A 109,905-nucleotide genomic window follows, 5' to 3' on the forward strand; every position below is an offset into this window, starting at 1 on the left:
CCCTCGGGCTCCCTTCGCCTCTCTCTGCCCCGCTGATCCTCGCCTTGGAGAGGCTCCGGGGCGCCCTTTGCTGGGATCAGTCCTGGACACCCCGCGAGCGGGGAAAGGGTTCGTTTCGAGCTCTGTGACTGACAGCAGAGAGTAGGCGCCTCTGGGAGAGGCAGAATAAAATCTCCCCCCGTGTAATTCTCAACTGCAACAAACCCGTACCTGCTGTTAGGTTTACTTCATCCCTTTTCCTGCCCCCATGTCTGGTTCGAATGAACTGTTGCGGCGAGGCGTGGATGTTCGTCTGAGAACAGAATCACTGTGATGCGCACACGTATGCAAGTGCACCTTGCTGGCATAGGGCTGTGGGGATGCTCCCGAAAGGGCGGCAGGGTCTGTGTCTGTAGGGTATCTGGAAGGCTTGGGTCTCCCTCTCAGTACCTAAGGCAGGTACTGCTGCGACTTGCTTGTCAACGTCTTCACTTAAGTTTAGCACTTTAAAAAGAGATGATTGTGCTGGATTTTCTTTTCCTTTTTTTTTTTTTTTTTTCCCCGATCAGAGCAGGTTTTTCATTAACTTCTCTGAAAGCTTTCTAGAAATTAAGTTTTGCTTTGTTGCCCTCTTCCAAAGCTTATTATTAAAAAAAATGGTGTCATGATCCTACCTACACCTCAGATTTCTTTTCTGTTTAAAGCAGGATACCATGTCACAAAGTAATTCCATGGGCTTAAACATATTGAAATATTTTGTTAAAAGATAATGAAGAAATTAAAAAGTTTTATTTCTTTATAATTTAAAAAATCCAGAAATCATCTTTAGAAAACATAAGTAAGATAAGTCAAAGGAAAAAAAACCACCGAACACCCCCACAATCCACTGTCAGTTTGTTTATTCAAATGCTGAGAAACTTGCAGAATTGTCTGCGGTCAAATTGACCATTTCACTCATTTTGAAGAACCTGGACGAAGTTCAAGAACAACTGGAATAAAACAATTGTGTTTCTTGGATTCAGGGATTTTGTTGTTTGGGGTTTTTTTTTTTACATTTCAGAGTGGAATATTTAACACAAAATAAAATTTCTTTTTTTAAGGTGGAGAACAAAATAAAAATACTTTCACAATTAAATTGAGAATTAAAAAAAATGTTAAAGTGGTAATTCAGTTCTTAATAATTATTTATGATTTGCTGTTCCATCATGTGCTCTTATAAACAAATATATTTGTCAACTTTCTGGTTATTAAAACTGAAAATATTTCAGATGTTTTTGAACTTTGTCATTGGCACTGTAATCTTACTGATTCAACAAGGCCAAGTACTGTCTGGGTCTTGCCCTTGGGTCACAACAACCCCAAGCAGCTCTACAGGCTGGGGCAGAGTGCCTGGAAAGCTGCCAGGAGAAAAAGGACAGGGGGTGGGGAGAAGGGGGATGTGTGAGAGTGCTGGTCGACAGCATGTGAACATGAGCCAGCAGTGTGTCCAGGTGTCCAGGAAGGCCAATGGCACCCTGGCCTGTGTCGGCAATAGCGTGGAGAGCAGGTTCAGGGGAGGAATCATCCTTCTGTGCTTGGCACTGGTGAGGATTTACCTCAAATCAGGGGCCAGTTCAGGGCCCCTCACTACAGGAAAGATATCGAGGTGCTGGAGCAAGTCTAGAGAAGGGCAACAGGGCTGTTCAAGAGTCTGAAGCATAAATCATATGAGGAATAGCTGAGGAAGCTGGGGGTGTTTCTCCTGGAGAAAGGATGCCCAGGGGAGACCTTATTGCTCCCTACAACTACCTGAAAGGAGGATGTGGCCAGGTGGAGGTCGGCCTTTTCAGGTGACAGGGTGAGACGAAATGGCCTCAAGTTGCACTAGGTGTGGTTCAGGTTGAACATCAGCAAGAATTTCTTCATGGAAAGTGTTGTGAAGCATTGGAATAGGCTGCCAAGGGAGGTGGTGGAGTCACTATCCCAGGAAGTGTTCAAGAAACAATTGGCTGTGGCACTTAGTACCACAGTCTAGTTGACAAGGGGGATTGGTCAAAAGTTGGACCCAATGATTTTGGACATCTTTTCCAACCTAAGTGATTCTGTGATTTTGTAATTATTTTCTATAGTTTCAGTTCTTTTTACTAATTATGGGTTTGTTAGATTTTCTGTTTTTTGGGGTTTTTTTAAAGTTATTGACAAACTATTTCAATTATATAGTAGAAATATTCTCATTCTTATAAAAATTAAGATATGTAAAATTTTTTATACAATTTTTAAAATTCAATTAGAGACTCCGTTCTTACTGCCAATCTTGGCACAGTTTCGTACAGGTTGTCTGACTAAAGCAAGGTTGGACTATTATAGAACTATCATAAAGGCAAAATCATATATGATACCTGATGGGCTATAAGTGGAAATGTGTGGAAATATGTTTCTCTAGTAGTATATGATAACAATATTTATTTCCATAGAAGTTCAAAATGAAAATATTTATTTTGGTACAGAAGGAGTATCTAGCAATACTACATGGTTTTAACTGCTGTATTGCTTAGTTGCATGTATCAGCCATATTTGATATTCCATACCATGTGGTGTCATGCTCAGGATGTAAAGTGGGGGGAAGAAGGAGGAAGAGAAGAATGTTTGAAGTGATGGCATTTGTTTTCCCAAATCACCATTAAATGTGATGGGATCCTTCTCTCCTGGAGTTGGCTGTATACCTGCCTGCCCACGGGAAGTAGTGAATTAATTCCCTGTTTTGCTTTGCTCACATATATATGTTTTTCTCTGCCTATTAAAGTGTCTGTATCTCAAGTCATGAGTTATTTCACTTTTACTCTTCAGATTCTCTCCCCATCCTGCTGGTGGTAGAGTGAATGATAGCTGCCCGAGGCTCAGTTGCCATCTGGGGTTAAACCACCACAAAATCTCATCTAACTCTGTTTGGGGGACAAAACAAATGGTCAAATGGCTGTGAGCACTATTATGTATTAATATAATTTTCCAGTTGTGTAACTGTTTAACCCTCTTAAACCATGCTGCATGGTGTTTTGTGTTGTAAACTGATCTTTAATTGTTTACACAATCAAGTATTGCATTATTTACATTTGATCCTGTCTTTATACAATGTTTTAAAACTAATCCACACCATAATATGAAACAGGCATTAAAATAAATCAGCCTGTAATGATTTCAACACTATTCAATTTAAATAAAATACCAAAAAGGACCCCAAACCAAAATCAAACCAAAAAAAAAAAAAAAAAAAAAGACAAAGCCAAAAAAACCCCCAAACACACAATGATCCCACGTCAGTTAGAATATATGAGTTATCTAAACCTTACTTTTAAAGTCTGTCTGATCTGTATTCATTTGGGGTGAGATAGTGTTACAAAGGCAAGAGTATATTTTTGTTTTCTTTTCTTCTCCTTTCCTTAATGACAAGTTCTGAACTTTCAGAGCCATGAGATGTGTTGGTCCCATCCTGCTCACAGTGATTATGAGTAACTATTCAACAGTTCTGGTATATGTGTGAATTTCTTTGTGGATTGAAAGCTTAGTAACTAATATCTAAAGCTTGCTGACAAAGATCTCAAGTGGACTTGTTAAGTATTAGAAGATGCACCTGCACCCTGATTTGGAAAAGGACCCACGGTTTCTGGTGCCCAGCCATACACTGTGTTACTAAGGTACTTGGTCAGAAGCACTCAATTAAAAAACAGACATTCCTTGCCCCTGTTCCTTCCTTAATAAAACTAAACAGTATCAAAACAAAGAGTATTAATATCTCAAACCTTACCTCAGCTTTATATAAAGATACAAGGCATTTAGCTTACATCACTGAAGCATAGCTTTGAACATGGAAAGGTGCTAACTGTATAAAGGCTGATTGACCCATTGCTCAACTATTGCTGGTTCTGAACTGCAACAGAACCAGCAAGGTTTAGCAAGGAGTAAATAGTTTCTTGGACACTTCCTAGGAGATTTAAAAAGGTAAAAAAAGTTTACCTTATCTTTGTTTACAAGTACATCTTTTAATTATGGCCAAATCTTAAGCAGAAGTGAATAGATTCTCCTTTCTTGAACATCTTGAGGCTTTGGCATTAGCCAAACTTTAAAAACTACAACAACAGACAAGTTTCAAAGCTCTTGTTGCTAACATGTAAGCTAGATGGAAAAAAACCCAAAACCATCTGCAGTCTTCTATTGATTACTTTATTGTATTTTTCATCTTGAAATTACAAGAACAGCAGGTGTAATGGTTTGGGTTTTCTTATGCTGTGTTCTTTGTGGAAGAGAAAGGTCTGTTTATGAACCTCCCTTGATCAGTCACAATAGGAGCAGGTTTTGACAGTTTCCAGGCTTTTTATAGCAAAATGTTTATTAGAAGCAAAGCTCAGAAATAAGAAAAAATACATGGGACAGTATCTCTTACCAGCATTGGTCTGTGTTAAGTTCCAAGGTGGAAGTGTTGGAGTGGGTATGTCCTTCTCAAAATGTCAAGAGCCTATCTTTTACAATTTTTTTTTCCTATATCTGGGGGACTATGTAAAAGAATGCAGCTGCCAAATACAAACTGGAGAGCATTGAGAAATCCAGGTACTGAGAAAGTCGCATCAGGTCCATGGGTACCAGAGAAATGCAGTCATAAGCATTGCCTTGATTTTGAGTACAGTTCTTCCCTTTAAAGCAGGATCATGTGTAAGAAAAATCACTGTATTTCCTGTTCTGTTTGAAGTATACTCTTGTTTAATTGTCTGCTAGTAAGTTCTGTAGCATGTAAAACACACCAGACAAGACATTTCTTGAACATAGTTCAAGCAGAAAAGATTGTGGAGGCCAAAAAGTATTGAAATATGTTATGATGCAGAGCCTTGTTAATTCAGGCTAGATGTTCTATAAGAGGTGCTGGCCTGAATAACTCTTACCATAAAGGATATTGCTAGTATAGAAGTGGCTCTTCTATGACTAAGCCCAGACATCTTAAATGAATACACTAAAAGGACTTTCGTAAAGATTTACTGTTCTTTATCTGACCTTTCCATTCCTCCTTCGAATGATTCAGGTAAACTTCAGCAAGCCCTGTAGTTATGCTTTTAAGCAATGCTAGACAGAAGAAGAGTTACAGAACAGATAATACCGTTTCTTCAGAAAATATTAAAGCACTTGGCAAAAAGAAGCTTGGTGGATTAAAATGTGACTGCACATTGAGTCACACAGCGTTCTGGACTTCCAAAACTGTTCTTGATGATATGCATTTATATCATTAAATATAAAATGCGCACACACTCGTATAGGAAAAGTGTTGGAAGCTTGTAAGAGAGCCATGAGCCTCAGCCATTTCATCACTGGAAGTCAGCAGAGTCCCACGGACTCTCTAAGTTCTCCGGTAAAAAGTTATTTTGGAACATCTGCTTTCAGTGCCCAAAATACCAAGCAGTTTTGAGCAAACTGGCCATTATTAGCATGTGTTTTCCAGTTTTTACTGTTTGCTATGGGCAAAATGAGACTGAGGTTTTCACCTTCTGCTTGATGTGAATCTTTTTACAGTTTCTAACACTCCATGATTGTGCTGGATGCAGACGAAAGGGATTTAAAATAAAACTGACCGCACAGCTGAAAGACATAATGCAAGCTGAGGAGCTGTGCCAGATATTTTGGGGAATAATGCATGCTCTTATCGTGCAGGAGATAGGTTTGAATTCCTGCAGCTGAGAATGTTTGATAATCACTAGGGTGTGATACAAAAAGTGGGCACATAGTTTTCCATTTTTGTCCTTCAGGTGAGGAATAATCTAGTTTTCTATCATATTTTAAGTAGTGGTTTAGACAACAGAGTATTTAAGCAGGTTGAAGTAAATGTGTATACATGATCTGCAGGTAGACTAAGAGAGGTAAGACTACCAAACACCTCTTGGAGACATTTCCTTCCAGCTGATTTGAGTGTCCCTTCTGTGCCTTGGACATCTATCACAATGAGATGATGAGCTAGACCTTTTTGCTGTAATGAGCATGTAAACACCTGATTCTCAAAAATGTTTCCTGTTCCTGATGGGATCCTTCAACTTCTCGAGGGGGTTGTTATTTTAGACAGGTTTCTGTACTTCCATGGATTCCTAGATCAGGTAGTGGTATCAGGCTGGATCATAGGCAACACAGGCACTCCTGAAGTAAGGAGTAATGCAAGTCCGTATTTTCAAAAATTTGGCAATGCTCTGTGAAGTAGTTCTTAATTTGCTGCCAGATCTCAGTGTACTTTACTATCTATGTAGATTATCCTCTGCCTGTATTTCCTCTCTGCGTGTTTGTCACTCCTCTTATGTTTTTGGAAGATGCAACTCTATCTCAACTCTAACTCAACTCTGTCTACAGGGTTTTTCGGTGTAGCCCAAAGCGTATGTAAAATTTGTAGAATTATCTTTAGTGTACATGTAATTTTCTGAAATTGCCTTTAGCAAAGACTGTATGTAGCTGCGTGTCTCCTAGAAAAAAACATGTGAAGTGTTTTATGGTGTAGCAGAGTTTAACTGTCTTTAGTGAGTCTTGCCATGGTAACCAAAGCCAGGATTATGGCTTCAGAAAATCAACAATCACATTTACTGATGTAAAGATAAAAGTACAGAACATTGTGAAAGGCAGCCTGTGTGTTTGAAGTGGTTGAGGGCATGAGCTTATAGTAACAACTGCCACCTGATGATCCCTTGTGTAGTACTGTCTCTTCTGGCACAGATCAGTAGGGGTATTTCTAGCCCACTAAGTCACCAGTCTGGCAGGGCAGCAACACAACACTTGACTGTCCTCTTGCTTTTCTGAGGGCATCTTCCTTGGGGCGATCTCACAGACCGTAAAGCACAATGAGCTAATTCTACAGGAGCTTCCACAACTCCCCCAAAACACTGATGCCTTTGGATTGTGAAGCTTGAGTCATCTTTCCATCTGTGTGAGGAAGAAGTGCTGTCCAAAGATACATTATTAATTCTGAGTAAGGTGCCATGCTGTACAGCTTTTTGGAGACAGTGTCTAGTGCAGGTAACTTTCTTCACTTGCGAGGTCCATTTGCTTGTAAACTTTATTTTTCCCTTTCAGGTCAGCCATTTATGTCAACCACAACCTCAGCCTTCAGCATCCAATTATTTATAAATTACTTTCTCACCCATGTTGTCAGCCATAAAAGAACAAAATGCATTAGAGACATGCTGTTCCTTTGGGTTACCTCTGACTCTGTGAATGGAGAGGTACTCTGGAGAATAGTCAAAAAAAATCCCTGCATATCTCTATGCACTGATTTGGCTTTCCAGTGCCAAATATTTCATATCTTGAGTATAGAATGGGTAGAGCGTAGATTTATGCTGAGAAACCCCTCAGCTAAATGGTGCTACTTTAGAATCACTCTCTATATTAAATTCCTAATAATGTGAGTTACTCACTTGGAAAATGCAGAACTACTTTTGATGTAGATTTGGGATTCATTGACCTCTTGCCCTGGATTCATACTGCATCTGAAGAGGCAGTTTGCTCTCTAACAGAATGGGAAAACTGGACCAACACTGGTTGGTTTCATAGCATGGAAGAGTGGAGCAGGAATTGCAAAAATCTGGGCCACCTGGACTCCAGCACACAGAATTCACAGAGAATGCAGCCAAGTGTAAGCATGAGTATAGATATTATAAAACTGTTTAAATAAGAATTCCCAAGAAACAACACTTAGCTGAGAAACTCTACATTAGTAGGGTCAGCAATGTCCACTGCTGAAATGGGCGGAATGGAGTATTGAAGCAATGTAGCTGTTAGAAATCAAGGTATTCAACATCTATTTGTAAGTCTAGGACAAACTGCTCACAGCCGGTTTGCATATAGGGCTGTAACATGTTAGATTTAATTACTATTTATTAGTTTATATTTGGAGGGGTGAGTTCTGATTTCTATCTCATTATATACATGTTTTAATCAAATAGTGATATACTTACCTGGGGCATACCTTTCAGTGCTGTTAAAAAATCAGTTTAGTTGAGTGTGGAATTGGGCATGAGGTCTCTTTTGTTAGCTTTGGAGCTGCTTCCAGCAGTCAATTTTCCCTTTGCTCTTAGGTCAGCCATTTTGCCACAGGGCCATTGAAAGTGGTTTTCCTCTTCCCCTGTCACAGATTTGGAAGGCTGTCTGAGACCACTGTGAACTTGACTGTTGTTAATGACCATTGTTCTCCTGCAGTTATGTTTAATAATCATTGTGTCCATTTTGAAATGCAATTTATCAAACCATTGTGCTAGACAGAAAGCCAAGAAATCTCTTTTAGAAAAGGAGAGGTAAAATTAGACTTTAACTTTTTGTGTGTGTTGTTTTCCAAAGTTAGTCAAATTTCTTTTGAGATCCCAGGGTAGGTGGTAATGTAATGGCTAGGGTTTTTTCTGGAGATGAGACACTCAAGTGCAAGTTTCTGTTTTGAAAGAGTCTAAAGAGATTCTCCCATGAGAGTACCCTGCTTCCTGGACTGTTAGCTATTGTGGGTTTCTCTTCCTCTTGCCTCTGAGATGGCTTCCCTGAAATCTATGCATTCCAAAGAATCCTGCCTGATGAATTGCTACTTCCTCCTTGTTGCAAAGACAGATGTTTCTTAAACAACTGTTTAATTATATTGTGAAGTAATACAAGGTTTCAGGAAAATGTGGTTATATTCCATTTCAGAATAAAACCATTCCCATGTATTAAATGGTTAGGGCCGTGTTAGTGTTCCACGCAGTGTGGTGACTCATGGAAGTGGAGTAGCTGCCATGCTGAGTACCTTGCTGTGACCTCGCTTCAGCCTGCTTCATTTTGCCTCAGATTGCAAAGTGAGGGAGGCCAGGATAGCAAGACATCTCAAAGTTTAGAACTCTTACATTCTCATGGACATGTTGTGGTGGGCTGCAGCTGCTGGACAGCACTCCATCCCCATGGAGCTCTGGATGGCAGCTGCAGTGCACTGGTGGAGACCTGGGATATCTTTTGCTACCTTTTTTCTAGAGTTTTGTGCAGACATGAAAAGGTCAGCTGGAGTACTGTAACAGTGTGGTGGATGGTTAGAGAAGACATGGATGAAGTGAAAATCTTAGATGAGCTAAGCAATGAGACATCATTGTTCAAGCAGGAAAAAAAATGATCAATTTAGCCTAAGCTGGAGTGGCTGTGGAAGGGGCATCTGTTGTGGGCTGGAGGAGGCCAGGACAGAGAGTTGTGCCAAAGGGAGTGGGGATGAAGGAGCCTGTGGGTAGATAGGTATCTTAGGGGGGAAAAAAAAGATCTGTTTTGGTGGCACAGGATGCCTTTGACACTTGTAAGTCTTGAGGATATGTAATGTCTAATCTAGTGATTTCTGTCCAGATCTTATAATATCTGCACAACAAAAATGTATCTTACCGCTCAGTGCTAAGCATCAGATTGACTGATGCAACAGGAAATGCCTAGATGGTGTTCTGTGTACAAAGCTGTAGTAGTGTATCCACTGCTGCCTAAAGTAATTTAATAGTCTGGGTTGATAGTCTGATTGTCTGGGTTTTATAAACGATCCCATCACAACAGCAGAGGACTCCGTCTAAGTCTTGCAATTAAACATTTGAAAGCAAGAGAGAAGTAGCTAGTATTTCTCTAGACAAATTGAAGACTCTTAACCAACTGCTAGTTCAAGTTCTATATTCTCTAAGGGGAAAAAGCCTCTTACCTTCATATGTTTTTTATTCCTTGTCAGAAGTACTACTCCAGACAAACTGTGCTGGTTTGTTGTAATACCTGATAGTTGTAAGAAGAATGTTGGTAGCTAAATCAGTACTTTTACTATAAGACAGGAAAAAGAGCTTGCTGGGAGGATCTTGTTGCACTGAAGAGAGTTTTCACAAAAGAGGGGGAAAAGGTACTCCCCCGAAAACCAAAATAACAACAACAAAACTATACCAAAACAAAACACCAAGCAGAACATAAGAATGAAAATTGTTCTAATATGGAGATACTTCTGGTATAACTGGTTCTGATATTCTGGGAACTTCTGTGATAACTTTGTGTAATGACAGGATGCACTCCTGTTTTGCAACCACAATTAGAATATTGCCAGCAGAGGATTCACAGGGTGTATTACCTCTGTGGGTCTGGTACATAGGAATGAATTTAATCTTAGTGGTAGGTTTTTCTTTCAAAAATGATTTTGGATAAATAACCACTTTATTTGGTGCAACAGTTTCTTTGATATATTCGGGCATTTTTCTTATTTCATTGTGACAGCTTTTACTCCTCTGGTCCTTCAGGTGGGCTTGGATTGAGCAACACAACTTAGGGTTTTTTTCACACTGTTAGTGGCTTATAAAAAGATGTTTATAGATATTATTTAAGACTCACACTCAAGAAAAAAGAAGTCTTAAAAATAATATATTTAAAATTCTATCATTTTAAGTTAGATTCTGTGCATCATGCTGTTAGAGATATCAGACTTCTTTCAGGTTTGTGAAAGTGAAATATCATAAAATTATCAATAGCAGAAGAACTAGTGGTACTGATCAGGCCTTCTCAACCAGAAAGGGTGTCTGTTTGCAGACACGCATTAACTAGAACAGCCGGTGCACATACAGATCTCTTTTGGCTCTTTAGCATTTTAGTGGCATAGGGACTACCCATACAGTTCAAAGAGTGTAGTAATGAACTGTCTTCAAAGAAGGGAGTCTTTTTCATGGGTTCCACCAGATTTATACAAGAGGCTATTTTTAGATCAAGAATTTTTTTGCCCCCTTAGAGCTATGAGACATCTGTGGCCTTGCCTCAGATTTTAAAAATCTGTCTTGCTGAAAGTAACTCCTTTAGTCCATCCTTTCATGTTTGCTTTATTGTTGTATTTGTTTGGTTGCAAATATCTGCAAATCTGCAGACAGCTTAAAACTGAAAAATGTTCTGTATTTCTGTAGCTCACATGTAAAGTCTTATCAGCGAGCACTGTTTTCCTGCATGGTTGATGCAGATGGCTGCCTGTCAAAGGATGACCCTTAATCACCACGCTCACGGCTTATTCTCTGATGTCAATACATAACGCAGTTCACCTATCCACGTGTATGTTTACAAATTGCTGTATGATACATGTATGTTTTTTGTTCTGTAGCCTGTTAAATGGCAAATGAGTAAAGAATGTCTTCTCTGTTTTATTTGGGAACACGTCATATAACTGCACAGGATCCACTGGAACAAAATGAAAGAAAATGGAGACAGCTTGCTCACAGTTGCAAGGTGTTTTTGTTTGAGTTGCTAATATTGTAAAATGGATACTAGATATATATGATCATCTTTGAGTTTAGTCTGGAGAACTACTCCAACAAGATACTGTCATCAGGCAGATTTAGGAATATCTGACTGGGAAAGAGCAGCAATAAACTTTTGTGCACTTCAGAAATTTTTAGGAGAGAGATCAGGTTAACTCTCATTGTCTGCACTTTGTAAGAACATTTAATAGAGCTAGCTTTCTAACCAAACAGAACTAACAGAACATGAAGAAGATGAATGTGATTATTTTTATTACATTTATCAATTAGTACTCTAGAATTTTTGTATATCATTGAAGGAAGAGGAACATTTTATTTCAAAATTTAACAAAAGAGCTTAAAATAAGAACAGTAAAAACCTGGTATCATTTTGCACTTCCAGCTGCAGTACAGAAATGTGAAATTTATACATGTAGTCCAGTGGTCCCAATTCAGAAGTCACCATGTCATTTGTTAGAATGCAATCTAGAAAGACTACACTGACATCAGAGAGATGAAGATCTGACCTTTTTCAGATAGGCAATGGGCAAATTCAATTTTTTTTTACATTTCCCCACATTTTATTTTTAATTCAATAAAAATAAATGATTGGGCCCTGATAACCCCCCTGGTTAAGGGGTTATCAAGGACCAGAACAGCTGGCATTATATCACCCACACAGCCCTTAGTTATTTTAGCTGTAGTTGGGCTGGGCAATGGTGCTTCTTTGAATGCTTTGTTCCTAACCCTCCCTGACAGGTGTTCAGCATTTCTTGACGTGTGAAGGAGGTGGTAGCAGAGCATAGGTGCATCATGTGAGATTTGCATCACTTGGAGATGCCAGCAGTGTTCTTGCCACCACTCCCTTTGGTTGATCTGCCACTCTCTCTCTTACAGGGTTTTTAATTTTTTGCCTGTTCTTTCAGCATGGGATTACTGAGGAAGTGATCACAGAGGAAGAAGATAGTCTGCCTTCTTTGAACAATGGGAGATCCTTTTATATGTTTGTGCACATACTTGCTGTGTGCTTATCTGCAGGTTGGGTGAGCCATCTGCTGGCGCCTCTCCTCTAGTTTTGTTTGGTTTTATTCCCCTCCCAATCCTCCCCCACCCACCTAGCCATTTGACCAGTTGTAGAGGGATTGCCATTACTGAGAATGGGATCAAAGCAGGATACATTTAAATATGTGGACAGTTCATATCCTGCGTCTACCAGCTGCCTTCAATCATTCTTTCTCACTCTGAAGGAGAGGTGTTTTCTGTCTATTCTAAGTATTATCTAAACTGATTAGTATCTGACAACGTAGGTATATCTTCTTTTCTGCTACCAGCATACGTGCCATGAACAGGAAAGAATCATGACACAAATGTGTGATACAGAGCAGTACCTTCATGCTGCCCATCACAGGATTAAGCATAGAACAGGGAAGAGCCTTCTGTGCATCTTCTCTAACCTCCTTCCAAACTTTTGCTGCTTGTCTGCTCAAAAAGTCTTGGCAACTGACTCATATGCCAACGGGAAGTTAGTGAGAATTGGAGCTCCTGTTTGTTTGAAAATTTCAATTCAACAAGTGAAATATTTCAGGGACAAAATTCTGGGAAAATGTTTCAAGTAAATCAGAACTTACTATAGTCAGGCTGAGATTCTGTTTATATATTGATAAAAATCTTCAGCTGATTTACTACTTCTTCTAAAAGCTTTATTTTTAATAGATTAGTATTTTCTGGTTGCTGGGAGGATCCAGCTGAAAATTTCTCGCTGTCTGGCATTGCTAACTTCACTTGATGCTGCAATGCAGAGGTCCAAAGACACGTTACCATAGAGATACCCACAGTAGTTTTAAACCAACTTTAGGTTACTAAAGTTTGAGTGCTAATGATTACTGCAACATCAGCTGTAGAATACACACTGCAAGGCTGGATATACACTTCATCAGCTGACTGCACTGACTACACCTAACTGGAGCCCAGTGATGTTCCCTTTGGAGGCTGGAAGAGTAGGACTGAGATCTACAGCTCTTGCTGAGACACTGCCAGTGTTGCACTAAGAGACCTGACCAGGTGCATTAGCACCACAGTTGTGCCACTATTATAAGGGAGAAGTAAGTGGCCTTGAACAACTGGGTCAGCTCTACAAAGGCCCAGTGGCTCCCAAGATGGGATGGCAGTGCTTGCTGCTGCTCTTCCTCCTTGCTTAGTAACTGACATGTTTTTTTTATTACTTTTTTCAATGATGTTGCATCTTGGGCAGACGTTGCACTGTTAGATCAATATTCAGGATAAAAAATAAAATGAGTGATTATTTACTCTCCTCACCATTAGCCATAACATCATCTGTGTTGTTACAGGTCTGGTTTCACTGTTTGTGTTTAATGCTTGCAGATGTGTTCAGTGAGCACATGCAGAAATGAAAATCTATTCCCTTTTGAAGGAAAAGATGAAGTGGAACACTAAGATGAAGAGTTTAGCAATCAATCTTTATATAAATATGGTTTCTGATTTGGTATGCTTCTGACCCCAAATCAGTGAAAAGAAGCTAAGCAAGGTGGGTGAGTAGGTTGTTACTGGTTCTGTTGTCGTTATGTTTCTTTTCATGGAGTACCTAGTCATATGAGGCAGCACATGAATGAAATGCTTACCTGATATTACTGTCAGCAACAGAAAGGTAAAGTGAATGACAGCTGGTCGTGTGTGTTCTGCTGTACATATAAATTCATGAAGACTTCTGTACTGCTTCGTGCTGTATACATTTCAGTGATAAGTAATAATCTCAGGCAGAAATGTCTGCAGTCTACCTGTCAAGAGCAACATAGACAATCATTAAACCAAGAAATCTTAAATAAGATAGGCACTCTTGCAGCTGTTTCATTTTCTCAGAATTGGTATTTACAGTAGAGCTCACTTATAAATCCTTTCCAAGTACAGTGTATTTATTCTATTTGTACAGTCACAGCATCTGCACTAGGTTCCAGGGAAAATAAAATGATTTGTGGTGGATACCAGTGAAATTACTGTGTTCATAGTATAATCTTTGTTACTTTGAACCTGTGTAAAATTTCACTGCAATTTTTAGCAAGTGTCTTATGCAACAAAGAAAACTCAAAGTAATTGGCCTGCATTAGAAATGGAGGAATAGTTTTTATTTGCTGTGAACATAAGTAAGGTTTCCTCACTTTCTTAATGTAATAGCATGATAGATAACTACTAACCCATTAGGTTTTATTACATGTAGAAGCAGGGTAAACTTTTTTTATGATCTGATATACAAAAAGCTTGAGATTTTGGTGTCTCAAGTTCTGAGATGACCCAATGCCTCTAATGATGTGGCTTTTGCCCCCCTGAGATAAGTGGCTGCAGAGAGATTTTCTGCTTTGTGATAAGGGTTCCTGCAGCACCACAGAGGTTGTCTCAGTGTTGCCGAGTGGGAGAAAATTCCAAGCTGATACTTCCTTAGCTGAAAGGATGGTTCCCAACCCAGAGATGAAGATGTCGTTCCGTAGAAAAATGGACACTGTTCCTAAATTTGCTTTTAGTTTTCCTTTGGAGACTTCCAAATATATATTTCTTAGCTTACTCATGGCGTTTTGAGGCAATCATAGTTTAAATGTGATAAAAGTGACTGAATAAAGTAAAAATATCTCTGCATGCATCATGATTGAAATTAAAATACCAGATTAGGGAATGACTTTTTTAATTTTTATTTTTAATGGCAAAGGATGTTTGTTGAGGCAAACATATATTTCACTTTTAGTGAAGTGAAATATAAAAAGAAGACCATTAACACAAATGTATTTCATTGGAACTTTTACAGAAAAAACTGTATCTGCAAATCACCTCTCTGCTGGAAGCTGCAAGAGGAATTTAAATGTAAGAAACTTCTAAAACATGAAATATTAAGCATAACCTAGCACTTGGGCTTTTATGGGGAAAATGGTACTTTTTCAGCGTTTCATATGTATTCAGTACACAGTTTTTTAAAAATTGATACTGAAATGGGTCAACAGTGCATGCTTCTGTAAACTCCCCGTACTTTTCATCACTAGCAAAATAACTTCTCACCTTCTATCTTATCTTACTGTTAACTTTCGGGGGGGCTCCTTTCCTGAGGTCTCTTTAAAATCAAATTATCTGAATATGGATCTGAGAAGCAGCAGTCTCAGTTTCTGTAGGGAAAAAAACAAACTACTAGACAAGATGCACGTAAGTGGTGTGTCATGGCCACTTGACTTTTAGAGTACACAAGGCAAATTGCCATTTCAGAACAGATCTCTCTGCACGGTAAGTCCATCAAGCTGACTGTAAAATTGCCTTGAAGTCTATCAGAGCTGTTGTCTCTGACCTACTGCAGATTCACACCTACTGCAGTGGTGTGTCAGGGCCACTTGTCTTTTAGAATACACAAGTCAAATTCCCACTTCAGAACAGATCTGTCTGCAAGGTAAGTCCACCGTGCTGACTGTAAAATTGCCTTCCAGACTATCAAGGCTGTTGTCTCAGACCTATTGTAGATTCAGGGATATGTTGATTCACACTAACTTTGAAAACATGACTTTATCTACCTTGAGGACTTAAAAATGGCTTTGCTTTATTTTTAATAAAAGTTTTCTGAGTAATCTGTACCTGCTATATGGCAGTTTCTGTGAAAAACATAATGACTGCAAATTGCAGAATGTGTCAGACTGTGCCGTGCTTCACAGCTATATATAAAAAAAGGAGCTAGTGTTCCATGGAGCACATAGCATGACTTCAGAGCGACTCTGAAAAAAATAAGTAAAAGAGGGATTTTTAGGGGATTAATAACTAAGAAAATTACTTCTATATGTTTTGGAAATCTCAAGGTCTGCAGTGGGGAATGGATGTTGGAGGTATCACACTTGCTTATTCTAGTGTGATACATATTATCCTGTGTTGATCATTTTCAGGGTCATGATGTTGGCTTGGTGGCTTGGTCTGACCCAGCGCAGCTGTTGTTGCGTCTTTGCAATCCTGGCCTTCATTGAAGCCTGACTTAGCAAAATATTTAAGCACGCGAGTAGAACCATCCAGCTTGACTGGAAAAACCAGAACACCAGTTTGACTTTACATTTCCACAGGGTCGTTGCACCCAGAAGTCTGAAACAGCCTTAGGGTGGTCATAACCTGTGTCTGGCAGCTAAATATAGAGCAATTGGTAAGCTCCATGTCGCTACAAAGGTCTAAAAAGGAAAAGTATTATTTTCACATGTGCAGTAGAAGAGCTGCATATGTGAAAATTCATTGTTTTAGTAATATGCAGATCTGAAGACTTGAGGTCTAAATTCTGTAAGGAGGAGTAGTATTTTTTGTATTTGCAGTACCTTAATGGAAATAATCAGGGATGCTCTTATGTTACTCAGTGTGAGAATCCAGAAATCTATGTTGTCACTTCATTACAGGGTTTGTGCAGGTGGGACCAGTGAGCTAGTCAGAGTGTTTTTTTTATGTGTGCCCAAAAATGAACTTTTTATGGTCATCAACTGTAACAATTACAGACATTTTAGTACAGATGAGGAGGCCTCCCAGCCCAATGTCTCTTACTTACTTTCAGTAAAGCATTTTAACTTTAACAGTAACTTGCTATGTGAAGTAAAATAAAATTTCTGGACTCTTGGATCAGAAAGCTGGCCCCTGCAATTGTAGGAAGCCACCTTCTGTATCTCCTTTGGTTTCATCAAAGCTTTGAAAAAGTTTATTTCAAGTCTTCTCTGAGTTTACTGATGGGAGTCCTAAGCTGCCATTTCTGCTTTCCCTGTTATATTCAGCTAAGAAGCTTCTAACAGATAGCAACATACATAAGTAATAGTGGGCTCTCTGTGTTGTTTGAATTTCAGCTCATTTCTAAGACTGGTGCAGTCAAGGTTCTCTGCTACCCTACCTACCTTGCAGTTGCTTTTTTTTCCTGCAGTTTTTTTAATAGCTTTGCATTCCAGCAAATCCCCTTCATCAGTCTTGAACAGGAGAGGTTTATTAAGTTTTCTTTTTCTAGAAAATATCTTTTTAATTATTTTATATGTTTTATATATTTTATATGGTTTTATATTTTTATATGTTTTTATGTATTTTTATGTGGTTTTTATCCATGCTTATATTCGGGTGGCCCCATACATTTTGTAAAATGGTATTGATTTTCATCGTCTGTTCAATATAACTCAATGTCTTTGTTCTTCCATACAACTCTGTCACAGACTTTCAGCATGAGTGGCCTGAGTGCCCAGATCACTTTCCCTGTTCCCTTGGCAGCTCATTTCCCCCCAGTTTATGCCAATCAAATATTCCTCAACTTTGAAAACTGAATGCAACTCAGCAAGAAACTCAGAGAAGTTATTGTTTCCTGTCTTGTGATACGCACTTGTGAATAAGTACAATATTAACAGGAAATAAGTCATATTTCCCTGCAGAGTCCATCCAAAGTTGTAAAATAAAGATATATATGAGAGAGAGATATAACAGAAAACTTCAGGAATATGTTTTTGTGTTGTAATCTCATGGACTGTAGTGTAAGAGTGTAAATAACATGCATAAGCAGTTATTCATTAGAGTTGTACATGATATGGAGTGTAACCCACTAAAATGAAGAGATTATGCCTTATAAAATCTCTGTTGGTGAAGATGTTTGTCTGTGAATTGAAACTAAAATATTTTATGGCTTTTAGAGATAGTATTTCTAAATAAAGTTGTTTGGAAAGTGTCAGGCTTTTGATTGTGCATGTGATCTCTTGGAGAGGAGATTAATACTTTTCTATGGTTCATGATATGTATATAGTTCCTGTTGCTTAATAAGGGTTTAATTCTGTGAAATGCTGAGCATTTGGGCCATGCTGCCTTTAACTGTACAAGAAGCCCTTTTTGTCTCCAGCAATATTGCTCATAAAATAAAATTAAACAATCACTGAACTGAATTCAGCTTCTGCAATATCAGGCACATTGAAAATAGGCAACTGTAACTATTCTTTAAGGAGAGAAAGTTTGGCAGTTAACACTGCACTCAGCCAGAACTTCTACTTTCAGGTGGATGTTCATACTGTGCATATGCAGAAGCTGTAGGAGAAGATTAGTTGTCAAGATTTTTGTGAGAGGGTTGTGCTTCACTATCTGTGGAGAATATAACAGTGCCATTTTTTTATCTTCTCAGTAATGTGTTGGTAGTAAGTTGCATAATTACATCCTAATGATGGTGGACTAAAATGACCATATTGTGTTCAAATAGATGTCAGTACATAAAGACTGGAGTAGCATTAAGAGCACTCTGTAGAACATTGGCATGACTCTTATAATGCTGGGTCTGAAATGTGGCACTTAACTTAGTGGTGCTTCTCCTTTTTAAGACTGGAACAAAATGTCCAAAAGAAGTTTTTTTCAGAAAGCTTTTAATTTCACACACACACACTGTGTAAATAGTGATGAGTAATACCAAAATCATTATTGCTTATTGCATAAGTAATAAATTGTTCTAGCGCAGCAGAACAGAGGAAGGACTATGCTAGGCCTTCTTTCTATGCTTTTGCAGAGCTTAATGGGATTGCAACTGTATGCAAAAGTTAAACACTAAAATTAGATGCTGATCCTACCAGCATTTACATGACTAGAGTAATGGGAGTGAAATTATCATGACTGCATTCAAGTTTGTAAGACTTAGTAATTAATTTTCCAGATTTATCAGGCCATTTCTTACTTCTGCAAGGTATGAATTCTTCAGGTGCATCTATCACCAGCTACTCTGTTCCTCTGGATCAGAGCTCCCTCTTCCTCTGACCTATACCTACCTACCTTGTATAAATACTGCTTCTACTTTTCCTCAGTCTTCATTCATATTTGGGTAGAGCTTATAGAATTAATCAGCCCGTGTGCCCTATTATGTGGCATATTATAAAAGTGATAGGTGATCTCTGTCTCTGAGGATTATAAACTAAAATAGGTGAGACAAGCTTCATAAACAATTTAGTCTTGAATGACAAAATAGAGATGGTGAAAAATGCTGGGTTTGGGTAACATCTATGTGGCTTAGTCAGATGACTCACCAGTGGGCAAGACAGTGTGCACATCCCAGAAGGTGATATCTGGATATCAGTCTTGGAATATTTGAGGCATGATTGCTGCCGTCTGCAGTGGCTTTGTCAAAACTAAAATAGAAACTTAAACTTAATTAAATGTGATCGTGAATTATTCAGTCATCATGGGAACCTTGGAGCTGTTTATTTTGATGAGAATTTGGCTCTGATTTTCATTGTCTGCACAATTTTTAGTGTGAGATATGGCAGAGACTTTCATGTTGATAATTTGTAGTTGCACAATAACAGACATGGAGATGGTAGGGTCTGCTCTTGAAATAATTCTATTTGTGGATTTCTAATTAAAAGAGCGACAGCAAACTAATTAATTTTGACATATATTTAAATGCTATTTTTGGATTTCAGAGTCAATGTTACATGGTAATGGGAAAAGTGCCCATATGTACCTGTTATCCTAAAAACTTGGGAAGATTTAATTTTTGTTTTATTGCTATTTGTACTGTGTATTTGCAATTTGGAGTTGTTGGGGTTTGTATTTTTGTTTTTGTTTGTTTGTTTTGATAGAGTTTCTAGGTATAATTCTAAGGCATATCTTGCAGATGCTAACATTTTAATTAAAAGGCCAAACTAGTTGTTTTCAGCTGGCTGTCTCCAGACTCGAACAAACAGGACAGAAGTGCTGTAAAACAAACACTGTCTGACTGTGAAGGGGCAAGGAAGAGGCACCATTATGTCTTCAAAGGACATATTCCTGTTCTTTAGATACAATACCCTTTTCTTTACTGGAGCTTATTTTGGTATTTTTGTGAAATGTAGATCAAAGTTCAATGCTGAGTTTTTTTCTAAGTGAAACACAATTCAGAAAACTTCAATAAATGACTCACTGTCATCAGAACATGTTTGTTCTGGTTTTTGTTGGGTTTTTTTTCCCTTTGTTCCAGCAAGAGGAATGTAGTGTTTTATAGAGGTTTTAGGCCGAGATAGTATGTAGATGCATTGCTGTAGCTGGCAAAAAATAATAGGAGCAGACCTCTTTGAACCAGGAAAAAAATTCTTCCAGCTATGTCTACCCAAGAGAAGAAATAAGAGGAGGTGATACTAAACCAAAGCTCTGATGGTGATGTCCATCATGCATCTCTGAAGAAGCGGCCTGCTACCCACTCCAGCCTTAGGCTGATATTGATAGCTAGTAGTATCTACAGTGAATAGTGTTGGAGAAATGGTAGATTAAAAACGCAGCACATACCTTGGGTCAAAAAGGGGTTTTTTTCCTTTTAACCCTTGGAGTAGAGTCCATAATGCCTATGTGTGCACTTGCACGTCAGTATTTCAGGTGCTGCGTCTGACTGTTCTCAGGCTATTGAGGGGCATAGTCTTAGTGATTTTGTTCACTTTCAGTAAAATTCTGTATAGTTTATGTTAAACAATGGAAACCAAGACAACAATATTTATGTCCTTCAGTAAGAAAATAGATAGGTTATTTACTACTGTAACAGTAGCATTAAATTATTTGAGAGCATGCTATTTCTTGTCTGTCATGGCTTAGGAATGGCATCCTTCAATTTAGTAATCCTGCTAAAACCACACTGCTGCTTCCCCTCTTCCCCCTCCAGCTGGAGTCACAAAAAGAAAAGATGGTGGGTTGAGATAAGAACAGTTTACTGGAAACAGCGATGGGATAAGAAAACAAACAGTAACAGTAACAATAATAATAGCAAAAGGTATAAGAGAAAGAAACAATGGAAAGCCCCCGACAATAAACAGTGCTGGACCACTCCATCCACCAAGTTTTCTTGCCTGGAAGGAACCCCTTCTCCCAGGAATAGAGAGAGTCCCTTCCCCCCCTGCCCCAAGCAATGATGTGAGGTGGTATAGAATAACTACAGGGTCTTGGCCATGCCCCCTCCCAGCTACTCCAAAAAATTAATCCTGTCGTGTCTGAAACCAGGACATTGTCAACATCTATCTGAATTAAAATATTTTTCAACAAGGAACAACAAAAGCCAGCAATACATTGATGAAGAGAACGGAGACAAGTTGTCCTTTCCTAGTAGTAGACTTGCGGAAAACTCCTGAATATTCACATAGTAAAATACTTAACTTCTTCCTTTGCTAATTTTCAAGAAGAGTTTCAAATGTGTAACTGTCTTCCAGCAAGCTCTTGCTGACATCACAGAACCCTGGAGGTATGCCTCCCACAACCCAGCACAGAAGTAGAACTTGGGATTTGTTTTTTGGCAAAGCCAAGGGAACCGAACAGTCTCTAGGGCAAATGCTGATCTCAGAGACCCTCAGGTGTATGCAGACAACTGCCAGATGCTTTTTCTTAGTCAGTGTTTGGAAGACAAAGTTAATTTTAATTTTGAAGTAATTGTTTGATTGCAAACTAACTCTATGCTTTCTAAGTTATGAGTATTTACCTAGACCAAGAGGTGGTGGAAGAAGATCGTGTTTATTTCACTAATATCTTGCTGCAGATTTATGCTCTAGCTGTTTCCATTCATGTATCTATTATCATATTATCTGAAATTTCTGGTATTGAAACTCACTTCAATTTTTTTTTTATCAATTTCAATAGCCATGTGCAAGAACTGATCTACTGTATTGAACCATAGGTCTGTCTGCCTGTTATCTTGTCTCGAGTAAGCACAAGGAGCCTTACACAACAGGTAGAGAAGAGCGTAGATGGAGAGGGATTGTTCCCTGGGCCTCTTTTAACCTTTAACTGAGGGGCTTGTGAATTGAAGCTGTGTTCCTACTGATGTGTTCTGCAGCAACACAGGGGCCTACCCTCGGTAAATTTTGTTCAACTGCTGTTTTACCAACGCCCCCTCCAGTGGCCTGCTTTAAGGGAAACGTCATATTTCTTGTATTGTGGATACTATTGATGAGTCATTCTTTGTTCTGCCCTACACTGTTCATGATTTCATAGATGCCTATTCCATTCCTTAGATAGCTCTCTTCTGGCAGAAGCAACCTAGTCTTTTTAGTTATCAAAAAATGCCTTGGAATACCATGAAAATTCTTGTTGCTTTCTCTTTAATTTTTCTAGTTTTGGTTAATTTATCTCAAGGAAAACAAAAGATTATGTACAGCATTGAAAGCATGGGTTCACCATAAATTTACATGGTAGCATAAGGTTGTTTTGTTTGGATCTTTGTTCCTATCCTCACAGTAGTTACTTTTTTGGCTAGTTCAACATACAAAGATGAAAATAGGAACAGTTTTTAAATCTTTCTGTATCTATAGTCTTGAATTTTGCTCTCTCGTAAACACCAGTGCATGTATTTCTGAAACAGTTCAGGCTTAGTTGCTGTGTTTTTTGCTAGGGTTGGTGTACAGAGATTTGATTGGATTCCCCACTAATGTGTGTGACTCATGCTCCTTCAAATTTGAGAATGGACAGTAATTACAAACAGATTTACAGAAAGAGATCTCACCATGCCAAGACCCACAAGTCTTGGGCAGATTCTGTTTACTTTGATAGATGTTTGGAAAAGTTTGTTTTCCCCTTGCATCTTCACACTGCAAGGACATTAGCATAACTTACCTGCCTTGCATATTTAGTGACGTGAAATGTGTGTGCTGACAAAATAAACACACTTTCAGAGAAAATTCTGTTGACAAAGTCAGTATTCAAAATAAACTTGATGTCATTGGTGACTGCATTCTGTAGTTGGTTTTCTTTTCACAAATCTAAGAACGTTGTAGTTTGGGAGTTAAACCATTTGTCCAGTAAACAGATTTTAATTCCTTTCTTGTCCATACAGGCTGCAGTGTAATTGCCTGCACAGCAGCCATGCTGAAAAGGGATCTTTGACCTGTGATAGCATTGTGATAGCACCACTTGGAGGGACTAGATGACTTTCAGGGGTCCCTTTAAGCCAAAAGTTTTGTGATTCATTGCTGTTCCACTGAGCATCTCAAGCCATTAATCAGGCCCTTCTTTTTCAGGTTCTGAATATCTGGGAGAAGGGGAGGCCATTTCTTACTGCTGTAGATTTTGAAACACTGTACATGGTCAGTGGAGAAAAGTATGATCTTAATTTACATGTCCTGCTGTTTTGTGAACAGCAAAGCATAACCTGAGATGAGCTATAAGCATCAAGCTGAGGTGGCGTAAGGAACAGTATCACTGTGCTTACCTTGTTTTTACATTTTTCAGTTTACATCTGCTTTTGACCACTTCTGAAGATCGGATATTGGGCCAAGATTTGTTTGTCTGACCAATTTTTGATTGTTTCTCACAGTGTTTCTAAAAAGAACATGGGAATTTGTTTAGAAATCTCCCCAGAGATTTGCAGTGTTTTATTAAGGAACATCCTAATCAAATATGTTCAACCAACTGTGTCTTGGACACCAATTCTATTTTCTGCTGACATCAAGAATCAGAATTTTTGAGTGGTCTTAGTAGCACCTAGGTGCAGATCATGACCATTGAATTCATACGAGAAAAATCTGCATGGTGAGAAACTGTGTGTACAATCCTGCAGGATTGCTTTGATATTCTGTTGAAAACCTTAATCAGCAAATTATAGAACTAAAATACGTCTGGACTAGCCTCTATGGATTAAGGAGTTTTGAGCTTTTTGTGCCACTGACAGGTCCATAAGTAGCTGCTGCTGTGAGCAGAATTGAGGGCTGCCCCACAATAGTAGGTTGTTTGTCAAATGTAGCTCCATAATGGCTGAACTAGTGTCTTTTCCACTTGGTTGTTCTATTGTCCTATTATGACAATGCATTCGCAAGGCAGCCACTAGTGAAGTATGAACAGAATGCAAAAAGTCCTAAAATAATATTAAATAATATTCTTTCTTAGGTTATCCTTTTATATCAGACACATTATATTAGAGCTCATAGGATTATTTTACAAGTGTCAACTTGCTTGTTCAAGCAGTCATCTAAAATCTTTAGCAACCTGACAGAGGTACAGTTTTCTTTCTCAGTTTTTGTTGTCCTTAGGATGATCCATTGATTGTGACTTGTTTGTGCTAGCTGCCCTTTGTTCCCTTTTCTCTTCCCCATGTCTTTCAGAGGTTTGTCTGCATCCCACTGGTTCACTTTTCTTCCCTTACCAATGATTTTAAATTGAAATAGGAAGTTTATACTATCACTACTGGCTGTAATTGCTTGATGAATGGATTATATTGCACAGGGGGAAAAGGAGTGAGATACAGAAAAGAAACACATCTATGGTTTTGAATGCTTCCTTTCCTAATTTCTTATTTGAAACATAATTCAAGAAACAGTATAGAGAGGAGTGAAAATGAAGGAAGAAAGATAGAAATCTTGACATCTGTTCCTGAAGCTGATTCTGATCAGACAGATCTTTTCAGCTTTACCCAGAAGCAGTTGTAGGAGCTGACTCTGAGAACCAAACATAAAAACATTCAATATGTTATCAACTTTGTAATTCACAGAAATTCAGCTTCAGGCATTTGATCCTTACTTTGATGTTTTTATGAGTACTTCTGCTTATCTCCAGAACTGCTGCCAATCTCAGCTCTACTAAGCTAGGAAATCTTGGCACTTGGCTCACACTGAAGAATACGTGGAGTTCACAGCCAGAGACATCTCTATGGCAGGTCCCCAGAAGTTGGGTTGATATTCTCAGAGCGTAAGGGAAATGCAGAGATGACAGTGGGCTGGTGCATCTGGTGTATGATAGCCTATGGTTAGTCATGCTTGGTTTCCAATGCTTCTCTCCCACCAGGTGAAGACAAGATTGGTGAGAAAGAGGGAGTTGGGAAAGAAAGTTAGGCTTCTTTTCAGACACAAGTCACTGCAAAAAAGGTGTTCAAGGGTCATGATTGAGAGTATGCAACAGGAGCCTGATTTCCTCACCCAGAGGTGAAAATGGTCACAAAAGGGAAGGCTCTACTTTCCCTTGACTTTGTTCCTCTCCCTGGTAAATTTTCAATTCTCTTGTGTGCAGTGACATAGCTTTAACTGGAGGCATCAGGGTGGCCTTATCCCAATTCTGCTTGCTTTTGAGAAGCAGAAGGACCAGACACAGATTTGTGAACTCTACCCTTGAGCTACATGCACTTACAAAGCACAATAGACCCTGCCAAACCTAGATGTCTTTGTGGATTTGGGGTCCAGTTTTTTGCCTGTGTATGTAGTGTTTTCATGCTGCATGCCTCGATGTGTGTTGTCACATATGTCATGAACAGACTACTTCTTTGAAATGCATATGCATTTTTTTTAGCCAGTTCCTATGTATCTGATGGGTCAGGCTTCTGTTAGAGATGCTTGCAGAGATTGCAGTGGCTGTGTCAACAATGATGAAACCTTATTTCTTCTAAATGGTATGTGTGTTTGATCATTATTTTCAGAAATAAAATAACATGACCTTGCATTAGCCTCAGAGTTGAGCTATTCAACTATGTAATGCTCCTCTGGACTCCTTGGAAAGGTAGCAGCTGGCTGGCATAAGGGGAGGAGCTTGTGGAGTAGAGTGAGTTGGCAGTCCTCTAGTGGGAGCCAAAAAAATGAAGGGCATGAGCAGCTGGGGAAGCAGATGCAAAAGTTAACTGGAAACCACAGCAAGGGGAATTTAACAGGAAAAAAAGAAAAAAAAGGACCAACAGATTCTAACAACAGAGGTGGCAGAGAGCAGTGGTTCCCGAAAGAGAGTGGGTACAGAGGACAAACAGAGGCAGCAGGTCAAATGACTGAGGCAGGGAAAGATGGTGTCTGAAAAAGCCACAGAGGTCAAGCCAGAAGGCATCTAGTTCAGAACCAACTCACCATCAGTATGAGTGTGTAGTGATTCGTCCTACTTAATCTTTAACAGCTTATCATTTAGTGACTTTTTGACTCAGAGGTGGAAAGAACTTTGTAAATCTGTCCACAAATTGCTGAACAGGTCAAGTGATATTCTTTGTAACAATTGAAGCTGGAAAAGAAACGCGAGGAAACTCCAAACAGAGAAAGAGTTGCCAAGTGTTAAACTACACAAAAATGCCAGTGGAGTTGAAAGGACCAGAAGTGATAAAAAAAGTAAAAGGTGATAAAGACTGGGATATAGTTCTGCTAAAGAAGGCAAGACAAAGAAGAGGAGTGTAACTCTGCTAACAGTGGAAGAGAAGCTGGGCACCCTGGTCAGGTGTGCTGTAGCAAGCAGAGGAGCAGGACACCAGCTCCAGGCCAGGGGTGTTAGAAAATAGCTCTGTGTCCTGTGTCTCATAAGGGAATTCAAGCTGGCTAAGGCCTGTGTTGAGATCATATATGGTTGTAATTCTTTTCAGGACTGTAGTTTGGCCAGGGGAAAAAAAAACAATAACAACAACAACACCACCACAAGGGATTTGAGATTGAAAATAGTGGTATAATCAAAAGTGGAAATGGTAAGTGCCAAAGGGCAGGCTGAGTTGTCAGCTCTCACCAGTGGTGTGGATGGGGGAAAGCAAGCTGGAGAGAAGTGCAAGTGAGCCCTAGCAAAGATGGGGAGATGTAACCAGGGGAAAGCTGGGTCAAAAAGAGAGTCCTGTTACCCATTTGCTAAACCAAAGGGACAGAGGTCTCAAAACATACTACAAAGGTGAAGGAAGGGATGCACCAGTGTGAGAGTAACTAAAGAGAAAAAAGATACAGAGGGTAGAGGAAAGGAGCCTTCTGGACAAAAGGGTGTCCAAAGGGACCTTGGCATCTGTGTGATGCTTCTCAACTGGCACATCCATCCTGAGCCTTTTCAGGAGGCTGAACTCACAACACCTTTGTATAGTGGGTTGACCCTGGCCAGATACCAAGTACACACTAAAGCCATGGGATGCATGAAGGAAGCTGTGACCCTGTGGGAGGCCCAAGATGGAGCAGGGTCCTACCAGGGACCTGCAACCTGTGGAGAGGGAACCCCACACTGAAGCAGGTTTTTCCCGAGTAGGACTTGTGTCCCCTGTGGGGACTCGCGTCGGTACAGCTCAGTCATGAAGGACTGCATCCCATGGAGGAGTGACCCACGGGACAGCAGTTTGGGAAGAACTGCTGCCTGAGGGATGGACTCATGCTGGAGAGGTCCATCAAGGATTGTCTCCCGTGGGAGGGACCCCACGGGAGCAGGGGAAGGGCTCCTCTCTCTGAGCAGTGCAGAAACAACTGACTGAAACCCGCATTCCCCTGCACTGCTGGGGGGAAGGAGGGAGAACATGGAAGGAAAGAGAGGGGAGAGGAAGGTGTTTTTAAGACTGTTTTATTTCTCACTCTTTGGCTCTTATCCTGTTAGTAATAAATTTAAGTACTATCCCCACTTTGAGTCTGTTTTGCCTGTGAAGGTGATCAGTATGTGACCTCTCCCAGCTGTTATCTCAGCTCATGAATCCTTAGCTGTTTTTTGTTCTCTCTCCTCTGTCCAGTTGCAGAGGGCGAGTGAGAGAACGGCTTTAGTGTGTACTTGGTATCTGGCCAGGGTCAACCCACTACACCTTGCTTCACTGCTTGTTTGGCTGCAGCTGCAGTTGTTGCTTTGGAGCAGCACAGAATTATGCAAGAAGATTTTTCTGTAGTAATTAGTCAACACTAATTACAGTGGTGTGTTGGTAATTATTGATGATTCATAAACTGCAGGGGCTGTAAGTCTGCAGGCATAAGGGGGTAAAGATTTTTGTACTGATAATTTAGAAAGGTGGAAATTTAATGAAGCAGTAACTGCATTTTGCTTAATGTCACTGCTATGATAGTAAGGTAATTGATGATCACTGATTTACAAAAAAGCATAATAGTTAAGAAAGTGCCATTGATTTGGTCTAATTATTTGATTAATAACTTATTCCTGTGGAGATTGGTTAGGATGTTATAATGATATTGAAAATAATATTAGGCAGTTTAAAATGTTAAACCAAAATTTTTTTCACTTTTTTAAGCTTTTAGTGTTTCCAGGTGGTTACTTTATTTTTTATTTCTTTGCTTCCAACACTGTGGCTGTTCCTCTGCTCACTGAAATCGGGGATTTTCTCACTGACCTCTTTGGAATCAGGCTTATCTCTCCGTGTTTTACCAGAAAAGTCTGTTGTGAGCTACTACACCAATTGATTTAGACTGCAGATCTATTAACAGTCCTTCCTAGCAGTCAGTCACATAATGAGAGCTTCATTTAAATTGGAAATCATCAGCAATGTGATATTCACTTATGTGAGAAAATGAACAGCAGTCATGGTATCACTGCTATGCCATGTCCACATGGTCACATTTTTCTGGAAGTTCAGAAGATGTGGAATTTGTTCCTTTAGGCCCATGAGAGATTCATAGGACATTTGTGAAGGCCAGACACATGTGATTATTCTTGTTGCCTCCCATAGCTGAGTTTTGAAAAAGTGAGTCAGTCACTTATACCCACAGTAATTTGGGTAAATATAAATCCAAGGGTCTGATTCGGGTTGTAAAACAAGACTCAGGAAGGAGTATTTCAGATGTACTTTTTGCTATATTTGACAAGAAGGTTTATTTATCCTTCCCATACTGAAGTTCATTACCAGTCTTAATTTGACAGTTCCATCTGTTTCCGTGTGTTGTATAAGTAATGAAGTTAGTCATTTTGGGGACTTAAGGGCTATACATGGCAATCTTTCATATATAACAGCACCTATTTTGCATCCCTCTGTGGTTCTGACCCTATCATTTCTGCACAGAGCAGGACAGGGACAAGTTCACCTACATCAGAAGGCTCAGATTTCTCAATTTTCATCATGCTTTCCTGCTGCTAGGAAAGGCAGGAACACCCTGAAACTGAAAGGAAGGGAGGAAGAGAGAGAAAGACCTTGATTTTCATGTTCTTTTTTTCTAGTGTTTTCTATTCCTGAGGCTGACACAGAAGCAACAGGGAGAAAAACTCTGAGTCAGAGTCTGAGTGAGTGGATTATTTTGTTGTTGTTGTTTTACAATAAATAGGATAAGAAAAGTGGCTAATCTATAAAGTAATCTCTGGATTTGATAGACTTGCCTGCATTGATCTATGTCTTGGAGACAGTTATTCCATTTTTGGCAATACAGAGTGACTAAAACTGGATGTCCTCTGAAGTGGTAGGAAGTGGAAGGCATTCATTTACAATGTGAGTTCCCTAGCATATTTCCCTAGCATTAATAAGTGGATAATAAAATAAATATCTGTGTCCTAGCATACATGGATATATCTGTGTTCTTCTTTTGTTGAAAAATCCCAGGCTCTTGATCCACACATTCTGAGACAGTTTGAGCTGTGCACTGTCAAAAAAGAAGCTTTTGCTCTGACACTGACCCAGATCTGTTGTGTAGTCTTACAGATTTTCTAAACTTTTTTTTTTTAATAAAAGTAAATCAAGATAAAAAAATGTCTTGAAGAGTTTCCTAGATAGTACCAGTGAAGTGTGAATGTGCTGTTTTTCTTTTTTGGCTGAAGGGGAAGAGAAGGTGGGAGCTTTCAGAGAACTGTTTCTCTAATCTTACTCTCAAGTCATGGTTTATGATAGGTGCTTTCATTTCTGTTGAGATACGCTTACAGGCACTAAGCTACTTTCTGCTACAGCGGGAGCTCAAGTGGGAAGTGAAGCTTTTCTGTGAGAAAGGGAGAGGTTAACTACATTTATATTGGAGGCAGTTTTTGCTTTGGAGAACAGTGGCAGGCTTTGTAGTTTAATCTTTTGGAGTACTGCCCATTACCACCTTCTGACGTATGTTGTTGGGCTGAGAAGAATCGATGTGCGGTGGTGCATGAAAGCCCAACGTGCCAGTCGTAGCTATACATAATACCACTGTCTCACATGCAGGCAAGGCTGTTAATACTTAACACAGTATTGTACTGTCGGAAGGAAAATGTTGAATACTGGTACCTTCAATAATTTTGAATATTGTTACATATTCCTTTGAAAAATGCATTTTTGAAGGATTAGGTGTTGCCTGTGTAAAAGGCTCAAACTTATCGAGCATCACAGAGCAAAATGCCACAGAAATAATGCTCCAGGATTCCTATGTGTCAGGGAATGGCCCCGGGACTCTGTCTACAATTAGGATTTTGGTCAAATTATATGTCTTGGGGGGTGATTGCTTTAATTTGCTTACCCCAGGTACCTGGGGTAACTGGTAACTAGGAAAGCAAAAGAATCTACCCTTTTGGAGATTGGTAACTTGCAACTAATTCTCCATATGCATGAGGGGAACAACATTTTAAGGGTTCAAAGACTCAAATGTATGTGCATCTGTGGGAAGACATATGTATTGTTCTGTTGCTTAACAACCTTCTGTAACTAATGGATTGAAGTGAAACAAATCAGTGGTGTACAGGAGAAGTGTATTGAAATGTATCAAGATACAAAAAGTATTAAGGTAGTCCAACTCCTAGGAAATATGACAAACAAAGCAGCCACCACCTACATCTACTGGCTTTCTTGCAGTAGGTTTAAATTATGATGTGCTTTCATGTCTTCTGAAAATGTCATGGCTCACATGGTAGTGATGTTTTTACCTGAAAACTAGAGTTGTTCTGGGAAACAGCTTTAAATCTGCAACTCAAACAAGTTCCCTTGTCTGAAAAGTCACTTCTTTCCTGATCAAACCCATTAAAACACTGTTATTTAGTGTATGTCACAAGACCTTTAATACTAGTTCTGTATTACATTCAAATGAATAGGGCAATTTTTGGCCAGAAATAAATGGCTTTCTGTAGTCTTAAGCAACATACAAGTCCTTCTATGTAACTAAAGTACTCTTCTGGGGAGAGAGGGAAAAGGAAGTGGTGTTTCTTGATTCCTTGTTTAAAACCCTACAATTTTTAAATTGCAAGCAAATAAAGCAAAATTAGGAATTTAGTGAATATGATCACGTAAGATACACTTCAAAGCAGCCAAATTAAGGCTGCTAGTCATATGCCAGCCTGCCTTTGAGCCTCTTTCGTGGTTCTGTTTTGTCTTTCCTTTTTGCGTGTAAAATGCTATCTTATTAAGACCTGAACTGAAAAAAATATCTGTATTGCTCTTCTTTAGCAGGCTTCAACTACAGAAATACAAGTTGGGCCCATGAGACTGACACAATACCCAATTCAGGTAAGATGCTCCTTCAGGTTCTTGATACAGCCAATTCAGTCTTAATAGTTAATAGTTATAGTTAAGTATCTTATTTTCATTTCACTTGTACAAGGATTGTGAGATGGGTAATAGGTGTTTTGCTGTATCTGATTGCTTGAGAAGAGATTTACAAGTAAATTAAGTTGGTAAACAATATGCTTAGATTTCCATTAATGTCCCATCATACCCATGTCCTGTTAGTAGGAGTATGTGTGTATGTGCATTAACATACAGACATAAGAGCTTCCTCTGTGCATATTAAAAACTATTCAGTTCTGATATACCAAAGCAGAGAGCTTCATGGAGTTTAAGTACACATCCAGGTTTTCTGGGGTTTGCACAACAGGACAGAGAACTGTAACAGGGCAAAGAACTGTGGTTCTACAGATCCCCAATCCAAGAAATCATATGACCTCCAACAAAACAGGTTGAACTTCAGCTTAAGGAGCAACAGCCATCACCTATACCTGCTTCTTTTTCTGTAGGTTTTATTCCTGTGACAGTAAACAAATGCCAAGTGTTATTTTTTTTAGCTTATAACAAGTGTTGGAACTCTCAGATTATAGGAAATTAAATAGTTTTAAGCTTTAACATTGTTCTAGTGATATGTAATTCATTTGAATTAACCTTGGAGTCACTTAATTCTATAAAATACGGAGTCATTTAGTCACCATCACTTTTTCTGTGAAAAATTTATGTGTGGAAAAAATGCTATTCTTGGGGAAACTAAATTGTATATATGCATCATAGAGCTTTAATTTTTTATGACTATTAAGCATCTTAATTATGACTTGATCCAATGAAATATTTGTTGATATTGTAACCAGATTGTGGAACAGCGGCTTCAGCAATAGAACAGCCTTTGGTTTTGCAGGGAATTTCAACATAGAAATGTAGAACTCTTCACAGAGTAATATTCTTTAAACCATGATCATCTTGAGAAAGATGCTAAAGCAGTCCTTTAGCAACTACAAATACTCTCAGTCCTTATGTCAGTGTATTGCATTGTAGAAATTGGATTTGCCAAAGTATCATCATTTCAGTGTTAGCTGTTACAAGTGAAGATTTTTCATATAAGAAGCAAAAGTGGTATTTTTTTTGTTTTTAAATCTGACATTCGCCTTGCTATCTTGCCAGATGGGGATGGTTTTTTGTCCCTGCATAACAGAAGTGAGAATCAGTGTAAACATCCATGTTAAGTAAAGCAGAAACCATTCTTTAAGTAAAATCATTAACTGAAGAATTTTCTACGAAGACGTTCCCATATGCTAACTTATTATGGTAAAGGTAAAACACTTCATGTAAAGCCACCTTCTTTGTTTGTGGAACACACCATATTGCCTCAGATAATTTGGCAAGTGTTACACACATCCATACATTTAAAAATGTGTGCTAATCTTTTATTCCATCGTAACAATGCAATTACATGTTTCTCTGTACAGTGCAAACAACTACGGAATGTCACATTTTAAATGTCTGTTTGTGGGTGATTAATAATGTTTACAATTGTCTGAGAAGCAAGTTCAGTTTGTTAAAACAATTGCCACTGGGACTTTTCTACTTTTCTTAGCAAAGTTCATTTTATTCTGGTGTGCGTTTTATGCTATTTTGGGACACCTGTGCCGACCTTGAAATGGCACACATTTTTTGTCTGAGAGGTGACCTTACCTGTGACCTTATGGCTGTGACCTGCCATAAACCATAAATAGATTCCTCACTGGACTTTATGACTGTATATGTTGGAGAAAAAATCTGCTTTGGTTTATACTGGATCATGACCCAGGTGCTTCTGGCCTTAAGAGGCAAGGGGGAGAGTCTAAAGTAAATGAACAAGCCCTGGCCATCCTAACATGCCACATATAGCTTGCACATCTGCCCCAATTTTGTACCAAGGTTTGCAAATAGGAATGGTTTGATTCTGAGACCTTAGAAATGACCATGATAAAAGTACATGTAAATGTGCCCTCTCCAGAGGACAGAGGAGGTAGGTGGTTTTTATAAACATTTAGTGTTTAAACATTAAAAAGGTGTTGTATCTTGTTGCAGAAGTGTTTATTAGGGCTGATAAACGTTTGGGTGTGCACCTATTCAAATGCTTCATTTTCTCACCTTTTAGGATATTCATTTGCCATAATCTCTTTCACAGCATTGACATCAAACTCCATTTCTGGTCTGATGATTTTGAAATTCCCTGATGAGCTGCAAATGAACCATGTCAACGCACAGCATTTTGTTGTTTCCTCATGCCAATTTTTGGACTAAAATTTTTGTAACTTAATTCAGGGATACTATGTCTTTTCCACCTTAAAAGTCTCTTGCTGGGATATGATGACGTGAAAATAATTAAATAACTTCTTAAGTTGCTGTAATTCTCTGTTTTCTTTGAGTATCCTGCATGTCCTAAGCTGGTGTCCCTTATTTTATTTCAAGCTCTTTAGAGAAAATTTCTGACCATTTTCTATATTTGTACAATAAACTGGGAGCAAGATGTGCAATAGCTGTGTGAAGCAAGTACTTAGAAAGAGAGTAAAAAGTACATCACCAAAATTATAAAGGTCTCCATAGAGAAAGTTCATGGTGCTCCTAAACCAGGGCAGCACTGATTTTTACAGCAACATTGGCAAATTATGCAGCGAAAGATAACTACCTGCATTTTTTTTGCCAAGGGACACAGATCAAATTCAAGCATTTCCTTGATCATGTTGTTTATTTGAATTGTTATACTTTTATGTTGACTTTGAGAAAGTATCTTAGGCTATAATTCTAGTTAGGTTATGTTTTGGTGATTAATAGTAAGCTTCATACAAATGCTAATGAGAAAGCATAGTAGTAAAACTTTAAAACAACGTTTAACGTTTATATTCTCGGAAGGATTTGCACACTAATAATTAGCTACCAGTGAGAGATTGGGTGGTTTAATTAGGCTGTATTATTTTACAGCTGGTAAATTATTGTATTTTGCAGTCCTTTCTTTCCAAACTAGAAGTGCTGAGAGAAGGAAGATACAAAAAATATGCACACTCCTATGCCAAATTTTTCTGAACCATATTTTTTCAAACAAAGGAACAAAATAAAACTAATGGCAGCTGGAACCAAACAGAAGATTCTATCTGAGTAGGCACTTGACCCAAGAATGGGCAGACAAAGTCTGCAGCTTGACCACATCACTGCTTTCCATCACTTTGATGGCCGGAAAAAAAATCAGGCATTAGGTAGAATGGCAACACTTACCTTGGATGTTGTGTGTCAGTAAACCAAATCTAGTTATTATTAGTTGCAATCAAACCTGTTTCTAATAATTTGAAATTTCCTAATTTGTTTCTTAATAATTATGGAAATTCTGAGTACATATTTTTCTTCCACTGTTTAATGAAATCTTGACTGGTGGTTCTATCACAGTAACACTGATTGATTTTTTAATTGTTTAGAATTCAACAATACAGAGAGCTCAGGATAAGAGGAAAGATATGCTCCTTTTCTAACTTCTAGACTGACGGTGTTGAAATTCCTGGGCTGACACCACAGCTGCACAAAGCAGCACAGATGAAAGGTTACTGACTTCTCTTGTGGGCATTTGGAGCAAAATTTTGCAAATTTTTCACAGACAGGTTGTTTCATTGAAGTCAGGTATGACTTTTATTTGTGAAATGAACAGGATTTTGCTTTATAAGTGATTACTCTCTAGCTGCTGCCTTTCAGTGCAATTTAAATAGCTGTGGATAAACTTTTGACTTTGTGAGCCCTTCTTTTTCACAGTATATTTGCACTAAATTAGCCCTTTTCTTCATCTGACACACAGAGCAGCATGGTTAGTTACCTGTCGCTATGGTAAATATATGCAAATTGTAATGAGGGATGTCTACATGACTTGTGTTCCTTGCTGAATAAATTGTACTCTGATAATGTATGTATTATAGAAGTGGATATTCTCTCCTAAAAACATTTTCTCTTACATGAGAAGCACAGAAATACAGCCGTTTTCAGTCTCTATTCTGCGTGTCAGTTAGCAAACAGGCTTCCTACAGCATCTCCTTGCTTTTCAGAATGGCACCTCAGCACACATCCTATCCAATTTTGCGTGAGCAGTTCCTTAAGTGTTCAGCTGAAATTGTTGAAACTACCTCATATATTCAGGGACAATTTGGGACAATTTATTGAGTACAAAATTGTGATGTTTGATTTTCTCCCACACACACCTAATCCTATCCAAACCTGCTCTTTTCAGTATTGAAATAATATTGGTTATGAATAAAACTGTGCTATGTTAATTGTTTTTCCCTATTCAGGGAAAAGTGATGATTTCAGACAGTTCCTTACAATCAAAAGTGTGCATAGCTTGGATGGCCTGATGGGAGTGGCAATGATGTTTGAACACTCTGGGTGGTTACTGAATGAATTGGAATAGGAGGTAGGAAAGAATCATCATCTAGCAAGCTAGTCCTGAAAACCAGACCTACTCAATTAACTATTGATTATCTATTGATGACCTCTCTATCCATTAAGAACGTTGTACTACTGCATCAGCTGCTTTACAAGCTGTGCTTCAACCTTCCCACTTTCAAAGCAGACTCAATCTTTCGTAGAGCAGAAGTGTTTGTTAAGATTTGCACCATGCAGAGGACTACTTTGTGTGTTTAATGTGGTGCTGCTGTTTTGCATCCTTTGCAGGTTTTGCTCATCTTTGCAAAAGAAGACAACCAAAGCAATGGTTTCTGGTGGGCTTGTGACAGAGCTGGATACAGGTGCAATATTGCCTGGACTCCTGAGTCAGCACTTGAATGTTTTCTTGATAAGCACCAGGAAATAATTGTTATAGATCACAGGAACTCCAGATATTTTGATGCAGAAGATATCTGCAGGTAACTTAAATGACCTTATGCTTCTCTTGAGCTTCAGAATATATTGTACAAAACAAAACCTCTGAATTTTAAAACAAAAATAGTGAAAAAGAAACAAAAATGAACACCCAAAATTACAAGAAAATGGAAGTTGGGGAACTGAGACTAGGAGGTTTGCATAAATCTGTAAGAGAATAACAATATGACAACTACACTTTTGGCAAAGATGAATTGCAGAATTGTCTCTAGGTCATGGGCTTCTATCAGAGCATAAGCCAGAGCTGTTGTTAAATTATTCCCTTCTGTTTTTTTCCTGGCTTACTACTACAGCAAAGTCTGAAGCTGCAGACTTCAAAGGAGCATGTTTGCCCACTAGGTCAGGCACTGCCAGTTCTCTGTAGAACTTCACATCACTCCTCTGGTCCACATGATTCTATCTAAGCAGCATTTGTGCACTTGCAAGTGCTTAATATTGGGATGCTTTGCTAAAATATGCTGTTTCAGCTGAAGAATACATTTTGCACCATACTGTACTTCTAGTCTACCATGACCTGAAATTTGCCATGTTTATGACAAGGGGCATTTTAATGCTCAAATACTCGTGCTGATGTAAGTTTTTCTGAAAGACCAACAAACAAAAATAAAGATCATTTATTCAGGACAGTGTGATACGAGTGAAAAACTTACTTTTCACCTGTAAAAAGTGAATAGGGTGTTCTGGTAATTGGTTGTCATTTTTTTTTCAGTTTCCCAATACTATGCAAGGTGCTAAATTTTGTTTATTCAGCAATTAATAAATGATAGTCTGTCATAATTTGCTATACCCACTTTTCTTACTTGCATACCTCAAAAGCACTTCTCACCCTCTAAAGAAAATTTTAGAATGTCTAGAGGGACAGTGGTAAATATGAGAAGTGGTAGAGATTCTTGTTTAAATTAGCTAGCAGGTATTGAAATGTGCTGGGTTTCTCAACTCACGCATTCAGGGCAGTCTGCCCCAAATAACTTGAGTACACAGGGCAAACAAAGAGTGGATTTGAAAAGCTGCTGTTTGTGCTATGTATTTTTGGAGCTCTTGCCTTCCGCACTGCATAGAGCAAAAGGAATCTAGCAGCAAAATGAAAATGGTTTGTCTAAGTGGGGATAGGTAGGTTTGGCAGTGCAATATCCTGTTTTCTAGCCTCAATGGTGTCTTTCAGTCATGGTTTCATTTATATTTTCAGTGTAGATACTCAGAGCAACATTGAGAAAGCACTAAGTGTAGCTGAGAAATTTTTGTTTCCTCAGGTCTATTCGTGCTGTAGAGCCATCAGAGCATACTGTAATACTTGCTGTGGTTCCACGCATGTAAGTATTACTGATTTGTGAGAGATTTTTATTTTACTTTATAAGAATATTATGCATAATAGTTATCTAATAACAGAAAGCATCTTACTAACAAGTTTAACAGGGTAAGTTTAATAATTTTCACCTGAAATGGGCTAGTGATGTTTTATGTTTTATTTGTGTTTAATAACTTTCCTTTCATGCACACTAGTATTATCCCTATCAGGTTCAGAATGGTTTGTATACTAAGAAAATTAGAAAGATATATGTTAGTTTCTAAAAGAAAAAAAAATCCAAACCAAAACCAGAAAGCTGTATATTACTTTCTAAAGGAAATAACTAGGTCAATTAACACACTGTGTTTTTTAGGGAACGAGGTAATGGAGCAAAATTCAATCCTGTTTATGCTATAGTTACCAGAATGTTATCCTGAAATCCTTATTCAGTAATTCATACTCCACATGTTCAGGGAGAGTTCTTACTGACTTAAATACATCTTCATCAAATACCTTCAGACACCCTGATTAGAACTCTACACACTACTGAATCCATTGTCATTTCAATAATTTCCTAGATCAGTTAAAATATTAGGAAATAGAGTGACAAGAGAACTATTCCTGTCAAGATTCAAAAATAGACTAAATTTGCTGCTGAGCAAGATTTTACAACTTGCTTCACCTTTTTCTTAATAACTTTTTTTGAGATTATTTCTAAGAGGATATCACAGGATGTCTTTTATTCTCTTTCTTTTTGTAATCCCCTGACTGTGAAGAGACACAGGACTTCTGTAGAGGATCTGTCAGGTTTGCTGTGGGAATAACTATCAGGTTGTAGTAATAGCTGCAGATACCTATAAAAGAAGACTGTAGCATCAACTTCTGTAATAGTATGATTTTATGTATGTATTTTATGCAAAAGTGTTCTCACTGAGTTAGTTATGTGTAGATAACTTGTCAAATTTATACCATCTAATTCTTTAATGTTGTGTGACCATACAATGTACCAGTCGTTTTTAATGTCTGTACTGATGATCTGGATGAGGGGATTGAATGCACCCTCAGTCATTCTGCAGATGACACAGAATTGAGTGGAAGTGTTGTTCTGCTGGAGAGTAGGAAGGCTCTGCAGAGGGATCTGGACAGGCTGGATTGATGGACTGAGGCCAATGGTATGAGGTTCAACAAGGCCAAGTGCTGGGTCACAACAACCCCAGGCAGCACCACAGGCAGGGGGAGGAGTGGCTGGAAAGTGTACCAGCAGAAAAGGACACCCCCATGGGTGCTGGTTAAAGAGCAGCTGAACATGACCCAGCAGTGCCCAGGTGGCCAAGAAGGCCAATGGTATCCTGGCCTGTATCAGAAATAGCACGGCCAGCAGGACCAGGGAGATGGTCCTCCCCTGCACTTGGCACTGGTGAGGCCACATCTCAAATCCTGTGTCCAGTTCTGAGCCCCTCAATTCAAGAAGGACATTGAGGTGCTGGAGTGAGTCCAGAGAAGAGCAGAGCTGGGGAAGGGGCTGGAGCATATGAGGAGTGGCTGAAGGAGCTGGGGGTGTTTAGTCTGGAGAAAAGGAGGCTCGGAGTGGGGACCTTATAGCTCCCTACAGCCACCTGAAAGGAGGTTGTAGCGGGGTGAGGCTCAGTCTTTTCTCTCAAGTAGTAAGGGATCTGACAAGAGGAAATAGCCTCAAGTTGTGCCAAGGGAGGTTTGGATATTATGAAAAATTTCTTCACTGAAAGGATTGCAAAGCATTGGACCAGGCTGCCCAGGAATCACCAGCCCTGGACATACTTAGAGGACGTGTAGACGTGGTACTTGGGACATGGTTTAGTGGTGGACTTGACAGTGCAGGGTGAAAGATTGGACTTGATGATCTTAACAGTCTTTTCCAACCTGAATGATTCTATGATCCTGTGATTTTGTTTCACAGATCTGCTGACCAAGAAGAGACCTCTGTTCTTCCCCTTCTTGATGCAGGCTTTGATAGGGTAAGTATAATTTGCCCATGTAATATAGAAAACATATAGTAACTTCATAAATTACAGACACTTCTACTTCCTCAAACTGAAAACTATACATCCTCTTCTGTCAAAAATTTATTGATAAGAAACCTGTGACAGTTGATTTGGTATTCTTTTCTTTTCAACAATGTATTCCAGGAGCATGTGAAATAAGAGACTAGCTAATCCTTTCAGAATAGCAAGAGTACTGAAATTAATTTCTTGTGGTCTGACTGGGCAGTGAGTGGGTTTTGTTTATGACTGCATTAAAAAACAATGATGGGAGACTGATGAACATGTGCTGCATATTGCAGCATGCTGACTAGTCACCCCAACATCTCTGCATGTCTCAGACTGCTGGGATTCCTCTTCCAATGGGACTACAAACCTGGTCCAACTCCTGATGTGAAGAAGAATTTATTTTTTTCCCATGAGGTCTGTTGTCCTGGTTTGCACCAGTTCTTCTCAGGACAGAGTTAGAAGCTCTCCTGTACAGGCAGCAGAAGTAAAGATAACTGTTCATACTGTTTCTCAAAACATCTTTGTAGGAGAGAGCAGAAAAGCAGGAGTTCTCAGCTCCGAATATCTAGGTTTCTTACCCTCTTCTAATCTTTGTGTGAATGGCTTTGGATGGGCATGAATATTATGTTGCTATATTATAAATCAGCGGTATTATTTAAGTTCATAAGGAGTTATGTACTTAGGCAACAGAATCACATCAGTGGGCACTGTAGTTAGAGAGATTTAACTATATATTGTCCTAAATATACATATAGTTAGGACAATGAATTGTAGTAAGGAATATCAGAGAAGGAGTGGAATTAATTCAGGTAGAATCTCATGCTCAGATGCTCAGATGTCCAGTATCTGAGTTAACTCACATTCAGCTCAAGTTTGTTTACATAGCAGAACATGCACCAGAATTACCATTTTCAGAGCATCTCAAAATAAAAAGAGGTACTAGGTGTTGCCTCTCCTGCCAGGGTGTTGTGGGGGCAAATGATTTGAAGGCCAAAGCCTTTCTAAAGCACATAGACACTCTGAAAATTGGAAAAGGTGAATCTAAGAGAAAGGTCAGCTCAAGAATGCCAGTACTTTCTTAGTGATCTCTCTCTCTCTCTCAAAAAAAAAAAAGCTTTAATAGTTTTCAAAGCAAACTTTATTACTTCTCAGTTCTAGTGTTTCATTTTAAAATTATGCAGGAAAATGTTTCATGAGCTAGATTATAACTGTAGGTATAGTACTGAGTAAAACCAGAGGAGACACTCTGCAGCATCGAGACACATTCCAGTGGCACACTGTCTGCCTAGGAAAATAAAATCTTTTTGCACCTGACAGCTGCTCTAATCATTCCCTCTTGCTGTCCCAAATTTATCAGAGAGCTTGTGCAATATAATAATTCCCTATTGGAATTATTTTCAAGACTTTAAAACACATCCGATGTCAAACATTCCATTTTTGCAATGGTATAGACATAGGAACTATTTCTGCTTGGATAGATAGGGATCAGTAAGGACTAAATCCATTAACACATGAAACTGCCCCACACAAAGATTTAAAAATACCCTTCTTCAAGAGAGATGGTATTTGTAAGGAATCTCTTCCTCCGGAGCAAAAATGAAATTTATTTTTGGAAAATCATAGCTGTTTAAATAATAATTTTTTCTTGTTTACTTATTTCTGTTTTGTCTTCCTCCTTCTCAAGAAAGTCTATTTTATTGCATCTTCTGATTTCCCCCCTACATCATTAACCGCTTTTGTGTTTGTGTATTAATGCTGTTGTTAGTCCAGTATATTAATTATGCTGATTTTTTTTTCCTCTCAACCTCATAAATCTAATAATGGTGGCCTACTTAGGATGGACTAATTTGAATAGGTGATTTAGCTTCCTGACTGATTTTTAGCTATGATTTAAATCAGCAAACAGGGGATCTGAATGTTTGCAACTATTGAATTACAGTCTTGTCTTGTATTTTGAACTTTTTTTCCTAAACAAATGTTGATTCTCATTGACCAGATACTATTAAAACTCTCTGGATTGGAATAAAAGAAGTTTTTAATGTTAAACCTAGTACCAATTGCTAAGCAGGAAGAATAATGCACTCCTACTAGCTAATGATTCCAGTGGCTTGTGTGAAGTTCTGTATAGAGCAACAATGGAATCCAATTATAATGAAGTAAAAAATAATTTAAGGGTATATGTTAGTTAAATGAAAATATACTGTATAAATATGAAACTTTTTAAAAAGAAACTGTTGTTGTCTGCCTCTAATATTTGAGAGTTAATAGATCTTCCTTTTCTTGTGTCACATTAGGGGCAGAGATTAAAAAAAGGAAATGTTTCCTGCTATTTTCAGGTCCCAATTGATTTCTTTGCTTTGAGTCAGCCAGTGAATGAATGGCATCAGCACTGTGAACTTAAATAAACTGATTCTGTACATCTGCAGAAGACTATACAACACCTAAGAGCAGGTTTAGCACTTCAGTAAGCTGCAGTTCTTGGTTCTTAGCCAAAGATTTGTGCCAAGAGTTTTGTCAGTAAACAGCAGTGGTTTAATTTTGTCAGTAAACTGCACTGCTTTAAAAAGCTGTTTTTAAAGAGACTTACTATATTCTAGTAAGTCTAGTTTATAAAATAAGATTGCCATAAATTTTATATTATTGATAGATTTGTTCTTATATTGTTTTAAATTTAGCACAAAATTGAATATTTAAAAGAGCACTCTAAAACTGAAAATCTAAATCTACAGTGCTATAGAAGAGGAGTTTGTTTGCAGACAGTTTGTTATGCAAAAGCACAATGCTATTTGCACCTTTGCTTCTGCCAGCTTGATACTGTGTGTTTTGTTTTCCCTTAGTGTGTGAAGTGAGAGTTACAGAAATACTTTAAGATCTTTGCATTAAGGAGTGAAACAGACCCATGGCGACAGTTGTTTTTAATTTTATTTTTTTACGTTTTGCTTAAAACTTGGAATTAAGCCATTGGTCCCCACAGGTTTTATACAGGAGAGAAGCACAGATTTCCTAAAAGCTATTTTTTGTTCCTTGGAGGTTTGCATGCTACCTCTTGACTCTGCATGCAGCTGTGCTGTGAGAACTAGTGACAACACAGGGTATTTCATGTGGTAACTAAAGTCAGTGCATGTGATCCTCAATAAACTGTATTTGAAGTCAAATAATCTACTTCTTTTGTAGCAATGTAAAATTTCTGATTTCAGCAGGATCAAGCACAAGACCTTTTAGATTACTACCTGTGCCTGACAAAGAGAGGACAAGATCTCTCCTGTCTGGAGTAAAAGTTTGTTCACTGTTGTTAGCATGCTCCTTACATTACATACTTTTCTGCACTTCTGAATTCACATTGACAGCTCAGTGAGATTACTTGTGAATCAAAGTAACTTCTGAGCTTTAGCTACAACATTTGCTTGGAAAAAAATGGCAAATAAATTTTTTTTTCTCTCTATTTTTTAGCATGAATATTTTATGTCTCTAAGGTTTTCCATTCTGAATTAAGGATAGATGTTCCAAATGAAACATCAAGGCGATACTGGTTTTGTGTAAGACTGTTTTGGGTTTTTTTTTAGATTTTCTGTTTCTAACTGAGTTGCTAGAACCAAATGGAAAAATCCACAGTTGAGGTTTTAGCGTATTTTTATACTTGTTTTGTACTTAGATAGCCATGTTGTCTTAAAAACTAGGAACTCATTCCTGAGGAACAGATGATTATTCAACACAAAAGGTACAACAAAAGCATATTTCTACAGAATCACAAGATGGTCGAGGTTGGAAGGGTCCTCGGGGGGTCATCTACCCAATCTCCCTATTGAAGTAGAGACACCTGAGGTAGGTTGCCCAGGACCATGCCACACAGCTTTTGAAGATCTTCAAATCTCCCTGGGCAACCTATGCCAGTGCTTGGTCACCCTCACAGTAAAAAAAAGTGTTGCCTGATATTCAGCGGTAATCTCCTGTGCTTCTGTTTGTGCCTGTTGCCTCTGATCCTGTCACTGGGCACCACTGGAAAGAGGCTGGCTCTGTCCTCTTACAATCACTCTTCAGATATTTATGTACCTTGATGAGTTCCCCACCTCAGCCTTCTGTTCTCCAGGCTGAACAGTCCCATCCAGACTGAACAGTCCCAGCTCTCTCAGCCTTTCCCCACAGAAGAGGTGCTTAATCACCCTTGCGGCCCTTTGCTGGCCTCATGCCAGCTCTCTTTATAAGGTCAGAGTTTTAAATGCAGGAACAGAAATAACAGTTTAAAACCATTCCGATCTATTTCATGCACTCTTGATTTGTTTTCCAGCAATTCATGGAGAACAGCAGTGTGACTGCTTGTTACAATGAACTGGTTCAAATAGAACATGGGGAAGTGCGATCTCAGTTCAAATTACGGTATGTAGAAGTGTAAGAAACTGCAAACATCAACCTTTTGGTCTAAGTAATTATATCAGGTTGCTTCTTGCTTCTTCCCAGCTATGCATATGTGTGTTTTGCATGTGCATGTTAACTAACATACTTTTGTATTTTCTCCTTCTGTTATTTTGTAAAGGATAAACTTAAGTGTCTTAGTAATTGGTACCCTGAGAAAGCTTGGTCAGAAAACTGTGAATTTACATGATGGTAGAACTTCACAAAGTCATTCTTGATCTTGTGTGTCTAAGATTTTATATTTAATAGATTGAGCTGAATGCAATCTTGATTATTTTCTTGCTTGGGCAAGACTTGGTGGGTCAGGGACACAGTTTTTTATCATAATGAGAAAATAAATTACTTTCATTCTCTTATCACTTTTTCCTAAATGTGATTAATTTTATGTTTAATATAGTTGCTTATGCATGCATATAGATACTTTTGCAATGCAAGTACATGAAAGAAAAAGCCCTTGAAGTTGAGTGTAATGCAGAGGAGGGGTCATTCTCTGTGTCTTAAATTCCAGTAACAGAAAATACTACTATTTTTCCACAGGTTTCAGTGACTCTGTTTAAGAAATAGATTTTTGAAGATTTTCTTTGCAAACTGATCCCTAAATGACTTCATATTTTCAAGTGATTGTGTGTTCGTGCATGCAGAATGCAATTATAATAAAATTTCCAGGGAAAAAATCTAATTTGGGCTTACACAATTTTAATAGTTGTTTTCTAAAACTCAGCAGGAGAATAAAGCAGCTATGACATTTTAGAAGTTGAATTTTAGCAGTTAATTATTAGTTGTGGTGGTCCTGACTTGGTTCGCTGTTAGTTGCAAATGCAAGATTAAATAAGCATCTTCTGAATGAAGTCAGCGTAGATCAGAAACATCAATTTTATATGGAAGGATTAAGCTGTCATTTAAACACACAACGCTTGTATTTCATATTTTATTTCAAGAACAAGATCTAAATACATTTTGTGCATCTCTACATGAGTAGTATCAAATATGAATGCAAATAATTAGAACTCCAAGCCAGGGAGCATGATTCACATTGGCTACCATATTTTTCCCTAAGTTCATTTACAGCCGTTAAAGTTCATTAAAATTGGAAGGAAACAATGTCAGTCCCCAATGGCATTTCATCTGCTGACAGTTCTTTCATCCATATTGTTTATGGAAACAGCAGCAATTCTGCTTGCTCTTGCTCTTTTGTATGGAGTTACATAAACTGTGAGCCTACTTCATTTTAATTTATGTAAATAATATTATATAAAATTCATCCTGTGTTATCATGTCTTTTGTATATTGATAATAAACATTATATATATTTTTGTGGATTTATATGTATCCACATCACCTCTGAACACGACTCTTTTGGGAACCTTTAGCAGCACTGTAAAATACTATGGAAAGAAAAGGTGGTATCTTTGGGTTTGCTACTGCCACTACCAGATGCAGTCCCAGAATAATTAAGTAAAGAGTTTAACAGATGTAGGCCCAATATAGCTAAGCAGCTAAACCTTGTCATCTAACAAGCACAAGTAATACTTACAAGCAACTTTTGTACTAAAATCGGGGGGTATAAGGTAGCCTTTTAAAAGGTAAACTTTCTGAAAAGCTGTATTTGTAACCTGGAAAAGCTGATGTCTCATCCCTACCTCTGCCTTATTTGGCAGGTGCCATTAAAAACTAAACAGAGCTGGTATTTGGAAATGCTATTTAGTTACAATTTTTTTTTTCACTCGTGGTTTAATTAAGTGGGTAAAAAAGTGTTGTACTGTATGTCTGTCTCACTTGTTGCTGGTCTGTAGGTCTTCTCTACAGCTTTGTAACAGTGAAAGGGAAGAGAATGCAGAAAGTTAGTCTATGGAATTAAACTCGGGATATTTCAAGTGTTCAGACACAAGAGAAACATGATGAAAGAGTAGAACCAGCCCAAGAAAATAGATACGGTCATGTCAGTAGTCAGAAATGTCTTTCCTTTCCTAGCAGGGACTCTGCTTCTCCGCATTGTTGCTTCTGATTTGAAAATTGGTTGGACATCTGTGTGTCAATCAAAGAGGATATGAGCTTGTAATTTTGCTGGGTTGATTGCCAGATCAAATGAAAATACTAAGGCTTGAATAGTGAAAACATACTTGTATGTTTTCATACAGAAAGTGTACATTTGTAATGACATTTGTTTGCAGCTGTCACTGAGATAAATCTGTCACTGAGATAAATCAGTTACTTCACACAGCACAAAATCACACTTGGGAACCAGCTTGGATTGCTGGAAAATCACTTGTAAAAGCTCCTTTTATTATATGAATTGAAATACTTCTGTCATCTTCTGGATATCACTTTTTGTCTAGAAATCTTCATCAATGCAGCTACACGTCAGTGTTTCTGTGTATATCTCTTCATGCATCCTATTTGGGTTAGAGTTAATTCCATGATAAGCGGAAGTAGAAACGTCCTGTATTTCTTAGTTATCTAGTCATTGGTACTAACTCAAACTCTACTATTCAGTCTTGGAGCAGGATGTTTCTTTTAAGTAATAACTGTATACAAGAATGTTCATGCATATTTGCTCCCTGCAGTGAGAGGCATATAAAAGGTAATTAGTTTGTCTTTAGTCCAAATCAAAGATGAAATACTGACATCTATCAAAGCCAGTATGCCAGGTTGTTTCTTTTAGTATGATGCACTTTCCCTGCCCATGGCAGCGGGGTTGGAAAGAGATCTTTTTTCAGGTCCCTTTCAACCCAAACCATCCTGTGATTCTATAAGATATACTTTTTTTCCTTAGCATTAGGAGCCTATACTTATGTTAAGGCCATTTGTGTAAATCATAATTTAAGCGACTTAAAGTTTGTAGCAAGAAGATAAGGCTTTTGTTTTCATGCATTAGTTCAAGGATAACCTTGAAAAAAAATGGGTAATAAAGATCATTTTGGCCCTTAAAAATCAGGATGTATGGAAATCAAGTCATTGCATTATTATTTGGGAGCAGGAAAATTGACATTTTTTGGACTAGAACTTTGAGATGGCTTAGATTGTTTCCTTTAACTATGTTGTATTACAGCTTCTTTGACAGTGCCAATCCATTTGCTTATTGAAAACTTTGTATATATCTGCTATGATGATTTTTGTGTTCCTAATCTTTAATGATCACAAAACTTTCTGATGTAACAGTAGCATGTTAGTTTTACTGCTAATTGTTAGTTCCCGCTGTTTAAAGCATGTATGTAGATAAAAATATACTATTAAGATGCTGCAGTGCCTATAAGCACTTTTACAATGTGATCTGTAGTAAAAACATGATAACAAGGCTGTCTGAGGCTGGATGTTCTGAAAAAAGTCATACTGAAGATAGTGACATGGTTTAGTCAAAACAACTGCAACTTTGTGATTCATCTGCCGATAAGTACAATTTCATAATGTATTTATAGTTAACAAAATGTTCTAACAATAAAACTAATGTGCTAATCCTTTGCTAATTTCAGAGCTTGTAATGCAGTGTTTACGGCATTAGACCATTGTCAGGAAGCTGTAGAAATAACCAGTGAAGATCATGTCATTCAGGTAGGGGGGGAAACTTTAACTATTTTATAGAATTGGAAAAGAAGAACCCCAAAGAGATCTTTGCACAGTAGTTCCTGTTCTATTTCAGTATTTTAGTTTTGTTGCCCATTAGAAAACCTTGTGGAATTAAGTGCCTAATTTTTGGATGATGCACACTGACACCTGCTGAATAAGACTTTTCCTTCAGTAACTGTATTTAGATTATAATTTTCAGTAATGTTGTCTATGGTAAAACCTGTATTATTCTCTTTCTGTGCTTTCTGATAGGAGGTTACATATTGCTTGCTGTGTTTGGCTTCTTACTTGAATAAAATGTTTCACCATCACATAGTATTTTTATATGATAAACACCTAATTGTAGGGATGTGTGGTTGTGGTTTTAGCCATATAACTTGTCACACTTCAATAGTTTAATGTGAGTAATTACTTAAATTCCTTTAAGTACATTTCTTTAGATACTGACAAAAGGTACTTTTGTCTTGGCAGTATGTTAACCCAGCCTTTGAACAGATGATGGGATACTGCAAGGGAGAGCTTATTGGCAAGGAACTTACTGAATTACCTAAAAGCGATAAAAACTGTGCAGATCTTTTAGACAACATAAACACATTCATTAAAAAAGGAAAGGTAAGCAAATAAAACAATCTCATTGCTATAGATTCTGCTTTATTTTTTATTTATATATTCTGCATTATTTTTCATCATTCTGGGTTTAAGAACACAATGTGTGTTCTTCACGAGTGTACATATAAGACCACAATTCTGCTCCTTAGATGTCTAAGGACCACAACAGCCCATGTCACAGACAAGTGACTACAGATTTCATTAGCTTTGCTTTTAGGATCTGACTGAAATCCTACTGATCTGTTGGCTTAAGATCAGTATCAGAATGTTTTCTCTGTTTCTATTTTGCTTATAGCCCATGGAGTTTTTGTTAGTTGGAATGTAATATTTGTCCCTCAGTCAGTCTCTCAGGTGGCTGAATCATCCAACCAAAGGTTTAACTGCTCTGTCAAACTGCAGAGCCTTCACTGACTGCATACTTGAAGCACCAAAAAGTATTGGCACTCAGTGGGGTTTGTTTTTCTAACTACAGTTAGAATTCTATCTGCAGAGCCCTGTGAACTCCTGTTGTTGTGGTGATGGGCCTGGCAATACGTTCCCCTAATCCAAGCAACAGTCTCTTATCCCATCTCCCACAGGTTGCAGAAGTACCTTTCCCTGTTTCACATTCTGCTTCAAGAACTTTGGGGAGTTCTTGAACCTTTGAATCACTTCCAGCAATGATCTGGAGTCACTGTCTGGAGTTGTCTGCAGTTGACCTGCAGGCCACTCCTGCTGCACTCCTCCTCATTTATATGGGCTGCCCAGCAGCTCGCACTGCTACTCAAAGGTATCTTCCACCCATTTTCCAGTTTAATCCTACTCTGCTGCCATGTAGTTCTCTCCTTAAAAATATTTCTTCTTTGAGGTTAGTTGAAGGACATCTTTAGGTCAAGGATTTTTGAAATTTAGCATACATATTGCTTGGCAACCGACAACTTCAAAGCTGAATGGTGCTCAGTACAGTTTGTTTCTGCTGGTCCCAAGGGAGGTACCATCTGGATGTGTTGCAACCACTGCTGCTTATGGTGGTACCTAGCAAGAATGTTTGTAACCCCTCTAAGTAGATGATTCCTGAAGTTCTTTGTAAAAGTTGCATGCACTCTCATAAGAGAAACATAGTTACCCTGTCCTTATGTTAGCAAATGACTGTTAAAGGTGCTATTCTCTAGTAATAAATTTTATACTACTTTAGAAAAGACAACCATGAAATAAAATGTAACAATTTACTATGTAAGGATTATGCAATAATAAATGAAGATTTGACTGCAAGCTATATATTCTTAGATGCTGTCTCTGTTGTGTGTGTTTCCTTAGGAATGGCAAGGAGTTTACTACGCAAGAAGAAAATCAGGAGACAGTATCCAGCAGCATGTGAAGATAACACCTGTGATAGGACAAGGAGGGTAACTAACTTGTCCAGAACATACCTGCTTTCTGGTTTTTAGGGCCTTCTTTCTGCTTTCTCAATCTGTAAGTTTGGCATGAACCTCCATGTATTTAGCAGCTGGGCAATCCCCTTGTTTGTGTGTGTGCTTGCACATGCTCCCACCTTTGCGGTGTAGAATCGGCACATTGCCAAATTCAGCTCCCAGATGTGCAGGAGAATTCCTGAAGGAGCAAAAGGATCACGTGTCCTGGGACAAAAACATCACTGTAATGCTGAAGAAGTGCTGGTCACCCAGTCATCTCGCTGGTGTTGGGTTTGGTATCTGGTTTCCTGAGGGCATGGAGATCTCTGCTATAGAAAATAGCAGTGTATCACTTCACTTCTCTCTTTAGCATTTGATATGGTAACAAGTGATTATTTCTGTTGCTAGGAAAATAAGACACTTTGTGTCCCTCAAAAGGCTGCATTGTACCAACGAAAACAACAAACAGGTATTGTATTTCTTTCATGTGATAATTTTCATAGCTTTTAGTAAAATAATATATTTTGGCTTATCAATTTTTGCAAGCAGATGTAATCTATATTTACAATGAGATTCTCATTGATTGTTGGAGCATGCAAGAAAACTTCAGCATTTGCATCGGCTATTCTCATTCTGTAGGACTGTTGAGTAGAGGAAGAAAGGCTTTAATTTTCTGGAGCATGAATGTGACAGTTGAGTCCATGATACCGTGGAGCAACACAGACCATAGTTCAAAGGGAGTTCAGGGCCTTCTTTCTAGACCTGCTCTTGACAGTCTATCTGGTGTATTTATGCCTAATAATGACCTATGCTCAGCAGTCATAAGGCTTGCAAATGTGTTGTTCTTAAATAAAGTGTAGCCTTCATGCAGCACCTGAGACTTCACACACTCATTAGAACAAGTGTTCTGGAGGGCTGTCATTCAAGCCATAACCCAAGTAAACCAGCAGCAGCAGCTGACCCAGGTCTCTGCAATCCAGGCACTCATCCACACCAGCTGGTCCTGCAACAAGCTGGTCGTATGGGGAGCTGTTTGCTGTAATCTGCTCCTGCTGTCCACCTGCTGACAGTGTCTGAGGCAAATGATCATATCACATGCTTTGCTCCAAAAATACTCTAGCACATGCCCTGTAAAGAAGTCTGAAATTCTGTGAGTAAAGAGTGAAATCTGTCTTTAGCTTGTGGTCTGTAAGGGTGAAATAGGAAGTGGCTGGCAACATTTTAGGCCAAGGATGTGCTTGAGAAACATGATATGTTTCCATATTGTTTCTGGAAGGGGTTATGTGTTTTATTGAGACTTTTATGTGCTTTTACACCTCATATAGGTAAAGACACTTATGCAGAAAAAGTATTTAGAAAGTCACAAGTATGTCTAGTTGTCCCTTCTTTAGAAGAACAATACTGAATATTAACACATTATTGGAATACCACTACTACTGGAAGAATTTCATAGGTGGTAGTCTGTAAAATTTGCCCACTGAAACTATCCTCCTTGCATAAGTTTTGTGGAGGTAGGTAGTCAAGGAAGAAAACTGCATAACTTTTGGAAGAACTTTGAAGGTTTATCACTGAAAAGTAAGACTCATAATACTGTAAACTGACCTCATCTTTGAATTAACCATGGGTTTTAGTATTAGCAGCAAAGTATTTACAGTCACAGTATTTTTTAAAATCTCAGGCTAGACTGCAACTGAGTTTTGTAACAGAAGCAGTGATAAAGTTATGTATTCTAATGTATTCTCTTTAATTAATTGTTTAAAGCTCTTCATTGTTTTTTCATTTATAGCTGCTTTGATTTGAAAGTGAGATACAATCTGATCTTTTTTTCTTTAAAAAAAACACAGCTGAAAGACTGGTACAGAGAAGTGTAGATATGATACTGTACTCTTTTTGCAAGATAATGAGTATAACACAATTACAAATTTGCAGCCTTCTGTAAAAAACAGCAGTAGGAATATAGAAAAAATCCTTTTCTGGTTTTCTTTGCCCAGTTCATTGGAATACAGAAAAAAGTCCTTTTCTGGTTTTCTTTGCCCAGTTTATTGGACTGCCTAAGCCAGTAAGAATCACAGACTAATTTATCTTGAAAGGCACCTTAAAGATCACCTAGTTCCAAGCCTCCTGCCACAGGGGACACCTTCCACTAGACCAAGTTGGTCAAAGCCCCATCCAACCTGACCTTGAACACTTCCAGGGATGGGGCATTTACAACTTCCCTGGGCAACCTGTGCCAGTGCCTTACCACTCTGACAGTAAAAATATTCTTCCTGATACCTAATCTAAACCTGCCATCTTTCTGTTTGAAGCTGTCCCTCCTTGTCCTATCACTAGACACCCTTGAAAAGCCCCTCTCCAGTTCTCTTGCAGGCCCCTTTAGGTACTGAAAGGTGCTGCAAGGTCTCCCCGAAGCCGCCGCTTCTCCAGGCTGAACAACCCCAGCTCTCTCATCTCTTCCACATGGGAGAGGTGCTGCAGCCCTCTGGTCATCTCTGTGCCCTCCTCTGGCCCTCCTCCAACGAGTAATGAGCTTGCTGTGTGCCCTCCTCACTGTCCTGAGGATCTTGAACTTCTCCATTTCATGGTTGGATACCCAGGCTGTCCTTGAACTTCCCCTGCCCTATCAGCCCCTCCTTGTCAATGAGAACAAGGGAACTTATGAAACAAATTTTATCTGACAACTTGTGTCCAAGGCGACATTTATATTCTCTGTACTGCTGGCACTGATGAAAAGCACCACCCTTCATGTCTTTTTAGTATTCATTCATAAGCAGTTACTGGTGAATTGAGCACAAATTTGATAGTCTAGGGAGCTTTACACATTTGGTAATCCCAGGGAATATGGCCGTCGAAAGGTTCTCCACAGATATAGAGGTCTGCCACAAAGGCTAAAGACCACAGCCTAACAGAAAGCATGGTGTATGGAAATGTAAGGTCCCTTGGGGAAAAAACAAGGTGCATCCAACACAGCTATGTAATTATTCTGTTTCACTTCTGTGGTTGAAATACCTCCTGCCTGTAGGAGATACTGGACACTGCAGTATTCCTAAAATCCATGCCTGAATACTTGCAGCAGTAGAACATTTCTTTACCCTAAAAAAATTAGGTTCTTTTTCAAGCCACAGATAAATCTTTATGGTAGGATAAAAGGAAATCAAACAAACTATTTATTTAGTTACAGAGCAGTAAAAGCTGTCATGATTCAAATTTTGATGCAAATGCATTGTCATAATTTTAAATGGCTGGATTTCAGCATTCAGACAATGTATGTTGACTTTGAAACATCCTTACACATTATGCATTGTTTCACCTTAAACAAAAGTAGATATTTGCCATTACCAACAGCTTCTGTAAGGGATATCATAGTATTATTAGGGATCACTGTGCAGAAACCTTCATGTATTTCTGTGCCAGATTTATAACATACAAAAATTTAGTATGCTAGATTTATGCATGGAAAAAATTTATGTAAGAGAGTATTAAGCATTCTTACAGTGAAGATTTATGAATAGGGATTGACTTTCATGTGACTATTTCCATGTGCTGCAGCCTAGGTAATTATTAATGCTGCTGTTGTCAATTTGAGACCTGGCAGGATTGAGTCCAGTGTTTGCACATTCATAAATTTAAAACAAAGGTGTTGTTTCTCCTCTTAAGAACATATTGACCCAAGATTAACTGTGTGACTACCTTCATAACTTACCTTACACGGCTCTTTCAGGACATGCCTGCAGAAGGGGAAGAGAAGTATTCAGAACATAAAAGTGGGTTTATTTTTTTAGTAGAGCACTTGGAGGACTGTGCCAATGTTTCTGCCAGCTGTGCAGTAGACAGAGATATATATCCATTGGCTCTGAGAGAAGCTCCAGGTTGGGACCAGAATGAGCAGTTCAGATGCATTGTGTCACACTGCACCATATCTGATGAGATTCCTTAATCTTACTCTGTATGTACAAGATCATTTCTCTTTGAGTTTCTGCCAGGTTACAAGAGAAGTGTTTAAAATTTATTTTTGGAGGAAGAATCACTTCTTATGTTCCCTTGAACAAAATTTATATGGAACATGAGCACAGGATTTCCCTCTCCTCTTTTTTTTTTTTCCTTCATTACAGAAAACCATATCTGAATTTTATGGGTTTTTTCCTTTCCATTTTCTTCTCTTTTCCTTTCACCCTCTTTACCTGCTCCCCTCCACTGCAAAGAGGAAAAAAAGATAGAGTGTCTGCAAGAATGACAGAAAAGAGGATGTGTATCAGAGTATGTGTATACAGAGAGTATGTGTATCTTCTCTAGTGACTGAAGTAAAAAAAGTAATGCATTATTTTTAGTCCTTCTCAGTGTCTCTGTTAGCTCTAATGAAATATATAATGTGCTAATTTTAGAAGGAAGACTTGAGGAACTGACATTTTTGTTCAGGTTTCCTATTAACAGCAAAATACTTTCTTGTAACCATGTAACAAAGGAAAGGGTGAAGTTATTAGCAGGTATTAAATTGCCATTAATTGGAGACCGCTTTTTTTTCTGAGCAGAATGGAAAAGCAGAGGAATATTAATCTGTGTTATTGTAGTCCAAGCAATATGTGTAAATTTTAAGATGATGGAAATATCCTATGTAAATTTTAAGAAAGCTTGGAATACCTGTTGTTGGGGCTACCGAAGTTCTCTCAGAAGCACAAATAATTAAAATTTTTCATGAGAATGATTAAAAATTACTTGGAAATAAAGTTCTGATGAATGACACCTACCTCTACCTCTCATTTGCCAGAGAGTTGTTTTTATAACTGAGTTTTCTGAAGTCAAGTTTATTAGTGACCTATGAAAGGATACATGCAAAATTAGCTTAGATAGTGCTAAGAAAATGTTTCTTTAAAGTGCAAAAATTAATATTTTGGGATTTTTTTATTTTTTGCATTTCATTTTTTCAGGTTCATATGCAATTTGCACTTAAAACAATACCTAAAAAGAATATCCGTTCTCTTGCAAACACAGGCGTTAAACAGGAACTTAGTATATAAAAGCACTATTGTATCTGCAATTATCTGCATGACATATCCGTTTCCTTTCATATTATTTCTCTACATCTAACTGCACCTAAAGAAGAGTCTTTGCCATACACCTTCTTTTTAAAAACAACTGAATGGAAAATTCTGGATAAGAACAGTGTTGAATGTAGCCTGTTTATTTTTGTATTCTTCTGCCTTACATACATATTTTACTCCAATCTTCAGGTCTACAAGAGTCACCATGAAGAGAAGTACACAGGAGACAATTCTCAATCAGGTTAGAATACTTTTACCTCTATATGCTGCTGTGCTGGAGGTCATGGCAGGGTTCTTTCCCTCTGTCCAGTCAGTAGTCAGAGCTGATGGTCAGTGACGGATGCCAGCTGCCACTGATGTTGCACCATGAATTGCATTTATAATCCATAATCAATAACCAGTAATAATATAATCAACAATAATTCAGTCTCCTGTGCAGAGCTCTTGCTGTGCATTTGAAGTTAGGATGCATTGCTCTTCATTGTATTAAAACACTGTGTCTGATCCTGAGGCTGGTGTACCTTGGCAGCCCTTTGTGTTTGAAATGTGGAATGTGCTGATTTGTGCCAGCACACCTGCCCTAGTGTTTCCAAGTTTAGGACCTGTCAGCAGGCCACTGGTTTGGCCCCAACACAGGGCTAAGATAGTTGTCTGAGGTGTCCAGGCCTGAGCTAGTCAGTTTGTCAGTGATGGGTTGTTGCAGGATGTCTGCAAAACCCCTGCCCTGTGTCTCAGGTGGGTTTACTTACTTGCGGACAGCACATTCCAGCTCTCATGGACTTCTGCAGACAACTTTTGACTAAAAGTGTGGAGCATAAGGGGATAGATAATCCCTTCTTCCAGTGCTGTGTAGTATTTGCAATAACACTTTTGCCTGAAGGAGGAAGCAGCAAAGGCCAGTTTTAAGCTTGTGACTCTAGTAATCTCAGCCAGACGCAGCACTCATGTCTTACTATGAGTGAACAGGTTCTCATGCACTATTACCTTCTGGCACTTGAGGCTATTCCTGCTTTGAAAGATGGACAACATTGCTGTGCAATGTCAGGCAGCTTCTGATTTTCACATGGGAAGAGGATATAACATACCACAAATGTTAAACAATGACTGTTTAACATCTCCTGCTTTTTCAAGAAGCCCAGGATGCATACACACAACAGAGAGCTCTGTGATGCCAAACAGCAGTGAGCAGGGGGAAGAAGAGACAATATATAATTGGCTGCTCTCATTCCCATTGCTGCCATTAGAACTGATCCACAGTATGTTAAACTGCTTACTCCCATGTCCCTGTAATAAAAGCAGATTTTCTTCTCACTGTTTCTTTCCTGCAAACAAGAAGGTGAGAAAGCCTATGAATTAAGCCAAAGGACAACTGTTACTAGTTAAAGCATTTTTACTAGCTTACTAATATTTTAGGTTTGCTCATTTTTGTGACAGATTTACACAAGACTTGGAAGCCCCATCCCACTGATGCCATGTTGATGACTAAGGTGCAGTGAACGCAGACAAACTTAGAGCATGTGACGTAGGTTATCCTTCCCTGAGGTCCATGGCTGTGCTCCAAGAATAAATTTCCAGAACTTATCCATGGGCATATACCAGTATGTGATGAGCATAGAAAAGTAATCCATGATATTGTGCTGTTTGTGATGGTGTGATTTGTACCAAATCTGGATGATGAGATATTCTGCTCACTAGGTAAAGAAAAATTTTTTATTTAGGCATTGAATTATTTACAGATGAAATTGTAGAATGGCAGAGAGTAGCTTTTAGGTGCCTGTCACTCTTGGGGTGGCACTAGCAAAATTTCTGACTTGCTAGTTGGCATTTAACACAAGGAGAGTTGTCAACTATAGCCACTCACAGCTATCTTTATGTGTAAATCCTTGCTCCCACTCTAGTGCCTTATGATAAACTAATCCAAATGTTAATGCAGGAATGGGGTTTCTAAGAGGAGTACTATGAAATAAATAAATAAAATTATTTAACATGCATTAGTTATGCCCTGCTCTTAGATGTCAACAGAGGAAAATGCTTTCAGTTTCTCCAGTTTGGACTACAGCAAAATAAGAAGACCTAAGCAATCTTATAAATCTGTAGTAGAAAAAGAGAATTAAGACAGAAACTGTATTTCAGTAATTTTTAAGATGGACAGACTTTTAATTCTGGAGAATCATATATTAACATTTTATTTTGCTAAAGACAGGCTGCCTACATCCTGTCTTGTGACATGGTCTTTATGTTAAGAATATCAATGTCATGATATTTCTGATTCTTCAGATGGTTTTATCTGCTTTTAAAAGCTTACTAGGGTCTCTGATCCTTGAGTGGCATTTCAGACACTCTTGCAAAGAGGTGAATAGATGCATGGTTGTTGTTTTTCAACAGTAGGGAGAACTGAAGATTGTAATGTTTTGGAGGAAAATTAAATTTTACCACTTTTTTTTTTTTTTTAGGCTCTTTCCTGGTATTTCATCCAGCTTTTGAATTTGGCTGGATGTGATAATTTCTCTTGCTTTAGCAAACATTAGTTTCAAGAATAACAGCTTTTTGCATGGTTAATTTTCACAGCAACCAAACTGCTTGTTTATAATCATTCTCAGCATGCTAGATTTTTCTTTAACACAGCGTACAAAAAATTACTGCAAATAAAAGCAAAAGCTGTCTGAGTCTGAATTATGCTTGGGCTCGAACAGTGTAGACCGAGATGGGACTTTCCTCACTTGGCTAAAGTTTTAGGCTGTTAAACTCAGTCTTGTTCAGTGGCTGATGGGAAGCAAAAGGGCCTTGCAGGAGGGGTTCAATGCACCTGCGTGAGACATCTGTCCTGAAGCAGGTTCTCTGATAACCACCCTAGACATCAACAGCCTGCAAGACTGCTGCTTTTAGGAAGCTAAACTTAGGTGAAGCAAGTCTCCCATTCCATAAGGCATCTTGACTTCCTTGTGAAACACCTTTCCAGGTGACTTCGGACATGTTGCTTTAAATTGATAGACACTGAGTTCCTTGTTCTGATGTGCAGAGATTACAGTATTTCCCCCGCTTATGTCGTATTGTTAAGATCATGTAATTAAATTTTCATAACTTTAGATGGAAGAAGCTTTGTAGATGTTTTACTTGATGCATTTTTAAAGCTTTTGTTTTGTATTTACAGAATCCAATTCCTACAAATGCAAGAACAGAAGGAAAGACTCAGTTGATGTTAAGTCAATAACATCTCAAAGTAGTGATGGTAAGAAAGTAAACTGTCAAGAATTATTATACATTGATATATAATATTATAAATATATATATATTTACAAATAAAGAAAGAACAGACTTGGCCTAGGAAATAAAACTGCAGAAGATGAACCAGATTCATAGCTGATTAAAGAGAAATTACTCCATCTTTTTATAACTGCTGCAAAATTTCTTTCTTCTAATTTGCAAAACAGTGCCTCAGCCACGAGTACCAGCATCGCTATATGATGCATGGCAGTGCAGAGTGCCTTCATAGAGAGGAGTGGCTGTGCCAAGGGATAGGAGAAGCCTTCTAAAAGTGTGTGATGAAGCGTTAGTGCCACCTCCCTCAGAAAGCTTCACCTTGTGCTCTTGAACCAGTATTTTTGTTTTATTAGTGTTGAATATGAAGGGATTTATTGCTGCTGGCTACTTGAGAGCAGTATTTCTACTCCTGATCCCATTTGTGACTGGTTGCTGGGGCTGGGACGGTGGTGGCAGCGATTATTTTCTGCCTCTCTATGTAATGCGGGAAGGACAGCTTGTGGGAAGCAGGAACAGGTTTCATTAGACCAGTTGTATCACCAAGATGAGGGACTTACACACATACTCACAGGAGGAGCCATGTCTGACAAAGACTCACTGCAATCAAAGAGCAACTGGCAGGTACTGGGCACGAAACATAATAGGTACAGCTTCATTACAAAGTGAAGGACGCATGGAATATCTGATAGTAAAAGTAAGGGGTGCTGCCAAGGAGGTCAACAACAGAGCAAGAAATGAAACAGTAAAGTAAGAACCTGCAGGAGGAAATATAGAAGTGGAACATGAGGCTGGATTATGTTGTGCTGTTCCTCAGCCTGCTGCTCTTTAAATGCTGTCATCTGATTTATAGTCTGTGGCTCTCTTGAACAGCAGCTCCAAGTTTACAGACCCGACGATACTCTTCAATGGCAAGGATTCACTCAATGACCATAGAAGCTCCTATCACAAAGGTGAGTCCTGAGCACTGACTTTTCCACAATCTCAAGAGTCTGGAGTTGCTCTCATAGGGAAGTATGTAGTTGGTGAACAGACAACCAGAGGTTTCCTGCACTTTGTATTTAACAGTATAATATAAATAACTTTTTTTTATCCATACTACTTTCTACATCTCATCATTGCATTCCAAATCCTAGTCATAAGAAAGAATATGAAAAAGGGGGAAAGTGTGCCCTTGTTAGATGCACTGCTGCTAGCAGGAAGGGGACACTGTTCTGTTGGGCTGTGTATGTGTAGGAGGATGTGCTTCCAGTCTCACCTTTGCTCTTGCTATTGATATTTATAAGATAGCACATAGAGGAGGGAGCACCTGCACCATGTTCTGTTTCCCCCACTTTCCTGCAGTCTTTTGTTCACTGTGTTACACAAAACTCTGTTGCAAACCAGCTGCATAGTCACTTGTAACACACACCAGGTATCTCCCACCCTCATTTTTAACTCTCTCCCCATCTGTTCTTGCTCTCATCAAGCACTTACTTCACAGTACTACTGTTACTGTAAGAACTTTTCCTTATCCTCAGTCATACCGGCAGGGAGGCCTGTAGTGCCCTTGCAACAGCCCCTGATTGCTGGAGAAGACAGCACTGGGGCTTTCTTCTGCTCAGTCCTGGCAGAGCCAGGAACAGCCTTTGCTGCTGCTGTCATTGCTGCATTCCCAGATTGTGGCTGAGGCACAAGGTGGGGGTTCAAACAGCCATCCTCTTCTTCTACAACCAAGCTCTTTCTGCTCTCTGCCCTTTATTTTTCATGGAGAAAACTAAGGCTTTACATCCTATGTCAGGATATCTGAATCACATCCAGGAATTTACTTGTTTGTTTGGGTTTTCCTCTAGGGATTGAATGATTGCTTCAGAGCAGAACTGGATACGCTGAAGGACTGGGACATTGCTAGTTTTTGGTCCACCCACTTGCAACTATTTCAGATATTTCACACCCTTCTGCTTTCACTTCCCAGGAGTCTGACAGTTAAAAATAGTAGATGGATACCAGGAAATCTGAGCACAAATTTACATTTTCAGAGTTGTACTTCAAGGGTTGGGAGAATTTGCACTCCATTTGCTAAATGAGAATTAGCATAATCAAGTCAAGAATAAAGAGTTTGTAATAAGAAAAGAAAAAAATGCCATTCACTTTTCTTTGCCTGCCTCCTTAATCTGCTTTCAGGTTATTAACATAATTAATGCTGCCCAGGAAAACAGCCCCATCACAGTAGCAGAGGCCTTGGACAGAGTTCTGGAAATCCTGCGGACAACAGAGCTTTACTCCCCTCAGCTAGGTACCAAAGATGAAGATCCTCACACAAGTGATCTTGTTGGAGGTCTGATGACTGTGAGTAAAATTACTAAAGATGAAGTTACTACTGTAAGTGTCCTATACCACCCTTCAGCGCTCTGCTGTGCTAAAATGTCCCAAGCAATGGGAAGGGGATTCATCACCATTTCACTTTAGGATTTCGACCTCTTTATCAGCAGTAGGCACTAAGATGTAGTAAGATATGCCCACAACTCAGTCCACTGGGTGCATTCATCCTCATATATAAGTGAACACGGTTGCCACTAGAAACTGTATCATCCAGTCTGATTTGTCTCAGGAGATACTGAAGGAGATACCTTTTAGAAACTCTAGAAGCTTAGATGGGATTAGAGGGATTGCTCTACAGCTGGTCCAGTGTAGGAGTGAGGTTACTTTAATCAGGTTCTCACTTTGGTCCTGTAACAGCAGCAACAGACAGACTGTCTATATTTCATCAAGGATTTACTCATTTTTTAATGTACACTAAGCTAATTCCTGCCAAAATAATATAAAGAAAATGAAAAATAAATTATAGTGGCTAATTTGAATGATGAAATCCTGCAGGTGCCAAAGAAAGGGTCAAAGAGGGCAATATACTGTATAGTTAATAACATCCTTTCTGGGGATCTCATACCAGTCTTCTTGGGATCCTTTCACGTCTGTTTTGAAAAATCTTCAAACAAGGATGGTGCTTATAATGCTACAGTAAGAGCAGTGGTTTTAGTACCCAGGAATAGTAGCTAAAGAGAAAATGCATGTAGTGTTTTTGCAACTAGTGATGCATGGTCACTCTGCCTAAAACTTATGATAAACTTGTGGTTTTTTTTCCAGGATGGCTTGAGAAGACTGTCAGGAAATGAGTATGTGTTTTCTAAGAGTAAGCCACCGTTTTAAACTTCCTTTGCATGTGTGACTTCCTTTGTCAACGCTGCTGACATAGAGCTTCGGGCTTATTTGCAGTGGCATATATGCCTTTGGAAATGGTTGGCTAAATGACTGCAGAACAAGTGCAGAACAACTCCATTTTGGAGTTGAAGCAGGTTCAAATAATTAAAATAAGGCATTTTGAGATGTTAGCAAAAAAATTGTCAAAGAAATGTTCACTGATCTTTTTGGTTAATGTTCAAACGTAATAAACTGTTTATATTTATAGGCATTTACAGACTTTTTCATGTAAGGAAAAGGTTGTTTTTCTTGAAAAAGAGTTGTTTTCGAAATGGAATTCTGCAGGGGGTTGCAGTAGTGTAGGGGGAATAATCCAGAAATGTGTTGATTCCCAAATTCCATTTCAACAGATGTGAACCTGAGCCACAGTCACCTTCCAGTGCCAAACACCATCAATGATGTTCCACCCTGTATTGCACAGCTCCTAGATAATGAGGAAACCTGGGACTTCAATATTTTTGAGTTGGAGGCTGTTACAAATAAAAGGTACTGGACTCCCTGCCCTAGGTGCCCAGAGAAAGGCTGTTGATGAGCTGTAGTAGAAAGCGCTTTGCTCTGGAAAAACTGAAGCAAGACATAGTAAATCTGTGACAGCTGTTTTGCGTGACTTACGTCCACTCTATCCAGGTGACACTGTTTGGCACAGTCTGATGTTGCTACATGCTAGATTTCCTGCAGACGCCTCTTTTTCCTGCTCATGTAAAAATGGTCAGGCTGGAAAAAGCAAGCCTCTTCCCTCCCTCACTTAAATTATTCTATGATTTGGGAAGGTCTGAGGCAACTGTGGCTTTTGATTATAGGGATAAAAAAATGGAATGGAGGACAAACCAGTGATACGATCAAGAGACATCAGTAGTTTTGAGGTCATGCAGACTGCAAAAATAATCATGTCACCCACAGAGAAAAGTGGTTTTCATTCAAAGACACAAAGAATCAGAGACTATCCAGTCTTCTGTACTCTCTTTGCAGAAAATGGCCATTTTAGGAATGTGCCTGGGTTTAATCTGCAGATGCTGGGTTTTGATTATGCCTTTCTCAGCTCAGAGGCTCTGCAGATCATCTTGTATGAGTGAGAAAAATGACTGATGGACTCTCACAGGCAATGCAGTATAAATGATAACCCAGAGTGGATCTGGATTTAAGAACCAAAAAAGATTAGAGGTTTTATATTTACTGTTTCACACATGGACTGCCCATCATTACACACACACACACACATATACACACACAGCAGTTTACATTTGATATTTGACCTTTTTTTGTCTTATGGCTTCTTAGTCTTTGGGATGTCTCCATGTCGTGTTCAAAGACTGCTTTTCCTCCTCAGGAAAAAAATAAATGTGTTTTTTTTTTGATTGACAGATACTAAAAACCACAAAAGACTTGGGCTTTTAAGATGTTTTTTCTGAAGCCACAGGAATTGTTCAAACTCTAATGGAACTGCACCATTTCCACAAAACATATTAAAATAATGTCTAAAAGGATGGTAGATACAATAATTTGTAACCTTGGCCAGGCTTTTGAGAGGCTATAGATGTGCAATTTAAAAATGTTTAACATTCCCCACCCTTTTTAAGGTCTTGTTGTTTTCTTCATCAAATATATTGCTTTTAGAACAACACAAGTTCCTATTTTACAACAGTGCTTTTTTCTTCTATTGTTTTTCAGGCCATTAGTGTATTTGGGCTTAAAAGTTTTTGCCCGGTTTGGGGTCTCTGAGTTTTTAAACTGCTCAGAAGTAACGCTGCGGGCATGGCTGCAGGTCATTGAAGCCAACTACCATTCCTCCAACTCCTACCACAACTCCACACACGCAGCAGATGTCCTGCATGCTACCGCCTTCTTCCTTGGCAAGGAGAGAGTTAAGGTAGAACCCTCACCTAGGAGTCCTCTGGGCTAGGGTTTCAGTGTGTTTACCATTTTATGTGTGTCATCCAAAAGTCACATGTTTAAATAATTGTCCTGGCTTCATAAACTCTCTCTGCCCTTGAAGTCTTCCTGTGAAGCCAGCAAACCCATACAGTTTCTCTGAAGTCTGTTTATACAAATTAATTTTTTTAAGTAGCAATAATGAGGGTGGGGAGGGAACCTGGCTCTTTTCTCTGTCTTGGTTAGTAACAGCTCTTAATAAAGTTTTGCAAAAGCTTTGGAGAGGGAAGTGTGAGCTATTCTCCCTGGTACCCAATGATAGGATGAGTGGGAATGGTTCAAAGCTGTGCCAGGGGAGGTTCAGATTGGACATTAGTAAGCATTTCTTTACTGAGTGGTCACAGGCTTCATAGAAAGGTGGTTGATGCCCTGATCCTGTTAGTGTTTAAGGGCATTTGGGCAACAACATGCTTTAACTTTTGGTCAGCCCCAAAGTGGTCAGGCAGTTGGGCTAATGATCGTTGTAGGTCACTTCCAACTGAAACAGTCTGTCCCACTGTATTCTAAGATAAAAGGTGTGTAGAGGCAGAGACAGTACAGATGCATTTAGGCAAGCACACACAGATGTGTGTGACAGATCCAGATGATCTATCCATTAGAGAATTTTATGCCAAGGTATTGCTTAGGTGACAGCATAGTAAAAAGCTTCTTTAAAGAAAAGAGTATATGGGTAGGGGTGGGAGTGAGAGTTTTGTAGTAGTTAATCTGTGGGCAGACTGAGTGGAAAATGATTGCAAGGAGGTAGGATCCTTACACTGAAGCTTATGTTTGCATAATCAAGGGTACCTAGAAATGATCAGAAAATATTTACCGTAATTTTTGTGCCACATCATAATTTTTCTCTCTTCCTGTAGGGAAGTCTGGACCATTTAGATGAGGTAGCTGCATTAATAGCTGCCACCATTCATGATGTAGACCACCCTGGACGGACCAACTCTTTCCTGTGCAATGCAGGCAGTGAATTAGCTGTCCTTTACAATGATACAGCTGTATTAGAGAGTCATCACACAGCACTGGCGTTTCAGCTTACAACTAAAGACAGCAAATGCAACATTTTCAAGAATATTGATAGGTGCGTCTTCTGGCGAAGAGGAGTGCCTGTGTGTGGATTGCTTGTTTGGCAGTTTTAGTTTGGGGCAGATTGAGAGCCTACATTCTAAACAAGAATATACAGTTTAAATACAGATATTAATATTTAACCTCTTCCAGAATCCCATGTAGACATGATTTTTAAAAAAAGCTTTCATTTTCCCCTTCACCGCCCCTTCCAATTTGTAATTTTTGGAATCTTATAGAGATGTTCAATAATCTTTTATGGATTACATTAACATGGTCCAGTTGACAACCTCAAGACTGCATTTTGGCCCACGGCCTTTTGGTTGCAGAAGCCTAGAAATTACTTTTCTGTGGTATATTTTTCCACCCCAGCAGCTAGATGCTGCATGCTGTGTCTGCACAAGGTCCTATGCTTCCAAGCACTACTGCATTCACATGGGGCAGAATGGGTAGTAGCAGACCAACATGAAGTTCTGGGAGATCTGGAGGCTCCCTGTGGCATGCTATAGCCTGGGAATTCCATCGCGTGAGCCTGGCTTTTGCAGGGGCAAGGTGAGAGGGAAACAGATCTGAAAGGGAAACAGCCTGACCCCAAACAGCATTGTTTTTGAAAAACCTGAGCTTTGAGTTCCAAGCTAGCATACAGTCACATGGATGTGTTGGTGCCATTCCTGGACAACTTGTCTTAGTGTTACAGCATTATGAAACTGAGCTGTAAATTTTTACTAACCTCAGGGGATTGATTTTCATCAGGCAAAAATAACAGAGCTGGAGGAACCCAGAGAGGAACGATCTAGTCCATTCCTCTATCCCTAAACTGTTCCTGTCTCTGAAGGTGCCAGCTCACATGGTGAGCCCTTGAGCAGCATTTTGCAGCACTGCCTAGGCAGGTATGAGGAAAGGACAGAGCTCTGTCTGGCAGGCTTGTGAGCAGGAACTCTTTTTCTTTCCTAGAAATCGCTATCGGACACTGCGCCAGGCCATTATCGATATGGTTTTGGCAACAGAGATGACGAAGCACTTTGAGCATGTGAACAAATTTGTGAACAGTATCAACAAGCCTATGGCACCTGAGGAGACCAGCCCACACGTAAGTGCTTGGGGGACTTCATCAGGCATTTCAGTTAGGTTCTTCCAAGACAACTTAAAGTATCATTTTCATTCACCTTGATTAATTTGCATTTTGGTAATGCCCAAAATGACACAACCGGATTTGTGACCTCACACATCAAAGTTTAAACGAATACTTTCATTTTCTTGTTTTCTATGTCTGGCTCTGTCCTTAGCTCATTTAAACATTTCATTTATAAGCTTTGTCTTCAAAGCTATCTTGTATTCAGAAAATATGCAGGTGGGTGTTGTTTTACATGGAAAATTCTGTGCATGAAGCCAGGTAGGCACTTGTGCCTATGGTCCTGTCTCCAAACAGTGGGATTTGCCTGAGCCTAGGGATGTAACTGAGGAACCTACCTTGATGGTTTTGGGTCTGTGTAATCTAGAGCCTTCGAGGCCTGAAGAATACCTTCCTGAGACCTCTCCACTCCTGACTGTACCAAGAGATGGCCAGGCCTTTATTCCTATCAGTTACACACCCTAATGCTCCAGCCAGGGTATGTTTCATAAACTGCCTCTGAGTTTCCCATGCCCCTCTTACCTTCTTTTGTTGCCTTTCAAGGCTGAGCATTCAGGGCCTGACAGGGTTCTCCAGAGCAGTGTTACCTGAGGAAAGACTACCTTAGCCCACCTTAGTGAAAATAGTGCTTTGTTGGAAATACTGAAAAAAAAACAGACAAAATTGAAAGTCAACGATACTAAAAATAAATAGAAGTCGCTTCTGGTAGTTATCTGTAACTGGACTTTTTGCACTGCAGGATGTCAAGGGTACAGAAATCAGTCAGGACTGGTAGGGTTTATGACTTTAGAGACAGCATTATGTCAGTTGAACTGAACTACTTCTAGGAACTGCTGAGCTCCACTCTCCCAACAGTTTGAGCTGGAAATCACAAATGCTGCTGAACTTACCTCACAATAAAAGTGCAGCACAGAACCACTTGTACCACAGACTGGTTGTTTTCCCCCAGTATTAAGTTGTTCTTTACTGTTAACAGTGGCTCTTTCTATTTTTGTCTTGAACAGCAGTTAAGGTGGAGGGTTAATTTGGCAGGTCTTTGCTGGGCTATCCATGCTGAAAAAGAATTAACTGCTAAACATAAAGTTAGAAGATTAGTGCCTGAACTGGCAAAAGTCACTGCAAAATATCTCTCCATAAACCACAGCGACATTAATTTAGTTGCTGTGGTAGAAAGTACTTATGTTCAGTTTTTTACTCAGGAGTTGAATTTAGCAGTGAAGGGAGAACATAATCACACAAATATTTTGAGAACAGTGTTAATGCCATGATGAGCTGAGGTGTAGGCTTTTTATTACTCCACAAGGAGCATAACATACCTGTGCCCTTCTGAACTATTTAAGACTCAGAATATGATGCCACAGTGGACTTATAACAACTACCTTGTCACCTCCACATGCCCTCCAGAGCAGTCAGTAAGCAGTTTGATATTTTACTGTCTACCAAGTAGAGACTTTCTGCAGTCAGTCTGCTGCCCCTGTGTTTTCTTACTGTTAATCTCGTAGATTACCTAAGACTGCACCCTTGCTCATAACTAAAACCAGAGATGATTCCAGGCTGAGGGTTCAAAGTCTGGCATAAAGAAGGCAGTTTTATGTGTAAATGTTCTGGAACTGAATGTCAGAGCTCTGCTTTTCTGTATATAAAAGTAATGTCAGTTGTGCAAGTCAGTTCAGCTCCCTGTGCCTGCCTCAGTTTTCTCATTTAGGAATGAAAATCTAACTCCAGAAACTGCCCTAAGTGAAGCAGTCCCCTAAAATCGTCACCCTCAGATTTAAACACTCAGCACTGAGGATCATTTATGAGCTAGCAGTTGGTGGATGCATCTGCTATATCATGGTCCTCTTCCAAGAGGACAAGTCTGGGATGCAGAGAAAATGACCTCCTACCTGATAAAGAGCCTATAGCTCTTTATTTTATTTATTTTAAAAACTTAGCTATTAATTCTCAGAATCTTCACAACTGTAATATGTACGGGGGTTACAATTAGTTACTTAGTAAGGCTGTAGTTCTCAGACATCACTTTCTTCTCCAAATTCCTGGTGCTCTGTATGACATCAGAAGGCGGCAGACTGGGTGCCTGCTTACTTCCCCAAGTGCAGTAGAGCTGATAACAACACCCTCACTCCTGCCAGCAGGGGATGTGGCCCCTGGTCACTGTAATCATCTCTGCTTTACAGAGTGAAGGCAGCGACACTGAATGTACAGCCAATATAAAGAATTTTCCAGACAACCAGACACTGATCAAGCGCATGATGATTAAATGTGCAGATGTAGCAAATCCATGTCGCCCTCTAGAGCTATGTATTGAATGGGCAGGGAGGATTTCAGAGGAGTATTTCGCACAGGTACGTATACTTTTATGATTTGACCATTATATTATGTAAGAAAATGCACATCAGCTGCTGGTCTGCTGTTCCACACAGGGTCTACTTGGTGTGACCAGAGTCCAGACGTGTTTTTTTTCATTCCCAGCCAGAACTGGCCCATCAGTTTCATGCAGAAGAATTCACGCCAGGCAGTTAGCTAGTTTGCTCACCATGAAGCTCATTGTACAGAATGGTGAAAAGGAAGTTTTACATTTTCAACTTTCTTCATCTGGCCAAAACAAAATGATTTGATTAGTCTTAGTCAATTTAATTGGCTGAAATTCAAGACCGTCACCATTCTAGTTTCTAGTCCCAATGAAGAAGCATGAAGAAGCATGTCTGATGCAGCCCTCAGCTGAACCACTAGGATGGCCCTTTCTCTTCTAAGGTAGGACCCAAACTATTGTCAGTGCAGGCAGATGAGTAGTAGAGGCACATGGCCAGTGTAAATACTTATGGCATGGGATCTCTCCAGACAGAACTGAAAGCTCAAGTTCACTTCTTCACATTCATTTTTTTCTGACAGAAATGTACCAGCTTCCTAAAAGTGAAATACTCTTTTAGTTCTTTATTTGAACAACTGATAAAAATCTTAGCTTTTTTTTGCCACTAATGGTACAGAAATCAGCAGCTATGGAAAGACTATGAAAAGACAGTGGAAAGACAGAAAAGTGGGCATGCCTACCATCCAAATTCAGACCACACATTTGATAGTTATTACTAAAAGACATGTCTGAATTTCATTTTAATCACAGTGAATAAATTCTGTTATGTCCTAAGTAAGATCAAGGATCACTTAGGCTGCATCTCCCTAGCAGTCAAGGTGTTATAAGCTAGCTTTAAATTGCCCAGCTTAGGCACTAGCCTACATGCAGCAATGTGAGGTGCTCAGAACTGTTCTGCTGTTCATTCACCTCATCTGCTAATTTTGAAGACTGCTCTGCTGCTAATTCCAGCATAGGTGCTGCCCATACAGCTTAAAATGGGACTTCTTTTTGGTTTGTAATTTAGTTCTAAGAAACAGCTGAGGTGATTTGATCCTCCACCATACTAAGAGCAACAAAACCAGCCCTGTTTCAGTTGCGGACACAGAGTTAAAGAGCATACCTTTACTTCCATTCATCTTATAACTTGATACCAGCAGAGAAAGTAGCCTCAGCAACAGCCTCTTCTTACTTAAAAGACAAATGGTTTTGAAACAGCCAGTAGAGATGTGGAAAAATGGAGAGACCAGTCCTCTGCTAAAGGACTCCGCAACCATTTTTTAGCTGGTGTACCCTAATCACCTGATTAGAGCATTCTGTCTTGCTGGAGCTAAGTGCAATCACAGAACTACAAAAATAAGAGTACTTGTGAAAGGGAAGGGATGTTGATTTCAGTCCCTGTTCCAGATGAAATAACACACATGAAACTGAGGCAGTTCACCTCAGGGGTTCTAAGGTTTGTGTCAAATCTCCTACTGCAATTCATCTAATCCCCTGAGCTTTGCTACTCCAGCATGGAAGTCAGCAAAGCTTTAGTGGCTAACTGGAGTTTTGTCTTCTTAGACTGATGAAGAGAAGAGACAGGGTCTGCCTGTTGTAATGCCAGTATTTGACAGAAACACCTGCAGCATCCCCAAGTCTCAGATTTCCTTCATTGATTATTTTATAACAGATATGTTTGATGCATGGGATGGTAAGTACTTCTGCTTACTTCTTCTTCCTTGCTCTGAAGCAGATATTCCTACAGACTAAAATGACTCATCTCAAACTGGCCTTGAGTCCACTTTTTTGAGGGTCGGTACCTGTACATAAGCAGTACAGCACAGGATATTGTGCAGTGATACTGCTGAAGCCTGTTTCACTGCACAAAACACATGCTTTATAAAGTTGAGCACTTACCAGGCAATCTATGTAGAGGAAGAGTAATGGCTTAAAAATAAGCTTTTTCTCATCTACTTTTTTTTCCTTTAGCAATGTATTTCTTCTGAGCAGCAGAAACTAAGACCAATGTGGTTGCGTGTTAGCATAATTTAATAAAGTCATCCTGCATTAAGAAAGGGATTTTCTTGAAAGAGAAACACACTAAAAAAATCTTTCCCCTTTTAGTATTAGTTTAAGGAGCTGAAGGAACAAAAGAAGTAGGAGAATGCCAATTTCAGACGAGGTCAGGCTGTTCTTCTGCCCATTCTGTATACATAGTACAACTGTTTCTCCTGTTCTTTCAGCATTTGCACATCTCCCTGTTTTGATGCAACACTTGGCTAATAACTATAAACACTGGAAAACGCTGGATGATTTAAAGTGCAAGAGTCTGAGGCTTCCATCAGAAAACAACAACTGACACAAAATCAAAAAAAAGACCTCTTGCTCTACCAGTTTCACTGTGAATCACTTGCGGACTCTTGGCTACAAAGGGGATGATATTACCTTTCCAGTGGATTAAGACTACGTAACAAGAAGGAAATATTTCACGTATAATTTTTAAGCTTCTCTGAATTCTACAGAAAAATGTTTTTCAATGAGGCTATATAATCCACAGATGACTAAGTGCTCTTTGGAAATAATATTTTGTGGCAGCAAATGTACTTCTGAAACTAATTTCTAATACTGAATATGCACTTGTTGAATCTTGTAGTTGATACAACTGTATTCACTAACACTTCACACAACTATTTCTCAGACAGAGGGGCAATGTAGTCACCAGGAGAGTGAGAACAGCCTGACAAATAAGCATAAAAATTTCCCACTTATCTCATATAAATTTGTTCCAATTCTATCAATGTTCTTCAGCTCTCTGAACCATACTTCTAAAAAGAACATGCACAGTAGAACAATAAAACCTCAATAAACGGATATAGTAAAAAACCCAAAGCTGGCACCTTTTAAATCAACCTTCTTATTATTACAGAGATTCTCTCTCAGAGCACCACCTGTTCTTTCTTTTCCATATAAAATCTTGGTAGGAGTCAACGTCCCCTAAAACTGATCATATAATGAAGGAAAATAAGCATGTTCTGTATAGCTGGTGCCGTCCCCATGGTTCTCTGCCATCTTACAGACATTATCATGCAAGATTTCATCACATTTTACATGAAAACTATTGTGGCACTTGATCACCATCCTTTTTTTATAAAGTGGAGTTTGTATGCATGGTCATCACTTTTATTAAACTGATCTGAATTTTATGATATGTTCAATATTGTGCTACTTACTTCTAGGATGAACCTGTTGCTTTTTAAAAAAATTTCCAGGTTATAATTTATAACAGCATTACAATTTTTACTGCTTTATCCTCCTAATAAAATGATGTTTTGTTTTGTGATGTAAAAAGTACTTCAAAATATGTAAATAAGTTAGAAATCAAACATAGTTTTTCATTAGTTTTAAGATATTAAATTTATGCTAAGGCTTTCAAAGCACAAATGCATATTTTTGTACATCTCATTTTAATCACAGGCAGAACATGAGTTCAAATTTTAGATTATTCTCGGATTATTCAGTTAATAAATACGAGCAGAACTGCTGATTTTTAACACTGTGCACTCCAGGCTTCAGGCAAGACTGTCAAAGCTGTGGCTGCAGTTGAAGAAGCAGTCCACTCCCCCTACGCTGTATTAAGAATCAAACTGGATAAAGAAAAAAAAAAAAGGCAAACAGCATTGAGACTCCTGTGGTAACATAGTGACAATGCTGTTTACTGCAGGTAGCTTACAAAATGTGCCAACCTTTTTTGTATGTTTTGTACCAAGTTCTGAAACAAAAGGAAACATTCATAAAATGTATGTGCAGAGAAATGTATATAAGCTATATTTTTGTTAGAATTGTAACAGATCCTTACTTTTGTCATAGCTAAGGCAGGTTGCTGTGTATTAAAATGCTGCGTTGTGTATACTTGAAGAACTGTGTTTCTGGTGAAGCGTGTTTCTTCATTCTTTCCTATTATCTATGGCAACATTCTTCAATGGATTTTTATTCAGATTAGTTGAACGTCTGTTTTCTAATACTGTAAACTGTTTGCTTTTTCCATTTCTTTATTTAGAACTAGTGCTCTCGGTGGTTGTACCTTAACTATTCTGATAACTGAATGCTCACTGCAGCTTGCATTAGAGAAAAGAATTTCCTAAGATTCAAAGCTTAATTTGTTAAATAGAGCAACACTGTAAGACCACATCCATGTAAAACATTTCAATTCATAATTTTTGTCACACTTCTGTCACAAGAAAAAAAATGTGAACAGTGGAAGGAATCTAAAAAATAAAGTTCAACTTGTGAAAAAGAACTGAGGCCAAGGTGTTTATGTGGAATCAATACATTTGTTGCAAGGTCACGTGTTTCTTCCCACAGTCAGACTAAGTAAAAAAAGAGCAATCTCTGTGGAGATAGGTCCTCTTTAGGAGCAAAATAAATCAGCACAGACTAATCATCATCTGCCGGTTGTGTCAGATCTCCTAGACTAGTCCAGTGACTAACAGCTGCTTGTTTCATGCTATTGTCAGTGCACAGATGTGTAAGACAGTCACCTCAGAGTTGTAAAAGTATTAAGAGTAGGTCTGATATTTACTTTGATGGTGTGAACATACAGAATTCTGTGTTATCGCAAGGTGGAAAAAAGTTTAAAACAACATAAGTAAGAAGTAAAAATTCTCATCTGGTCACCGTAATTGTGCTCATTGCACCTCCCAACAGCAAGTGACAAACTCTCATTTAACAGAGGAATGGGACAGTATACTGTTACTATGTTCACTGTTATGCTCAAAGTTCATTTGTAAAACAATGGAGTGTATCTGAGAACAATGGCACTTTTGATAGATATAAATATTTATACATGCATGTAGGACTATTTAAGGATGAATTACATCCCTGTAAATTGCACAGTGAGTTTTGTGACTAGAACTGTTTAGTTAAATAGGTCTGTTTTCCTACCAGGTATTCACTTAAAAGCAGTCACATAAAAAGAAAATAGTTGTTCTCATGGTATAAGAGAGAATAAAAATATGAGCTTTCTTGTCTCTAGCTATAACTGATGATAGCAGTATTCTCTCCAAATAATCTAATTTTTATAAGCTTTCACTTTATAGGTTTAGTAACAATGTGTAAACACACACTTTATAAACAACTGAACAGTTCTCAGCTGAAACAAGGCAAAGAGCCAAAATAAAATTGCATCTCCCCAGCTTGTGCTGGGGAAGCCAAAAATGCAATGAAGATCAGGTGAAACGATGCAGACTTAACATGCCTTTCTCTCTCCAGTTTAATACCATAAAACCAGAAGTATGTTATCCTCAGGTGTAATCCAAATGCTTTTCCTAGGCTGGTCAAAAGAAGAGCCAATGAGCAAAGAACGTGCAGTTTAAGTTTTAACACTGATTTAACCTTCCTGAATTGAAAGAAGGCAGCAGTTTAACAATTTCCCCACCTGTTTTGTGGTTTTGAAATAAGTTATTTTGAATTCTCTACTCAAAATAAGATTACCTATAGGTAATTAGTTGACTAAGGTAGGAAAAAAATACAGCTCAAAATCTTATTGTCCCTCTGCTCTACCTTCTAGAGATTATGGTCAGACTCAAGAGGCAAAGCTTGGCTTCTGGGTAGTAGGAGGAAGGCAAGTGCCCACAGCCGTTGGAGGAGGGCAAGTCTAAAAGGCTTCTTGGTTTCTTCTAGGAAACTAGGAGCTTCCTCCTTTTGCTTCTCCTCTTGCCAGGATCTGCTTAGCCCTTTGTTTTAATTGCACTTACTGCAAACACTGTATCTTAAGTACCAAGTTACACCCTTGTGGTCTCTTGTACTGAAACCAATTCTTATAGATTCAAAGGGAAGAGATGGCATTCAAAAGCCGCACAAGACTTAGTCCTAAACCATTAAGTACTGGATCTTCTGAGTAGACCTGAGGACAGTAGCACCCACTAAGTTCCCAAATTCTCCCTTTCCCTAGCTCTTCTTGTTCAAATGGTAACTTATCACTCATTATCTCATTCTCCCTCGCCCTTTCTTTTTATCAGTTCTGGGGTTAACTTTGCTTTTTTTTGTTGGTTTGTTTGCTTTGGGGTTGGTTTGTGGTTCTTCAGCTTTTGTCTTTTTGTCACTGTATTTTGGGGTTTATGCTGCAGATTTTTTGCCATGCCTCCTTTCTGCACATAGCACCGTGGATACCCCTAACTGTTTTAGTTATGATTCATCTGAGGATTTTCACAAATCTTGACATCCACCCATGTGGGAACAACATCAGAAACTATTTAATGAGCCATCATTATCTTCAGTCTTTCAAGACAACACCATTTCTGCTGACAGAGTAAGCCAACATGCAAAATTCTCCTTTCAGAAGAGTAATGGCAACTAATAAAATTTCCAATATGGTACATGACATCAAGTGTAAGCGTTACTGGTAGTCAGATTCCCAGTAGCTCAGACATTACCTTACACTCAGGTTTAACACACATCCACTTTACATATATGTAGCCTGTATTCAAGCAATTTAAAGTTTGAGCTGCAAATCACCATTTTGTGCCAATTTTTGAAATAGTGTTAAACTGCGGAGGCTAGATTCTCGTTCACCATCCTTCCACAAAATAATGAGGTGGTCAGCAGAGCATGTAGCCAATCCCAGTTCACCAAAGTACAGGAACATCTGCAATGAAACAATTATTATTACCATGATGCTTGCATGAGATGGTCAACTTGCTTAACTATTTAGTTTACAGCTGGACTAAACAAATAGACATATTTGAAATGGCTTTGCTTATAGATAGGTATGCAAAATGACACTGTATACTGTACATTTGAGAGACCGTGAAATCACTACACAAAAAACCTCTTTAAACAGCACTTCATACTGCAAGATCTTTTCAAAATAGCACTAAAACCTTATGGACAGAAAGCACTAAAAGACAGAATCTTGAAGCAATTTGTTCCAAGTCAGCAACAGAAGAGTGAATGACTTGTCTGAACTATGATCTGGTTTCTTAGGAACAGAAGCCTGTTCTGTTCATTGGGTACACTGTCCCCTTCCCTACAACACAATAGACTACTAGCACCAGGCCTGGAAGGATCAAAGAGCCAACAATTGTGACAGACATCAGCACATACCTGATCACACAGAGGAAGTCAAACATGCAAGAAATACAACACAGGAGAAAAGTACAGCAGTAGTGGAGGGATTTTGAAAGACCAATGGAACTGACAAGTCATGAGGTCATTCCTGACTTCTGAGACCTTCACAAGGCTGCCCAAAATTAACCACTAATTGCAGTTCAACACAATAGCCAACAGCAATGTCCCTATGGCATGCTCACAGTGCCCTGTCCCTTCATTTTCTTGAAGGGATCTGGTCAGGGAAAGCATTCAGGACAAGGTTTACCTGTTCTGGGAACAGCCACTTACTAGTTATGGAGTTCCAGTAGAAATAGTCTGCCAAACCCTCATTTTGGCCACCACATTTCATCACTACTCAACATTTTCTTCCTCAACAGCTCCAGTCTGCCCATAGTTTAAAAAAAACCCCATGATTTTCCACATGTAGAAGGTTGCAGGAAATCACATCCACCATCATCTCCATTACCCCTTGACTCTGCAGCATCCCAGCCAAGACCCAACATACACCTCTCACCTTCTTATGCTGTGTCCCTCACTGAATTACACACTATGTCCTCTTTCTTAGATAGCAACTTTCCAAGTCAATAATAAGACCTCTTTTAACCATTTTTCAAAAGAAAGATAACAGAAAGGTTCACCACCTTAGCTTTTAAAGAAAAACTTTCAGGTTTTGGCAGTAGCAGTTCTGAAATCCCATCAGTCTCATGAATACTTGCGAGCAAAGCTACTCCAGAATCACACCGCTCCTCTCTATCTGCCCTTCCCCCTGCTCCTTCCAAGAATGTGTACAGAAGACCACTGTAAGAAAGTGATTTCTTACTCCAACAGACTGTCAAACACAGAAAGGTGTGGAGGGAAAATGCCATTTAAAACAAAAACATACTATATTAGGCATACAGAAGCATGGAATGGTAACTGATCTAACATTAAAAGACCTCCTTAATGCTCACAGCGCAGAAGGCTAAGACATTACTGAATGTGTTTTGTTTTGCATAAGCCCTTGTTTAGATTGTGAACTTAAGATGAACTCTGGGTCATGCATGTGGTTCCCAGTTGTACTGTCTGCAGTCTATAAAAGAAACCAAATACACTACCAGATTATCTGTAGCATGTATGTGCATATATGCACACACAATCCTCAGGCATCATTGAGCAAGCTCTCACTAGAATATTAAGTCAGTATGTATTACTGTTTTCATACTGCACTAAATATACCACACAATGTGCTCCCAGCCTCCAGACCCAGACAGTCAAAAGTTACAGCTTTACAGCTGTTTTCTCAAATTTACGCTGTCAAATTTACATTGCTTACTAACATTCACTTTTTCTTGTTCTTACTAAAGCTGACCTACCTGCACAGCTGATGAATGACCAATCAAATCCCCAACCAGCTCCAAGAAATATATAGGTGTATTCTCCTGCATCTTCTTGGCAGCTTGATTTGCCTGCTTGTTTGCCCTTCCAAAGCCCCACATGTTGAAAAACCCTGGGGGAAGAAAAGTCTCTCATTTGCAAAAATAACAATACAATTTATTTCCTCTAGCTGAAGAGCCACATAAAATCTAAAAACAGGACAGTCTACGTGGCAAAATGACAGAAGCACTGTACTTTGCAGCATTTTTATATCTGCATTATTCATCTTGAGGGAGGAAGGAAACACAGCTACTTGTCCTAATTAGATATAATTTAGTAAACATGCTGAATTACACACCTGGATGATACAATACACAGATTTACGAAGAAACACAAAGACTTCCTAAATGAACTAACTGAACAGCAAAGGTAGATGCATGACACTGATGTTCACCTTTGCTTTGCGCTCCTAAACTTTACTTGTGCAAAGAGGAGAAAAATGAGGCACCAGTCTCTCCCGTATGTCCTGCACTACAGCATTAAAGTGTTGGCCCATTGGCTTCATTCAGATTTAAAACTATCAGCCAAACTGGACTGTAAAGATAGTACTCCACTAGCACAGCCACAGCCACCAGGGGAACTATGCAATAGTACTGACAGAAGTAAGACAGTTGGGTTCTGTTCACTGTGCAGTTCAGACTTTATTCCCAATCCTTCCCTCAGCCCCATCAGCACACAAAACTATAAGTGTGCTAAACCATGGCCCTGGTGCAAGGGAGGTAACTGGTAAGATGAACAACCTCTCAGGGGATCCCTAGAATAAAAATAGAGCAAATCAACAGCAACATCTCACTGGTTTCTTTCAAACATCTTGATTCATAGAAGTTATAAATTTCCAATGTGAAGCCAAATACCACTTGTCACTGTGTAGATAAGCCATCACCAGCAATACTGAAGACACAACATTCCTGAAAAAAATGTTTCTAAATCAAGCCAGGCAGCAAAAATATATTTGCAAAAGTTACCAACAGGAGATGAACAGCCAGGCAAACAAGATATATCAAGAAAATTATTCACAACTTGAATAAAAAAGTTCCTACAAGAGAGCAAGTCTACTGCTGTTCCCAGTTCTTAATACTTATTATATTGTCCAGAGCACCTGTCTAAGGCCACACCTGCCAGTGTGCAGAGAAGTTGCTGGCCTGGTCAAAAAGTACCAAGCACTACAAGAGAACTCCTGTCACTGCTCAAGCATAAGCAGAAAATACACAGGAGACAGAAGCAGGGTCAGGCCACTGGGAATAAATATAGAGAGACTCTCAGAACAAGTAGAAATGAGACAAGACAGGCCATCTGGAATTAAACATAACCAAGGATGTGAAAGACAACAAGAAGGGCTTCTTCAAATACACCAGTAACAAAAGGAAAACTAAGGATAATGTGGACCCGTTACCAAATGGAGGGGGAACCCTGGTAACAGAGGATGCAGAGAAGGCTGAATTATTGATCTTTGCATCAGTCTTCACTGACAAGGCCAGCCCTCGGGAATCTCTGACCTGGGAGACCAGGTAAAGGAATGCTGGAAGGAAGACTTTCCCTTAGTCAAGGAGGATTGGGTTAGAGACCACCTAGAAAATCTGACATCCACAAGTCCACAGGCCCTGACGGGATGCACCAGGGCTGAAAGAGTTGACAGACACCACAGCAAGGTGCTCACAATCATCTTTGAAAGGTCATGGAGATCAGGAGAGACGTCTGATGACTGAAGATAGCAAATGTCAACCCAGTCTTCAAAGGGGCAAGGAGGACCCAGGGAACTACCAGACAGTCAGCCTCAGCTGAATCCCTGCAAAGGTGATTGAGCAAGTCATTCTGGAGGACATCTCTATCCACATGGAGGACAAGAAGGTGATCAGGAGTAGTCAGCATGGGCTCACTAAAGTCATGTTTGACCAACCTGATTGTCTTCTGTGATGAAGCACTCTCTACCTAGATGGATGAGGGGAGAGCAGTGGGTATTGTATACCTCAACTTTAGCACAGCTTTCAACACTGTCTTTCACAACATCCTTACAGGCAAATTCAGGAACGGTGGGCTGGATCAGTGGAAAGTGAGGTGGACTGAGAACTGGCTGAATGGCAGATCCCAGAGGCACAGGGTCTAGCTGGAGGCCTGTCACTAGTGGTGTCCCCCAAGGTTCAATGCTGGGCCCAGTATTGTTTAACTTGTTCACCCATGACTTGGATGAAGGGACAGATGCCTCCTCAGCAAGTTCACTGATGACACAAAACTGAGAGGAGTGGCCAATACCCCAGAGGGCTGTGCTGCCCTTCAGAAGGGCCTCAACAGGTTGGAGCGATGGGCAGAGAAGAACTGTCTGAAAGTCAACAAGGGCAACAAGGTGTCCTGGTGGACAACAAGGTGTCCATGAGCCAGCAGTGAGGCCTTGTGGCCAAGAAGACTAGTGATATCCTGGGGTGCATTAGGAAAAGCACTGCCAGGAGCAAATGCTGTGCATGTTGAGGGAGCTGACCCTGCCCCTCTACTCAGCCCTGGTGAGGCTTCACCTGGAGTGTTGTGTCCAATTCCGGACTCCTCAGGACAAGAGAGATATGGAGCTCCTGGAGCAGGTCCAACTACAAAGATGATGAGGGGACTGGAGCATCTGGAAAGGCTGAGGGAACCGAGCCTGTTCAGCCTCGAGAAGAGACAACTGAGAAGAGACCTCATCAATGTCTAAGTACCTGAAGGGAGGGTGCTAAGAGGGTGGATCCAGGCTCTTCTTGCTGGTGCCAAGCAATAGGCCAAGAAGCAATTGGCAGAAACTGCTGCACAGGAAGTTTCATCTGAGTATACAGAACAACTTATTTACTGTGCAAGTGACTGTGCACTGCAACAGACTACCCAGAGAGTAATGGAGAGTTGTGGAGTCTCCCTCACTGGAGATACTCAAGTACCATCTGGACACAATGCTGTGCCATGTGTCTGGGATGACCCTGCTTTAGCAGGGAGGTTTGACCAGATGACCCACTGTGGTCACTTCCAACCTGACCTATTCTATGATTCTGTGAATGTCTGTACTTGAGGAAAATGCTGCTCTAACACCAGCAACTAGCCCTGAGGACTCCAATGCCCAGAGGTAGTATGCAAGTGAGGTTGTATAGAGCCTCAAAGTTCAAAGAAGAGATGTGGAAAACACTTCCTTTTTTTTGTGCCAGCTGCTCATCTGCAAGTTTTTCTAGATTTCTGCACATAGTTCTGCAACTATTTAATCTTACATGGTAGAGGATTCAGCACTATTTGGTACAAACAGGGAAGGATGAAGGTTCTTCAGGAGAGGTCCTAATTTTTGTTAAACTGGTTGATACAACTGTAAACTTTAAATAAGCTTTATGGTACAGAACTGCTTTACCTAGACCTTTTAATGTCCCATATCAGATTTTGGGGGGCTTGTATACCCATCCCTTCTTCAGTTTCTCACCCAGACCTGTTATCAGTTGGTTGAACACAATATATTATCTCTTCTTACAAAGCTTGAAAGCCTCCCTATTCCTATATGAATATTGGGTCTCCTGTTATGTTTTGAAATGTTCTTTTCACCCCCCACTACTAGCAAACCTGTCGGAACTGGTTCAGCTGGCAGCTGCTGCTTTTCTCTGAGTTCCCAAATGCGCACACTGCCATCTTCTGAGCAGGAGATCAGCTGCCTGTAAAAACAGTTGATAAGCAACACTAGCATTGGATACTTATCTGTGAAAATCACCTTGTGATGTTTCTATAAAAGAGACAGCAAGTTGCCTCAAAGTGCATCTGTAGCAGAACAAACTATAACAGGCTTGTAGAATAGGTGGAAAAAATAAACATTTTCCACCCCCTTTTAAAAGCATACCACTATGTAAAACAAAACATAAGTTTACACTCTGCAAACATAGTTCAACTAAATGGTGTCCATAAGCTTATTTTCATTAAGCAAAAACCTTTTCTTACAGAAAAATAACAAAAGGAAAGGTACCCTATTTCATAAAGCACATGCATTTACACAATCAAGGCCCTAATTTTTATCTTCTGATAGACTTTTGCTTCACTGAACAAGAGTATAAAGGGATCTAACACAACTACTATTAGAATATACATATATATATATGCAGCAGATTGTCCAAGTTGGCTCTCAAATCAAGATCGAGCTAGAAATTCAGCACTAATGAACAAAGGCTGGAAATTATTACTTTTTGTTAAAACATTTCAATTGTTACAAAATATTTAGTGAAAAATATTTACTGAATATGTCATATGCCTTTGCTTTATAGAAGTAAAATGCCATTAAGCTGTATTTTCACAATGTAGACAAAAGTGCTTTATCAGGTCTGATTTTGAAAATAGCTGAGATATTTTCAGCCTGTGTACCTATCTGGATATACTGGATTATAGTCTTTTCCTGTTGAATTACAATGATGAATTTTCAAAAACCAGATCAACAAGCTCTACCTAATAAAAGCAGATCGAACTGCAGATAAGTCCCTGCCCTAGAAATGCAGTCTGTCTAGTCACCCTTCCAAGTTTTGCTTTTCTTTATTGCATTAACTAAATGTACTGTGACTTGTACCTGTTTGGAAGCTTCTCGATGTGCAGCACAGAGGAGTCGTGAGCAGTTCTCTGACAGGCAATCACACACTTCATTTGAAGATTATATACATATATGCCTTTCCCAACAGCAGCAAACACATACTGGAAAAAAAATTTAATGGAATAACTTGCAGAAACAGATACTGAAAAATCATCCCACATGTAACAGATTTCCAGAGATACTGTGATGTCATCTAGCCTGCACTATCCAGCTTGTTTCTGTTTCCTCCTGTTGCTGCCTTATCCCAAACATATGAAATTAGTAAGTCATATAAAAACAATATGGATTTTTTTTTGAGCAAATGTGCAATATCTTCCTATACTCTAAGCAGTTAGTTTCTGTATTTTTAACCTGTACCTTACAGTCTAAGCAGTAATCTAGGATACCAACAAATCAATACACTTCTGCAATTAAACATTTACTTTCTTACACTAAAATAATGCTCTGTGTTTTGAAAAACTTTTGTTTTATCAAGAAAGCCTGAGAATACAGGAAGCTGTTCTGCATTTTTGCCTCTTCTTGAAATTTAACTGAAGCTGGACAAGGAGGCCTTGTTCAAGTATTTCAACTCTACTGAGTACAGAAAAGGAACTCTCTCACAGGAAAGTACTACACAATAGTGCATTTTGCATTCAATGCTTTTCTTCAGAAGAGTGAAGGCATTCCATCCTGCAACCATCATGACCCTAAGAAGCCAGAAACAGCTTACACATCTTTGGACCTGGACCCCCTTGTGACTTGTGACAATCTTAGAGCGGGCAAATGTACAATCATATGTATGTACAGATGATTAATATTCAGTACCAGGAGCGTGCAAAATGCTTCCATTCAGTACATTTTTGCAGTTTTGAACATACCTTGTTTAGGTGATGTATGGTGATGTAATGCTGGAACATTTCCCTGAATGGCCTGCTTCCACTTACACAAACCAAACATCAATGTCTCATAATCAGTTCACACTACACATCTGTCAATATTTTGTAAAAATTGTAACCCACTGTCTTTGACTAAGATTTTCTGTATATATATTCAATGATGTTTTGACACTGTTCAAAACTCTTTATCCAGGTTTTTGTTCAGAGTTTTGGCTTTTTTCTTATGCACATCTGCTGTGGAAGCACTGAAACTAAACAGATTTCTGATAGCACCATTACCGAATCAAGAGGAAAAATAACCCACTGAGTCATTTTGTATTATTTTCCTAGTTTTGTGTGAGCTTCAAATTCAGTGGTCTTCCACATCACTCATCCTCCATGAGTCACACAGTCTTACAGCTTTGCAAAAGATGCTTTTCATAGAGCACTCTTCTTTTTTCACAAGCCCTGGTAAAATCCTGGTCATCTCAAACCCCAAGAAAATAAAAGATGATGAAGCATAAATTGTACATCTATCTTAAAAGGCAACTAAACACAAACACATGCTTATCAGGGCACCAGACGCACTCCCTAGCACTGTTTCCCAGTACTGCCAAACCTATACCACCCCATTTGTTTCTGAATCATGTTTTGCCTACAATCTCAGTGTCAAACTAGACACATGCATCTTCTCCAACCACCCAACTACCAAGCCTGGAAAACAGAGAAAACACATATTTTGCACTTTTTTTTTTAACATGAAGAACAGCATTCTGCTTTTAAAAATACATTTTAAAACATCTGCGTTATAAAAATACATTTCTTCACCACTTTTTAAGTAGGACCTTTACAATACAGACAGCTCTGCCTTAAAACAGCTTCTATTTCAAGATTAACGCTAGAACCACCTTTACTTCTCACCATTCAAAACTCTCACGATGAATGAAATTCACAGCAATTTGAATGCACCGAAGAAAGCCTTCAGTAGCCTCAGATTCCACGTTCAATGTTATAACAACTTCTGACCTTCTCAAAATTCTTTTCCCCTCCCTTAAAACACATCTTGTGTAGCTTTCAAGGAGAAAATCAAAGTATTTTAAAGTCATATTATAGATTTCACCCTAAATAAAATTTGTTTTTGGCTCATTGTAGAAATAAGCATTGATAACACTGCAAATCCTACCTTTAGATATAACTACATCTTTTTTTCTGCCCACAACCCATAATGTTTCTCTCTCCAGGGTTTTAGGGATTCAGGCTTTTCCACAGCTTTTACTTTGTTATAGCTCATATCTCTGAATCCATTTCCAGGAATCCCTTTCTTAATCATTCCCCAGTAACTGACCTACATGACAATTATGAAACGTCTTTTACGTTGCCACTAACAGTTGGTAACATTTCACAAAAGTAAGTAATAACCTGACAACTTTTAGTGTTTGCTGAACAATAACTGGGTTCTGACAGAGTATTCCGATCAAGAACTTATGTCCAAAGCATTATTACAGTAGCCTGGATCCTGTATACATATTTGTGTATACAATTGAGTATGGCCCATCTGAACAGTAGGAGCAATATTGATTTACTATAGACATATGCCTATTCTTAAATTCACTCCATAGTACCTTCAGATATAAATGTTCAAAGGTGCATTATTGTGAAAACTGCATTTCCAGAAGAATGGAATATGAAAGATGTATGCCATCAAAACATACACCTCCTGTTTATTTTTTCTCTAGTGGTACTGTAAACAGCTAATAAATCTTTGTCAGTCAAAAAGAAATGCTGTTGTTGAAAGTCCATTATGTTAGTTCCCAATACCATCAACATATTGTAACCTTCAGTTAGCTCAACACCCAATACTTTGTATAAAAACTGTTGACTGTATAAAAATAGCTGTGCACATTTAGAAGAAATCTCTCATATTAAAACAAGGAAACTGAAAACACAAAGCAGTTGGTCTTCTGTGGTAAGGTCATCCTAGCTTACTTGAATTAGTTTACTGTATTTAAAGCTTTTTACCTCCTCATCAGACGTTAGGTGTTGAACTGAAGTTTCATTTGGGCTTTGGGATAACTTTATTTCTGGCTGTACATCTGGATGGACAGAGGAGTCCCAGAAGTTGCATTCAGATGCCTGCTTTGTCCAGTCAAGTGCATCCCAAACTATTAGCTCACCTACGTGAGAGCCGGTCACAAAAGTCAAGTCTGCAGGGGGGAAAAAAACATTATATTGAAAAGTGACATTTCACACAAAGTTACAACTCTAGAAAGGTAAGAGTAAAGCTCTACATTTTCGTGTAAAGCTATGTACAATGTGCAGTACATAACTGACTGGACTAAACCCCCTTTCTTTGAGTAAATACTCATTTTATTACCTAGTACACCTCAGATGAGCAAAAGGAGATGAGCTCTCCTGTAAAGTTAAAATTAGGAAGGAGAACATTCACTGACCACAGTGCACAGTACTGCATAGCAAAGGCAAGGAACACCACCAGAAGTATGTGCAAGTACTTGAACTCCATTTCTACATAGAAAGCCCTTCTATTCCTTGGACAAGTAGGTGTTTGGACACCCCTCAGAAGCAACAAAGTATGTCTATGCCATAAATAGAATTACAGATCACAAATTAAGTGGATGGCAAGACTGAAGTAGCTCGTCATGAATTTGTTTTTCATACCTGGGAAGGAACCACTACAGCAATATTTAATGCAGGTAGCATATTGTCTCTTTAAGCCAAACATTGCTTGTTCTTCATAATCCAAAAGGAGACAATAATGACAACAGTTAAGCCCAGAAACAAGTACCATAGAATCTAAGTTTTCTTTTTTTTCCAGCTTCTTGTTACCTCTGTAACAAAGTCCCTTTGTGCCAACCAGGCCGACACAGATACACTCAAGGACAAATACACACTTTCTATTACACCAGTAATAACTTGTTCTGGATTCTGTGGGTGCTCCATAAAAAAAAAAAAGGCAAGAACAGAGTAGAAGGGGCTGAATTTCAGGTAATAGCTCAGTATTGCCTGTATCATCTTCTAGACCCCTCTACAATCTCTATGCAGATCCACAACTGCACCCTCAGAACCTTCAGTTACCTTGGGACAACAACCGCAAGGAACATGGTCTCGCATATCCCATTTTAAGAGTCAGAAGGAGCAAGGGAAAAAGTAGCATTTTTAACTTTTCTAACGGAAAGAAGACCCAGAGCTCCATTTTCATCAATGACATTACCTCTCTTCAACACTGCAACTTGCCTGGTTTCATCCCATTGTAATCCATAAACAATGCAATTATATTTTGACATGTCACTACCTTTGCAGCTACACAAGATAGTACATCCACTAGTAAAGTAGTTTCACTCCAGTTAAAACTCTGGTCCCAAAAAAACTCCATAGGTTTATCCCACTGGTAACTAACAAAAGCAGTAACATTATAAAACGACTCTTACCATTGACGCTGACTAATGACAAAATGTTATCCTGATGGTCAACAAGGCGCTTTACTTCAAGGACATTCCAACCTTCAGACTCATTGTTAGAATCAGTCAACCTAAAAATTACTTCAAAGAAAGAGAAATTGTCTAAATAAGCTCTTTCATTCAGAATAAGATGGAACTATACTTAAATAAAACACAGAGAGGCACAAACTAAAACATAAGTGAGACAAGACTTATGGTCACTCATGACATCAAAAAATGGGAATGAATTATTTCAGTGTTATCATTAAGGCCTCTTACTACAGCAACTCTAGGATAAAACATTTTAGCCTTGTTACTCTGAAATTTATAGACCTGGTCAACATCAGAAGCTGTAGAAAGCAGAAGTGAAAAGTATTAGACATCTTTATGGATGAATAAACTAAAAGTGAAACATTTCTTGAGGACTCATCTCACTGAAAAATTAATATTCAAAAGGATGCAATATTCTCTAGTAAGACAATTGAGATCATCAGGAATTAAGACTTTATTTTAACCAGTCTTGGAATTTCTTTTCTATCTCAAGGGTACTGCAAAAGAAGTGTGGGAAGTTTAGATGGAAGTTTGTATTGTATCTCTATGTCTAAACACAAGAGGACTATTCTTAATTTGTTCCTGATTCTTTGATCAAAGTATCAGGTTGCTAATTTTTCAACTAGGTATTTAATCATCTTGAGCAACATCTGCTTTTTTGCTGATATAATGCTCTACTTTTGCTCCTGGATTTTATTCCCTATTTTGAAATTTCAGTAATTTTACACAGCACTTACCAAAAAGACTCTCCACCAACAGCTAGCCAATGACTTCCAGTTTGCATACATAGATAATTCTGTCTCCAACTGAGCAAAAGAAATCATCACACTGTCTCATTATAGCTTCTGATCCTGGGATAAGGAGGCTCTAGAGAAGCCTAGCATCTGACAGCTCAGATAAGCAGTCCCAGACCTTCTGCACTAGGACAAATGTCAATTGCCCCAGACAGATCTGGACAGATGGCATTAACACTGAGTGAGCTGGTGGAGGAGCTCACCAAGCCACTCTCTGTCATTTATCATCAGTCCTGGTTAACCAGGGAGGTCCCAGTCAGTTGGAGGTTGACCAGTGTGACATCCACCTACAAGACAGGTCAGAAGGAGGATCCAGGGAACTACAGGCCTGTCAGCCTGATCTCAGTGCCAGGGAAGGTGATGGAACAAATTATCTTGAGTGTGATCACACAGCACATCCAAGACAACCAGGGAACCAGGACCAGCCAGCATGGGTTTAAGAAAGGCAGGTCCTGCTTGACCAACATGAGCCATCAGTGTGCCCAGGTGGCCAGGAAGGCCAACGGCATCCTGGCCTGTATCAGCAGTGCGGCCAGCAGGACCAGGGCAGTGATTGTCCCTCTGTACTCAGCACTGGTGAGGCTGCACCTCAAATCCAGCTGTGTTCAGCTCTGGGCCCCTCACTTTGTCCAGAGAAGGGCAAGAGAGATAGCAAAGGGTCTGGAGCGCAAGTCTTAAGAGCAAGGAGCTCAGGTTGTTTAGCATGAAAAAAAGCAGGTTCAAAAAGACCTCATCACTCCCTATAGCTACCTGAGAGGAGGCTGTGGAGAAGTGGGGACTGGCATCTTCTCCCAGGTGGCAAGTGACAGGACAAAAGGAAGTGGCCCCAAGTTGCACCAGGTGAGGTTCAGGTTGGATATCAGGAAGAATTTTTTCACTGAAGGGGTGGTCAGGCATTGGAATGGGCTGCCCAGGGATACGGTGGAGTCATCATCCCTGGAGGTGTTCAAGAAATGACTGGACATGGTACTTAGTGCAATGGTTTAATTGGCATGGTGGTGTTCAAGGTTGGACTTGATATCTTGAAAGTCTTTTCAAACCTTAATAATTCTATGATTCTAAATATAGAAAAGTTTCATCTATAAGATTCCTCAAAAAGATTAGTACTGTCTCCTCTTCGTGAAGAATGGAAAAAGAAGGTTGCTGATCACACTCTAATACCATTTACTTTCCCTATACAATTCCAGCAGTGTGTTTTTTACACATATCTCTGATAAGCAGCTGTTATAAAGGAACATGAACACATAAATGCAACATACTCACTTAGCTCTTTGCCTACAGCTGCTGCAACACAGTTTTTGGGCAATTCAACCAAAGCACTGATACCTTTGAAAAAAAACCAGGGGATAAGGGAGAAAAGGATAACCACTGTTTATAACACAGCAAACTGTTAATTCCTTATTAATAAAGTTCTTAACAATCTTCCTTCCACTTGGAAATTATAATCAAAACAGAAGCATATTGCCTGAAATAAAAGTTAAATGGCATCAGAATTGAACAGATCATCTCAAACAGGGGCAAGGTCAGGACTTTTGGTCCCGAATCCAGCAGAATTCTGGACATCTAACTTGCAGTGAAACTGAAAGTTTATTTTAAATACAGTTAAGATATCTATGTCCTAATGCTGGACAGTACTAAGGACACCATGGTAATTATTAAGATTCTAAACAAAGGTAGTACCAAAGTTATTAGATACTGTACATACCTCAATACACACAATTCTAAAATACTGTGCAGAGCCAGCAGAAGAAGAGTAAGGCCTAAGATGTCCAACTTGCTTTGTGTCTTAATTGTTAGTCTGTCTTAATCCTGCACAGAATTTTCCCAGTCTGTGCCACCGCATCATTAAAGAAAAACTGCCCAAGGAATAAGCAATCTCTTTCCCCACAAAGGAAGCATGAGATTAGAATAGAAGACAAGGCCCCTGCTACACATCCCATTGACTCCTTGTACCAAAGTTTCAATAGCACTTCATACAAAGCACCACAGCAACACTACCAGCTAGTATTTAGCATAATACTTCATAATATTTCATAATCAATACTTTCAAAAGAAGTATTAATATCCTCAAAGATTGAGAAGGCTTTGCCTACCACTGCTCTATTCCATGACAAAAATAAGGACAATATTAGTTCCAACTTTAAATGGAATTCACAGCTTTACAGGTACCTTGGTAAAGCACATCAATAACATGTGACAATTTTCTTCATATGGACATACAAAATATAAATTTATTAATATAAAAGCATGATTGACATTGATATCTGATTACATTTATTATATTCCTATCAAAACCTGCATTTTCTACATAAAAAGTACTGATTCTTAATAATAAAAAGTAATCTCTACTGTTATACTTCTACAAAGCTCACTTAGGAATAACAGAACTCCCACCTGATCACACAAAAAGCCAGTCAAAGAATCTGGTACATGTTACAGCAAACACATACAGACCAGCATCCAAGGTCTATCCCTGTAAGTCCAAGCTATTGTACAGTTACTGAGATTTGACATATTCTAAAATTCACACAGTACAGGAGATTAAAAGCAGTCTTAATTCTGAAACTATTAAGTCTGACATTTAAAAAAAGAGCGAGTGGCTCTAATAAATAATGTTATCATTAGAATTAAAGGAAATTTGCCAAGTTGGTTTTGCATCATTATACAGATCCATTTTACTTGCACTTTAACAGGTATAATGAGTCATTTACATTCTTACCTGCATCAGTAAGATGACTGGTCTTACACAAGAGATCTAATTTTCGGTTCCAAACACATAGATCACTCCCTCCAGACAACCATACATCCAGTCTTTGAAGAACTGTCAAACACTGCAGAACAAAAATCAGATATATGTCTCCTGCAAAAGTTCTACAGGGAATTTCTCAGTAAAATGATCATGAGCTTTAGTTAAATAAATCTGTAAGTACTATGAAGCACAGTATCAAGGTGTCACTTCCCTGAGAAACACAAATTTAATTACATGCTACATTTTTCATCAACAATGCAAAACCTTATTTTTTCATTGATTTTTTCCCTACTATTAAGAGTCAACAACTAATTTAAAGGTAGGTTGTCTTTTGCAACACAGTAACAGAACCAAGCCATACCAGTTACCTTTGTTCTACATCCTTTCAAAAAGAAAATTGAGGTATTAAGAGTCTGAAAAACACCCACTTCTCAGCCACTCATTATGTACCACTGCTTACACCAAACATTGCTGTTCATTTTAACACCTGCCCATAGGACCTACAAGCCATACATAATAATTATTGTATATAACAAAACAACAGACATTCATAAGGTCTCTTTAGCATACCTTTACAGTAGAATGGAAACATGACACTTTCTGAACCTGTCTGCCACTAGTGCAGTCCCAAACCTGTCTTTATTCATTAAGGAAACTGAAAGGTTTCTATGCATTATAAATATAAATGCTTTGTTTGGGACAGATTAGGAAAGAGGTATGCAGTGTCTCAGTCTTCTAAACTCTGTCTTTTCAATATTTGGCCTAAATGGCATATTAATAAAGGTCTGTTATGGATTCATTTTTGTAGCAAGGACTACATCTACTTGTGAGCAATAACTAGTAAAACTCCTGTGTAACCCAATTACACCCAGTGGGTATTATTGGTCAATACGTCTTGAGACAGCCTGCAGCCTGTCTCTGTGCAACCTTTAAAAGAAAAAATCACAAAAAGCTGATAGAAATTTGAATATTCTCCAGATCAAAGGATACAATAACTGTTCTATCAGCTGAGGCTGTTATAATCAAATGTCTTTTTTCTTCAAAAGCATCTGACGAAGAAAACGGTGCTATAGCTGTAATTTTGTGTGTGTGTCCATGAAGTTCAAAAAGTTTTTCTCCAGTCTGAAAAACAAAACCACGGAAAACTAAGTGTAAAACATGGAAAATGCCTACTGTAGCATAAAACATAGGTACCACATGATTTTTGAAAGTAAGAATTTTTAAGAGTCTCAAATCTCCCTTTCTAAAGTAACTTACGGATTTGTTTCTTACTACCATCAATGCTATTCAAGATTAAATAAGATACCAAGCACAGGTTTAAAGGACATAACACAAATTACTCTCAGAGTAAAAAACCCTCTAAAAGCCCTTGAGACCGAAATTCTGCATTTAGTTCATTTAATTTTAATGCAAATACTGGCCATTCACCCATGAACACTTTGGTAATTCAGATTTGTTGACAAACCCTCTCCTGAAAAAGTATTTTTTTTTAATTATTAGAAAAATTTGACCCATATTTATGGTAAACACAGTACTGTCAATTTCCTGCCAGCTTTATTTAGCACATACATCATCTGTAGATTCAAGATGGTGCTTTGGACAACCGGAGCTACTTCTGCTGTGTTTAGAAGGCAAAACTCCACAAACAAACATAGAGAAGCATACTGGCATTTTAAACGTGCAACTAAAATACAGCGTTATTTTAGCTGCAAACTTCTTTACAGTTGCGGGTTAATGTTTTAAACTAATAAAATTCCAACAAAAGTAGAAAATGGAACTCAGTTCATAAGCTGAGTTCTAAGTGACAAACTGCTCAGAACACTGGGTATATATATATTCACATATATGGGTTTTAATATTCAAGACTCCTTTACTTTTCCAAATTATAGAATTAAAAAATCACAAAAGGCCTTCAACTACAGCACAGCTCTAATTGAAACTGCTCAAAAGAGAGAAATTTCAAGTCTCCCCTTCTGTATTTTAAAATTACACCATCATAAATGTCGCATAAATTTTTCAGAAGATTTTTAAAAAATTTACAGTCTGAGTTTTTTTTCTTCCTCAATTTGAATGTTTGATACACTTTAGACAGTACAGCATGTCTCCCCTTCAGACTTCTTATTGAACAATGTAACTCATATACCAGACCTCCTTAACACAGGTCTAATGCTCATCCCTTCTACAATTTTGTCAGTGATACAGAGACACAGAGCAGAAGACCAGAACAGCTGGTGTCACTAACAGAGCACTATTTCCATGATAAAACTAATGTCTTTGTAAGGTTTTCAAAAGTTACAAGATTTTTATCACAGCAAGCAATTAAGGCCCTGTTCCTGCACTGCATGAAATGTTGAACTTCTACTCACTTTGGTATCTTTCCAATAGAGTTTTGTGCTAGCTCACCATTTAGCCTAATCAGTTATACCACAAACAGGTATTACTAGTAAAGCTACTGAAATGTACTTAAAACTTAAGTATATATAAAAATCCTGGCAGGTTTGGGATCTTCTTACATATTTGTTGAGTTACTAGTCAACATTTTGGTGTTAACAGCAAACACAGAACACACTTTTAAAGAGTAATTAAAGGCACACATTGATACACACTTCTGCTTTTCACATCATCATTTCATCTAAAATCTCTCTAAAATCACTATGTCTTCCCAAAACATTCTAACTTTCAAAACTTATCCTTCTCTTGAGTTCACACAATTTTTAATACCCTAACTCTCCTTTGTAAACTAAAATTTAAGAGGCTCCCTCCACTTGTACATTTTCAAACAGCTTTGCAGCAACTCTTATTTATTCTGCTTTTTCATTTCTAGACATTTCTAACTCCTCTCCATAACTTCTACCCTCTCCAGAACACACAAGCCAGCCCCCAAAAAATCACCTAACCTGAGCATTCCATAGACATACGATTCCATCATCTCCTGCAGATGCAAACCTGAAGAAAAAGAGACAAAAAAAACACAACAAACTGAAAACTTCAATATAGCATAACGTAATGGAAAAGCAGTAAACACTTATGGAAGAGAAATACTTACAAGATATATCAGAATCTGTCTTTACAGAATAAACATGTATTTGTAAATCCCAATTATAGTTTCTAAACTGAAGTCAGTACATTTGAATAGGTATTTATCAACATATACTTAATATAAGAACAAGATGTAGGAATTCCAATATGTACTATTATAAAAAGAACCCCCCACAAAAGAACCAATTCTCTTGTTTAAAAATATGAGATCTGAAACACCACTTTAAAATCAAATACTATTAGTCAGAGTCAACTATAAGACATCTAACAAGTTACAAACCACTTGTCTGGGTTCAGCCCAGGAACTGAAACAGGACCCAGGCCTAAAAGAGTTAACTGAGATATCCTGGCCTGCTAAGAAACCTCAATACCTGTTTTGCCAGAAGAACATTTTAGGAGCACTGGTTAATATCATGTTCTGTTCTGCTCACTGGACCAAAGGCCTTATTATAGAAAGAACAGGAGTAGTACACACGCAGAAATAAATTAGGTAAATCAGACGTTTGGATAAGATCTAGAAGGCCCAGAGCCAGGATTTTGCAAGCTGGAAGAATTCAGGTCACCTAATTGAAGAGGTCAAATCGAGGAAGAGGTCCATGGCAACCACCAGAGGGATGAAGGCTTGAGGAGAAGACCCCTACAGTAGAAAATTGCGCATGTCTGGAAAGACTCCGCCCAGAGACCAGTCTACTTATTAATATGTATAATAAATGATGTAACCATGTATCTAAAGTGTATAAAATGGCTTAGTTTTGCACTTGCAAGTAGAGTAAGTTTGTCCAGTACGAGCTGGCTTGCTCCCAACGCTGAATAAACAAATACCTTGCTGCTTAAAGATAAAAAAAGTCTCTGAGCAGTTTCTCAGACTGATTTTTTGGATTCAGAACAGAGTAGTCCAGTATTTACCATTGTAATTTAGAGTGTGGCTTAAAAGAACTTCAAAGGGCAACACATTTAAGGTGCTAAATTTGACTTCTGATAAAAATCCACATGGAAGGCATACCATATGAGGAAAACACAAGTTCCAATTAGCATGTTAATCTCGCATGAACCAAGTCTGACTTGAATTCAATCTTTTTCTCTAGGTTAGAGTGACTATCTAACCATCTGCCTACATATGCTCCTTATGGGACACCTCATTCTTTTCCAGTCAAGATCACCACCATCTATAACCTTGTCTGTTTCCTGAAGGAGGAAGGAATGGTCAAATGAGCAACAAAAAAAACTGTTCTTAAAATGTGTTATGAACTCTGTTTAATGTAATGTATCGAATGCTAGGGCGTTACATGCAATTTTATTTCAGTCCACTTTTTGGAAGACTCTTGCTCAGGCTTAGCCTTCTTTAGTGATCTTCTAATCAATATGACCCTTACTTCATGTTCGAAAAGTACAAGAGCAAAGAAGAAAGAAAAAAAAAGCAAAAAAAAGCCAACCAGCTTTCTGTTACATTCATATAGGATTTATTTAGTATCTTCAAAAACCAATCTGAGAAAATTTTCCACTCACTGGTTTTAGCTGAGCCACTGAGAAAACAAGAAAATCCTTCTGCAAAATTCTCACTAAGATGATATTATCTAAAGACCTGAAGCGTGAAATTTGGCTTACAATAGTTGACAAAAAGCACACAATGGAATAGCTGCAGAAACTAAATAAAAACATTTCAGAATCTGAGTAACAATACTAATTTTACTGAAAAGAATCAAGTGAATAATATTATCAGGTGTTTAACAATCCAGAAAATACCATATTCTTGATAAATAAAAACTCAGAATTACTGTCCAGTGAAGCAACTCTATTAAACTCCTCAAACTCTCAGAATGTTAACTAGCTATATAACTTACTCCTTATCCATATGCTATTTTACAGTCTATATTAAATGCAGCCACCCAGACTTTAGCTTTACAATGATTATCATTAGTTTAGCTTCAGTAATTTACCTGCCACCAAAGAAAGAAGCCCAAAATGGCAAGCAGTTTCTTTGTATCACACAGCAATTTAAGAATACTCTGGTATTTCTACAAAAATCAATTACCTCTATGCAGTAAGTGTTTTGAGAAAACATACTTTGATAAAGAGTTATTTTAATAACTGGTCTGGGTCAAAAAGGACTGAAAAAAAAGCCACAAGATTCTTTCATTTTTGTAGGAATTTTCTGGTGGACTACTACAATGCGGAAAAATAAACTTTATGGTAACACATGTAACTTTTCTAATATATATATTTTTTATGACATTAAGAATAAAAACTGACACGCTAAAGAGCCTCCATGGAGTCTTCTGTGAAATTTATATATACATATATATATATATATTATATATATATATATGTATATTAATATATATAATTACAAATCTTATTAGAAAACAGGATTCTATGGGCATTCCTGAATTGGAAGAGACTACCTGCATGATCTCCTCCAATCAATGTGAATGGGGAAGGAGAGAACCTTCCTTCACAAAACACCTGCTATACACTGCTAGGATTAAAACAAGCTGTTATCCATGTTAACTTTGTTAGTGTATTGATAAATATATTAGAAATTCCCTTCTGAGTCTAATCCATAAAAGATATAAATTACTACAGCTCCTTGCCTACTACTTACATTCTTAATCTCTAAACGTTTTCTATTTTATTCTCCACATCAGCCAAGAGTCACTACATTTTATTACTGACTAAAGAATTCACAACCTTACTTTTAAGGTGGAAAATTATTTCTTCTCTTCTAGGATTAAGTATAATTAAAGAACATGAAAGGTTAATCTAGAAAAAACTAGAATAGAAGCCAGGTTGTAACGTACAACTATCATAACACAGTCTCTCAGTCACATTTCCAAAGGGACAAAGGTAAATACAATGACTTCATCTCTGCTTATTAACCAGTTTTCCAGTTTTTAGATAACTCTGTCCTCAGAAGATAGACAGCTCAGTCTTCAGAAGAATAGAACAGATAAAAACTGTCAGGGAATATACAAAAAACTGACCGAGAGAAACAAAAGAATGATCAGGTTTCAAAGAAGTACAGCAAGTTGAATAAGATCAAATTGGAAGAGAAATGAAATGCAGAGATTAGGCATGTGATGAATTTTGCTAAGCAGTCATTCTGAATAAAGTGGTGAAAATTTCAATATTTGAAAAGTCAAAAAACCCTGCATTAACTAAAGCTCAAATGAATTAAGTACTATAGCTTTGGAAGAAAGTGCAGCAGAAGATGGGAAAGAAAGGAACAGCAACCATCGCTCAGTATTGTTGAAGATGTCATGGCTAATTGCTACAGTGTGCCTAAAGGAGCCTATTACACTCTTTCATAGAACCAAAAGGTGAAATAACAGCTATTCTCAATTCAGAAATGCAAAACACATGTATCTGCTCAGAGCAGAAGAAGACACTACTGCATGTTGTCCTGTGAGAAAGAGTTCATATGCATGTACAGAAGGGAACGCTCAAATAGGAACAGACTAAAAAGAACATTTCTTCCTAACCAATGACTTGGTACCAAGAAACGTAACTCATTCACCATTATTTTCTCATTAAAGTAAACCTTAAAAGAGAAGACACAGTAACATACCAAGAAAAGAGAGTGTTCATTCCTTGTTTTTTTAACTCAAATTTTTCCTGCCCTCCCCCACCAAAAAAAAAAGGGAAGATTACAAATATTACTACATATTCACAAATATTCTCTGAAGTATTGCCAAGGACACTATTAAACAATTTGAAATGGCATTTCATACCTGCAGTCATCTATTTGCACTAGAAATCGTACTATATCTTGATGACCTTTCAACACAAGGAGCTCCGTGTAAGGATTCTGTGTTTGTTCTTCACCAACTGTCTGTACAGAGGATTTCTAAAATTCATAAAAAATGAGTTAAATTTATTTGGTACTGACATAATTATTTTCATCAGGTCTTTGTAACTTCTAACAACCTAGACTCATGTGTGAAGCTCCTGAAATACCATTTTGCCTGAATGAAAATCATTACAAAATATAATTTCTTATTATTTCAAGTAAATAATAGCTTTCTGTTGCACGCATTTTAAATTATAATATGGTATTTTCTGTTTAACAAAATATTTTGTACTGCTTTAATCGCTGATACAGCATGATGAAAACCCAGTTTAGTTATGAGCTGTCATGTGGAGCCAGCTTCATGACTCAATTCACCATACACTCAGTTTTTCATTAAATTACACATCTTATGAGACGTTTGTGAATCTTTCATATCTTTCATCTGTTGTTCAATTTTAAAATCCTATATAAAGACAATATATTTAAAACAAATAAGAACAAATGCTGTTCTGTTACATAATATATAAATCATCCATTGCTACTCTATTCACAAAATACCAAAGCCAACCACTTGAAAAAATGTAGAGAATGATTAATCATTTTATAGAACAGCATTTGCAATTACCCCCACCTAGACTATTAATTAAAAGGACAATCAATCACTTGGAACAAGTTGATCATCAGGTAGGGTCAATAAAATACTGCACAGAACTGCAGTTTCAAGGAATAATAGTTCTGCCAATCTCAATCATCAGTTTACTTCAAGACAACTTTTTTGTAATTAATGTCTTACACATTCTGGAACATTATTTTTTTAAAAAACAAAACAGCTCAATGGTAACTCAGTGGCAGCACTCTTCTCCTTCTGGATTTATTTTACACAACAGTCAACATCATCTTACTTCCAAGACTGTCTCCCCTTTGAGGACTTCAACAGAACCTACACTGTAAAACAGTAACTACAGAACACTGTACAGCACGCAGCATACATGACAGGTAATACCACAGCAAAGGCAAACATATTATCCTCAAAAATTTGAACATCTTCTTGCTAGATTAATAAATTACTTTCTATTACTTTGACATTGGTACTATGATACTATTCTTCATAAGCTAAGAATGACAAGGTGAAAAAATGGCGAAAGAAACTTGTGTTTATTTTAAAAATTAAGAGTTCCTAATTTCTAAATTAAGTTCTTGTGATTTTATCTTGGTTTTGTGCTATCTGATGCATTTCATGTTCCTCATTTTATGCAATCACGTGTGAATAGCAGTTTCCTTCTAAAATAATGCAAGTAGAAACTGCATGGCTATAAAGAAAAGCCAGACAAACATGAAATCTTGGAGTCAGCTGCCAAAGGTAATCAAAACATGCCTTAAAAAATGAGAGTTCTAAATAGTCTAAGCAAATCTCAGTACATTAGCAATACTGTACCGAGGAAACATACATTAATATTTAGCAAAACATAGGGTTAAATGAGAATTCTTTCTCTGAAGAAATCTACTTTTTTATAGAAACTATTAATTGGACTCTCTTATAGCAATCATGTTTTTAGAAGGGAAAGCTGGAGAGTGATGCTAATGGAATCCATTCCCAACTTGCATGTTTTTATGCAGGACCTGTCAGCATCACTACAGTAAACAGCAAAAAAAAAAAAAACCAAAATATTAATCTGAACTTCATAACTTCCTATAAACCCCCATGATGTAAAGTGTTTAAAAGTGGGATTTTCAAATGCAATTCACCAAAAACATGGAATACAAGAGTTCACATACATACTGATTTTATGCACCATGGAGCATGACAAATTAGCCACTATTGGCCATGATGGCTATTGACCCACTTAGATGCTCCCATTTCCAGAACCACCCTGTCTAAGATGAACATCATGGCCATCAACTGAAGAGATTCAGGAGCTTGAGTCTAAATGACTTTCAATTCCACTGTAAAAATAAAAATGGGCACGGAGAAATTTACCTTTCATGAACTCAGGATAGCCTTGCTAGAGGTTTTCTTTATTCACCCAGTGCAATGCCACTCTACACATCTGTCTGAAGTCATAGCACATGAAAAAAATACCCTAAGTCCATAGCCCATACACTGCTATGGGCTTTCTTACCTATTTAAGAACTAGTTATGAAGATGATTAGATGAAATAATATTACATAGAGCAGGGGGGGAAGTTTAGAAACTAACCTTTAGCAATATTTGTTATTCAGTTTTTCCTCAGAGAAGCAAAATTATTGTCATTCCACAAACCAGTGGTAACAATGGGAACAAAAGTCCTGTGGGTCATGTTTAACCAAGCTGTGAATGGAAGAACTGGGCCACATCTTGATTCATGTTCATGCTTTATTAAAACACAGTATAACTAAACCATAGCCAGAGTTTAAACTTTGGTGAGGGACACACACAATGCTATTTTCTAGCACATCTTACAAAACTGCATCATATTTCACATCCTCCTTTCAAAAACAACTGCACACAAACCTGCTAAATATGACTGCAATGCAACCAACATTCTGACTGGTGACAAAAGTCAGAGACATTCCCACGCATCATCTTTCCAAACTGGCACAAATCCAAACTTCCACCAAAGTAAATACTGGCATTTGAAGTCATCCATGACACTGGCACACTTGCTCATGAACAGCAGCTGGAAAATAATTACTTCCTCATACTTGTCTAAATTACAAAAGCACTATGTGTATAGAGTCCAGTAATATTGTTAATTAATTCTTGTTAAGTCTCTAAGAACTTCACCAAACTCTTAGAGACATGAAAATCTCAACAATCTAGTAAATCTAGTAAAACTCTTAATCTGAGTAGCAGGAAGGATGTCAGTGTACAGTGCACTATGTAACAAACTGTGTTTCATGGATGAGAAACTAAGAAGTGCTAGAAGACTACTACGAACTACTATGACACATAAACAAGAAGTTCCTGCAAATAACAAGTCACTGCCTACAATTTATATCATCAGTGTCACTGAGAGCAGGACTTATACGCAGTTCTCGCAGCTACACAACACAGGCCCCGCCGAGAAAGGGGCAGGGAGCCGGGATGCTCCCAACAGCTCCCGGGCGAGCTCAGCGTGGGTGTTCTGCTCTTCACAGAATCTGTTAGGTTGGAAAAGATGTTTGAGATCAAGCCCAACCTATGACCAAACACCACCGTGTCAAAGAGACCTGGCACTAAAAGTGCCACGCCCAGTCGTCTCCTGAACACCTCCAGGGACGGTGACTCCACCGCCCACCTGGGCACCCCATTCTAATATCTAACCACCCTTTCTGTGAAGAAATTTTTCCTGATGTCCAACCTGAACCTCCCCTGGAGCAGTCCGAGGCCATTTCTGCTCGTCCTGTCACTTGTCACTTGTTGCCTGGGAGAAGTCACCGACCCACACCTGGCTACAACTTCCTTTTAAATAGTTGTAAAGTGATGAGGTCTCCCCTGAGCCTCCTCTTCTCCAGGCTGAACAACCCCAGCCCCCTCAGCTGCTCCTCGTAGGACTTGTGCTCCAGTCCCTTCACCAGCTCCACTGCCTTTCTCTGGAAACGCTCCAGCACCTCCTGATCTAAGGGACCCAGAACTGAACACAGTACTCGAGGTTCGCTTCTGCGCTTCTGCCCTCCGCTCATTCTCCTCCACGAAGCCCGTAACCAGTTCCGTCAGCCCGAAGGCCCCGCAGGCCGAGAGCCGGCGCGGAGCACGGCCCAGACCCACCCAATGGGAAACGCCACGGCCCAGTGCATCCCGACCTCACGGCACTGCCCGCTCCAAGCCCAAGGCTCCGCAGGGAGCGGCCTCACCTCGGCCAGGCCCCGTGCGGCTACCCGGCCGGCCGCCGATCACCACCGCAGCACATCGGGACCGGGAGCCGGCCCGGCTTCTCCGCCGCGCCACCGCCGCGCTCAGGCACAAGGCCGCTCAAATCGAGCGCCGCGCGAGACCCGCCCGCTGGGCGGGCGAGGCCGGGCACGGCCCGTAGTAAGCCGATGGCCGAGCGGCTGCCCCGTGAGTGGCGGCGTGGGCAGAGCTCCGCACAGGTGGCAATTAAACATTTACTGGCGTTTTACCTCGCTGTTTTCCGATTTCAGAGGAAATTTGTGCTGATACCGTTTACCATACTGTAGTTTGCCGTCAATTATTAACATTTTATTGTGACCATTTTCATCTCTCCTTGTGAAGTGGAACGACTGCCAAAATGTTCTCTAAGGAGAACATCTTCCGTCCTCCTTCACTGAACCTCTCTGAGCCTTTGATGTCCTGTCAGGATGGCATAACAAACATGAGTAAAGTCACCTGATTTGTTGTCCTGCTGCTCTTCCACTGCCCTTCACAGAATCACAGGCTCATGGAATGGGCCAGGTTGGGAGGGACCACAGTGGTCCAACCTCCTTCTGGTCCAACCTCCCTGCCCAAGCAAGGTCATCCCAGAGCACATGGCACAGAATTGTGTGCAGGTGGTTTTTGAATATCTGCAGTGAGGGAGACTCCACAACCTCTCCGGGCAATCCGTTCAGTGCTCCATCGCCCACCCATTGCCTCTTGTTTTATTGCTCAGCACCACTCAGAAGAGCCTGGCTCCATCCTTTTGACACCCACCCTCTAGATAACTATAGACATTGATGAAGTAATGCTGTAATCTTGGAAGCCTTTTTGAGTCTTAGATGAACATGGGGCAAGATCATAAAACCCATCCCAAAAGGCCACACAAGCCTCCATTCTCAAACAGACATCTGTGACAAAGAAACCCCCAAGGTGCACAGACATATCCAACAGGCACTGCTCTGAGCATCTGAATATACACAGGTCATTGCCCTGCTGCTTTTTCACCCATGTTTTTTCAGAAGCAACACCACGCAATGCCTGAGATTCTCCCTAGGGCAGGAGATTATAGTGCTTTTCTAAATTATAGGATCATAGAATGGCTTGGATTGGAAGGGACCTTAGAGATCATCTATTTCCAACGCCCCTGCCATGGGCAGGGACACCTTTCACTAGACCAAGTTGCTCAAAGGCCCATCCAATCCGGCCTTGAACACCTCTAAGGGTGGGGCATCCACAACTTCTCTGGGCAACCTGTTCCAGTGCCTCACCACACTCAAGTAAAGAATTTCTTCCTTATATTCAATCTAAATTTATGCTCTTTCAGTTCAAAGCCACTCCCCCTGGTCCTGTCACTATGTGCCCTTGTAAAAAGAACCTCTCCAGCTTTCTTGTAGGTTCCCTTTAGGTACTGGAAGGCTGCAATAAGGTTGACTCAGATCACTCTCTTCTCCAGTCTGAACGATCTCAATATTCACAGTCTTTCTCTGTAGGAGAGGTGTCCATCCCTCCTGAACTTCTGTTGGTGACCAGCCTGTGTGTTTAAGCATGGGATGCATCCTAGATCTAGGATGAAACAACACTGTAGCAACATAAGTTTGACAAGTATTGGTGATGTGTAACCTGAGTATTGCCACTCCTTAACTGATGTGAATTCTTTGCATCTTCGCAACAAACTGAAGGTGATGACAGCCATAAACCAGTTTCAAAGCAGATGTTTATCTACTTTAGCATACTTCTGCTTTTCCATTTCTGTTCAATTATGCTGATTCTCATCTCAGAGGTGATGTTCCTGCAGGCTAAGGGAAAAGCCAATGGGATATCTTTGGGATGCAGATACCCCCGCCAAGTTTTCCACAGTAATGTTTTGCCATCGCCTACCTGCTCTTCAGTAGTCTCCTTAAATAATTTGGTATTTTCTCCAAACTGGCAAATGTTGACGCACTTTGTTGCATTTCATTTATTGAAAGGAAGGACTGCACAGCATAACACTACCTACAGTTGACCTGTAGTCCTCAAATGCGGTATTCATAGTGGTACCTCCAAACAGAAAAAAGAGAGGGAAGAGCACTTCCTACACCAGATGCGGGGAAGCAAATGCTGCTTACTCAGGTTAGCAACATGAGTAAGGTTGTTATTGTTTAATGCAGTGAGTAAAATACACTGCTTGACTTTACCCTCTTCATTTTAACCTGTTGTGCTGTATCACAGTCCACACATCGGAAAAAAGAGGATAGAAAAAACACAGTGTGGTACTATGCCAAACACCATGTTTGTAGATAAGTGCTGAGATTTGAACTTCATGGCAGCTTCAGAGGCTCTGGGTGTTGCACTGTCTTTGTAAAGACCGTGCTGGGATATATTTTTCAAGACTGGAAATGCACCAAGTTCCTGCAGGGTGAACGTGAAGATTTGCATAGCTTTCATAATGTATTAGCAAGTTTTTGGCAGCAGGGGCCTAAGGGATGGCTTCTGTGAGAAGCTGCCAGAAGCTTCCCCTGTGTCTGATGGAGCCAGTGCCAGCCTGTTGCAAGATAGATCCACCACTGGCCAAGGCTGAGCCCACCAGTGACAGTGGTAGCACCTCTGGGATAATGTATTCAAGAAGAAGGGGGGAAAACCTGTGCAACAGCAACAGCAGCCCAAGAGAGGACAGAGAATATGTGTGAGGAACAGCTCTGCAGACGTCAAGGCTAGTGAAGAAGCAGTAGGTGGTTCTCCAAGCACCAGAGCAGAGATTCCCCTGCAGCCCGTGGTGCAGACGATGGTGAGGCAGCTGCCTCTCTGCAGCCCATGGAGGTCCAAGGTGGACCAGAGATCAGCCTGCAGACCATGGAGAACCTCACACCAGAGTAGGTGGACATGCCCAAAGGAGGCTGTGACCCCACGGGAAGCCCACACTGAAGCAGGCTCCTGGCAGGACCTGTGGCCCTGTGGAGAGAGGAGCCTATGCTGGAGCAGGTTTGCTGGCAGAACTTGAGACCCCTGGGGGACCCACTCTGCAGCAGCCTATTCCTGAAGGACTGCACCCCGTGGGAGGGACCCACACTGAAGCAGTTCATGAAGAACTACAGCCCATGTGAAGGACCCACACTGAATAAGTTCATGGAGAACTGTTTCCTGTGGAAGGGATCCCATGCTGGAGCATGGGAAAGGTGTGAGGAGTCCTCCTTGTGAGGAGAAAGGAGCAGCAGGATCAATGTGAAATGAACTAACCACAGACCTGTTTCCCCACCCCTTGTGCCACTGGAGAGGAGGCAATAGAGAATTTGTGAATAAAGTCAAGCCCAGAAAGAAGAGAGACATGGAGGGAAAGTGTTGTAAGATTTTTTTTTCTTATTTTTCATTATCTTGCTTACTGTGATTTGATTAGCAATAAATTAAAATTAATTTTCCACAAGTCAAGTCTGTTTTCCACATGACAGTAATTGGTGAGTGATGTTTTCCTGTCCTTATCTTGACCCACAAAACTTTGGTCATATTTTCTCTCCCTTGTACAGCTCAGAAAGGGAGTGAAAGAGCAGCTTGGTGGACACCTGACACCCAGCCATGGTCAACCCACCACAGACAAGCTTCAGGAGAGTGCTTTTCATCATATTAATTAGAACTGACTTCAGAATTCTGCTTCTGAGCATCTTTAAATGCTTTATTTAAAGAATTAACTAATAACACAGTCACCTTTCTGCACTTTTTCTCCATTTTCCATTTTATGAATTTATGTATACTTCTTTTTTGAATACTTCTTGTACTCTAAAAAAACCAGTTTTTGTTATTTCAAACATCTAATGTACTGTACACTTCTTGGAATCAGAAGCAACTTCTCTGTTTCCCCATATGGTTTGTACAGGTGCTATGTTTGTCATGTCTGGGTGAAGAGTGCAATTAGAAACAGCATTCCAGTTCCTAGGCCAAGATGCAATGTCTTCTGTAGTGTAAGGGCTTGTTGCTGTCAACCATCAGCAAAGGATTGTGCTCAGACTCTTAAACTATATGGAAATGATGGGCTAGTGCTAACATGGCATTGCTTTTGTCCAGGCTTTTGTAGCCAAATGGAATATTTTTAATTCCCACCTTCTAGCACAATGACTTTCCTTTTAACTTGCCCCAGTGAGATCCTGGCCTCTGCTGCAGTAACTAGGCATAGAAACTGTGACTGGGTTATCTCTTGCTCTCTTAACTAACATTTACAATGTGTCACATTAATTGCATACCTCTTATAAATTGCTGAAGCCTATTACAGTTTCCTCAATTTACACAGCTCAAATTTTTCTACAGATTTTATTCATTTAATAGAATTGCTAGAAACAAGTGAACAATTTACAATCAGTCTTATTGTAAAAATTAGTTGGAGAGATCTTTACAAAGGAGGTAGTGGAAAACATTATTTTAGTGGTGATTTCTCTAAATCAGACTGTGTACCTTTGAAATACAGTTGTGATTCAGTTTCAAAATCCATACCTAATCCAGACAATATTTTCCCTCCTGTCTAATAAATATATCAGTTGAAAAGTGCCTGCAAGGATTTCATGCTCTGCCAAGATCATATACAGTCCAAAACACTTTACATATTAAAGAAACAAAGTTAGAAGCAGAGTAGTGCAGCCAAGAGATGATATTTCAATGGACAGCATATGTCCTCCACAACCAGCATATGTGTCTTAAAATACATGCCACAGTTCCTTATATTCAGTGGTGGTTAAATCCACACCCTCAGGAAATGGCTAACTTTGCATTCCCCAATCCAGTGAGTGATACAGAAGCTCAGATATCCATTATTCCTGCAGAGAAGTTATCCCTTTCATTCCATGGACCCTCTTAGAGGTATGATATGGCCCTGGGTGATGGGGAATGGCACAGCTAAGTGTCACATGCATCGGTCTGGTGCTTGAGTTCACTTAGTGACTGAAGGTGATTAAAAGAACTGAGAAAAAAGTGGACCCCATGGCTCTTGCTGGTGCTGTGTTACATCTGCAATGTGCCACCAGGGCATTCCTTCCAGAATCTGATGCATTTGATCACATCATCACCTATCTCACATCTAACCCTCAGGAGAGGGGTAGGAGGTCATCCAGCAGCACCACTTGAGCACATTGATTTCCCTCTCCTGGCCTGAGTCCTGGTTGCACTAGACCTGGGATATTAGCTTGATTTAGGTAAGTCTGAATCTACACTCTAGGAACTTGTGAGGGAATGGAACTTACACGTGGTAATTAACCCATGAATCCTAAGAGGATCTCTGCAGCTCCAATCATGGTGTTATAGCTGAGAGCAGAAGTGATTCCCCCCTGAAGAAAGGATCATCTGCTTCTGTCAAGAAATGCTGGAATTGTTCATGAGCCAAAGAAGTGTATGGGTTCACATTCATAGACACAAGTAAATAATTTTGCATTTTAGTAGATTTTTGGGGCTGCAAGAAAAGGCTATCAGTCAGTGGCTTCATCTACCCTTGAAGACACATTAGAAATTCACGTTGCCCAATTATATGGGGTCACCTTTGCATGCTGTCTTCTCTCTCTGTTGATCAAGTGATCTATGATGTATGGAAATACGCAGTAACTCTGCCCCTAGAGACAGGCATCCTTCGTGGTCCACCTTGCCACAAGGACAACCAAGTTCCCAAATCTCTGGCCCTGGAGGAGCTCACTAGATGAAAGGATCCAACAGTAGGTACCTGAGTGCTTTATGGTCTTATGACTGTGATGCTGCTCATCATACAAGCTGAGATGGAGTCACATAGTCCACTATTCCATCCACCTTTCATGGAAAATTTCAGCAGATTAGGGAGAAGTGGAGAAGGGTATTGCATGACTCCTGACCGAGGGAAAACTAAATGGAGACTTGGTGAACATCTCAAGAAAATCTCCTCTCTCCCTTTGGCTTTAGATTTAACATCTTAGTGTGCAAAATGAGTATTCATTTCTCCTATCTGTTCAGATTCTGAAAAGCTCACCAAAAGTGCAGATAAATCCTAGTAGTGGGGAGAGGCTACCCACATGCTTCTTAGAGCTATCATTTGTATTTTGTTCTAATTTCTGGCAAAGATTCATGTCAGTTCTTGCTTTTGTCACAGTGGATTCACAGTCCCTAAATTAAAGTTGTGGAAAGACTTCCTTTTAATACTAATTTAATGGATTAGAGAAATTGTCTGTATATTTCTATTTTCAATGCTTTGATTTGCTGCTTTTTGCAGTTTATTTGTTCTTGAACAATCATTTTTCTCCTTCCATGAACTGTGACCTCTGCTTGATGTAATCTAGTGTTTTCTATGATATTTTGTGAATAAATACACTTATTTTTGTGTTTCTTCTGTTTGATTTACATTCATCTGTGAAAAATAGTGTCTTATACAGGGCCATAATGCTGTGTTTGTCTTTGCAGAGCAAATTGGTTTGCTTCTTCAGTGCCCATTTCTTGTACTATGTTCTTGCTGAAGGACTAAGGAAGCAGGTGCCATAAAATGGAATAACACCTTCATGAATTTTTAAAAGTCTGACTGTACTTTGTGAAGAAAATGGAGTGAATGCTTTTTTTTTATCTGACAGTACAAATCGCAAGCTGCTGTGCTCTCAAGTTGAGTGTGATGGCAATATAAGCCCCCAGGTGGCATTCTAACCTTGTTTTTCTAAATCATTTGTTTTCATAAGGAATGGATCTGAATCTTTTGTTTAAAAAGAAATTTTCTTCGCCCTCATGGTCGATTTGAACAAAGGAATTAAAGCCATAAGCTGATCTTTTTTTTTTGAGGTTTCCATTTTGTACACATTTTAGGGATCCAAACACAGTAGCCTCAAACTCAGATAGAAATATGATAGATGTTTGATGCAATCATGTAAATTATACTGTATTCCAGATATTAAGGTCCATAAGCTGATGATATCCTGCAACAGCTATCCAAAAAAAAGATATCATTTGAATTTTGAAGATCATGATTGCAGTAAAATATATTAGAACAAATTCATGAGAAAAGTATGAATCCAATTACAACCTTACAACACATGGCTATTAACTGACACAGGGTTACAGTGAAAACCAGGCAGAATTCAATATGACTACATTAAGCCAATGTGATTCTTGTGGGATTTCTATTCCCTTCCAGGAGTAAGAGGCAGACTTCTGCAAAGAGCACAACTTGCACCTTTTAACTTAGGCACCCTGTTTAGGTACTGAGGGTGCTGATGGTTCATCTTCAGCTCCCTCTTTCACCAGAGGAGGGATGGTTCCCACAGAGGTTGACTCACACTACCCCAGGTAACTCCTCATCTGTGTTGATCCCTGTGAAGCATTTCTTTCTCCATCAGCTTCACGGTTCAAAGGCTGAGGTCTATGTCACTCTTGTAGTGTTTATTCCCTTTCAGTTATCTCATGTCCAGCCGTTACTGTGCTAGTGAACACCTATGTGCTTTCTTCCAGGCTGTCTTGTACATATGGAAGGAATGCCCACAAAAAAGCCCTGACAGCCACCCCTCAAATCCTTTCTTCTAACTCTTTTTTGCAACAAAACCAACAACTTCCTTAGAAACCACTGGGCTAATGCACTGCAAGTTGTCTTACAGTGCTGACCAAATCTGTCACCTAATCATGTGCACCATGGGCTGACCCACCTGAAACTCTTTGCAACCTCTGTTTATATTTGGATTATAACATCTTTGAAAGGCAAACTGTTTCAGTTTTTATTTGTGTAGCACTCTGACAAATGGGATCTTTGGCCCTCTTTAGGATTCCAGTGGGATAGAGCAGCACAAATATACAGTAATCATATTTAATAAAGCAAATGTAGCTAATTTAAATTACTGCTTAAAATACATCGGTATATAATAGGTCATAAATAAAACCCGACCTACACACTGCCCTGGATATCTTTCAGAGTGTACTTTAGGAGGAGTCTCTAAGTCAGAGTATCATCAATCACAATTCCTAAAGCAATGAAACCCAAATTGCTGCAGTAGTGTTAGACTCTGGGTAACCAGAAGGCACAGAGGAAATGTTTGAAGTTCAAACTTTCATCTGTCTTTGTTGTGTTTCAGCCCTAAAGCTCTCAATGATCTTTCTAAAAAGTCATTTCACTATATTTTTATGAACGAAGCTGTAGTTTATACTAGCCACTTGCAGGAGGAATCGCGACTTTGAACTGGACAAATGAAAAGTTTCTTGAATTTGAACAGATTTTGAAAGAAAGCCATGTATGTTTGTTCACAAAGGCTTATGAATAACCCCTTTTAGACTGTCATGTACTGTGCACGTAACATATTTCTATTTAGTTGTTTTTCTATTTGTCAAACATTTGTCATCCTAAGTTTTCTAGTGACATTTAAGTATTGCTATGCTTAAGTGCTATGGATAGACTTACAATTTTAACAGCCTGTCCCCTTCACAGTAAGTGCAAAAATGGTCACAAGGTATTATCTTCTTTCCCAATTCAGAAATGCTTGAGAGAATCCTTTGGCCTTACCAAAAAAAAAAAAAAAATTCCTCTTGAGGGGTAAAGTATAGCCTGACAGATGATCACAGTAAAGTTTCATGCATGTAGCAAATTGGTCCAAAATGGAAAAAGCCTCACTGTCTTAGCCATAGTGAATACTATGTTGGCTACAGCAAAAGCCTGCAATACCTATAGCACATTAAGTCATCACAATGAGAGGACAGGTCACTTCTTACTGCCTTCTGGGACCTTGCCAAAGAAGAAGTTGTTGAATGTCCTCTACTGTTAATTGTTTAATTCCATTGGGGTGACACTCAATTCCTGGCCATATGAATACATTGTCAGTGTGATGCGACTGTGCAACTAATCTCTGCAGCTACCATAGTGAGATATTTATAGTACAGATATGGATTTATAAAGACCAACATACAGTATGCTCAGCAAGACCTGACACACCATGTCAGGTGCAAGTTTAGTCCTCCACTCAGAAAACACTAATTCACACCCATGCATGGTCACGGCGTAGTCACCTTAATCTCAAGGCTTGTCACATCATACAACATCAGAAATTCAGCTCAACCAGACACAAGTGAAAAGGGAACAACAGCATTCCCTTGTGTATCATGGAGACACTAGAAGGAAACTGGAAACTGGGAACTGGGAAGGGTTTTTAATTAAAAGCAAGGTTTTGGTCAGAGAAGCCTCCTGAGGGGCTGTGCAGTGGCACACAGGCAGTCTCAGAAGGGGCCTGTAGGGACAGAGGTGGTCGTTACCCTTGGAAATCCCTTCCTGTGCTCCTGTCAGGCTGCACCAGGCTGGCACAAGAACACTAGAAATCTTCCTGCTCAGATTAACAGAATAAAGCCAAATCCTTGAATATTATACATTATTTTATTAATTTATTCCAATAAAGTTACTGGGAATTTGGCAACTAAGTATCTGAAGGAGTAAAGGCTCAGTCATAGAAGACAATATATGATCTAACTGCGAAGGCCAGCCTCCAGTTAAGAAATACACTGGAGCAGAGGTTACATGAGCATCATATATTGAGGTTTTTTTCTTTCACATTTCAGTCTGCACAGTTTGAAATAAAATGTCATTCAACTTTACATGATAAGTTCAAACAAAAATTATAATTGATGAGCCATAATGATTTAGAAGATTAACTAGGGAACAGTTCCTTTCTAAGCATACCATGGTTAAAAAATATTACTATGCTAATTCATGCTATATCATTAAATAAAATGATTTTCTAATTCTGAGTCCCGTCTCTGTATGAATCTACTGAAATGCCATGAAAAGACAGTGGTATTAGGCCATATCCTTTGCTGCCTTTTCATACAAATTCTCCATTGAAGTAATGTGTAAGGTTAAGTCAGGAGAGGGCCCCATTTTCTTTGGCCTTGATCTCTTAAATCCTTGCACAATGTACAGCTGGAAGCTTAGAAGTGTTCTAAAGGCTAGTTTTGTGACAGAAGAGTCTGGATGGTGTAGCATGGAGTGTCTGCCAGCTAACTTGCTGTGGTTGTTTTCCAGGGCAAGTTCAAGCAAATGCTGCATCTGAGCCGCAAGGAAAGTTGAGTGAGACTTGCAATCCTCCACTTAGTGTGCAAATGATTCTCAAAAGCCTGTCCTCTGATGCTTTTTGTGACAAAAACGTTGAAAAAAGGGCACAAAAATTGTTAAGATGGTTGACCAGTGATACTGGGAGCCTTGGTACACAAAGTTGGTGTAAAAGGATCATGGATTTCAGGAGAATTAGTTTCCTTGAATAAACAAGGATCCTCAAAACTCCTCATCTCTCATCTTCCTCTTACAATAAGACAGGCTGTGTTGACACCAACACTAGGCCAGGTTATGTCTTATTTTTCAGTACCACATTCTTGAGTAGTGCACTGGTGTCCCCTGTGTTCTGGCTTGAGGTACATTTTAATAGGCTTTCAGTCCTTTCTGAACATTTTCTCTTCTTTTCTCCCAGGCATTCTTCCAAACAAGTCTCTCTTCAGAAGTAAAGTTTAAGCCAAAAAGAGCTACTTACTGTGTTCAGTAACTCATATCTTCCATGTGACACAAACCAGACCACTTTACACAATCATTTCTGTAGCAAGCCTCCACACAAGCTGCAGCATGTCCTCGTAAAGGCAGATGTTCTCCATGTAGGGATTTCATGTGACAGAATCTGGCACACCTCTTGTCAAGCTACTCCAGGACTTAATTCACCTCACTGTTCAAAAATGTTTAAAAACATATTGAATTTTTTCTAACAGTAGCATCCATCCACAAGGATCATGGTGTGTATTTTTCTGCCAGATTTTAATAGCTGTTCTGTTCTTTCCCAGTCAAGTCACCAAAGTGAGAAACAAAATACTCCTATGTACTTTTCCATACTTCTGGACTATTCTTTTTCCTTTTTTCCCTCATCTTGGAC

The 109,905-nt window shown here is 39.0% G+C and overlaps 2 protein-coding genes across 2 annotated transcripts; one reads left to right on the plus strand and one right to left on the minus strand.

The window, feature by feature from the left end:
• Positions 1 to 31,196: 31,196 nt before the first annotated feature.
• PDE8B (phosphodiesterase 8B) lies at positions 31,197 to 71,710 on the plus strand. The gene is made up of 21 exons (XM_018070306.2): positions 31,197 to 31,251; positions 35,941 to 36,131; positions 37,398 to 37,457; positions 39,369 to 39,426; positions 43,745 to 43,833; positions 47,340 to 47,418; positions 47,905 to 48,045; positions 49,339 to 49,427; positions 49,842 to 49,902; positions 54,659 to 54,710; positions 57,621 to 57,698; positions 58,601 to 58,680; positions 59,891 to 60,055; positions 60,851 to 60,896; positions 61,315 to 61,450; positions 62,633 to 62,831; positions 63,748 to 63,965; positions 64,904 to 65,039; positions 67,259 to 67,426; positions 68,995 to 69,124; positions 69,657 to 71,710. The coding sequence occupies exons 1-21, from the start codon at positions 31,225 to 31,227 to the stop codon at positions 69,770 to 69,772; spliced, it is 2,319 nt and encodes a 772-aa protein (XP_017925795.1). The 5' UTR covers positions 31,197 to 31,224; the 3' UTR covers positions 69,773 to 71,710.
• Positions 71,711 to 73,640: 1,930 nt separating this feature from the next.
• On the minus strand, positions 73,641 to 99,772 carry WDR41 (WD repeat domain 41). The gene is made up of 14 exons (XM_008924731.3): positions 99,733 to 99,772; positions 99,040 to 99,059; positions 95,168 to 95,283; positions 91,298 to 91,346; positions 89,391 to 89,522; positions 88,971 to 89,033; positions 88,371 to 88,482; positions 86,915 to 86,977; positions 84,798 to 84,908; positions 83,371 to 83,555; positions 80,477 to 80,598; positions 79,492 to 79,580; positions 75,873 to 76,006; positions 73,641 to 74,056 (listed from the first exon to the last, which is right to left on the minus strand). The coding sequence occupies exons 1-14, from the start codon at positions 99,770 to 99,772 to the stop codon at positions 73,904 to 73,906; spliced, it is 1,389 nt and encodes a 462-aa protein (XP_008922979.3). The 3' UTR covers positions 73,641 to 73,903.
• Between the last annotated feature and the right edge of the window lie 10,133 nt (positions 99,773 to 109,905).

This window comes from Manacus vitellinus, unplaced genomic scaffold, assembly GCF_001715985.3.
Source record: "Manacus vitellinus isolate BGI_N305 unplaced genomic scaffold, ASM171598v3 scaffold_18_pilon, whole genome shotgun sequence".
Lineage (NCBI taxonomy): Eukaryota > Metazoa > Chordata > Aves > Passeriformes > Pipridae > Manacus > Manacus vitellinus.

Excerpts from the sequence above, each read along its gene's own strand:
- WDR41 (XM_008924731.3), bottom strand. The coding sequence starts at position 99,772 with ATGGGTGGGCGATGGAGCACTGAACGGATTGCCCGGAGAG. Across the intron at positions 89,034-89,390 it reads CAGCTGATAGAACAGTTATT|GTTTGGGACTGCACTAGTGG; the intron begins GTATCCTTTGAT and ends GAATAAAGACAG. Across the intron at positions 80,599-83,370 it reads ACCTAACGTCTGATGAGGAG|TATGTGTTTGCTGCTGTTGG; the intron begins GTAAAAAGCTTT and ends TTTTTTTTCCAG.
- PDE8B (XM_018070306.2), top strand. The coding sequence starts at position 31,225 with ATGAGACTGACACAATACCCAATTCAG. Across the intron at positions 31,252-35,940 it reads TGACACAATACCCAATTCAG|GTTTTGCTCATCTTTGCAAA; the intron begins GTAAGATGCTCC and ends CATCCTTTGCAG. Across the intron at positions 49,428-49,841 it reads CCTGTGATAGGACAAGGAGG|GAAAATAAGACACTTTGTGT; the intron begins GTAACTAACTTG and ends TTCTGTTGCTAG.